Below are 121,896 nucleotides of genomic sequence, written 5' to 3' on the forward strand. Positions count from 1 at the left end.
TCGAGATATGTGCTTTAACAATATTTCTCTTACAGGTTTCAACAAGAACACGTCCGCATCCCTGAATTATTTACTATCATACAACTTGTTTGATATTTGTTGGATATTGAATCGATTTTATTTGTACCGTCAGAATATATATGTAGTTGAACAACAAAAATTGCTTAACAAAAATAGAATCCATAATTTTGAGTCTGAGCGTTTACATATTCAGTAGAAGTGGTTTAAAATATATAAAATAATATATGATTGTAACTGTGTGACTGCCACTGTAGCCATTATCGACGGAAAATCAAGATCGGACTCATTGCATGATAACTATTTTCCTTTATTTACTAAGCATACTATGAGTTTAGTTAATAAGATTGATAATTCATATTTTAAATTGCAGTATATTTCATATTTTAAATATTATAACACCATATTTACATATATTACAAAACAATCTTATTAGTCAGATAGGATCGCCGGTCCGACAGCTTATGTAAAAAACGCTAGCAAAACACAGGTATTCCAACGTTACGTATTAAGGACAATTTGTAGATCTTAATGATGTCAACAGTCCGCTTAATTGCTACCTTTGTGAATTGTATTCTTATATATCTAAGGATTTACTTGTGACATAATAATAATAATTATATGTACCACATAAAATGCCGAGATGGCTTAGTGGTTAGAACACGTGAATCTTAAACGATAATCGTGGGTTAAAACCCAAGCAAGCACCACTGAATTTTAATGTGCTTAATTTGTGATTATAATTCATCTCCTGCTTGACGGTGAAGAAAAACATCGTGAGGAAACCTGCATATATCTAATTTCATTAAAATTATGTCACATGTGTATTCTACCAACCGTGGTGTATATGTATTCTACCAACCATAACAAGCGTGGTGGAATAAGCTCTAAAACCTCCTCAAAAAGGGAGTGGAGGTCTTAGCACTGGGCTAAGAACTAGGCTAGTGGGACATTAATAGGCTGTTACAGTTATTACTATATACCATATATAAAAACATAACAGTTAATACAATTTTATTATACAATTTTATTATAGTTGTTTATCTTTATTAAAATTCAAGTTGCGATTCCATATTAATTTTCACCAATTTATGTATTTCTTTTTAACTGTACTTACTCGTAAGTTACTTGTCGAGGAGTTACGCTACTACAGACAGACATAAACACATATTAAATTTATGACACTCTACTTTTTACATATATGATTAAAAAATTATTACAATTATTTAAATACTATAAATTGAAGTCAGAACGTACGTTTTCTAATAAAGAAACTCACAAAATATGAAAGAAACTTGGTAGAATCAAATACTTAATATACATTGTTGAACTAAAAAGTAAAAACATTTACGATTTTTATTATTAACATAAAATATCAACAGTTATTTAAAAATATATTGTTGACAATTTGTAAAATCGAAGCTTCGGAGTGAACAAAAGCGTTTAATTTTTACAGCAGAATTCATTTCATGGTTTCCACGTGGTCATACAAGCCGCGTTTGATTAAACATTACTTTCTTATCGAAATAATTTAATCAATTTGTTGCATCTCTTTCATTCCTTAATTAAAATAATTTATCCCCTCCTGAAGGATTTGTACAGCAATCATTCTCAACGGTGAACACCCAGCTGGTGTATGCCCACTCATAGTCTATTGATATAAAATCTCAATCAAATTCAGGGAGATATGAGACGCAGGCTTAATTTGCTTTCCAAAGCATAAAAATCAGCACGGTCAATTTCTCAACTCGTCCGAAGTTATTACTGAGAATTTTTAGAAAAAAGTAATTTATAATTTCTAAATATTCATTTGTATTATCTAAAATGTTCGTTTACTAAAATTTTATTAATACCAGTTAAATACTCTTATTGTAAATATTCATTTTATATAATATTACAGTGTTTTTTATAGTTACTAATATTGGGATGTTATTTTCTTATCTTAGTTGTCGTTGATTTTCATACAGAATACATAAAGTTAACTATATATAATTATTTCATGTAAACTTTTGGATTGATGAAAAAACTATCGAGTTTGTTGCCGATTCAACAAATGTTTGTTATCTTTTATTCATATTGAAACTTAATTAATTTAAAAGTTATATATACACTTGTTATAGAAATGCATATAAAGAATAATCGTACGTTGTTATAATATTGGTTTGATTGTTGCTGATATTCGGATATTATTTTATTAATTTATCATTATAGTTCAGTCAGTAGGGACAAAAATTGTCCTCTGGCTCGCAAAAGGTGGTGGTGGTGGTTACCATTTTGAAATATGTCGTTTAGGTTTTTACCTTTTGCATGGTAAAAATTCCCACTTACTGGACTATTATGCCTTAATATGATTATTATAAGTACACTTTTTAATATAAAGAAATAAATACATTAATGCATAAACTTTTGTACTTTATTACATACATTAAAATGATTTATCAAGTTAATATTACAAAGAACTGGCTTGCTTGTTGATTTTTGTTCATAATATTATATTTTAACGTTAGTGAAAACTATGATAAAGTGACTCAAAGGCTCCGCCCAATGACATCCTTCATAAAGTATGCAGAGGTTGTCCTAGCCGAGGATATACGTATAAGTATAGTTGAGTATATTTACTGAATTGAATTTAAGCTACCTGCGGAGTGCTTCGCTCGAAAAGGTACTCAATTTTTTATGGGATTTATTAGTCAAGTCATCAAGTCACTGTACGCAATAATTAATTATAGCAAAAAATTCGTTGCAGTGACATTACGCCCGGTAAATATGAAATATTGAAATTAATGAAATGAAGGAATTAAAAAAAAAACAATAAAAAACATGGAGTAAAATCAATTAAAACACAAGTTACATTACGTTAATAGAATTTTTTTTTTTTTTATAGATTAGGAAGGTGGACGAGCATATGGGCCACCTGATGGTAAGTGGTCACCAAACCTTAGACATTGGCATTGTAAGAAATGTCAACCATCGCTCATAGCCAATGCGCCACCAACCTTGGGAACTAGACTTTATGTCCCTTGTGCCTGTAATTACACTGGCTCACTCACCCTTCAAACCGGAACACAACAATATCAAGTATGCTGTATAGCTCAATAAGCTGTTTTGCGGTAGAATATCTGATGATTGGGTGGTACCTAGCCAGACGAGCTTCCACAAAGCCCTACCACCAGTAAATATCTTAATTTTATTATAATAACTTATAGTAAGTATATGCATCATGCACACATAAGAGAATATAGAGCGTGTCTTTTGTCGTCACGTCATACGAGTCGGTCTTGTACCAAAGCGCGCCAAATGCGAATAGATGGACTTAGCCCTGGTTACGTATTCATAAGTTATTCTAATTTCATTAAGTATACTTTGTTTTCCCGTTTCTATGATAAGAGGTGTTATTATAGAAATAATGGATGTGAATATTAACATCTTAAGTCTGACGAAATTGTCGGTCCAATGACCGTTTAAGGATTGAATAATATTTTTACAGTGCCAATGTTTACGGGAAGATAATTCTTTAAGCCGACATGAAAGAGGGAAGTTTTAAGTTTGATATATATGTTTTTCACCAATCTGCAGTCGTGTTGAGAAATATTATAGGTATGTAATGTTTTTATTTGTTACAGCTACTAAATTTAGTAAACCGAAATGGCCTTAAAACGCGAGTAGGCTTAATTGCAAGAATACAAATGAATTCAAAATCTTTAAATTACAGGGTCAAACCTGGGCAGCACATCTTTCCCTATGAAACTTTGTTATACATAGGAATATTCAATGACCTGAATTGATTGGCGTTGTAGAATAAACTCTAAACCTTCAAGATGCAAAGAGACTTTTGCTCAGCAGTGGAGCATTTACAGGCTATTACTTACTGCTTAAATAAACTCTAGATACTCAACAGTCACTTTGCAAATTGTGAAACGATTTTCATTACATAATAAAATATGTTTTCGTTCGAATATGCATTGTTATAGTACATATGTGACACATACAAAAAGCATCAGTAGTATATATCCCATGTGGTTTTATTGCATTAATGTTATGGTCGCAATATGCAATTATGGAAATAGTGTTGGTTGTTTGCGGATTTCGCTTCTCGCAAACGCAATCAGTGTAATGTTTGACTGATGCAGCCTGTTTGGGTTCAGGCTAAACAAGCCATTTTCTCTTAATAGAAGCGAGTATATGAATTATAAGATTGATGATTAACAATAGATTTCATGTACCTAATAAGATAATAAAGAAAGAATTGATAGTACAATTTAAACCTGCAATGCCAATATATAAGATACAAAATTGAAAAGCAAACTTCAAAAGATAACGTATCACTATTTTTTTCGGACTATTTTTTTTTTCTTTTTTGGTACTTAGTTTACTATATGTTTATTAATTGTTTTTCTTAAAATATTATGTCTTTCAATAACCATCGAATTTAATGTTCACATCTGCCAGTGACTGTCAAATTTATTTTCGTCGCCCTTAGCTTCGGTAGCTTCGCCGATTTGGATTTCCATTTAGATATGATCTTTTTTCTTTGATAGACTTAGTCTTAAAAGTTTGTGACTTAATTTAAGCACCTAAATATCAAAATACGATATATGGTTAGTTTATTTAAAAAAATATATATTATTTATTGAAAAAACTAAAAACTTTTCGATGTAAAATTTTACATCGCAGAGAGCGTCTCCATCACGCAGAGGTAACGTAAAAAGCTTATTACGGATAATTTTATCGACAAGGCTTTCGGTCTTTAGGGGTTCATTTCCTTTGTTAATTTAACGGTTGCTCTGCTTAAAGACCCGGTGACGAGGCAATTGTTTTACATAAAACTGTATCCCTACTTTAAATATAATCATTGTGTCTGTGTGTTAGTGGATTTTTCCTTCTATTACGCAACAACGAAGACATGGGTCTTTGTGAATATTAATTGTGTACATTGAAAATGCACAAAAGCGAAGCTGCTAATATTTCTCTTCAAGCATGACATATTTTTCATAAAAAATACTATTGGTATTAAAAATTGCTACCTGCATATTCATTGCATTTTTAAATATCAACTTATAAAAATAAAACTCGAGCCATATATGATTGTTTGTTTAAATAAATACCATCAAAAATATAAATTTGAAATGAGAGCCAAGTTCAATATTATGATATATGCCTTGGTTGTTGACTTCAACGATTAGAATTATTATTAAGTACCTACTAAAGCAGTCGTGGAAGAGCCCTATGTTCGATGGCTAGTTTCTACCAGCAAGCCAAATTTTCGGAAGAATAAAATAAGAACTTGCGAAGGCTATAATATAATTCGTATATGAAAACTAGCTAAGTCAGACCTTAGGCTTCAATATATTGTCCTAAGTTATATGAAGATTTTAAATTAGAATTAGTTAGACCAATTAGATCTCACTTCTTTGGTCGTTGAAGTCAACAACCAAGGCATATATCATAATGTTGAACTTGGCTCTTATTTCACATTTATGTTTTTAATGGTATATCATTACTTTTTGTACAGAAATGGTCTAGTAAATTTTTATCATTTTATTATATTTTTTTCAATTAATTGATTATATTAGGAACACTTACTTATATAACTTGTAATGTAAGAATCGGCAATCAAAATTGATGACAGCCGGTATTTATGTGGATTTTAAGGTGGATTATATTAACTGGGATTTAGTATTAATTATTATTTACTAATAAATTATAAATAATTATAAACTGTGGGATGCTTTGCCAGAGTCCGTAATTCCTGATAGGTACAATGTTGGTGTCTTCAAATCCAGAGTAAACAGGTTTCTTATAGGCAAGCGTGCCACATCCTAGACTGTGTCGATGCTTAACATCAGGCAAGTCAACGGTCAAACGCTGGCCTATTATTGTAAAAAAATATATGTATTTCAATATTAAGAGCACATCAATAGTGTAAGATCATTACTTATAAATAATTATTAATAACGTAATAAATACGAAAGTCGACTGTATTCTTAGTTATAAGTACTAAAACTGATATGTTTGAATTAAAAAAAATTAAGGGTTTTATATTCACGTGAAGAAAATCTAGTTCTGTTAGCTTGAACTTGGCTTGACACGCTGACGCGTGTTTAGATTCAAACTATCAAAACAAATTAAAAAAACAATAGCAAACTTTATGAAATGTGATATCCTGTTTGAGTATGGCTTTCATGTTTTTTTTAAAAATAGGTATACTTGTACTGAAATACATAAATTACTGACATTTTTTTATTAAATTAAATCCAAATTAAACATAATTTTAAAATAAAATATTAAAGACTACTAAAACACAAAAATATCTTTATTACTTTTAAAAGAAAAGAAGTATAACTTTAATTTAAATTAGAAAACTTTTAAAAACTTAGACTCCCAAGGTAGGGCGAATGACTCATTCAATCTCGTCCTAGTTACGCAATGTAAATAAAATGACAAGAAAGGAAATAAAATTTGATATACTAGGTTGAATTTTCGTCAGGACCAAAAGTGTGTGAAAATTTTTATTACAATTGGTTGAAGAGAACTGATTTAAAATTCTATAATATATTATATAATATATTATTTAAATTAAATAATATATTTTATAGCAATAATGTTCTTGTTTATTTTTCTCATAAATAAATATTTTTCAGAGTTATTACAAATTGAAATTGAACAAAAAAATATCAGAGGCGTGATAAAATGTATAAGATCGCAGGTCAAAACTATTTATCGTAAGAAAATATAATATTTTTTTCTTTTACGAAACCCTTGCGATATCTATCCAATAAATTCACTTTTATTTTTATTGAAAATAATGTTAAATAACCTATTTAACGCGTTTATTTATTATATAATTTTTGTTTTATCTTATATGTAGATTAGGGAACAAATAACTAAATAGTATTTAATTCCTGTTCGAAATTTTGTATTACTATTGTATAATTTTCTGGTACATTTTTCACACACGGCCATCTGATCCAAAATTAGCAGAGCTTGTGCTATGGAAGCCAGACAACTGATATGACATATTCTACTTTTCTTTTGACAATACATACTTATATAGATAATTACACCCAGACTCAGGACAAACAGACATGTTCATGCTCACAAATGTGTGTCCTGGGTGGGAATCGAACCCACAACCTTCGGTGTAAAAGGCAAGTATCTACCACCGCCTACCCGCCTACCGGCCCATCAAATGTAATCTAATAGTGATACTAAAAAAAAATATCTTTCTGTTCCCACCGAATAAATCTAAATAACACTTATTTTTTACCCTAGTTATAATAAACTAGCCGAATGGAACTGCAAAGCAGTGGCTGTCATCTATTTACAGGAATTTCTGTTGCACATACAGGAAAATTGAACACGTAAGCAATAGTTCTAAGCTATTATCTTGGGATTTCATCAGACTCACACACACCAGTAGATTTCTTGCGTCAAGTTTCTAGGAAAGATTTCATTGACTTAGTTTTAATATTTCAGTTAACATTCTATGTTTATGTCTTCCACATTTTATTATTTTTATAATATTTTATTCGTCTGTACTATAATTATAGGTAAGTAATATAAATAACAAATAAATATCGTCATAATTCCTTCCAAAGATAAAAAATAATTCCAATATATAGTATCTAAAGAGTCAAAGTACACAATATTTATTACTACATTACAAATATTAGAGAATAATTATAACATTACAGGCTATTCGCTCGCCAAAAATAAGTAATAAAAAATTTAACTAATTTAAAAATAGCTGTGTCCGTCAGCTTTTGCAAATATTGATCCTTATGTTTTTTTGGATAAATGTCAGAGGTCCGCTCAATATGAGATCGATTTTTTCGAATATTCAATCAAGGAAGAAAAATATGAGAATACGTAGATTTTAACCGAAGGAACATCGGTTCAAATCCGGTTCTATGTTTTATGTTATAATTCATCTTATGCTCGTAGGTGAAGGAAAACATTATGAGAAAGCCTGCATTTGCCGAAAAAAAAAACACCTGTATTTTCAAACATCCAGTCTTTCTTTCGTCCTTTCAGTGTACTGAGGTCTAAACCTTCTCCCAAAAAAAGAACACTTCGGCTGGTCATGGGACATTCATGGGTTTTTACTGAATTTTAATAAGTTAACATTTAAGTTATTCTATTAAGTTATTCTATTCTATTATATTAATAATTGCATCATGTATTTTATTTTAAGATTACTTATATATTTTTCCGACAAATTATTTTGAAAACCTTCTCATCTGATATTTTTAACCAAAGGTACTACATTTTTAATTAAATGCCCCAATAAGTACAGAAGGCTCACGGAGTAATTAAACATTCTTTCTGAGATTAATTAATTCAGTCAGGGAACTAATTTAAACTAATATAACATTAGTTTAATCTTTTACAGATTCCACATAGTTTTGCTTAATAAATTATAAAGAATATATTTATGGCTAATTTTGTAATACCGTTGTAGTTGGCTCGAGATAATTGTAAATTATTTGGCGATAAAAATATTTTTCCGACATTTTTTTTTTGTTTCTCAACTTTTAATATAGTAATTGTTGTTATTTTATTTATTATATACACTGTGTGTATAAGTATTATTAATATTGACTTGATCAAAAAACCCGAAATCAATTTCGTCGAAACAACGTATTTAGAGATTTTTTTCTTTATCAAATAAATTGGAGATCGATCTTTCATCGATTTAACAAAATACAAAGTCTTATACTTGGTAATCACATGTATATTTTTCCTGTTATTATTTCACTCATCGTGGTTTAATTAGATAATCTATGTATTCATTTGACCATGCTTACTATGATCTACAGCAATTTTTGCGAAGTCGTCGTCAAAAGCTCCATGATATATATAACGTACGCGGAATATTAAAAATCACGAAATCTCTGAGATGATAAAAATTCGTTATTTTTTGCACGGCGGTAAAATATTAAGCGAATTGCCCGTGAAGGAATTTCACGATTTCAAATTGTAGGCATTACATCCTCGGGAACGTCGCTGTCTCTGTTATTGCATTCCATCAAAGCCTCATCCTTAATATACCACTCGTGGTATCATCGCAGCTTGCAGTCCTTATACAATATGTGAATATCTTATTTTAAGCCACATTATATAAAACAGCGTTTGTCTACTTACAACAATTTAAGATGTACTACGGACATTCATTTATATATCATATATAATACCGCGATCAGCACTAAGGAAACGTGCAAGCCGAATGCAATTTTGCCACATATAAAATATTTAATTTTTACACTATATAAAATATTCTTTCGAGAGAATTTGGTCCAGCACTGAAATTTGACAAGCTGTCACTTTAATAATTTTTGCGAATGTAATGAAATTTTAAGTATTCTTTTTTATCTGTGGTTTTATTTTATGAAATAGATAGGCAGATAGGCAAATGGGCTACCAAATGGTGAATACCATCGGCCATAAACATTGGGATCGTAAAAAATATTAACCGTTCCTTATATTGCAATCAACCTTGAGAGCTAAAACGGTATGTCCCTTGTTCCTTTAATTTAACTTAAATTTAATTTAACAGGTACACAACAATACTGAAATTATTATGCATGTTAATTCTAGCCGATGTCGTAGCACTCGAGTGTGATAGAATGACACAAATACGTTTACAGTTGAAATGTAAAACCAATGCACTAGTATGTATGTAAGTATGTATGTAATAAGCGGTATGGAATGTTTCGAATAATGTTGCAAGTAAAAGACACTTTCCGCAAAAAGTAGGAAAATTGTTTCATTTACTATTGGACTAAATGATAAATAAAAATTGAGGTTCATACAATATTGTGTAGTTAGTTAAAATGTTTTAACTTATAGATACTTTTTATAAACTATTAATGTATTCTATAAGAACGCCAGGGCCTCCGAGTTGTCCATGCATAATAATTTCAGAATAGTTTTAATATTATAGAATATTTATACTGGATGCCGAGATGGCCCAGTGGTTCGAACGCGTGAATCTTATCCGATGATCGTGGGTTCAAACCCGGGCAAGCACCACTGAATTTTCATGTGCTTAATTTGTGATTATAATTCATCTCGTGCTTTACGGTGAAGGAAAACATCGTGAGGAAACCTGCATGTGTCTAATTTCACTGAAATTCTGCCACATGTGAATTCTACCAACCCGCATTGGAGCAGCGTGGTGGAATAAGCTCCAAACCTTCTCCTCAAAAGGGAGAGGAGGCCTTAGCCCAGCAGTGGGACATTAACAGGCTGTTACTGTTACAACAATACTATGTATTGCTTCTTATTGGTTAGTATATTTGATGAGTACGTGGTACCTACTTAGACGAGCTTGCTCAAAGCCCAATCAAAAAGTGAACACCAAGCGATACTTATTTAGGCAATATTTTTTGTTAGCGTTTAACTAAACCTTATCTTTTACAAAACGGTAACATACTTATGACGAAATTGATTTTTAACTATGGGACTATAAAAATCGCGATTTGTTTGACCAATTGGTGTAATGAAAATCTCTAACTATTGTTATAAAACTATTTAACGAAAAAACTACAAGCTCAAATCACAGGATTAGAGTTTTGGTCCAAAATAAGCATCCACGCGATGTTAGTGCGACTCCAGCTTTTGAGAGCCCATTTGCTGAGTAGTTGCACCTGTGTTTGTTTAGATGAGCAGTCGACCGGCACGTTGAAACGTTGAACACGGAGAGGCCAATTAGCACATGTATAGATAGGAAGGACAACTTTCGAATTACATTTTAGCTAAAGTTTAATATTTGTTTGTTGTGTAAAGTCCAAAGACATCATAAAATATGTAGTTAGTTGATACTTTAAGGCATTTCCTGCCTCGAATCACCACTCTAAAACCCGCTTCCGCCAGCGACTTTTCCGAACCGGTACGACATAGAAACCTTTAAGAAATGAGCGTACTCATTTCCTAAAGGCCGACAATGCACCTGCAAGCCTTTGGGGGTGAAGGCGTCTATGAGCGGTGGTAGACACTTTCCTTCAGGTATTAAAAATATTTTTTCACTTGTATAATATTATTAATTAATAGTAATAATATTGTTAATTTCACGCGTTTTACTACTGAGCCATCTCTATGTATTTATTTTTAAGCTATTTGTCTTTATTCATACGCGAAAATTGCTAAGTTACACTTAATTTTATAAGAGCATTGTAAACATCTAAAATGATTAATACTTGACTATAAATTGGTAGTTACACTACTGGGTTATTTTTGAATGGGTGAAAACAAAATCATTTATTCCAATAAACATTTGCGTCATCGGGATAAAGTTGCCTACTGTTACTATAGTTATACTTTAAAATAGGTCTTTCCAACTTTAGACCATCAACCGTTAATCCATTTTGAATTTAATAAATTAATTATTTTCTATTTGACTCAACTTGCGCTTCAACCATGACATTAATCCATATTTAATGACGCTTAATTGTTATATTATAGCTATGTTATAGTTATAAGAACACACACAACAATTGTTGAAATTAGTGAGTGAAATAAAAAAATATATAAAGGCGATTTCAAAAATTTAAAGGCGGCGTATTTGTTTTTATAACCACGGAAGGAAAGGAAAAGAAAATATTTGTAATCCCTTACTTAGGCAATGCATAATAGGATTTAATGCTTTAGTTTGCGTTAATATTGTTTTCTCCAATTAGACTATGTTGTGCATACAACTTACGTTAATTTACATAATTGCGTTACGCTCGAGTGCTATTTACGACTTTGTAGTCTTAGTACATGTCCACACGTCTTCATTTTAGTTTTTGTTACAGAAAAGAAAAGGTTTACGATTTACGATTGTAATGCTATTGTTACGTTTTTCTCAGTAGTCATTTATATATAATAATTTTGAAAACTGACTACAGTTTTCAAAATTATTATAATTTAATATATATTTTTAAACGCTTTTGAAGTAAATTAATAATTTTTACTACTTTTACTTTTTATTCAATTGTGGTTATATACAGATTTAAAGAAACGTTTTAAATTTTCTTTTTTTTTTAGATTTGTTATTAATCTTTTTAAAATTGTATATAAAAAATCGTGCTGATAATAATATAAATATTAATAATAAAAACTATTTCATAGTTTTATGAAAATATTTTTTTACATAATTCTATTAATCTGCTAATTGAAACATTTAATCCAAAATATTATAAAAGAAAGTAATATCTCGCTATTGTCCTACAGATGGGAAATATCCTACTCTTCTTAAGGAGCAAGAGCCTTATCCACGATGCTGAGCCTGCTCCATGTGGCACAATTTCATTCGATTCTTGCATATTTTTTCACGTTGGTTTTCTTTAAAGATCCAACACGAGATTAATTACAAACAAATTAATCACAAAATCAGCGGTACTTGCTCGGATTTGAACCCGTAATCTTCGGTTAAAACCCACGTGGCCATCCATTCTCTCATCTCACCTCAACGATGACTTATAATAGCAACCAAATCCGTATGTTTTTGTGTATAATTATATACAAGACTTATATAAAATTTAAAATAAAGTGAAATTTGTAATAACTTTTAAAGTCCTTAATTCAAAATTTTAAAGATCGTAAAACAAGGTCTGAAATTGCTAAAGTTGTAGCGACACTTAAAACTAATTCTTGACGTAACGATTTGACTTTCAAAGAAACTAGTTTCAGAGCTCTCTCAAGAGTACTAAAGGTATAATAGCTTTGTTATTTTTTTTTGTCTTTTATAAAAATGATAAAAACGATCCGAAAATTAAATTGATATTGTTTAAAGCGAAAGCTATTCCTTATAACGAATTAAGAAATAAATGTATTAATCCTTTTACAAAAATGTTACATTGTAGTGTAACGTGTCTTGTTACTTATTGGTATTAGAACTCTGGACCAGTCTAAATGTGTGACATAGACCGTAGCATATCATATATCAACAGCCAATCATTGTCCACTGCTGAACATAGGCCTCTCCCAAGGTGCGCCAAAGCTCCCTGTCCTCCGCCTTCCGCATCCAGTTGGTGCCCACCACTTTCTTAAGGACCGTAACATAACATAACGAAATCTGAGAAATAAATTATTATTACCTTAAGTCGATTTATTTGTCAAATAGTTCTTATATATGTATATAAAAATTAAACGTCGTCCTTCTAGTATAAAAAAATAAACATTTATTTCTCTTATAAAATATTATTATGAACTGAATCTCCGAGGCAAACAAACAAATCCAATTTTTATAATAACACTGGCTCGTATTGCTGGCCTCGATAAAAGGGATATACATTAAAAAGGCTTTATACTTTTTTTAATATTACTCAACAAATATTAAAATCGGACGTCGGTTTATTTGTTCAAATCGATAGTGTCTATAAAAGTATTTAAAACTAATTATTTATTTATAGACTTAACTTTGACCCTTTAAAAAAATAACAATATAACAATTGACATATGAACTTTATAAAATATTTCCCAACCAAGGATATATTCTGAAAGAAAAAAAAAACATTATTCATTTTACAAAAATTACTCAGCTTTAAAATTTCGCAAAATGAAAGGCTGGAATTGAACAAAGCATTCATATTCACAACCGAATGAATTTCATAGTTTTCACATTGTCATACAAGCCGCAGCGTGGCTTTAGCAAACTCTTTTATCAAGTTGAAAACATTTATTCATGTTTTATTTAACCGTGTAATGGAAAGGAAATATACACATATCTGAAAATTGTAAGATATCATACTGTCAGAATAATTTACATACATTTTTATCTGTAATTATCTATATTTTTATAGGAACAATCTTTGTTTATAGGAAATTTTATTTTTTCTAACAAAGTTTACTTGTAATGCCTACGAGACTATAATATTTTTTATGTACCTTACGACCTTAAGACCCGTCTGGATTTACTTAACTCCCAGCAAATCTAATTATGCTACTGCTATACATTATTATTCTGTGACGGAATGCTCCGGTATGCTGTGAGAGTCAATGTAATAATAGGGGTATAAGAATATGTTAGTTCCCATTGTTAGCGATTCTTAGTAGTGTAAAGAATATAAATATATATATATGTATATATAATGGTGAATCTTTCTATAGATCATAAGTTTCTTTTTTGTGCTTTTTTTCATCTGTTTTTCTGATACTTAATAATTTTAGATTTATGTATTTTTTACAAATTATCTTACCAACTAATGCATTATATAATAATAAGATATTATACAACTATACTGGTGGTGGAGCTTTGTGTAAGCTCGTCTGGGTAGGTACCACCCACTCATCAGACATTCTACCGCAAAACAGCAATACTTGGTACTGTTGGGTACCTACCTATACTATTATATATATATATATATATATATATATATATATATATATATATATATATATATATATATATATATATATATATCTTTTCTATATACCCGCCTAGTAGTGGTGGTTATACTCACCATTCAACTACTTTAACTTATATAAAATTCACTTAACGTAGAATAAACATATGGTTAAAGCATCGCAATGATAAACATCCTTGGAAGATCTAAAAAACATAAAATATATATCATGTTACTTTAGGGTAAATGGCATATTTAAAAATGCAGAAATTATTTTAGTTTACTATCTATAAATCTGTGTGAAATTTTATGGAGGCGGTTCATTTATTTTACAACCTTACTTTCATAGTGCTCTTGCAGTTTTACGAGAAGACGAGGCTAAACAACCATCTTCTACCATATTATATAAGATACTAAAGTATAAAATAATGTATTATAATATATCGTGTTGATTAAAACAATAATTCATTTACTAAATCCATAATCAACGTTATGGTTGTGCAAATTTGTTCTCAATAGACAAATATTGACCAACGGTGTTTATTAAATATTTTTATGAATAGTTTGAAAAACGAAGTTAAATAATTTAAGTACGCTTATAATATTATATATTAATGATGTTTTTATACTTATTCTGTGTTATAGGTATAAATGTATAATAATAATAATATTGTGATAACAATAATGCGTAAAAGTTGATCTAAAATAAATAAAAAAATAGATGTCGCTATTTATATTAAAAATACATAGATTATTGTGATACACTATAATTATATCTATTTGCATTTAGATATATTTACAGATATATATACGTTTTTTTTTTTCTTTTTATTACATATCAATGAAACATAAATATTACAGCTAATTATTTAATACTAGTTTAAACCTGCGGCCTAAACTTGTTGGGGGGCGGCAGTTGGGTATAAAAAGTGGCCTTAGGACTCAAACTTGTTTCATACCAAATTTTATCAAACTCGGTTTAGTCGTTTAGCCGTGAAAGCGTAACAGACAGAGCTACTTTTATAATATTAGTAGAGATTGTTAGCAGAGATTAGTAGAGATTGGTTATATGACCAATACAAACTATTTGCATCGCCCAATCGTAGATATCAAGATACAAATTATACATACGTAACATTATAACGGTCTATTGTTTCGAGCTTATGCATTTCAACTTAACACCTAGACAATCGATCCGTAAAGTTCAGCTGTGCCATTCTGTAAGCATTTACTTCCTATCTTACATGTTCAGAACAGACTTACTGTGATACGTGTCCATTAAATGTTTTATTTTTTTTTTCTTTTCTGGCGTGTATCTTCGCTATTTGAATGACCCCTTAAATGTTATAATTAATTCAATCAGTTAAATGTCAATGTCGCATATAATAATAATAATAAAATAACTTTATTATTACATTCTGTCATTCCACGATTGTGTTCAGGGTGAGTTTCGAGTTTTTTCTTAGAAAAGCTTTACAGACGTGACATACTAGTATTATGTCGCTCGATCGTCGCTGGCCTTAATAATTGTAACGCATGTATAGTTACGAGTAGTAAGTTCACAATCGCTTCCTTTTGAATCTTCCGTTCTTTTATTAATTTAATCTATAGGACTATTTATGCTTGTAAAATCTTTATATGTTCCTTATATTTTTTTTATTTATTCTTTGTTTTATATAAAATATATACTTTATAAATTTTTTTTTTTATAGAATAGGAAGGTGGACGAGCATATGGGCCACCTGATGGTAAGTGGTCACCAAACGCCCTTAGACATTGGCATTGTAAGAAATGTCAACCATCGCTTATAGCCAACGCGCCACCAACCTTGGGAACTAAGATTTTATGTCCCTTGTGCCTGTAATTACACTGACTCACTCACCCTTCAAACCGGAACAGAACAATATCAAGTATTGCTGTTTTGCGGTAGAATATCTGATGAGTGGGTGGTACCTACCCAGACGAGCTTGCACAAAGCCCTACCACCAGTAATACTGAATAAGAGTTATTGTTAGTTGCTAATCTAACTAAAAAATAATAAATCAATATGAATTATGACTAAAAACTCTACATCTAAACATCTTTTCGAATCGATTTTATGTCCCTTGTGCCTGTAATTACACTGGCTCGCTCACCCTTCAAACCGGAACACAACAATATCAAGTATTGCTGTTTTGCGGTAGAATATCTGATGAGTGGGTGGTACCTACCCAGACGAGCTTGCACAAAGCCCTACCACCAGTAATACTGAATAAGAGTTATTGTTAGTTGCTAATCTAACTAAAAAATAATAAATCAATATGAATTATGACTAAAAACTCTACATCTAAACACCCATAAAGTCTATATTTATATCTAGAACATTTTATAAGTAAAATTTTGCAAGTAAGTTTAACTATAGTTCTATATTCTATATAAAAGTAATTCAAATGATACCTGCGAAATAAAAATAATATAATTTTCCCCATATTTTCGGATCGACATTACAGTAAAATTGTTAGAAAAAGTCACGTGACATGGACGGTCTAATCTAATTTATTATCGGGATATATTTTACGATATTCCTAAACAAAACGAACGTTAGCACGTACGGTGAAATCCGACTAGACATGATCCCATCCGTTCCTTACGTAAGTACATTTATAAGCCGACGATACAAACGTGTGTGTGTAATATTATGGAGGCAATATTTTATTCAGATAGCTTTTACAAAACGTTATAATAAATTTACCAGTTATGAAAGCTTCAACTGATTTCAAAGGACTATAATTTGCAAGATCTCTGAATCAGGAAGTAATGACAAATGTTCTTGACCATGAATAATGTATAATTTGTTGTAGGGCACAACAAATACTATTATAAGATATTTAATTTAAATGTTTATAATGATGATAAGGAGGTTGATGATGACATTGGTGGTAGTGATGAGAGTGGTGATGGTTTATACACATATAAAAAATACACATTTTTATCCAGCATTCGTTTAATGACAATATTGAAAAATTACGTTACATATTTTCCGAAACGCAAAACTTTAGTTCAATCGGTCCAGTGGAACCGGCTTAAAATTTAGTTGCAAGAATTGGTCGGTACATACTGGCTTATGAAGTTAAATAAAAGCTTATAAAAGTTGCCAAAGTGAAGGTCACTATTTTATTCAATTTTTAAAGTATTTCACTTGGTTATCGATTTATTCTACTTACTTTCTGGGAGGGATTTTATCTACACACATTCTATTAAATTTCCATCCTTAGACCAGAACTATTTGTTTAGTATTAAGTCTGTTTAATTGATTTAAAAATACTAAAATATGTTATAGTAAAAAATGGAACAGAAGAACATTCAAATAATTTATAATTGAAGAATACCAATAAATAAATAAATATGGAATAATACAAACAAAAACACACTTTCGTTATTAGAATAAATATATATTTCTTATTGTTATAATAATATATACCAAAGTACATAATATACGCGTACACACACACACACACACACATACACACACACACACATACACACACACACACGCACACATAAGAGAGCGGTGGCGTAGAGGTGTTATGACGGTGTTAAATCGTCATGCCATTTATTACCACGGCATACGATTGGTCCCAATAGTTTCACATCAAAATACATAAATCGAAATCAAAATTGATTTGGACCCAATATTAGAATAAAGCACATATACATTATTACTTGCAATATATTTACACAGAAACCAAGTCTTAAATAAATACAATTCCAATACATTGATTTATTGAAAAGTTTAGAAAGCTTTATTGGGATACGTGAAACTAGCGAAATTACTATTCCAAACAGCGAATTATTTATCAATTTTAGTTCGCTACGAACTCATAAATAATGGCTGTTATGCGCTATGCTCTTAGCTATGCCACGTTACATATTAAAATTATAAAATAGAATTATAGACATTCACGAGCATGTTTAATCTAATTAGGATAGAACTTTTTAAAATAACTGCGAAGACGTCTGGATATAATTTGATTCCTTGTATAAGTTGTTCTGCTTTCTTTCGAGATTTTTTTTTCTATTTTTATTTTACATCAAAGCAAAGACTTATTATATTGTGTTTTTGTATAAAAATCGGTAAAGGTATAAGTCATGAAAATATTATGGTGATAATAATTGAACTAGCCAACATGACCTCTGGGCCAGAAGACCGAGATAGATGGCATGGATAATAACTTACGATACTGGGAACAAATCCAGGAAAATACTTAATATAAGTATATTTTTAATTCTTCTCGTGATAGTTAAGAAAAATATGTAAGAAATCCTCCATGTGTCGCATAAAATTTTAGGATATCTGTTATAAAGCAAGTGATTAATAGAACCTTATAAAAAATGAATGAATGTATTTGTTTTTAATTACTGATTCTTTGTTTGAAAGGTGTATTATCAGATTATCCGCAAACCACGTCACAATATTCATCTAGGCAATGTGATAGATAAAGAAGTTCGAATTATATTCTTTACCCGGTGGTAGGGTTTTGCGCAGGCGCATCTGGGTGGTTACCCCCACTCATCAGATATTCTGCCGCTAAACAGCAACACTTAGTATTGTTGCGTTCCGTTTTAAAGGGTGAGTGAGCCAGTGTAACTAGAGGCACAAGAGACATAACATCTTAGTTCCCAAGGTTGGTGGCGCAATGGCGATGTAAGGAATGGTTATTATTTCTTACATCACCAATATCTATGGGCGGTTGTGACCACTTACCATCAAGTTACCCGTTTGCTCATCCGCCTTTAACAAAAAATATATAAATATATATAATTCACCCTAAGTAGCTTGTCATTTTTTATAATGCCCGAGCTGTATGACAACTGCCTAATTTATTAGTTGGTACATTACATATCCACCAGCAATAGAGTAACGTCGTTACGTTACAACGTTGGAATTACATCGTTATGTAATTCCAAACTTCTTCTCAACACTTACTTATAAAACTTACTTTTTGTTTTTTTCTTTGTTCATGTAGGTTTTAGTAGTGTCCACGTCACTATAACATGCGCTGCGTCACATTAACTTGGTTGAGAAACCGAACCATGAAAATTACTATTCGGTTCTGATGTCAACGGTCAACGGGTTTTGCTAGTAATATAGACTCCTACGTACATTCACTACTCTTTATAATAATAAATCCTTAGAAAAGAAAATATGGTAAGCTCATAAGGTCCAATGAAAGCCGTTATAAAGTATGCAGGGAGCGTTCTGTCCGAGTACAAATAAACTAACTGTATATGAGCATGTTATTCTTTTATTCAATTTAAGATACCTGCCGAGTCTTCGTCTGAAATATGTTTTTTATTAGATTTATGGAAATTTTGCTTGGAGATTTCTTATTAAATGTAATTTTTAATAAAAATATATTCTTATCAAATGATAAATTCGTAATTCACATTAAAAAATGAGTAATTTATTATACATTTGTAATATTTGGATGTTTACAATTAAATACAGCCATCGACCGTTTGGCTAACATAAAATAATTTTATGCTTTATTATGTATTATTTAACCTTTATACGAATAAATAAAATTAAAGTGTTTTTTTTTTTTTTTTTTTATATCGCCGGGAGGGCAAATGACTCCACTCCACCTGATGGTAAGCGGTAGTAGAGTCCAAACGCGACGACGGCCAGTACAGACGGGAAAAACGTTCTGCACTAGCCGCCTTCGCCTTGCCGGCCCGCAAGATGCCTCTTCACGCCTCGTTTGAAGGAACCCGGGTTGTAAGAGGAGGGGAATACGTGAGCTGGTAAGGAATTCCATTTTTTGGAAGTGCGACAAAGAAAGGAGTTGCCAAATTTCTTTGTTCGCGATGGAATTGATGTCACAGTTAGGCGGTGACATCGAGAACCAGCTCGCGTGGACTTAAGAAGGAAGGGGGAAGCAGGAATTAGAGAGAATAATTCCTCAGAGCACTCGCCGTGATACAGTCGATAGAAAGCGCTCAGTGCTGCTATCTCACGACGCAATTGTAAAGGTTCAAGGGTGTTTGTGACCTTTACGTCGCCAATAATGCGTACGGCACGTCGCTGCAACCGGTCCAAGGCCTCAAGTAGGTACTTAGCGGAGCCATCCCAAAGGTGCGAGCAATATTCCACGCAAGACCGTACCTGTGTTTTGTACAGCAGGCACAGTTGTTGTGGCGTGAAAAAGCGCCGCACCTTGTTCAGAACTCCGAGTTTCCGTGAAGCTGTTTTTATAACAGCCTCGATGTAATCCCTTGGACTAAGGTCGCAGCGAACATCAATCCCCAGCATGGCGATTTTGCTTTGCATCACCAGCGGAGTACCACAGAGGGAGGGAAGAGGGGAAAATGTTGACTTTTTCGCCGTGAGAGCGCATACCTGTGTTTTCTTGGCATTAAACTCAACAAGATTATCAGAGCCCCATTTGGCGATGAGATCTAACGTCCTATCGAGTTCAATGACAAGATTCTCCCGCCTCTCCTCAGTTTCCGCCCGCCCAGCCACTGCGCGTCCGTGGTATCCACCATGCACTGTACTATCATCTGCATAGCAATGTATGTTCCCAAGGAAGAGCATATCATTGATTTGCAAAAGAAAGAGTGTGGGAGATAGCACAGATCCCTGGGGGACCCCAGCATTCACTACATAGAATTGTGAAGCGCAACCATCTACTAAAACACGAAGGCTACGCTTGTGTAGGAAGCTGGCAATCCAGGTGCATAGCTGAGCAGGCAGACCATATGCCGGTAGCTTGGAGAGAAGACCTCTGTGCCAGACCCTGTCGAAAGCCTTGGAGATATCGAGGCTGACAGCCAACGATTCTCCATGCTTGTCGATAGCTTCACCCCAGAGGTGCGTTACGTACGCTAGAAGATCATCTGTGGACCGTTTTGGTCGAAACCCGTACTGACGATCATTAATTAGACAGTGATCTTCTAGGTAATGGATCAGTTGGTTGTTTAAAATCCGTTCCATCACCTTACAAAGTACTGAGGTGATAGCTATTGGCCGATAATTTGCCGGGTCAGACCGATCCCCTTTTTTGGGAACCGCTTGCACATTAGCTCCTCTCCGTCTTTTAGTTTTCATTAGTCTGTCTATGATTCCAAAATAACTGCCTCTTTTTTAATTAAAATGACTAATGAGTTTGCGAGTTAACAAAACCAAACCAATCATTTTTTATATTTTAGACTACTGCTACTACTTACCAATTTAAATATTTTGTCTTTTAAAACACTTTTATCACAATCTGAATAATATGTTATATTAACGTACAAACATTTAATATAGAAGTGAGAAAAACAATTTAATTTTGTTTTTATTGTTTATTTGTACAAACATTGAAGATTTTTTTATTATACATAAAGCGGTCTAAAACATTATCTAGCTACCTATCTTAGAAAGTGCGATAATTCAGAATAATTTAGAATAAAAAGAGTAATATGGATCTAAAAAGTTAATGGATAAAGACATATTGGTGATATTAAACGTTGCGTTATTATAATATATTTAGTAGAGAAAATAAAAGCCTTACTACGCAACATGATTAGCTAGGTTTATGTGCTGGAAGAGACATAAGCTTTAAAAGTTTTTGAAAACACAGGTTATTAATTGTCTGATCATCGCTACGCATTACAAAACAAAGTTACCCCGCCCCATCTGTCTTAGCTATTTGAACTCTAAAACTATCAAACGACTTTTAATACGGTTTTCACCAATGAACAGAATGATTCATGAGGAATATTTGGTGAATAATTCATTAAGTTTTTGTGTTAAAGGGACAAATATTTTTTGGATCGACAAATACGACGACATTTGTTGAAGATGTCGGAAAAATCATGACGACTGAGAGCTTTACTGGCGTGCGCCGGATATACCAATGGTTATATCATGTATTATTGTATAAGCATTTTATTCAGATCCTTATTTAGCCACTGCGAATGCCGAACGTGTAGCCAGTGCAAATATATGATTAGACAGTAGCTCACGCATACATACAATCAGAATAAAATATTTTTTGTCACAAATATTTCAAAAAGAAACAATTCATATTACACGTTCTAATTTAATCAAGAAATTTGGAGAATTGCACGACAATAATGAGATAGGTGGTACAGAGGCTGGTATAGCTTAGAGGGAGCGACATATCCAGATTGATTATTCCATAAAGAGCGTACGCGTATTGATTTTCACAAACCAACTGGAAAAATGCCTTTATCTTACGACGTTCGACTTTATCTATAAAGAAAAAAAAACTGTTAAATATTTACAAATAGGATCGATGAAAAATGTTCTAAATATTATTAATTTTCTTGATGAAAACATTGATAAGCATTGTATAAAAATGAGTAGTATATATAAACTAAAAAAAAATATCCTGCAGATTAGTTAAAATTTGCTAATAATTTTGGCCTTACTTATAAATACTTACTTACTACCTAGCGGCTATTAATTTTAGTTGAACACTGATTTCGATCTCTGTCAATATATATATATATAAATATTATTGATTTAACATTCAAAAGAAAGAGACACGGTATTGTTTAACTAATTACCCACTTAGCTTAATCATTTTATTTATTTGTTTTTTGTGTATAATCTATTTACGAATGTGAAATTTACTTTTAAGAATTAAGTAGATATTGATTTTTTTGATCTACTACCTATTGATAGCATTCCTTATTATTATTATTATTATTTTTAAAGTATAGGTAGACGGACGAGCATATGGGCCACCTGATAGTAAATGGTCACCAACGCCTATATACATTGGCATTGTAAGAAATGTTTACCATCGCTTACATCACCAATGCGCCACTAACCTTGGGAACTAAGAAGTTACATCCCTTATGCCTGTAATTACACTGGCTCACTCACTCTTCAATTCGGAACACAACAATACCAAGTAATACTGTTTTGCGGAAGAATATCTGATGAGTGGGTGGTACCTACCCAGACGAGCTTGCACAAAGCCCTACCACTAGTAAATTGGATATTTTTTGTCATGTAGAACAATATTCTGAATTGATATTAAATCACTACAAACAAACAGATAATTACCAAATTGAATTGAATTCAGAGTATCATGAATCATTGTACGTATAATGGCAACCTGAATTTTGGTTTTGTTTGTTACGTAACAAGGAAAAGCCAGCATTAATATGTACTTTATAGAACGTCCGATCGAAACAATTAGTAATGACTGCCTGCTTATTAACTGATGATTATCCTGAAAAAATAAAATAATTCGTGATTATCAATTTTTTTTTAAATATATGTTTCGACTTTTGAGAACGTTTGTAATAAATAACTCAGACCTCAATCGACTTGCACGTTGCTTTTAATTTTCGAACTTTAAATGTTAGTAAATTCTAGTTTGCATGATAGTAAAGAGCTAGCTTAGTTTATTTAGTAAGTGAGAGTGTTGAAAAAGGATAAAATGCGAAATTATCAGTTCTCAGAAACTCAAGTCACCTTGAAAGAATACATACGTTTTCATAAGTATATATTGATGCGGACTGAATTGTTTTTATAGTATTTTTTAAAATCACTATCGTAGATAATCCTGATGTTACTATCATCGTTATCATCTGAAAATAAAACGAGTTCATATTAAATTATCATACGAAAGTTACTCAAAAATAAATAAATACATTAATAGACAATAAACGGCGTATAACTTATAAAAATGTATTATTGAAAACAATATAAGAATTGAATTATTAAATATAAATATATTCAAAATTTCATCTATCCGTAATTTATATACTTGTGACCTTTTAATATGAAATTAGTATTTTATAATAATTTACGCAAAAATCATACGTTACCGAAAGACTCATGATAGAGTTGAGCTGTTTCGAACATTTATAAAGCAGGTCATAGAGTTTGTGCAGAGAACTGACGTCGAGATTAACTCTTCTTGACAGAACTTCTAATTTACGTGAATCTTCAAAATCAATACGTTCTTCTATGTTAATTGAAAATACTTTAGCCACGTGTGCTTTTAAAACTGAAAGTCTTTTTAATATTGTAATAAGCAAATAACAGAAGAAAACCATCTCCAAGTCATGCACTATAGTTGGTAAATAATTAACGTTGGCTAGCAACGAAACATCAACCGTGTGAAAGATATAAAATATGGAGTACAAATTTTCAAGGACACTATATAAAATTACAACAACTACACCGTATATGTACCATTGTTTTGGACACAATAGAGACACTTCGTTACTAATGTTAAGATTTTCATCAAACGTTTGAAGGCTCGAGAAAAATTTACTCAATTTATTTCTTTGTAGCAATAAAGCGCTAAAGAATAATAACAAATATTCGATAGTTATCGTTATTATGTAGAAATGCTTAGTAAATATGCCAATAATATTTATATTTATTATAAGTCCTACTGAGAGATGGAATATCACGCTGTAAATATAACTTAAATACAGGATCCACTTTCCGTATCCACATAAATACAAACGGTTTATCCCGAAAAACGTTTCAAGAAAGATCAAATATTTCATCTGTTGTGTTATATTTGAGGTTTGTAAATAATTATTACGCTTCACCGATGGTACCCGATCAGACATATTTGGATAGTTCAACTTTCAAACTAGGCTCTTCAAATGGATAATAATTATTGTAATGGACTGACAAAAGTCATCGATCGCTGTCATTTAATCCAATTAATGTAATTGATATAGATTTCAAAACTAATAACTCTTCAATGTCGGAACAATGTTCATATTAAAGTGTAATTAATTAAGTTAAAGTTTACATATCTCTTTAAAATATCGAATGTAATATAAAAATAAAATATTTACACTAATGTCGCCTATAAACTAATGTTCCTTGTATGTCATTTGTTAGCTAGTTATGTCCTTGTAAGTTATAAATATGGATTAATATTTTCTAATGTTTAGTATATCCAGTACGTAACGCATCTAGCAAGGGGTGAAGCAGAAACGTCACAAGCACTAGTCTTCATATGTATAATACACACGTACGTATATGCATATATGTGTGCAGATAATATCCACTGTTAGATTGAAAAACGGTCCTAATTCTTCGTATGGTAATATTGGTCGTAGATTTAATACATTTATATGGACCACGCTCAACGCCAGACGCCGAAGAAAGCACAGACAAAACATGTACGCCTGCCGGTGCTTGTCCGCGTCTGTCCGAATACGAGATTAGGGAAGACAACTTTTCTGCTGATGCGTCGGATACGGAGTGCCACATGGTTCGGTTTAGGGTTAGGCTATTACGGGAACCACTCACAGACACTATTTTAACAAAAGACTTATTTAGATATTACGAAACAGCAGTGTCGTAGACGATAGCAACATTGAAGAGCCGGTTGGCGTGGTTGGTAGATTCTACCGCAAAACAGCAGTACTTGGTATTGTTGTGTTCCGGTTTGAAGGGTGTGAGCCAGTGTAATTACAGGCACAAGGGACATAACATCTTAGTTCCCAAGGTTGGTGGCGCGTTGGCTATAAGCGATGGTTAACATTTCTTACAATGCCAATGTCTAAGGGCGTTTGGTGACCACTTACCATCAGGTGGCCCATATGCTCGTCCGCCTTCCTATTCTATAAAAAAAAATTGTGCCTTTCACGCCGAAGGATGTGGGGTTCGATTCCCACCCATTTGTATACATGAAAATGTCTGTTTGTCCTAAATCTGGGTGTAATTATCTACATAAGTATGTATTTACAAAAGAAAAATAGTATATGTAGTATACCAGTTGTCTGGTTTCCATAGTACAAGCTTTGTACAAGCTTAATTTGGCATCAGATGGCCGTGTGTGAAAAATGTCCCAGGATATTTCACTCCAGGCGAATGAGTGGTACCTACCCAGATAGGCCCCACAAAGCCCTACTACGAAGTAATTTAATTTACATTAAAACAGTTAAGCTACAGTGTACATACAATTGTGTTTTAAAACATTTACATAGTATTTTTAATTTGTATTGGAGATGCGGGTATTTTAATTGAATGAAAATTATTTCAGCGGTCCTTTGTTCCGGTACCTGCAAGAAGATAATTCTGTTAAACAATAGAATTCACTTCGTTTTATCAGTATTTATAAGTAGTCTACTTAATTTATGATGAGATATACCTGTCGACGTTGTACGCGATTTTCAATTTTCATTCAGATGCTTGCGTTGTATTTTACTTTTGCAGGACGCATGCTGACATAAACATGGGCTGTATTGAAACTTGTTGTTAGATAATAGCTAATGCCAACAATAACAGTTAAAATTGTATTTATTCTAATATACAAAATACTAGCTTCCGCACGTATGTTCTCCCGCGTGGGAAGGGCTGGTATTGGGTATGAAAAAGTGGCATATATCCTATACATTCCATATTTAAAATATTAGTAGATAATTAATATGTAAAGATAATCATAACCTTCAGTGTTAAGTAAAATCATACAAATAGAAAACATAAAACTAGCGATGATAAAAACTTCACTTTGAGATTTACAAACTAACAATTTATCGTCCACACGTAAGCGCCAGAAAAGTCATACTGAGTTACACAAGTAAACGCGAGTGAAGGCTCACCAATAATCAAATTAAAGTTAAAACATAGTCAGCAGCATTACTAAAGCACTGGCTGGAAATTTAAGTACTAATAAAATTATAGCTTAAATAACATATGAATATAATATTTCAAAAAGTGAGAGAGAAAAAAATGTGAAAATACGAGTATATAATATACTAAATATCACAGGATATATCATGAGAAATTAAATACTACAAAATTCTTTAAATTGTTGTTTCAAGCGTCCCATAAAAGAGCTCCTCTTATTCAATCTACTTAAAATACCAATATTATTATAACTAATACTGATGAATGAATAGAACAAGTTGAAGATTATGTACTTTTTGACAAATAAGATTTGATCTATTTACCAAACTAATTGAGTAAATATTGAAATTGATGATATATTTTAATCTATCGTAGAACATCAAATAATGTCGATGTAATTTTATATACATACATAATATACAACGAAGCATCTCACGAACAGTGTACATAATATTATAAAGGGAATAATGACATTATAAAACGCGAATTAGAATCGTAAGTGTTTATCTGAGAGTTGCAAATCCTCTGCGAACTCGGATGTGGTTTTCAAATATATGAACGATATCTTAAGTTCGTATTTATGTTAAATATTTGATATTATTATTATTTCGATTCATTTTATATTATAACAAAAAAACATTTATTTATCTAGAATATCTAGAAAGATAACTTTGAATTACTGAAGATTGTGAAACGAAGCACGTAAGACACTGTTTCAAGGCGCCCTCACCGTAGTTTGTTTGTTTGACAAATACTGGACTCCCGTTTATGACCACAATAAAGTGTTTGTAATAAAACTTAAGATATACCGTTTGCTTTACAGCTCTACAAACGTGGTAGTTTACTTTCCACCGTTGACTTGGATATTCTAAATCCCTGTATCTAATAATTCATTATTTAAATCGTCATCAAAACTGAACTTATTTTAGTATTAAATCATGAACTGTGCTTGAAGATAGGTTATTTATGTAACGATACAAGCAACAATTTCGATAAGTGAGTTGCAGCGTTATAAAATCATTTCTCAATAAATGGGTTATCTAATCAATTGCGGCCAATCTCAAAAACTTGCCAACCACAAAAATGTAGTGCACAAGTGTGTGCGCAAAAATAAAAATAGTTGCACTGTCTATACTGTCACTCTCGTCAATCCAATGGGACGATAATTCCGTCTGCCTTTATTTGCTGTCCGAGGCAGGTAACACTGCCATCTTCCTGTCTCCAGGCTACTTACTACAGGAATTTCGTGTATGAGTATATATTATTTATAATGTGTATGAGTATATGTATGTATATCGTGTATGAGAATATATTATTTTAATGTTCTTCTGTAAATTCTTCTTTCGAATCAAATCAGTCAACCACACCAACACCAAAACCAAATCAATGTTGATAGAAAGAGATAAATCATATTAACCAAATATTTAACTAAATTTAACTAAAAATCCGTTTAATAATGCTTATTACGGCCATTGTATTTTGTATTCTATTTTGTATTTTACTTACTACTAGTAAATATACTATCTTGGTAAAAGAGCAAGAAATAAATTGAATTATAAAGGATAGATAGAAACAAAGATGAGGAAAATTCCCTTATGTTGGATTTAGGGAACGCTTATATCGTCTTAGAGTTGCGATTGCGTGCGATACGCAAATCCCAAGCTTTCGAACCGATAAAAACATTCCTTCTATAAATATATTGGTTCGGAATCACCTCTGATCGGTTTGTTTCCAATCATAATATGATGATCTTTTATTATTATAAATGAATACAAGAAAAATGTATATAAACAAAAATATTCTATTAAAAAAAGTTAATAAGCTATTTATAATGGTTATAATGGTTATACAAAACATTAAAATTATGATAATAATATTTACCGATTCCTATAATAACTGGAGCGTATTCTTATCACAGGAGTAGTAATGATAACTTCAATATAGAATTGACGTGATATGAATGTTCGAGACCTTGAATAATCTATGGTATTCATTGGATTCGTGAAAAAATGGCGTTGTGAATGTCAGCGAAGTAGTTATAAAATTAAATTGGATATGAATAGTGCTGTAAAAATAAATAAATAAAAATATATTGATCAAGAACTGTTTGTAGTGCATTATATTATCAAATCACGTGGAATATTTAAATCATTATTTCTTATTATCTACTTATTTCTACTTATTCTTATTTCTATTCTACTTATGCTTATTTCTACTTCTTCGATTGGAATAGGCTATAAGTATCGTAATTCCTACATAAAATGGTTTAATAGACAACATTTTTTATTTTAAATTTTCATTAATAAAATTCTTTGTAAATAAAATAAACTTCACAAAAAATAACGTACAGTACGCATTTGCCTCTGAATACCGATACAGTTTTTGCGCTAAGCACCAGCTTACGTCACTATAAACGGACCGGTCTCCTTGTAAAATATAGTATAATAAAAATACGTAATTCTTATTTCATTAATGGAATTACAATGAGAAATGTATGCGCTATGTTAATTTAAAATGGAAGGAAATATGTAGGCTACTTTTATGAAATTGTATTTTATAATATAAAACAGAACTCATTTTAGGATTATAATGGAATTTTTATCCGCTACTATATTATTATCAGTAGATTGTTTTTCGAGATACTATTTTTTAATGCGTCCTTTTTTAATTATTTTTTAAGGATAATGTAATAAATTCATGTAATCAAGTCTAAATCTCAAATGTCAGCCTTAGTAAATATATTTAATATTTTTATCCTCAGTATATATAACAGCAGATGTGATATTAACAAATTATTTTCTGCAAGCTAAGCGTATATGCACAATAACATTAATGTTAAGCTTTTTAAGCCACCCGTCCTTCCCGGTATGTTCTGTTACGCAGACGACACCCTCATTACCGCGACGGGGCGGGACGGGGCTGAGGAGGCAGCCCGCCTGGCCGAAGTTGGAACAACTTTGACCGTGGACCGAACGGAAATGCTGGGCCTGAGAGTCTCCATATCCAAAACGGAGGCTCTCCTTTTCCACGGTACACGGAGAGGCCCCCCTCGGGGGGCGAGTATCATGAAGTATCTGAGCTTGATCCTGGACGGGCGATGGAGCTTCAGACAGCACTTCGTGCAACTCGGCTTGAAGCTCATCAACACAGCTGCCGCCTTGGGTCGCCTCCTACCCAACGTGGGAGGACCGGGATCGCTATGTCGGCGTCTCTATGCTGGCGTAGTGAGGTCGATGGCACTGTACGGTGCCCCGATATGGGTCAATGCGCTCACTGCTCACAACCGGGCCCTCCTGCGGAGGCCGCAGAGAGTCATAGCGGTAAGAGCGATAAGAGGGTATCGTACGGTGTCTTGGACAGTGGCGATGCTCCGCGCGGGCGATCCGCCCTGGGAACTCCAGGCGGAGGTGCTCGCAGAGGTGTACCGCTTCCGGGCCGAGACGAGAGACCGCGGCGACCGTCCAGGGTCGGCGGATGTCGGGCGGATTAGGGCTCTAGCCCAGCAAGCCCTGATAGCCCGATAGGAGGAAGATCTGAGGTCCCCCATAACGGGCCTGGTGACTGTGGAGGCGGTACGTCCCCACTTAAGTCACTGGGTCAAAAGAAAACGAGGCACGCTCTCGTTTAGGTTGACGCAGGTACTTACCGGACACGGCTGCTTCGGTAAGTATCTGCACAAGATAGCACGGCGGGAAATGTCACCTTCCTGCCACGAGTGTGGTGCGCCAACCGACACGGCGCAACACACCCTAACGGAGTGTGCCGCGTGGGGGCCCCAGAGGCTTTCTCTGACGGCAGTTGTCGGCGGAGACCTCTCCTTGCCGCGATCAGTCATTCTGATCATAATCAACGCGATGCTCGGAAGCGAGGAGTGTAGGTAGGAAATGGTCTCCTTCTGTGAAAATGTAATGTCGCAGAAGGAGGCCGCGGAGCGGGAGCGGGAAGAGGACGCCGCTGCAAACCTGCTCCGCCGAAGAAGACTGGGGAGAAGAATGAGGCGCTATGCGCACCTTCTCCCTCCACCACAATAGGCGTGGCTGGGACTAGGAGGTTCTCAGTACCCTGGTAATCCCTAGTATGGAGGCCTGCATACGCAAGCCGCCCGTCAGAGCGTCGCGGTAGCATGCGCAAGCGATCCCGTGGCGCTCCTCGTTATGACGGAAAGGCTACCGCTGGTTTTTTAGTGGGTATGCCGTTGTTCGGGGCGCACTCGGCGCCTCGGACATCGGCGAGCCCCACATACCCCCTCACTGTTCCCGTGGGGGAAACGCGTAATGCGTTTTTCCAGCGTAAAAAAAAAGCTTTTTAAGCCGATGTACGGCTTTGTTCGGGTAAACATTAGATTCCATAGTGTAATAGTTTTTTCATTATAATAACCCGGTAAAAATAGTTTTAGCAATATTATTACTATATAATTATTTTGAGTTTCTTTTACAGTTTCTGTAATGAGCTTCTGAACACATTTTTATCTTTGCCTTTTTCTTTTTCTTTAAGATACCTGTGAACATACATATAGATGATATAAAACCAAGGGCTCATATTCATTGACTTTCATACAAGACATATTTTTTTAACTGTATAATACTCAAATTTATAATTAATTTGAAAAAAAGAGTAACTATAGAGTTTCTTGTTAATAATCCCAGTAAAAATTTACATTCCAAACCTGTGGTAGCTTTTTATTCAATTTAACATAAATAGTCAAGTGCTTACAAGTGTCTATGTGAAAGAATATTTTCATTTTATATGTTACCCACATATGCTTAGGTTTTAAAATATTTTTTGTATGCTTTGTCTAAAACAACAAATAAACGAAATGTCTTTAAAGTTGCGCAATTATCTAAATTTGTTTGTTCTTCTTCGGTTAAACCTCCAGCGTCGCTTAACTTTTTAAATTAAAAACACTTTCTCGACCCGTGATTAAAAACAAACAACACGGAAAAAATAATGATAAGTGCACAGGAAAAAACACAGCCTCTATTTAATCCGTGTCGTAAATATTGCAATATAACCTTTTTACATGAAACATTTATGCCATTTTATTACTTTAATATTTGATTTATTTTATTGTTAGTATAAAAGCCTTTCAATCCAAATAATCTTATTTAAAAATTCATAACCTAGCTTAATAAAAAATTGGTGTTCGAACAATTATTTAGTCTAGTTGAAATATTTTACATTATTTTTTACGTTTTAAAAGTATTCCATTAACACGACCTGAACCTTACCTAAGGAATAATTGTACTTACTTACCTTGATAAATAACTCATTCATTGCTTCAGTGAATATTAAACTCTAGCAAATCATTTTATTTGTGCTTTAATAGAATACTGTCATTTTAATTATTGTTATACTTTCAAACTAAAAATATATTGTATACAGAATCCAATTTTATTTAAAAAATCTTTGCATTATTTACAGAGAACTCAAAAGTGGTAAAGTTCAGTTTCTCGAAAAAAATGGCTTAGATTTCGTGTTTCAATAATAAATTATAGCAATAGTTGCAAAGGTCGTGATGAGAACGGGTAAAGCTTAACAAAAGGATTATAATATGCTTTGTAAATTATTGTTTCGGACACATTTATCCTTGACACGTATCCAAGAGCTGAAAAATTTTAACAGATATAAAATATTCATCATTTTCAGTCTTAATTATTCATAATAGTGAGACATTTTATAATAACCCTATATTTCTATATTTCGTCTTAATTTTGCTGTCAAATTCAAAAGTTTAAACGTGTGAAATTGTAACTGGTATTTGGGACCCGCAGGACAGGCTTGCCTCGTGTGGGACCCCCATAGAACGCCAACCATCATGATCTTGGGCAGTCCGCATCCATCCCGAACCTGCCACCTTTTTTAAATCATCGGCCGATCTTGTCACAGGGCGTCCTACACTACGTTTGCCTAAGCGTGGTCTCCACTCTATCACGTGTCGGCTCCATCATGAGACATGACCAGCCCACTTCCACTTCAGCGAGATAATTCTACGCGTGATGTCGGTGACTTTTGTTCTCTGGCGAATGTCGCCATTGCTCGCTGAGCGTCCTAAAATTTGTGGACCAGTCCTACGGTGAGTGTCCACGTTTCAGCACCGTAGGTCATTACAAGTAGGACGCACTGATTAAAGATCCTGGTCTTAAGCGATTGTGGGATCGATTATTCAAAAATATGACGCAATTTCCCGAATGCCGCCCAGCCCAAACGTATTCTTCTTTTAGCCTCATTCTTAAAGTTGTGCCGGCCAAGTTGTATAGTTTGGCCCAGGCAAATTATTATTCCTGCACAACTTCAAGTGGAGAGCCATTTACAACCACTGGTCCCGGGGATACATGTTGATTTGCCATAATTTTGGTCTTTTGCCTATTTGCGCGAGACCTACTCATCTAGAAGAATCGCTCAAGCTGTTTAGCATCTCTTCCAAATCCTGCAGAGTCTCCACCATGATGACAATGTCGTCAGCAAATCGCAGATGTGTAATGTAATGGCCATTTATATATATTGTTTTTGACTATTCACGTATTTATATAATATAAATACAAAAAATAAAAAATATATTTTTTGTTATTACCGATCGTTGTTGTTATTACCGGTCGACCGAACTAAAAAAATGGCAGTCGATAAACAGGCGAACTTTTTTTTTGACTGCCTTTTTTTAGTTCGGTAATAACGATCTTTAGATCGAAGCATGAAAATTCAAATATATAAAAATCAAATATATATAAGGAAAACCTTAAATGCAAAAATGATTAATTGATTAAGGTTCGACCAATATGCAAACATTGGTAATATAAATCAGCTTTCGAACATCGATTGTCAAATTTGTTTCTTTAAAAAACAGCCTTGAAATATATAATATTGATTTAATTTAAAAGCATCTTTTTCGTGTTGAAACAAAGATAGTGTACGTAGAACAGTGCAAGTTTTCGAGAAATATACACTAAGTTGCATTGTTTCTTGTATTTGACTTTGTAGTTGGCGTATTTAAGTTTGGTGTCACGGAAACTGGGACAAATTCTGATTGTGCTCCCTCATATTAAACGTGCGATCACGCGACTACTTTTCGAGTTTTCTGAATCGTGGACTTGTAGTTTAACAAGAGCTTAAAAACTTTTATATTAGACATTTTGTATCGCGTCAAATATATTTATCGTTATTTAAGAAGTCATTAATAAATATATTTAACTTAATAACAACTTTTCTGTTACCGATATAGGTTCAAATTCCGATGTTAAGGATAAGTGAAAATGTGTTTGAATTACGACTATATTGCCTCCCTTCAATTCATAAAAGTATTTCAATAGAATGCTATGTATAAAGAACATGGAACTTAATTTTACAAAATATTGGGCTAGATGGGATGTCCATCTGTTGAAATTAACATACAATAAACTTCTAAGTTTATAACTTCTTAGTTAATTTCAACAGATATTACATGAATAACCAGTTGTGTCTTTACTTTATCTTGTAATATGACTGATTCGAAATGCTTGTTACTTTCATTTTTTGAACAAATTTTATTTTACAACTCACTCAATCGTAACAAGCTGTGATTGATGAGTATACATAACTAGCAATGTAAAAAAATGTAAGACCAATATTCAATATTCTTTAAAAAAACTTACCTCATAGAACCACAGTAAGTTACAAGCGAGTTACGCGATTCCAGTTGGCGCGGTGAGTTGAAAACACCATCCGCTCTGAAACTCTCTAGGTAACACATCTGCAAACATTTTTAAACTTAAATTGGGTAGACATTTATTTAAACTTTTTAATGAGGTGTTATTACATTCTTCTGAACAGCCCTGGTAAATTACGATCACTTATATTCATTTAAGAAATAGTAGAGATGTTAGGAACGCTGGACCGGTACACTATTCTAAAAAATAGATATGTTAAAAATTAATAAGTACATTTGTAGTACACGTGACATAGAAAAAAAACAACACGGTGATATGATTTCATTTTGAACAACAATAACAGCAGAAGTTTCAATAAATATACTGTATATGTAGAATATTTATTGACCTCGACAGTAATACAATATGAGCTTGTTTAACTATCCACTGTAATATTAACATTACAAGCCTCAAAGTAAATAAATCGACTATATATTGAAACTCAATAAAACTGTTCAATATCTATTTATTTATTTTTACTTGTAATCAACAGCGTTACAGAAATGGTTGTACAGTTATTACTCATTACTAAAGTAAAGCCACATAGGATTACAATTTTGTAATACGAAGCTTGAGAAAAAAATATATTTTATTCTATGAAGTGCTCAACATAGACCTGGTCGACGTAAAATATTTAGTTTTTAATAACAGACGATAGAGAATAGATTATCATATTTTATTGGTAATCCGCAAAAAGAATTATTATAAAAATGTCATCTTAACATTGCGTAAAACCGAAACGACTTAATTTTATTACTTTTTCAAAGCTGTTAAGGAGTCGTATAGCAAATACTTTATGCTTATACACATAGAATACGTCTCAGAAAGTACAAGAGAAGTCCATTATTGGTAGCTTCAGCTTTAACAATTTGGTTTCTGTAGTATAAATTCTTGTCTTGAATTTTACTGCGAGTTCTAAAGGCGAATGTTCTAAGTAATATGTACCATTTCTACTCTAAGAATTCTATCGTATAATAAAACTGTTTCCGTTTCAGTGTGAACGTTAAATATATTATTTTATATGTACCTAACTAGAATTACCTGTACTCTGAATGGGAAAGCCTTTTTATATAAGCAAAGTAAATCATAAATATGTATGTATATATAGGTGGTTTATTTTGTTTTAAAGAGATTAAGGTGCTTGAATGAGTTAAATCGCTAAGCAAGTACTAAACGATTTAATTTATAACATTCCTTTATGAATAAATGACTTAATCTGTCAAGAATAGGTAATCAAGGTTTTTTTTAATATAGGTAAGTGGACGAGCAAATGGGCTACCTTATCACCTCCATCCATAGACATTAGCACTGTAAAAAATTAAATTAAGCATTACATACAACGCTAATGCACTACTTACCTTGGGAACTTAGATGTTATGTCCCTTGAACGTGTGGTTTTTTATTTTTATGGACAGGAGGCTCACCTGAGGGAAAGTGACTACCAACGCCCATGGACATTTGCATAAGTTACTTCCACAGAGTGGTTGTGCGAGGTAGGCAATACTTTAAAATCGCGCTGTTTTAATTTAAATTCACAATTCATCCGTGAAATACTGCCTCGTCTTGCTGAGCACACCAAGCTTTTAAGAATCATATTTGGATTTACCTTCCCGTTGGCTGACGATCTCGAAATGACGATGCCAAGTATTCCGATACTAGCTGTGTCAGGGGACTGTTATCAAATTAATATTAATATAATGATATGATGGGGATATGAATAGTGGTGAATTTTTAGTAGTGAACGCGCGAATTTTTTGTCTTATTAGATTGAGGGTTAAATTAGACCTAGTGTAGTTGGTTCATTTTCAAGACTTTGGTTAACAAAGACTCGATTTCAGACAAAAGTTTTCCCGATTTTAGCCGGATTAGTTTTATTACACCGACGTATTCACCCTACATACCGGACCACAATAAAACTTAGTATTGCCGTTTGGCGATAGAATATATGACAAGTGGATCTACCACGACAGACTTGCACAAAATCCTACCAACAAGTATCCAAGTAAGTATAAAATTTGTTTTATTTTAGTAGGCTTCTAAATGATGGTAGGTCATAAAATAATTAAATGATCTCCAAGGAAGGCACAACAACAAAATATGGCAAGCAAAAAAAATAACCACACATGTAGACAGAAAGAATGTTATTAAAACTGTGGTCCTGAAATATCAATTGTCACTCCCTGCAAATAATACATACGTATATAAAAATAAAATCAATCAAATTATTAGAAAGGTACACCAAAGGCACGTTTACTTTGTTTGAAAATAAGTACAGTACGGTACAGTAACAGCCTGTTCATGTCCCACTGCTGGGCTGAGGGCTTCTCTCCCTTTTGAGAAGAAGGCGTGGTGGAGGTTACTCCACCACGCTACTCCAATGCGGGTTGGTAGAATACACATGTGGTATTATTTTAATAAAATTAGACACGTGCAGGCTTTCTCACGATATTTTCCTTCACCGTCAAGCACAAGATGAATTATAAACACAAATTAAGTCATGAAAATTCAGTGGCGCTTGCCCGGGTTTGTACCCACGATCATCTCGACTTTATGAAAATAAATACAAACCATAGAATATCATGATTTTCTGTGTGCTAATAATTTCTTAAATAACAATATAAATTAATTTAACACATATAACTTTCATTACGAAATTGAATACCTACGATTTCAATATTGAGCAAAACGAATTAACTTTACGCAAACAATGTCCGAATCTTCTACAAACATCTGCTTATATAACATGGTATCTGTATTAAAGCACTCTCAAGGCTCTAACAAACGTATTATTTTCATAGGCTGGGCTCGTTTGTCCCATGAAACTGCGCATAACATAAAGGAAAATGTTCGACGTTCCCGATACATCACACAGCATCCGGCGTTTGAGAGGACACGTTAACGACCTTCGGGGCGTTGGACAAGGGTTATAACAAACTTCTAAATAGCTTGTCGTTACAATGAACCCGTCAAAGGCTAAAATTTCTAGTATACCTTAATTTTGTTTCAATATTGAATGAGTCGAATTGTATAAACACTTTCCGTTAAACCGAATGATAAATATAGTTAAAATTAAATTAGTCTCTTACAAGCGCTTAAATTGTTTGTTATCGAATCGGAATGTGAATTCCATATCAAAGCCTTTTATTGGTCAGGAGACACATTTACTTTACAATATATATATAAAAAGAACAATGGAAGCGATACGGTATTGAAATCTGATATGCTTGATATTGTTTTTCTTAAATAATTGGTTATAAAATAAATAATAAAACATTTTGTAAATAAATAAGAGCCGAGATGGCCCAGTAGTTTAAATGGGTGAATCTTCATCAGGCAAACACTATTGAATTTTCATGTGCCTTATTTGTGTTTACAATTAATCTGGTGTTGGCAGTATAGGAAAAAATTGTGAGGAAACCTGCATGTGTTTAATTTCACAGAAATTACGCCACACGTACTATATCCTCCAACCCACGTTAGAAAAGCATAGTGGATTAAACACCTAAACATTCTCCTTAAAGGGATCGGAGGCCTTAGCCCAACAGTAGGACATTCACAGGTTGTTACAATAAAAACCACTACCAGTCATAAAGGCTTTTTTACACATTATTAAAATTAACAGGTTTGTTATTGATAACTCCAGAACTGAGTGTAGAAAACGTCCTGTATGTTTGAATTAAAATATTTTGATGAATATTTATGGTTTTTACCCAACTTCAAAAAAGAACGAAGTCGTTAGTGCCTCTCTTTATTATCTGTGTGTAAGTGATATATTCGCTGTTTGATTAATAATTTATAGACTTCTAAATGTTAAAATACATAAGAAGAGAACGGAAAACTAGTGCAACTATTTCTCAATTATTCCTTTTAGCGGCGCTATTTCTGTTCAATCAACAGCCAATCGTTGTCCACTGCTGAACATAGGCCTCTCCCAAGGTGCGCCAAAGCTCCCTGTCCTCCGCCTTCCGCATCCAGTTGGTGCCCGCCACCTTCTTAAGGTCGTCGGTCCACCTGGCTGGAGGGCGCCCTACGCTGCGCTTGCCGATTCGCGGTCTCCACTCTAGGACTCGTCTGCTCCAACGGCCATCGGTCCTACGACATACGTGACCAGCCCACTGCCACTTCAGCCTGCTAATTTTGCAAGCTATGTCGGTGACTCCGGTTCTTTTCCGGATAATCTCATTTCTGATCTTATCCTTCAAAGATACTCCGAGCATAGCTCGCTCCATAGCACGCTGAGCGACTTTGAATTTGTGGACTAGTCCCGCAGTTAGTGTCCACGTTTCGGCACCGTATGTCATGGCAGGTAAGACGCATTGGTTGAAGACTTTCGTCTTCAAACATTGCGGTATAGACGACTTGAGGACTTGACGAAGGTTGCCAAATGCTGCCCATCCCAAGCGAATTCTTCGATCGGCTTCCTTCTCGAAGTTGTTCCTACCGATTTGTATAATCTGTCCTAGGTAGGTATATTCACTAACAACTTCGAGAGGTTTGCCCTCGACGTATATCGGTATATTTCTGTTAAGCGCTTAGAAGTCTTATGCATTCAACCAGAGCAAAAAAAAGATTTTTTACAAAAACAAAATGAAAGATTAAAATTGAGATAAAACATCATCATCGTCTTAATCATACAAAAAATAATTTAAACATAGAGGCGAGTCTTATAGTTTTATGTTATTCATAAGAGGAATATAAATTGTATACAATAGATTCGAAAGGTTTTAAATTTCCCCAGAGATTCAACATACGTCTGTAGACTGGTTATCACGGCCGCATATAACTATTTCCATTTATGGGTCGTACTTGCTTTATCTGTGTTGCCTACACTTTTTTCATTTATTGATGTGAAATATCTAAGGGCGCGCCTTGAAGTTAAGACCGACTCATATGCGTGACGGTAAAAGGCATGACGCTCTGTTATGCCGCCAACCAAGAGCTACTCCCTTGTGTGTTCGTGGCGTGTTATTATTATAAAAAGTATATTAATATTATTAAATAAACTGTATATTTATTTATTGGTTATCACTATTTTTTTTATTCAATTTATATATACAGACATTTTTATAAAATACAAAATTAAAATAAAAAGAACAAAATACACATTACAAATTTAAAGCAGAAACGCCGCCTAAAAGATTGTCCTGTGGCATTGTACCCAAGACGCTGGCACTGTTGTCTCTCTGCACCGCTTGACTCAGCCTTTGGGCTAAATAAGCGCCAGCTCTTGGGTCACCAGAAGTGTGGACCAGTTTCTTAGAAATATCTTTTATGATTTATTTATTTAGTTTTTTATCTCATTTTTAATCTTTAAAGTTGTTATTTTTGTTTTTGCCGCAAATATTCACTTTTATCCAACGAATATGAATTTGCGGGAAAATTTGAACCCAGCCCGGGTATTAAAACAGTGAGTTCATGGTCGTCCGATACAAAAAGAATCATAAAAGATATGTCATTATTTATAAAATATTTTAATATCATTGTTTGTTTCTGCCAGATTTCTTTTAGATATGTGACGGATGTTAATTGATTTACGAGAAGAGTCATAAGTCTAGCTCTTAAACTAAAGTAAGCTTTTAAAAGTAAACTAAAGTAAGTTTTTAAAGTAAGCTTTTAAAAAAGCCATTAAAAGCCAATATTGAATCGTCATTATATAAGTTAATTAAGCGGTAAGTGTCGCATAGCGTCGAATAGTAGATTATACCAAAAATATCTGGAATAAAATTTTAAGTTACACATTTTTAATTATTAATATTCATAGTATTTTTAGCTTTTACCTGTACATTTTTGAATACATATAATCATAATTGTAACTTGTCTTATTGCTAGATATGTGTTTTATAATGTTTTGTTAATAAAAAAAATATGAATTATTAATAAACAAATGTTTTTAAATTTGTGATTAGGTAGGATTTTCAAATGTGTGATTGGGCATTTTGAAAACGGTATCACCGTTTTGAAAACAGTATTTATTATTATAAACAAGTAGAAAATTTGTCGAAATTTACTTCAAAAATGCAGTAGTTTCGTCCTATAAATAGTGGTACACTTAGTATTGAAAATTTCATAATAATAGCCGAATTACATAATTCAACAGATTTATAGCTAAAGAATTATATAATACATTCATTTAAACGTTATTAATTTACAAAAAAAAACGTTCAACCCGCTCAGCGCTAAAAATATTACTTTCAAAAACTTTTACATTCAATATTTATAAACAGTTAAATATTTTATGCATTGATTACTTTTGAACGAGTAAACATTTCTTCCCGAGTCTCAATTAGCTAAAGTTGCAACGGGTATTGGTTTTAATTAATCTCCAAAGTTAGATCTAAAGTCCATTAAAACAGGAATATTTTAATACAAAGCTTAGCTTGTTTGTATTTTATGTAGATTTTTGTATAATTTTAATGGCGTATTAAGGCGAGGATCAATACTGGGATGGAGGTCAGTTACCTACTATTGGTAAAGCCTAGCTATGGTCGGAAATGTAAACGCTATAAAGACTGCCTATGGGTAACTAGTAATAGCCTACTAATGGCGTCAGTAGTGTCATACATGTCAGTGTCATTCTCTGATTAGCAGAGTGGACCATGGGAGCGACCCTAAGTTACAATCTCTTTTTCAGAAAATGAGAAGTACCTGGGCTCTTTTCACTTGTGATACTGTCATACGCGTGAATCTTAACCGATGATCGTGGGCAAGCACCACTGAATTTTCATGTGCTTAATTTGTGATTATAATTCATCTCGTGCTTTACGGTGAAGGAAAACATCGTGAGGAAACCTGCATGTGTCTAATTTCACTGAAATTCTGCCACATGTGTATTCCACCAACCCGCATTGGAGCAGCGTGGTGGAATAAGCTCCAAACCTTCTCCTCAAAAAGAGGAGAGGAGGCCTTTAGCCCAGCAGTGGGACATTCACAGGCTGTTACGGATCGTGGGTTCAAACCCGGGCAAGCACCACTCAATTTTTATGTGCTTAATTTGTGTTTATAATTCATCTTGTGCTTGTCGGTAAAGGAAAACATCGCAAGGAAACCTTCATGTGTCTTATTTCATTGAAATTCTGCTACATGTATATTTTACCAACCCGCATTAGAGCAGCGTGATGGAATTAGCTCCAAACCTTCTCCTCAAAAGGAAAAGGAGGCCTTAGCTCAGCAGTGGGACATTAACAGGCTGTTACTGTTACTGTACTGTATTGTACTGTCATGATCTGGGATGAGACGATAGAGCATAAAACCGCTTGAACATTTCTTAGTCTAGTCTTTAAAAACTTATCCTCAGGCTGTAGGCATCAGGCGTTCTTTCGACGGCATTCGAAATTATAGCCTCGCATTATAGCCATAATACGGACTAACTTATAATGACAAAACTTCAAAGTATTTATATTTTAAAACGCTTAATATGAAAATTGCACCCAATAGTTATTTTTATATTAAAAATGTTTTACTTTAGCTAAAAATATTTTACACCACAGAAGGTATAAAAGAGGCCGTATTTTCTCGACCGACACTTGAGGCGGAGCTCTCGGTAAATGAACGCTTATCCTATACAATACGCTGCGTAACACGAAAGAAGCATTTCGAACCATAGTAACACCACCAGGTTAGTCTGGCCCGCATTGCTGATTAAAAAACTACACAAACAACAGCACTGAATAGATGAACAAAGCTCTTTTTAAAATGGTTTTTCTGTAAAATTCGAGCCGTTTCGCTGTTGTGAAGAGCTCAGTGTGATAATAGTTAAAGTTTTCTTTTTAACCTAGATCCGCAGCTTTAATGACTTCCTATTCAATTATTTCCTCTATCTTGATTTTTACTTTCATACAAAATTAGAAATTAAATAGACGATATAATATTTATTGTGACTTTTGATACACATGTAACATGACTTAAGCTGAGCAGTATTCTTCAGATCGAAATGAAATGCTATTTATATTTAAGTCAAACATAGGAAATTTAATTGATGACAAGATATAAATAAATACACTCCCAGGGAGTGATCTTGAACGAAGCATTGATTTCGAATACCTTTAGACCTAGTGTATCGGCATTCAAAAAGTCCTTATATCAAATTAAATAATAAAAATATATATATTCTTAATTCAAGAAATATCCTTAATTCTTAACAGAAAATTGTATTGTCATTTTACAATATTGAATTAAATATAATGATAACTACTGTTCGAAACAAAGATCTCACCGAGAAGAACCGGAAAGAAACTCAGTAATTACTCTTTTCCACCCATTTACATATATAGGTATGTTAATTAAATACAATTTAATTATTTTTATCTTGCATTTTTTTTTTTATTATTATCCTTTTTTATCTATCTTATTCTTCTATCGAGTAATAAGCCTTATTTATCTATCTCTTTTTTTTTATTAGACCAAGTTATCGTCGAAAACACCTTGACTTAACTCTCTAGATTGCTGACAAGAGCAAGTCCAACATTTATAAAAAACTATGGGCAGGATTTTTAAACATTCATTTTATCATATTCCGCGTGCATTATTATAGGAACAAATTTATAATTTTAGAATATTGATAGTAAACTACTAGCTGACCCTTCCAACTTCGAGCTTCGAATTTTTTATCCAATGAGGGATTAATAAGGTATGAATTATATATAATAATAATATCCTGGGACATTATTCACACACGGCCAACTGATCCTAAGCTAAGCAGAGCTTGTACTAAGGAAACCAGACAACTAATATACTATAAATAACTAGTATAGGTAACACTAGATATTTAAGAAATATTTGTAGTCTGAAATATGTTTTTTAACCGGTTTATTTAAAATTGTAGTTATTTTACATATTTTTATATAAAATAATAAATGTTTATGAGTCAATTATATATAATTAATAATATCCTGGGACTTTATTCACACATGGCTATCATATCCCAAACTAAGCAGAGCTTGTACTATGGAAACCAAACAACTGATATAATACATATACTACTTTTCTTTTGTAAAATCATACTTATATAGATAATTACACTCAGACTCATGACAAACAGACATTTTCATACATACAAATGTCTGTCCTGGGTGGGAATCGAAACCACAACCTTCGGTGTGACAGGAAAGTATCTACCAACCACGCCAAACCGGCCCGTCAAATATGTTTTTATTGTACATAAAAGTAACAATATGGTCGAAATATTTTATATATAAAAAAAATTATATCAAAATTAATTGATATCATTTAAAAAAATATTTTACCAAATCGGCAAAGCCCTTTTGAAGGAAGATTACAAACACATGCATTCCGGAATTTTATATCAACAAATTGTTTGAACTAAGACACGAAACTCAAGAAGCTAACAAGCATTTTAACAACAATCTTTTGTATCGACTACATGATCTTGATTTCACTACAATCTCAAAACATTTAATAATAATGCTTAGGAATCCTTACAAAGGTATTCGATAGAATTCTTTTAGAAAGAAAATAAATATCAAATGGAGAAATCCTGTCCGTTATACGGAGGCTCGGTTACATCGAATTGTGGCAACATTGCTTTTATTGTAAGCGGAAACTCCTTCTTTGTCTTCGACTTCGCTCGCGTGGAGTTTTAGAGAGATGAGAGTTTTTTAATTATCCCCTAGTAACCCTTCATCCCTTCATTTGCGGAGATAAAAAGACAGAGCACTCTCTTTGTTCCAGGGTATAAACATACAGTAAATTCAACTCGGATTTCTTTGTAGCACAGCCTTAACCCTCATCGTTTTACATGAATAAAATTACCAGTTTAAAAACATAAAAATACATTTATATATTGTAATATTATAAATGCAAAAATAAGTTTGTTTGTTTGTCTATCAGGCTTTTATGTCTTAAGTACTTAACCGATGGTCATGGAATTTTGCATACATGTTGTCAGGTGTATCCATCCGTAATCCGTAACAGCCTGTGAATGTCCCACTGCTGGGCTAAAGGCCTCCTGTCCACTTTTTGAGGAGAAGGTTTGGAGCTTATTCCACCACGCTGCTCCAATGCGGGTTGGTGGAATACACATGTGGCAGAATTTCAGTGAAATTAGACACATGCAGGTTTTCTCACGATGTTTTCCTTCACCATAAAGCACAAGATGAATTATAATCACAAATAAAGCACACGAAAATTCAGTAGTGCTTGCCCGGGTTTGAACCCACGATCATCGGTTAAGATTCACGCGTTCTTACCACTGGGCCATCTCGGCAGGTGTATAGAAAAGGTATATAGGGTATATAGCTCCTACCAACTCTCCTCACACATGAACGAAGCCGCTGGTAAAAAGTTATTTTTAAATAAAACAATTGGAATAGTCGGTTTAGACGTGCATCGCCATAATATTTATTGATAAAAACAATACGCTCGTAACATAGATATCAATAGCTGTAAGCAACTCTATTCACTATTCTTATTACGCATAATGCGAACATCAATCATCTCATCAATCAATCATCAATCATCATTTACTGGTGGTAGGGCTTTGTGCAAGCCCGTCTGGGTAGGTACCACCCACTCATCAGATATTCTACCGCAAAACAGCAATACTTGATATTGTTGTGTTCCGGTTTGAAGGGTGAGTGAGCCAGTGTAATTACAGGCACAAGGGACATAAAATCTTAGTTCCCAAGGTTGGTGGCGCATTGGCTATAAGCGATGGTTGACATTTCTTACAATGCCAATGTCTAAGGGCGTTTGGTGACCACTTACCATCAGGTGGCCCACATGCTCGTCCACCTTCCTATTCTATAAAAAAAAAAAAAATCAAACAAATATATATTCATCATTTTTATATAAAGCTTAGTTTCTTCTTCCATAATAGTTGATATTCCCTTTGCGCCGAATCTTGTAAAAAAGTTTGCGGCATCGTAAGATATAAAATTAATGAATAATTCAATAAAATATTTGTAATTTATTTGTACGGATATATTATGTGTATAATATGATATATTTACAAACCAAATTAAACCGGTTTGGAATGTAGATTTTACCGAGAATAACCGGCAAGCAACTCAGTAAACACGAGTAGGTAATACATATATAATTGAAATACGTCATAAAAAACACTACAAAAATGATGTTCATAATTTTTTTATACAGCTCTATTTTGATATCATAATAATATAGTTCAAATTTAAATATTCTTTTGATTAAATGTAGCAGCAAAAAGAAATTTAATCGCCTCTCAGTATTGTCAAGACTCTAAAAAGTTTAATTAAAGTAAGTAACCCTTGTAATTTACATTTATTTGTCACTGCCTACATTTTACGACCTTAGAGAATGAAATTTTTTTTGCTGCAGATGTTGTTATATATCTGCCATTTCTTGTCATAAAATTTAATACAGAAAACGAGAAAATCAAGAATTTTTCCCGAGTTTTTTTTTTTGTATTTAATACCATCGCCCTGACTGGCCCGTTGCTGCCTTGGCAGAGCCCTGCCTTCCATTAAAAAGTTGTGGGTTCGAATTCCGCCCCGAACCTGGTTATATTACATATTTGTTATGTTCTTATATATAATATTTTGTATTATTATTATACTTTTATTTATAATAAATAATTATATTTTTTATATTAATAATTACATATTGTAATATCAGTTGGCTTACCTTAGCAACAGACGACCGTTTGTGTAAAAAAATATGTTAAATGTGTATTTATAAACGTGTCTTTTAAATCTAAACTAATGTGATCAGAATAATAATTAATTTAGTTATATATTTTGCGATTTCCCGTTATAATTATTTTAGTATAAAGTAACGTTAGCATTTTGTTATCATTCATACAATTCTTAATACATTTACAATGAAAATTATAACATTTTGTTTTCTTCGAATGAAAATTCTATTATTTCTCGACTATCTGTCATGAATTCCGCCCTTTTCTTTTTTCCAATTCTCAGTTAGTCCCAGAATCGAAAAATAAAAGAATCGCCATATTTTGACTAAAGAAATAAATTCGTTATATTAATTTGCCTAATAAATTAAACATCAAATCTTATCAATTTGTTAACATAGTTAACTTGATGCATCTATCATTTGTTATTATTCAAGATTCATTTCAATCCGTTCAAGGCACTTCAATCCGTAGATTTTTCCATTAAAATCTCTCATGCGTTTCTTAATTGATTAACAAACTGTTTCCATTAAATACATTAAGCAAAACATTTAAAAATACTAATAATTTTATTATCGCATCGGTCGACGATTAGCCAAATTACAAATTAGCCATCGTTTTGATATTCTTTTCAAATATCTACATAACAGTTTTACTTATAAAAGGAATAATTAATACTGTTTGTGAGAAAAGGAAATTAATTCATTTTCCTTTTTTAAATTGCATGCTAAAAGTTGTCAAAGTATTCTAAAAAAACAGTTTATACAACACAAATAAGATTACTTTGCTGAGAGCGGAGAAAAAAATTAGTTCCATAACATTCACTTTTATTACCGCCGTCCATCCACGATGAAATTCAGGGGTGACGCAAATGGCTGAAATGACGTCGTTCCGTCTTCCACAAGGAAAATGTTGTAAAGTAAGACGCTGAATGATTATTTAAAAAATAAAAACCCAAGACTTAAAAATCTTGCTAATTATAACTTTAAAAATAACTTTTATATTGTAGTAAAATACATATATAATTATGTTTAACGATGTAAAAACTCGAAACGTGTTCTTTTAAAAATAATCTAGGCGGTTATTTACAAATCAATTAAGTTAACTATTTCTATAAAATATCATCATAATATAATATTGTTTTATTTATTGTAATGATATAGAAAAGAAATTTTTCAAGAATTGGCATCTCGCTAGGCAATCGTGCTCCACCTTAGACTGTATCATCACTTTCCATCAGGTGTGATAAAAGTCAAGCGCTAGATTATATATTTAAAAAAATTTGATCATGAAATAACCATATACTGAAAGAAATTGTATGAATTTAAAATTTACTTTTTTCAATAATAGTATTTGTATTCTGTCTGTTAGTCGTTAGATATCTCTGTTGTATAGATCATTCACAATACAACACCTTATAATTTTAGGAAAGCCATACACGATACCTACATATATGTATACACAACTATAACTTATAAAATGTAGTATTTTGAGGCAAACGTTAAAAAAACATAATCAATATATTCTTTAATCAAGTAGACTCATAAAAATAAATTTTCTTGTTGTTGTGTTGTAAAAAAAGTATATATTAACTATACGTATAGTACGGTATAGTATTAAATGCATATTGATAATAATCCTCATTGAAATAAATGATAGACAATATTTTATAATAGTATATATACAATAACATCCTGGAACTTTATTCACATACGGCCATCTGATCCAAAACTAAGCAGAGCTTGTACTATGAAAACCATACAACTAATATACTACATATACTACTTTTCTTTTGTAAATACATACTTATATAAATAATTACACCCAAACTCAAGACAAACATACATGTTCATTCACAAAAATGTCTGTCCTGGGTGGGAATCGAACCCACAGCCTTCGGCTTGAAAGGCAAGTATCTACCAACCACGCCAACTGGCCCGTCAAATATATAAATATATATATTGCTACAATTTAAAAAGCTGAGTAAGCGCAGTGGTTAGAACGCTTGAATCTTAACCGATGATCGTGGGTTAAAACCCGGGCAAGCACCACTGAATATTCATGTGCTTAATTTGTGATTATAATTCATCTCGTGCTTGACGTTGAAGGAAAACATCGTGAGGAAACCTGCATGTATCTAATTTCATTGAAATTATGCCACATGTGTAATCTGCCAGCCCGCATTGGAACAGCGTGGTGGAATAATCTCCAAACCTTCTCCTCTAAAGGAAGAGGAGGCCTTAGCCCAGCAGTGGGACATTAACAGGCTGTTACTATACTGTAAAATGTCTAAAATAACGGATAAAAAACTTAGGGCGCGTGTTCAGATGTGTTATTATAAGTGAATATAGAATCTATCACCTCTATAGAAATTGTCTTAGAATATATGTCTATATCACTTTATTTACAAAATACATCAAAGAAAGACTTTGTGATACGAATTGTTTACCACACCGTGTATGTTTATTATCACAGCTTAAATATAAAGGATGGTTAACGACTCTCAAATTAACTATGAAAATAAAGCCCTTCATGCTAACAAAGCTTTGTTGACGAATTTATCTCAAATACCCTCGTTATTTGGAAATGTAAACTTGTATTATTACTAGGTTCCCATGGCTTCGCCCACGTGTGGGTGGGGCCAGGTGTAAAATACACTATGTACTTTCTGTGGTTAGTAATTAAGTCGTTTTAAAGCGTAAGAAACAAAGAAACTCACTTTCGCTTTTCATAATTTTAGTTAGTATGTAATTCAATATTTATTTATAATAATAACTGTAGTGTTTGTATCTATTCAATAGATACAATACATTGTATCTTGTACACGAGTGGAGAGGGTAGCTGTCAATCAAGCAGCCTGGTGTTAGGCACCGTGCGGGTTGGACGTGCGCCTGCGCTATTGACGGCAACTGGTTTAATGCTTCTTGAACTATTTTAATTCTTACTCCCTCAAAAGGGAGAGGAGGCCTTAGCCCAGCAGTGGGAAATTAACAGGCTGTTACTAATTCTTACTCTTTACATCATATATAATATTAAAACAACCATAAACTATTTAAATCGTAATATATGGATCAACTGACGGTAAGTGGTCACCTCTATTTTTAGACTTTGACGATACTATTATTTCTGATACTCCGGGTCTCGTATTCGCAAGCACCGATTCTACTGGATCTGTATCCTCCACTTCTATGCACTGAGTATAAGGCATAACAGACCACGACCGCACACGTCAGGCGGACGTATACACGGTAGATCCTCAGTTTGGCCTCAATGAAAGGTGCCATGTGAAGCAAATGTGTAACTTTGATTGGGCCAGTTGCCCAGTTTGCTGCAACTGCAGCATTATTCACATTAAGGTGCTATGTGCAGCTTCCAGCTGATGTGATCCTCAAGTAACAACTTGTAAGGATTATATAGTCGATGTTAAGTTATCTATGTAACCTCCATGATTTTTAGAAAAGTGTTTTTCGCAAATCTAATATTATATAATTCAAAATTTAAAAAATATCAGTCATACTTTATAGAGCTTCTAACATACAAAACTTATACTAGGGAAATGTGTGTTGAATTCTAGTTCCAAAACAGAACAAACATTAAATCAGTCTCGGATCTGTAGCATTAAATCGTATCCTTTTTGGAAGCAATTTTGCCCAATTTCTAAACGAATAGTACGTTATTGATGTATCGCTCAGAAACTAACAAGAATGGATAAAGCATCTTAAAACGTATTTCGTGCTTTGGAATTTCTTGTCTACATGAAAATAACGTATTGTATAAAAAAGACGAGATGGCCCAGTGGTAAGAGTGCGTGAATCTTAACTGATGATCGTGGGTTCAAACCCGGGCAAGCACCACTGAATTTTAATGTCCTTAATTTGTGATTATAATTCATCCCGTGCTTGACTGCGAAGGAAAACGTCGTGAGGAAACCGGCATGTATCTAATTTTATTAAAATTCAGCCACATATATTCAACCAACCCGCATTGACGCAGCGTGGTGGAATAAGCTCCAAAACTTTCTCCTCAAAAAGGGAGAGGAGGCCTTAGCCCAGCTGTGAGACATTCACAGGCTGTTACTGGATATCTATATTTCGCAAATTTCTTGCACTCAAGACATATTTAGACTATTAGCTTAAGTTTTGTGTAATTATATATTTTTATGACTTGCGAGTGACAATATGTGTAATTATTATGTATATAAATACAAATAGACATTTAATTTAAAAAAAAAACGTAAACGCCCATATTCATCTGTCTTGATGTGACGAAAAGCATATTAGTTTCAACTTATACCGAACCGATTACAATATAGTATTATATGATTTGTGTTATTTTTTAGATTTTTAATATTTTTACCTTAATTCATAATATTTTCAATTTATCTTAGATTTAAATTAAAAAAAAAGTACAGATTTATATTTATTCATAATTTTTTATTTTATATATTAAATTTGTAATAAAAATATATTCTGATGATCAAGAGATGGATTAAAACAGATGGATATTTTCTTCCCCTTCGGGCTACAGTCAGCGTTGCGTAAGAGTAAATTTAAGCTTTTGGGACGCACTTTTCTTACTAAAGTAGAATGTTGACCTCAAACAGGGCAGAAGAAACGCATTTACTGACTTTCACGCCGGAACTTAGATTATATTATTTATAAACAGGCAAAATTTTTACAAAAAAAAATATTTCTAGAGGTTGTCTTGAAATATGCGACGTAAAAACAATGTTCAGTTAATATATTCAGAAATCCAAATAACTTTCATAATTAACGTAATTTTTCTCATTATAAAAACACTCTTTCATATAATATCTTTAATTAATTATTTTTTTATTCTAATATTTATTTATTTATTTTTTCATTTTTAGCAACCCGTCGGCATTATAAGGGTCCAAACAAATTGTTTATATTGAAAGCGCATAGAAAATTAGCCGAATGGCTTAGGAACGAATAAAGGACAAATAAATTAATAAATATTTATTTTTATTCATTACGATATATTGACTACAAAGTATATGTTATTATTATTTATAGAAAATTATTTTAATTTTTTTTCACGCGTTCTTACCACTGGGCCATCTCGGCTCAATCTTAACCGATGATCGTGGGTTCAAACCCGGGCAAGCACCACTGAATTTTCATGTGCTTAATTTGTGATTATAATTCATCTCGTGCTTTACGGTGAAGGAAAACATCGTGAGGAAACCTGCATGTGTCTAATTTCACTGAAATTCTGCCACATGTGTATTCCACCAACCCGCATTGGAGCAGCGTGGTGGAATAAGCTCCAAACCTTCTCCTCAAAAAGAGGAGAGGAGGCCTTTAGCCCAGCAGTGGGACGTTCACAGGCTGTTACGGTATTTTAATTTGAAAATTGCTGTCGTGCGCAGACGCGTAATTATTATATGTACGCATTGTGAAATAAACGTTTTATTTTCGAACGTTACGTATAAAACGTTACTCTCAAATTGAATACTAGATTAAAAAAAAATTATATTAAAAAAATGGACTCAGCACCTAAGCTGAAACAATGTATTTTTGTATGTCTGATACACGCTTATTAAGCAAGAAGAAATGAATATTCATTTAATTTTGCATATATTGCACCAGATAAATGTCAAACGCAGGATAATTCTATTTAGCTGGTGTTCAGCGAAGCGGTATTATTGAAGTTCTCGTGCTGTTTTATTACCTCGTGTTTCATTACGCTAAAATATAATATCTTAAACCTCATATTACCCTCGATACAATTTGATGATGCTTTTTCGTTTTAAAATAAAAATTCAAGATTATGGATTAATAACTTTTAAAATAACTGCTTATAATTTATCTATTTATATTAAATAGCTGCATAGTATTTTTTAAATGATTCGATTTCACAAAGGACCTAACATCTTAGTTCCCAAGGTTTGTGGCGCATTAGCGATGTAAACAGTGGTTAATATTTCTTACATTACCAATGTCTATGGACACATTCTTTAAATATTAACCATACCGGGGATATAAGGGGAGCCGACAACAACCTAGGCTCTCTACCGTCAACCTCACCTGCTCGTGGTACATCCTGCTAATTAACGAACGAGGCTCTGGCGACTGAAATCGTGGCGTTATAACCACACAAATGCTGGAATCTGAAAATGCAAATCCTGATAGCGGGCAGCAGCGCTATTAGTGAAAGATTTCCAGCCACTGCCGTCACCAACCCGTCTGCCAAGCGTGGTGACTAAGGCAAATACTCCCCTATGAGCGACGACAAAAATTCACGGCCCCCAATTCCCGGTAATCGCACTATTCCTGTAAAGGTGCGATGGGGAGTGCTAAGAATCCCCGGGCTAAGGCAGGGTACCACAAACGGCGACTGTTTCTGGCCACGTATAATGGAAGCTCTCTGCGGCTGGACGAACATCTGACAGAATTGGAAGTAGAGTTAAGTCGTATTAACTGGGATATAGTAGGTCTATCAGAAATCCGAAGACAGGGCTCCTCGCCCTGTCTTCGGATTTCTGATAGACCTAGACGATGACACTAGATGCCGGTCACTTACTCTACTTCCGAGAAGGACACCAACCATCCCAAGGTGGCGTTGGCTTTTTGATCCACTAGTCACTCAGATGCAATGTCGTGGAGGTTGGCAGTGTGTCGGCGAGGGTGGCATACCTTGTCTTAAAGAAAACCGAGAGGTATGCCTTGAAGGTTATACAAGTGTATGCCCCAACGTCTACATACACTGACGAAGAGGTCGAAGCCATGTACGAAGACATAGTGAAAGCTATGTCTCGTACCTTCTACACAATTGTTATGGGTGACTTCAATGCCAAAGTGGGAGTACAAGAAGATGGTGAATCGAGGGTAGGAAAATTCGGCTATGGGCGCAGAAATCATCGGGGACAAATGCTGGTAAACTTCCTCGAGGCTCAGCGATTATTTCTGATGAATTCATTTTTCCAGAAAAAGCCCCAAAGGAAGAGGACCTGGCGAAGCCCCGATAACATAGCGATGAATGAGATCGACTTCATTTTATCCAATAAGCGCCAAATATTTAGGGATGTCTCCGTGATCAACAGGGTAAACACTGGAAGTGATCACCGCCTGGTAAGAGGCACCCTGAATATTAACACTAAAATAGAACGATTGCGGTTAATGAAGTCGACTCTTAGACCAACTCTGCTTCAGGTCGAAGCTGGTTGCGAAAGCTTCCAGCTGGAACTACAGAACCGATTTGCCATGTTGGAAACCAGGCAGGGCATTGACGACACCACCAATGGTCTAGTGCATGTCATCCGCGAAGTAGGCCAAAATTACTTTTGACAAAAGAGCAATGGTCGTAAGTCGAAGCTCTCAGGCGAAACTCTGAACGAGATAACGAGGAGACGAGAACAGCAGAACATGACGCCATCTGAGTGTCAGGCACTTAACAGGAAGATTAAAAAACTAATAAGGCGTGACACAAGACGAGCGAATACCCGGAATATTGTAGATGCTATAGCACTCAATAGGGGCTCAAAGGTTCTTGCAAAGTCACATACCTCCTGTTGTCACCTGACAAAACTCAGAACCATACAAGGCACAACCGTCACCTCAAAACTAGAGATTCTAGCTGAAGTCGAAAAGTACTATGGCGATTTATACTCATCACGAGTACCTTCACCTGAGTCCCACAGTGCGGATGACCCACGAACCAGACTAAGACGCCACCTATCAGACGATCTTCCCGACATCGATTTGGGCGAGATTAGGATTGCTCTCGGGCAACTTGGAAACAACAAGGCTCCAGGAGATGACAGAATTACCTCAGAGCTTCTCAAAGCAGGAGGCACACCAGTTCTGAGAGAGCTGGCTAACATCTTTAATTCCGTCCTCCATAATGGTATAACACCGAAGACATGGAGCAGAAGTATGGTGCTGTTTTTCAAGAAGGGCGATAAAGCTCTTCTGAAAAACTACCGCCCCATTTCACTTTTAAGCCATGTTTACAAATTATTTTCGAGAATAATCACGAATCGTCTTGCCCGAAAATTCGATGACTTCCAACCCGTGGAACAGGCTGGGTTTCGAAAAGGCTTCAGTACCGTAGACCACATACACACACTAAGGCAAATAATACAGAAGACCGAGGAATGTAATCAGCCTCTATGCCTAGCGTTTGTGGACTACGAAAAAGCCTTCGATACCATCGAAACCTGGGCTGTTCTGGAATTCATGCAGAGATACCTAATTGACTGTCGGTATGTCCAGGTGGTGAAGTGTTTGTACGAAGCCGCAACCATGACCGTCCAAGTACAAGATCAGAGCACAAGACCAATCCAATTGCATCGCGGGGTAAGACAGGGAGATGTAATATCACCGAAACTCTTTACATTAATATAAATGGCCAACACATTACACATCTGCGATTTGCCGACGACATTGTCATCATGGCGGAGACTCTGCAGGATTTGGAAGAGATGCTAAACAGCCTGAGCGATTCTTCAAGACAAGTAGGTCTCGGGGTGAACACTGAAAAGACCAAAATTATGGCAAACCGTCATGAATCCCCAAGACCAGTGGTCGTAAATGGCTCTCCACTTGAAGTTGTGCAGGAATATATCTACCTGGGCCAAACTATACAACTTGGCCGGCACAACTTTGAGAAGGAGGCTAAAAGAAGAATACGTTTGGGCTGGGCGGCATTTGGGAGGTTACATCATATTTTTGAATCGTCAATCCCACAGTCACTTAAGACCAGGGTCTTCAATCAGTGCGTTCTACCTGTAATGACTTACGGTGCCGAAACGTGGACACTTACCGTAGGACTGGTCCACAAATTTAGGGTCGCTCAGCGAGCAATGGAACGTGCGATTCTTGGGGTTTCTCTGGCAGATAGAATCCGAAATGAGGACATTCGCCAGAGAACTAAAGCCACCGACATCGCACATAGAATTAGCTCGCTGAAGTGGAAGTGGGCTGGTCATGTCTCCAGGCGCATTGATGGCCGATGGAGCCGACATGTGTTAGAGTGGAGACCACACTTAGGCAAACGTAGTGTAGGACGCCCTGTGACAAGATGGGCCGACGATTTAAAAAAGGTGGCAGGTTCGGGATGGATGCGGACTGCCCAAGATCGGGATGGTTGGCGTTCTATGGGGGAGGCTTTCGTCCAGCAGTAGACGGCAAAAGGCTGATACATACCTACATAACCAGTTAGGCACTTTTGGAGTAAGTGTATTCATATTATCTACCACCGACTCCAGAAATAACTAATTGCGTTTTACAAATATTATTTTAAAGTTTTATTTAGTTATATATATTATATTTATATTTTAGTTAGTGTAAATTTTTGTAAATCTCACACTCATAGGCAAATTCATGACTGACTATTTCGTCTGTGTCAATTCTCTGTTATTTATATATTTTTTTACTTATATTGGTTGATAGGTGTTGTTTTTATTTTTAGATCGGAATTCCTGAAAGCTCTAAATTTAAGTTCGATTTGATAACTTTCATCTTAATGTCTTCGATAATTATGAAATTGACTAAAAATACAAACACTTTGTATACATTGTATATCTTATTCTTAAATTATATATAGAATGCAGCACACTTCGTTAGGGTGTGGTGCACCGTGTAAACCCCTTTTTTTTCTCGCAGTAAAAACCTTCAGAAAGGTACCCGCTTCCTTCTCCTTCCGGCTTTGGGAGGGAACCGGCTATATGGAATTTTTACCCATTAAAACTACTGCGATGGCCGTCCTTGGCACGAATCTGAGGGCCTGCGGGATTGTGATAATATAACGCATCCGCGGCCCCTCCCATGTGCTGTGGTCGTGGCTCGGTAGAACTCTCCTCAGGGGGCGAAGGTAATTTCGCCCACCTGTACTCCTCGCTAATGCGTACGGCAGCGCGAGGCTATCCCGGCTGGCGTCCTCCTCAGGGCCGTCTAAAATACGCTTCACGCATCCACGCCCCAGGATTACGTCTTATCTTTTAAGCCCCGGGCGTCGGGGCTGTAGGAGGGCCGAGACGAAGCCGGCGTCGTCTCTACCGAGCAGAGTCGGCCCATTCCGTTCCTGTCTCCTTCTGGACCATAACGGTCTCACAAAAGGAGGCTACGGCCCTCCACGCCGATTCCCTGCGGAGCATTGCTACCATGATTGCTTACAGGGAGAGGTCCAGACCTCGCGAACCAAGGCACTCTCCACGCAAGGCACGTCTGCAGCGTATGCTTGGTGGTGTCCCGGTCCGCACCACTGGCACCTCGAAGTTTAAGGCAGCCCAAGGCAACCTGGTCAGTATCGGCCCGTAAATATACTATAAATGTGTGAAAACATATTCTACTAAAAAAAATGCCTTAAAAAAATAACTTAGTGCTTACCCACCAAGCTGCCACTGTGTGTTTACGTACATGCACGACGATTTGATGAATCATACACGAAAAGTTAACAGAATGACATATTCTTTCAGTTTTAGTCCACTATTAAGTATAAACGTGAAAAGCGCTTTTATTTACATAATATATTGTTTATTGTTTTGATAAATTATAGATATAGTTACGAAGATGTTACAACAAAATAAGAGGATTACAGTCGAGCTCGCCTCAATCGGCTTAGCAATGCTCTCAAAGCTTGTTTCTTGAGAAAATATCGAATAACCTTTCAATCAAATATTATATTTTTATAAAATACGTCTTAAAACTTTTCACCTTTTGATTAAAAGCAAGTTTCTAGGATTGAACGTCCTTTTTGACATATCTAATTATGTATATTATTACAACGTGAACTAAACGACATTTTTCGTAACAATGTTAAATGTATGTTACCAATAATCGAAACGATGTAATAAAACTGAAACAGTAATATTAATGAGTTCTAAATGATATATTATATATTTATAATTTAAGATAATATCGTGAGTAGCAGTACGCATCGTACGAATCCCTGAGTAAGGTAAGACAATTCATTTATAAGTATTATAATTTTACTTTTTTTTACTTCTACATATGATAACACACTTTATATTTATTATTTATATATTATAGATAATGACAATACACTGAAAATGTAGAATACCTTGCCAGGCATGTGTTTTTTTTTTGGTTGGCGAAACTATCATTGAATAGCCCATTTTTGGCACAAAATTCGAGGAATTATTTTTTTCATACTCTTGCATCACAGTAGCTTTCAAAATATATCATTTTTTTCTGGAATTTAAAAATGATTATAAAAAAAATATGAAAATTTACTTATAAATGGGGTACATTTGTTATCAAATGAATAATGCATTATGAAGTAGAAAAAAATACTAACAGAACATAATATTACATATAATTTATGATTTTAGTATTTAAACAATTAAAGTAAGAAGTTGAAATTTATTCCACTGTTGGACTAAGGCCTGCTCTCCTTTTTGAAGAAGGCTTGGAGCTTATATATACTTTCACCAGTTACTCCAATGTGGGTTGACGGATATATATGTGGGAGATAATATTTTTAATCAAGTACCGGTCTTTTGACAAGGTTGTTCAATTGATTCAAATGACAAGTCTTTATATAAGGCTCGACAGTTATCAACAGATCAGCAGCGGTTCAGTGTCGAACACGGCACTATCGGTGCTCTGAACTGCTTATTTGGTAATTACCCAGGTGAGCGTATTTTTGTATTTATTCTGTTAATTATGTAATTTAAATTAATTATTTTATGTATCAAATTCATTGTAATCAGTATTCAGAAATAAATATAATTACTTGCTATTACATATATTAAATATACTTTGTTTTCTGTGTTTTACCATTAATTTTGTCTCCCGTTCTCTCACATATACATATATCGTCGGTTAAGATTTCCGGATTCTACACCTGGGTCATCTCGGTTCTGACATTAGTATAACACAATAGAAGTGTGATGAATATTGAACAAGTAAGAACACTATCAAGCAACTTCCATAGATGTATTTATCTAAAATGCTCTCCAACTCGTCAGGGACACGTTTCAGATGTGGAAGTTTGAGAGCTTAATTGGGTAATATTAATATTAAGTTCGTGTGATAAAGTTTGGATAAACTTCGAGATCTCTAATCACTTCACTCTAACGTCCTTCAGCGATTATGTCACGTATGAGATATATGATATCAAATACTATCAAATTCTTTTTAATGTTTTTTAAATGTAAAGTATAAGTATAATTACCTCTTACAATATGAATAGAGGTGACCAGTAACCATTATGTCTTATTGGGACTTTTTGCTTACAGTAAAAGAAATGGTTGTTCTTTTAAAATAGGGAAACATTTAAATCCAGCTCAAGGAGAAAGAAACGTAATTATAAATAATAGAGGTATAGATGCTCGATTGTATATTATATAAGTTATAAAGATAATTATGGATGTAATTGTTAGTATAATTTGAAAAATTAACGGGTGAAAATTTTAAATAACTACTGTAGAAATTATGACCGCATAAAACAATTTTCTTGGTAGTAGGGCTTTGTGCAAACCCGTCTGGGTAGGTATTTAGTGTTTCAAGTAGTTATACTAACTACAGGTACAACGGACATCATATCTTTGTTTCCAAGGTTGTTTGAGCATTGCCGTACGGGACGGTTTATATTTCTTACATCGCCAATATCTACGGCCGGTAGTGACCTATCATCATGTGGTTCATTTGCTAATTCGCCTACGTATTTCTTAAAAAAGTAAAAAGTAATGGATTACCTCTTTGAATCGCTACCCTCTAGGTAAGAATAAACCAACCCTTCCGTCATCAAAATAAGTATGTAATGAAATAACTTTTAATTTCACATTTCACAATAGTTTTACTTTGCGCTTTAAATTTTGATATTTGTGGTGTAAATAATATGGTAGAATTATATGATTCAATAAAATTAAAATATTTTTATTCACACAGCCTGTTAGGTTATGACTTGCGGGATTTGCTAGTTACATACATATTTATGTTTCTTTTCATTTACAAGTTATATTTTTTAATGTCACTGATATATTTTGACAGAAAAAATAAAGATATTGATATTTGAATAAGATTTGTAGGTAAAGTCAATTTCACATAAATTACATAATAATGACAATTTCATATAAAGACTTTTAATTAGGATTGGAAATATAGTAAAATTATGATCTAGAAATATTTAGATTACCAAAAACAATATGTTAATTGAATTGAATAAATAATTAGATACATTGAAAGGAAATTTTCAAAATTAATTGTCAACACAAAAAAAAAAAGCTTAAGTAAAATGTTACAAAAAAATGTTTAAAGTTACATAATATATTTAAGAAAAATTTATATATATTAATTATATGTGTCGTCATTAAAACGGTTATATTTACTCGAGTAGACATATAAGCCCACAGAACATACGAAACACATCCAATTATGTAAATACGAATGAAATGAACGCGACAGACAGTAATTGACGAACGAATTCACGTACTAATAAAATTAATCTGTTGTCTCGAAAATTGCATGAAATTGCAAAACCCGATAATGAAGATTGAAACGTACGTAATGTTATATGTAGGTATAATTAATGGCGAATCTTAAATACATTGTATGATCACTATGTATTATATCATCTAGTTCTTTATAGATAAGACAAGTTAAAAATATATTAATGTCTGATTTTTGACCCCCGACGTAAAACGAGGGATGTTTTTAGAATAGTGTGTATCTATGTACCTATCTATGGAATCGTAGCTCCGTGAATGAAAATGAAAATGAAAGCTCTCGAATGGACCGATTTTGATGCGGTTTTGTCTGTTTGAAACCTGATTTGACCAAGATGGTTCTTAGCTAAACCTAATTTTAGTTATATAATACAATCATAATAATATAAACATATGCAATATTCATGTTTTTTTTTAATTTATTTGAGCCAGTTTAACTTTTTTTTTTCTTAAATCCGTTATAATAACGGCAACACTGATAAAGTTCACACTCGGCCTAGCCACTCGCTTTCAACTCGCGTCCAAAAACACTTGGCCAAACTCACGAATGATGAGTTAAGTGACGAGGCAAATGGCGAGCCTATCGTTCCCGCATTCGTATCTTCGCGTACAAAAATATTTTATTACATGGAAGATCCAATGAATATTCTGTTAATGGACAAATAACTCATGTTTCGTACAAGGGTATTTTAATATGGCGCCGTAAATGTAGCATTACAAATAAAACACATTAATCTTTACACACATTGAATCGTGATGCCACCTCATTAGTGACAAGCTTTGCCTTGCCTTATATATAAGGCAAAGCTTGTACTCGTATAAATACAAAGAAACGAAAGCGGCACAGCCGCGTCGTTTTTTATCAGTTCAGATCATTAACATCACTTTGACTTTTTATTACGTTGACTCCAGATTAGCACAATAGAAAAACTGTGTGAACGCGAATGTGAATGGCTTAATAATGATTACGCAGCAGTGGCATCTGACTACCTCGCTGGTCTAGTGGCTATATATATAAGGCTACAGATTCCAAGGTTCAAACCCCAAGTTCGTCCAATAAAAAGCTATTGGGTTTTTCTGGCGAAGAATCTCATTAGCAGCCCAGAGTCCGGCAGTTGAAAATGTGTAAGTGAGTAAGAAAGGGAATAAAAAGTGCGTTTGTGTTTGCGTACATACTTGTGGACTTCCTCGTTGGTCTAGTGGCTGGATGTAAGGCCGCAGACCCGGATATTCTGGGTTCAATTCCCAGATAGGGTCAGTAAAAAGTTATTGGGTTTTTCTGTCAGAAAATTATCAGTAGCAGCCCGGAGTCTGGAAGTTAGAAGTGTGTTCACTCCCGTGCCTCGGAAAGCACGTAAAGCCGTTGGTCCTGCTCCTGAACTCTTTCCGGTCGTGTCGGATTGCCGTCCATGCCATCCATGTGCCATCGGATTATGAGAGTTAGAGAATAGAGAGTGCACCTGTTTTGTTTGTGCACTATAATATCTCCTGCGTAGATGGCTAATTTCTCTTGAGATTGGCCACCGTGTCCGAAATCGGTCTGGAGGACATTATTATTATTACATATTTGTACACTGTAATGAATCCTGCGCAGTTAGTTTATCTCTCTTAAGATTGGCCACCGTGTCCAAAATCAGTCAGGAGAATATTATCAATGTTTACGTATTTCACGTTAATTCGCATATTTTCTTGCGTTCCGAATCAATCTTTGTAACCGCTTCAAAGAGTTCGGGGGACGCAAAACTAACGGGAACGCAAAAACGGAGGCAATAACGTAGCGCAGTATTTTATTTTACTTTTTATATAAAAGTAATCGTGGTTACTAAAGCGCTCAGCGTAACGGCTTTAGCAGAAGCTAATATTTCAGAGTTCCTGAAAGTTGAGTGTATAAACTAAACTAAACTAAAACTGTGAACGATCGTGAATGTGGAGTGATGTGTATTTCGTTATAACTTTGCGGAAAAAAACGAAACGTGAAACTACACTGTTATTAAAGCAAAAGGCATTTCATTTTTTTTATATAATAATAATCTTATATCAGTGTCACAAAATAGGTGCAGTTTTTCATCGCTGACTATTTGTCAGATTTTTTTTATAGAATAGGAAGGCGGACGAGCAGTTGGGCCACCTGATGGTAAGTGGTCACCAACGCCCATAGATATTGGCATTGTAACAAATGTTAACCATCGCTTAACGTCCCAACGTTAGTGGCGCATTGGTGGTGGCAACGTTGGAACTAAGATTTTATGTCCCTTGTGCCTGTAATTACACTGGCTCTCTCACCCTTCAAACCGAAACACAAAAATACCCAGTACTGCTGTTTTGCGGTAGAATATCTGATGAGTGGGTGGTACCTACCCAGACGAGCTTGCACAAAGCTCTACCACCAGTAAAAATGTGTATATTTGGTCTAGTAAAGTTAATGAAACTATGTACATCTCATAAATTTGGTCACCTGCTTTATATTTAAGTTTGCATATTATTTATTACAATGTATCTACAATTAGGTACAAAGAAGATAATAGCCGAATTTTATGAAATTAATCAATATTATCTTAAAAATTTATTATTATTGAAACGATATTGGATTTGGTGAATCGATATCTAAATAAAATTTAAGTGCACAATATATAATAAACTTTCATAAGCAGGAAACAAATTTGCTGATTCTGAAAACTCAACAATATGTTGTTGTCTAAGAACTGGAGATAGAATGTAATAACATAGATGGCAAAATTTCGCGGATATAATTTCTTCAATATGAGAACGTGGAATTTCTTTACGGTCCGTTCATTTCACATTTTTATAAGAGTTCAAAATGTAACGAGATTAACTGTATCTGAACTTTGGGTGGTTTTAATGTACTTAAGTAAATTTCTTTTAAAATAACTATAATAAAAAGGATAAGATAATCTTTTATGTTTTAAAATATGTACACTATTGAAATATTAGGTTGGAATTAAAGATCTTTTCTAGGAATATACAGTAAAAAAACATATTTATGTTTATAATTTATTTGGTTCGAGGCGGCGAAGAAAATCTAAGTGTCATAACTCAAAACGCATGAAATATTTTTAGGTTACTACTATACTGTTGTTTTGAGAAGTACTATTCACACTGGAATAAATAAACACCCCAATATAATATGCACCACTGAGAACCGGGAAAGCATGTTCTAGATGGATTACGATAGTCTGATGTTGATAAAAATTATATCTCAGACTATATAACGTAATTTATACCTCGAGATGTAACGATTTGTTTTAAAAAGGTTAAATAACTATTCGATCTCATCGTCAATATCACTATTAATATTAATCAATATTCAAATCCTTTAACATATCCATATCTTGACTTATTATTTTTTTAGATTGTCCTCATAGTAACCACTAATGGACAAAAAATAATAATGCAAAGAGAAGGTAAAAAACGGTGTTCTAACTTAGTTTTTCTATTAAATAAATCCGAATGCATTATGTTCATATTCATAACACCGTTTCACTATAATGCACGAATAGGTTTTATAAGTTATAATTTTAATCTATTCGAGGACTGTTTCCATGCAAAATAAGAGACGAAATATGTTCAAATGCTGCTTTGCTAACTGTGGATGCAATTTGTGTTTATGTGGTGTAAATTCAACTGAACTAGCAGAGAATTCCCATTTTCTCCAACTCCGCGCAATGTGCCGCCACGCGTGAGATTACACAAAAATTGTCTCATAAAAATTCCTTAACATTCAACTCGGATTTACGTAAAAAAGACATTTTGAATAATTTTCATACTTGTGTCTCTTAAACTAGTTTTATACTTTTTAGCAGTCAAAGTCAAATAAAACACAGAGTTTTATTTGTAAAATTTGCGAGACGTACTCGTACATAGCGAACTATTTTTATAAGAGCTACTATTGAAAAAAAGCTAAGATATTGTACTAATAGTTATAAAATAATTATTCTTCACCTTTACCTATTTCATCGACAACTATTATCTATTTTATTGTATTATTTATATAGGTAATTTAAATATTGGCTGCAACGTAAAGTAGTTGTTGCCAAACACTTTAAGCATCGAAAGAAAAAAACACAACCTTACTTACAGTCTGAGACTTGATTTTTATCTATGATATTTAGGGGGCTATTTTCATAGATTTTTAAGTTTCCAGACCAATCCTAGGGACCAAGCATCACCTAAGCGTATTTAAAATGCCGTAGTAAGAGCGAAAGACCATTATACGTACGCTTGAGTTTGAGCGAGATAACTATACGTATAAATCTATACGTATACGTGCGTATTATTCACTTCAATTTAGTGTTTGGTTGAGTCTGATCAGCACTATTGTTATTTTGATTTCATCATTTGTGAATAAATTTACGGGCTAAACACCCCCTAAGCATATTTAAAGTGCCACTATCCATCAGCCTGGAATCTTACTCTATTGCCACCATTCCACGCGGTCACGATTTGTACAGTAACTATTTTTAATTGTATTTATTTATGGCTTTAATGTAAATAATTATGTATGATATATTTATATTTTCGTAAAATGCAAATAATTATTATTATATTTTTATTTATTATCCTTATATTTTTATTCATGCATTTATATATTTTGTATTGAAAATGTAGTTACGTTTAAAATACGATCAAACTATAGCTTCGATTGTTTACGAATCGAAACATTCGATGTTTATTGAAACGATTGTACTAAACCAAACCTATCACGTTTCGATAAATAGGTTCTATTTGTATATGCAGAATATTTGCATACGGGTACAATCAAACTTCAATTGAAAATAAGGTTTCATTTGTTTCTACGCATACACGCTGTATATATTTATAATGTTACTGCCCACCTGATCTGTTATTAATTTTATTATATAGGTCAATGAATACAACCACAATAACAAAGATTTAGAGGATAAATGTATGCAGAAACAGATACTGCTCGATGAGATTGGACAAGAGTTCTTCTTAGTTGCAATCATATCATTCAGTTGGTTTCGATGACCGCAATCTCCTTCCACCAACCCACATTGAAGCAGCGTGGTGTAATAAGCTCCAAACCTTCCCCAACAGAGTGCAACCATTTCATAACTAAAAGCATCATCTGATACGTTATCTTTATCTAAATTTCAAGGTTTTTACTGACTGAAAATTAAATCTGATACTCCAGTCAAATAATAGGATATTGGATAAAAAATCAATTTCGTTTAAATGCTTAAAATTTTCTGATGGCCTATCCTCTAATCCGCACTGCAGGTGATGCTAAATTGCAATTCCATGTCACTATTCTGAAATCCACGTGCTACGATTGCACTTTGAATGACCCACATAACGCGTTTTCATATTGCTAGTTGCCACGTGTGGTTTCACTTAAATTTCATTAGTTAGTTTTGACTGAAATCTCATCGAAGTTTTGTTAAATCTCTAGGAATATGTGCATACCTGAATAAATTGTATTTTCAGTCAAAGAAAAAAACCAAAAGTATTCGATATAAAATTACGTCACAAAAGAAACACAAAAATTAATTATTATTATTAAAGTTTATTTTGTAATTATTTATTAAACGTAAACTACGTTATATCTATTTTAGCAACTTAAAATTCATAACAATTTAGAAGTTTTATGCTTAATAAATTATATTATACAAAATTCGTGCTGTATTTTAATCTGTTCAAGCAACCTCGTGGACCCGACTTGTAAGTTGTGACTAGATAAATCAAACCTAGCCCGAGCTGAACTGTTATCAATTACCAGTTCAACGTACAGAATATTTAACAATATATAATAATAAACAAACAGTAAAGTACAACACTTGACACTGTTATTAAAATAAAACACAAATTACAAGCGTCATTTTCGAAAAGACCACATCCAATAATTTATTAGTATTCTATTTACAGATTATATTTTATAACAATACTTGAAAATTGAATTAGAATGTGATATTACCGATAAATTTTATCATCATGTGGTGGCAAACTTATGAAATAAGGTGCTGGCGGTGGTGGTGCTAAATATCGTACTGAACCTGGACCACCTTGAACTTTGTGAGGCAATGTCGCGTTTGATAATGATGGCGGAGGCAACGTAGCTGCATAGCCTGGCCAAGCTGTACCCCACATTTGAGCTGCTCCCGGACTGTTAGCTAATGGACCACCTCTATATGAAGTCGTCGTCATCCGCAAACGAACGATACATATGGCAACAATTAGTATAGCTATAAACGCGACCACTCCACCGACTATTCCTATTATTAAATTATCATCATTTGTTGAAGTCGCCACGCCAATGACAGGTGCTCCTTTTGGTTCACCTGCAACTTTTGGACGTTCGTGCGATGGAGCGACTGACCAGATAATATCAGGTTCAGCAGACGTGCGATGTACAAGTCGTGGCGGTAAAGTCGTTGAAGCGCTTGAAGATGTAGCTGTAGTTCTTCTTTTATTATCACAAGATAACTCATCATCTCCTATCTCAACAAGCAAAAATCCGGATAAGTGATCTGGAGAATTGCATCGGACGTCTTCGATGCCTACAGTTGGAATCCAGCGTCTCAAAGCTCTTGAGTTGCAATCACAGCGGATAGGATTTGTGTCTAAGCCAAACATTGATAGATCTGCTCGACGATCATCTAGCGCAACCAACAATTGTGGTTGCAAAGTAGAAAGTTGACTTCCACCTACGTCAATTGTTATGCGCGATGAACGTGGCAAAGGAAATAATAATGCCGGCGGAAGATTTGAAACAGAAGTATTTCGAAATCGGACTATAATAGCAGGTGCTTTAAGACCCGCCAGGACACCAGATGATACTGTCTTTAATCGGTTTCCTCTTAATCCTAATTCTTCCAGACGTGGATGTAATGTTGAATGTAATTGGTCAGCACCAATGTTAGTATCTTTTACTTCAACGTCTAATTTTTCAAGAGCTAAGACATATTGTAAAGCTCCCTGAACATCAAAGTAGCCCAGTCTTGGATATCCATAAGCACGAAGTTCCACTAAATTAGCCAATGTTCTAAAGGCATTCTTTTCAATTTTTGTACATTTTCCTAAGTTTCTCATATCCAGTATGCGAAGTGACGAAAGACCTTCAAAATTGCCTTCTAAGACCATGATAACTGGATTATCAGAAACATTTAGTCTCTGAAGATTTTTCAGTTTTGGCCAAGAAATCGCAAGTGAATTTGAAATATCTCCAATTTGGTTATGCGAGAGGTCTAAAGATTCCAATAAAGTAGTTCTGGTAAATGTTTTCTCAGATAATTTTGTAATATTGTTGTATGATAAGTTTAGCTTATATAAAAATGGTGTTTCTAGCTGTCCGACTGATTTCATACCAGTTCCCGCTAAGTTTAAATCTCTAACAGTTTTTGGTTCGGTCAAGACATTATTAATCGTTTTTTCAGACAAAGGATTAAACGAGAGGTCTAATTTTTTTATATTTACCATCACGCTATCTTCCGGCGGTATATCGGTAATATCATTATGTGATAAATCAACTGATGAGACAAAGAAGTATTGTTTTTGTAAGGCTTTAAGTGGAGCTTCTTCAAATAAATTATGACTGAGCATGATCGATTCCAGCATATGTAGTCTGGATCTATCAAAAACATTATCTGGCAACTCAGTAAGAAGATTTCCAGCCAAATTTAAAAGTTCTAATCTTATAAGACCTTCAAAAAGCCTGTCACCTATACGATCAATTTTGTTGTATGAAAGGTCCAAATGTTGAATTTGGCTCGAATTGTGGAATGCCATTTCACTGACAGATTCAAGTTCATTTCTAGCCAACAAAATTGATCTTAATTTTGGTAGACGAGCAAAATCAAGTTCGTCAACGTTTTTCAATGCATTTCCAGATAAATCAACTAGTTCCAAATACTGTAAAGTACTTATTAATTCAGAAGGGAAGAAATTAAACTTATTGTTCGTAAGTATAATTTCCCTAAGTCGGGGATGAATTTTAAATGAGGAAGGAAATAGGTAGCTTAACTGGTTATCCGAAACGTCAATAACTTCTAAGCTTGTTCCCGTGTTGAAGAATTCTCCTTTAAATGCGTTTAATTGGTTTCCTTTTAACGATAAATATTGAATAGACATAACATTGACAAATGCCGGAGTTCTTATTGTCACAATATAATTATATGAAAGATCAAGATGCGTTAAATTTTTAAGGTTCTTAAAAGAATTTTCAGATATTTCTTGTAAATTGTTGTGAGAAAGATAAATCTGTTCCAAGTTGTGATTTTTTGAAAATAAATTCACCGGGAGTGCTTTTAATCCAACGTGGCTAATGTCAACTGATAACAATGCATCATTTTGGTTAAATACGCTTTGTGGCAATACATTAATATGTAAATTATGGCTAATGTTGAGATGGGTTAAACTCGGGATTGATTGAAAAGCATCTATTGGGATTTCTGAAATTTGATTTCCGGAAATATCTAAAAACCAAAGATTTATAAACTTGAGCTGCTGTCCAGTAAAACCCAGTATTCTGTTTTGATTTAATGATAAAAATTCTAGAGTAGTCTCCAATCCACTAAAAACTTCTGCAGATATTGAGTTCAAGAGATTTCCTGATAGATCCAAATGTCTTAAATTTTTAAAATGCTCGAATGCACCTTGAGGTAGCTCTCTTATCACGTTTCGTGATAGCACTAGTGAATTAATTCTGTCTGAAACTGCTCGCAGTATATCGCTTGAAAGAGCTGTTACTCTATTAAAGCCCAAATGAATAGATGTAAGACTTGGCAGTCGAGATAATGCAGTTGTAGGAATAAGGAGAATATTATTATCTCTCAGTAAAAGAGTTCGAAGACTTGTCAAACCGTCAAATGCGTCATCCTCCACCTGCGATAAAATTTTCATTATTACAACTTATTCCAAAATATTTAAAAAATATTAATTTATTAATAAAAAATATACATACTGTTCGCAGAGAATTGACTCCAACATCTAAATAACGTAAATCAGTGAGGCCAACAAAAGTTCCAGGAGACAGCTTCACCAGGTTGTTTCTACTTAAATCCAATACTTGTAATGAGGTCAAGGAGTTGAGATGACTTGGGTCCATATTCTGAAATAATTTAGAAACAATTTATGGTTTATTTTAATTCATCTTTCATGAAGCAGTTTGTCTTATATTTCAATATTATCACTTTATTCACATCTATTTGATTTTACAAATTACAATGCACTCTTGTCGTGTCGTAATTAGTACACATGAAAATAATATTATTAGCATATTACATATAAAAAGTAGTTTTTCAACAATTCGATCAAATTATGAATATTATCTAAAAATTTATTAAAGTTTATATGAATAAATTGTACATTTGACATTTTAAACATCAACCAGTTCTCGTTTCAATTATAGCTGTACATTCAATTTATTATGCAGAATGCAAAATTTAATTACCGAAATCATGTTGCTGGATAAATTTAAATTTTTGAGGCTTGCGAATGACTTGAGAGCAACAGTCGGGAAATCTGCTATGAAATTCTCGGAGAGATCTAATTTTTCCAAGTTCTCAATTCCTTGAAATACATCACTGTTGAACTTTGAGAGTCGGTTACGGCCAAGATCGAGACTTTGTAGTTCGCTCAGGCTAATAAACGCACCGCCTTCAATCGTTGAAACCATATTACTATGCAAATCAACTTCCTCGAGTGTCTTCTGTGAAACGAATGATGCTTGCCTTATTGTACCTGAAATTATATAAGAATGGTAAGAGGTATATCATCAAATTATTTCTATTTTTAATTTTATTTTATATTACTTACATAATTATAATAACTTAAAAAAAATCAAACTTTAAACTGTTTTGTTTGAAATTAACTTGATATTATCGATAAAGTCTTAGGTTAGCTATTATCTTTCTAGAAAATGAAAACCGTAGTTAATCTCATGATCTAATAATACATGAGTATTTTAATATAGAACTAAAATGTGAATTAAATGTGTAAAAGTTTCTAACAACTTGTCAAAAGAGTTACGGCTGTAATAGAACTGGGGAAAAACCAACTTACCTATTCTGTTTTCCCTGAGTGAGAGAACTTTTAATGACTGTGGGCCGTTGAGTGAGGAAGATGGAACGAAATTCATATTGTTACGGTCCAAGCGTAATACCTGAAAGAATTTTTTACTTTAAGCGATGGCTGGAAATATTTTAAGTTGGAATGTTCAGTGTAAAAAGGTTTTATATTTAGCGGTGAATTTTATTGAAGAAAGAAATTCCGGTTTTCGACTTTACTCGTGATATTATATATTTTTTAATATCAACTATGAAGTAAAATTTAAAAATTAGAGTTGTAATTCTAAGATAAATACGGTTATTTAATTTAAATAATCTCGTTGCTATAATGCTACTTAAGACTTACTTTTAAAACATCACACCCAATCAAAAGACCTTCTTCCAGACCTCGTATATTATTTCCACTTAAATCCAACTCTTCCAGGGCTGGTAAGTTATGAAACTCTGCGGTAGAGAATATTGGATTCAGATTATCTCCAAGCAGATTGTCTGCTAGGACTACTTTGGTGATGTTGCCACGAACGCCTGATAGAAGACGATCAGGTAAACGTCGAAGACTATTATGAGAGAAGTCTAATTCTTTAAGTGGTAGACCGTATGATGAAAATATCTGAAAAATTCATAAAAATACAATTTCTAAAAAATAATGAAATGATAAAGTTTATTGTTGGTATTTTATCAACCAGAAGTGAAAGTTTAAAAGTGAAAGGTAATAATTCAGATAAAAATTCTTCACCTGTTTTAAGTCAAATACAATATGTATTAAATAAAATGACACAAAATTACCTTAAATAAAAAATTAAAAAATAGTATATTTATTATAAGAATTTAGCAAACCAAACCCTGACTGACTGCATGACTAATTATTAGAAATTCTACAATGTAACCAGGCATTTCAATGTTGGTTGGTACAAGATCTTATGGTGGGATAGGAACACTATATCTATGACCTTATGCCCTATGCTTATGATTTTATACTTGCAAGGACTTTAATATTCATATAATTTCTGTTTATTTGTTTATAAAGTAGTGATAACGATATCTTCGTAAAAACATAATTAAAACTCGACAAGGGATCAAACGTATAATACTCTTGATTGATGTTGAAATCTTTTTAGTTTTAGAAACATTAAACTTAGATGTTACATATAAACATTGCACATACATAAGACTTTTCGATATTGACTCTCATTACATCCAAGTAAGTCAAAGTTCAGAAAAAAATGTGTAATTTAATTTTGTGTAGAATATAAAAATATCACATACAATTCCATATTATATAATAAAATAACTATTTACTTTGTATTCAAATAAGTTCTTGCTTTATACCTTAATTCCTTATTCTCTTTTTTATAGTTAAATTTTTAAAAATAAATTAGTATCGACTTACAATCATTTTTAAGTTTGTGTATTTTCTATGTTTTTTTTTTCATTATTTACATCATATTATTATATTATTTGTTCACCTTAGGGTTTACTGGAACTGAACATCTAAATAAATAATTAAAACCAAAGATGCCAATTTACTTTGTGGCGGAGCGTTTTGCTATCCTATCTGGATATGTAGCATTCACGCATCAACTATTCTACCGCCAAACAGCAATACTAAGGTTTTTTTGTTTCTATTTGAATGGTGAGTGAGACAGTAACTTCAGGGCTCTGGCACAAGGGACATAACATCTTAGTTCCAAAGATATGAGGTATGACATTAATATTTCTTACAGTGACAATTTCTATGAGCTGTTATGACCCCATATCATCAGGTAGACCATTTAACAGTCTGTCGAACCATTTTAAACTAAAAAAGTATATGTAAATGTTATGCAACGGGAAATCCAACGGAAAACTAAAGTTTGATCTTATAAATATGTCCCTTATGTTATACCTGAACGAGCACTCCTCGCCATATCGCCCCTCGTAATTCTTTCCCAAAAATAACCTATCCCACGCTGTTTGAACTAAAATCCAATATACGATATCGATACACAATCTCATAAAGTTGATGGAATCACAAATTTCTTTAGAAGTTTTCTCAATAACCTAAATTATTTTATAAGCTACTTAGCACATTCATTTAACAATTTTAAAGTAAGTACCGAACATATGGAAGTAATATTTTGATATTTCATACATAATATATATTTAAATGATAAATTATATTAATTTTAATAAAGAAGAAGAATTTGTCAATTACTTTTCCTCAAGAGAAAAAATAAATAAATAAACATTTTTTTGTATTTCTCTACAGTTATAACTACATATTATATTATATTCGTCGACTTAATTTTTCTTTTTCCCTCATTTATTTTATTATGAACTAATTAGTAAGAAAATAATAATATACAAAATGACACTTATAACGCTACTTATGATAATTCGTGGAACATGCTAGCTAGCGCAAACTAGTTTATTCCGGTTTTAGTCACTGTACTGATTACACTACTACAAATGAAAAAACGTATCCAAGCTGATTTATCTGTAATTCGGTTCTACGAGTGACGTTATACGTAATAATGTCACATGGATTTTATTACTAGGTAATACTATCTATCACATAATATTTTATGAAACTAAATACTATCATTACATTATTATAATTATATAAAGCAGCGTTATCGTAACAGGTAAATGAACCGATGAAAATTTGCGTTAAATCGCGAAACATGCCTGCGAGCTGCGGAATTAATTGATTAACGTGATTAACAAGAATCGGTTTTTGGATGACTGGACTAACGATTTATAAAAATTTTCGCCTTAAATTATATTGTAAAAATACTTCCTAATATTTTTATAAAAATGACATACGATACTTTGTCCCAATTGCGATAATCTAAGACTAAATGAAATTTATCTGCTTTGATTTATCTATTTAGAACCTTAATGCAAAACACATATATTGTACAAAATGCGGACTTAATACTATAAGCAGACAACCTTAAGAAGGGCGGAATATTCCGTTTGTGAGTGTGAAAAAGAAAAATAAATAAATATAAAACAAAAAAAAACTATTTACTCATATATACATGAATACAATATAATATATACAAAAAATGTATATTATGCTATAGTAAAAATCGTCTATACACTAATATAGGCACTTATAAATTTGTTAATAAAAAAGTATTCATTAAAACTAGAGTTCGCCTAGTTGTCGGATATTCAAAGCAATTGGACATTTATTTTTTCTACTTTTCCATTTTTTTAGTCTCTATAACTGTTTTTTTTTTTTGGCGGCACTAAAGCTCGTCAATATCTACCAAACAAAAAAAACAGTTGGAAAATAGAGAAGAAAAAGATACGGAACTGTTTTGTCTTTGTCTATTTATATATATGTGGACACTACAAATAGCATATTATATGAAAATAGTATTTTTTTTTTTTATAGAATAGGAAGGTGGACGAGCATATGGGCCACCTGATGGTAAGTGGTCACCAAACGCCCTTAGACATTGGCATTCTAAGAAATGTCAACCATCGCTTATAGACAATGCGCTACCAACCTTGGGAACTAAGATTTTATGTCCCTTGTGCCTGTAATTACACTGGCTCACTCACCCTTCAAACCGGAACACAACAAGTATGTGAAAGTGCGAGTCGTTGGTGCAATTTTCATAAAAATAGCTGATAGATTTGTTCTACATTCTTGTGATCACACTGAGATGTATGGAGAGCGTTGCGGGCTACGGTTATCAGATCATGAATGATCGCGTGACAACAGATAGAAATCAGATCAGTGTTTCAATGTATAATTTTAAATTTCCGGCAGCATTCTTGGACATTTTTCGTTATATCTGCCTTTAAGGATACAATTTTACATTTCATTATTTATTGCCTACTTCTATTTAATTTATTGACTTATTGATTAAATATAACTGTTTCTATCAACATAAAGTGAATTCATCGAATTCACGCTGCTTTTAGTAGTAACATTACTTCTATTTCATAATGAACATCTCATAATTCATTTCTCTCATTCGGGTAATATTCCGTTTTTTTAGTACACACAGTGTTATTAATTTCTTAATCAAATATTAATATCTTTTTTTAAGATCCGGACGTATAAGCCTTTTGTAAGAAATGTCAATGCTAAAAACATACTAACCTGTGTTGGTAAGGACTGCTGACCAGCCCATTTCTGACTGAAAGAGACAATTGGTGCTCCATACGGTAATGGTGGAAAATCTCCAGCAAAAACTACCCTGTCACAGTTCATCAAGATACGCAACTGTAGGGCTCTGTCCACTTGTACTCTACACCTGCAAGGATAGCGAAGGTCATCGTTCAGCTCCGAACACGGCACCCACGGCTGCTGGCCGACCACAAGCGGTGTGAAGAGTAACAGAAGTATCCACATTGTCATCTGAAAATTAAAACGGAGTTTGTTAAATTTACGTAAATAAAAAAGACGCTTTCACACAAAACATATTATTAAAATAAAAAGTTCAACGATTAAAAATTAGTATAAGGTAGATATAACGAGTAAATCTTCGTAAATTGTAGTTATCATTTAAGCATAGAACAATCCGTTGGTTTATGCTAATTTAGTTTCAGAAGTTATTTGACTCCTGTCACTTTATAAGTTAATATTACAACAACGCAGAAGATCATTCAACACGAAAATTGTTTGCGTAAACACAGATTAGTTCTTGCACTATTTTCTTATATTCCTATGAAAGGGCAATATGAAACAAACGAACAGAGATCGGACATAAAAACAATAAATAAACGACGGGACATGCAATTTTCACGATATACTGACCGAGACTGCAAATTCTGACAACTTTATAACAAATGTTTTTTTATAGAAAACTTTTATTAGACCCGGGCTTAAACTTGGACCTCCAATTTGCAATTTTTTAAGCTAGCCATTAGCCAAGGATTCAGTTATTTATGTATAACTACGTGATTAAAAACATACCACCTATTTTCGTTAAAATTGAAGCCTAAACTGTATTAACTATAAAACATTATTTACACGATAGGTACTTCATTTATTATTATGCTTGAAAATTTTCTTTTCCAGGCCGCATACGCCTTTGATATCATATCAAAGCAATTTGGTGAATGTTAAAAGACACGCTATTCACACGTTCACCTGAAAGATAAGTTATTTGAAATCATGAATATTTAATCACGTCATCAAAATTTGTGTAAATATTTTTTTTTATGATTTGATGTTATATCGCTTTGCCATTTAAATTTTATAGATGGAATAAAAATAATAAAATACATTTTCGTAATTTCATATTAAGATTTTGTAAGATGATAAGAAGCTTTTGCGTATCATTGGACTTACGTAAGGTCGTAACGGATTACCAAAGACACTCTCGTGTCCAAAAAACTGGTGGTCCGACTGGAACGACTCTCAGAGTCCGACTCGTCGGCCACCAGCATGGTGATGGTCTCTTCGAGAGACCCCGCCTGTCGTCGGCGGAAGGGCGAGAAGCGGCCCCGTCCTGGGCCGGAGAGCTACTCCGGCTCCGAGAGCGACGCGGGTATGAGCGAAGGCGGCTTCTCGGGGTCAGGCATCAGCAAATGGCTGAAGCCCTCCCCCAAAAGGGGGCGTGGTCGACCGCCCACGACGGGCGAATACGTCGGCCTCGGGCGCTCCCGCGAGGAGCTAAAAGCCGCTAAGGCAAAGGAGCGGCGGTACGAGGCGGAGGACGCACTGGCCGCGTACAGTGCGGCGGCCAAGGTGGCCACTGAAGAAAGGGCGGCCCGAGCAGAGAAACGCCAACCCGGCGCGACCGTGGACGTGCCGCAGACGTCTGCCGCGCTGGACGCGGCGGTGAAGGAGGCGCTCGACGTCGTTCTGCAGGTTGCCGACAGGTCGGGCAACCTGAAGGGCACGTTCGTTCGGGCCCTGAAGTCCGCCGCCGTCACCATTAAAGGTGCGGTGGCGGATCTAAGGGCCCTCACTGTGACGGAGGAGGTGGCGCGGCTGGAGGCGGCTAACACGCGACTCTCCGGCCAACTGGCTGAGCTGCGCCGGGAAGTCGCCGAAATGCGCCAGCGGCCGGTGGCGGCGACGGAGGCGAACCTCCAAAACGTCATGGAGGAGGCGCTGCGCGCGAACCGCGAGCAGTTCAGCACGATGCTGAACGCTCGCCTCGAGGGCCTCGAGGGCCGCCTCCTTCCGGAGCCTCGGCTGCGGCCTCCACTCGCCGCTGACCGCCGTAGGGTAGCGCAGGCAGCGGCCGTAGCCGCGGCGGGAAAGGAGGCTCCAGCCGCCTCCCACGCAACTGAGGGCGTCGAGGCCAGCGCCGCCAAGCCTGCTGCTGTCAGGCCGAAGCGGCCTAAGAGAAGTATGGCTGCCCAAGAGGCGGCAGCCAGGAGGGTGGCTCCTCAGTCGTCAGCGGAGCCGGCCGCCACTCCGGCCACGTGGAGCGCCGTGGTCGCTAGGAACAGGCCAAAGAAGGCAGAGAAGACGGGCGCCAAGCCAGCGGCGGCGAAGCCGACTTCTTCCGGGGCCACCAAGAAGGTCCCGGTTAGGAGGAAACTCCGCCCCCCTCGCACCGCAGCGATAACGCTGACGCTGAAGCCCGGTGCTGAGGAAAAGGGGTGGAGCTACGAGAAGGCTCTGGCCCTGGCCAAAAGCCGGATCAGCCTCCGGGAGGTCGGCTTGACGGCGGTACGGTTCCGGACCGCGGCGACGGGAGCGCGGATGCTCGAGGTGCCGCCGGGCACCAACGAGGCCGAGAAGGCGGCGGATGCCCTGGCGGAAAAGCTCCGCGAGGCCCTCAGCCCGGAGATCGTCCAGATCCATCGACCCACAAAGTGTGTCGAACTAAGGGTACTAGACCTGGACGACTCCGTGACGGTGGCGGAAGCCGTGGCGGCGGTCGCTGAACAAGGCGGCTGCCCTACCGGGGCCATTAAAGCGGGCATCATCGCTCGCGGCTCGAGCGGCTCGGGCTCTCTGTGGCTGAGCTGCCCCGTTTCGGCCGCGAAGAAGGTCGTGGAGGTAGGTCGCATAAGGGTCGGGTGGGTGTCGGCGCGAGTCATGCTGCTCGACCCCAGACCGCTGCACTGTTTCCGGTGCCTCGAGCGGGGGCACATGGGGGCAAAGTGTGACCGGGACGTCGACCGAAGCCGTCTGTGCTTCCGCTGCGGTCAGCCCGGTCACAAGGCTCGGGAGTGCTCCGCCGCCGTAGCCAGCTGCGTGGTCTGCACTGCGGCCGGTAAGCCAGCTGCCCATGCCGCCTGCAGCAAGTCGTGCCAGGGCGGAAAGGGCGCCGCGCAGAAGGAAAAGACAAGGAAGGTGGCGACGAAAGGCCCGGTAGCCACGTCTCCACGCACAGAGGCGGAGCCGATGGAGACCACGCAGTGATGGCCCTGCGCTGCCTCCAGGCCAATATCAACCACTCTGCCAGGGCTCAGGACCTCCTAGTCCAAAGCATGGCAGAGTGGCAGATCAACGTGGCGGTGGTATCGGAGCCCTATTTCGTTCCCTCGCGGGACGACTGGGTCTCCGACCACGAACGGGTCGTGGCCATCGTCGCCCCTGCGGTCGCTGGCGCTCCGGCCATCGAGGGTGTGGCCAGGGGCAGGGGGTGCGTGCTGGCCGTCGTCGGCGGTGTGACGGTCGTCGCCGTCTACGCCTCGCCCAGTCGGAGTCTCGCCGAGTTTGAGCAGATGCTGGCAGAGGTCGGGACTCTGATCGGGCAAGCGGCGCCCGCACCGGTGTTGGTCGCGGGGGACTTCAACGCCAAATCAACGGCTTGGGGTTCTCCTGTGGCCGATGCCCGGGGAGAGGTGCTCGAGGAGTGGGCGGTCTCGTTGGGGCTGGCGGTCCTCAACAGTGGGTCGGAGAGCACGTGCGTGCGGCGGCAGGGCGAATCGATCGTGGACATTACGTTCGCGTCCAACGCCCTGGCCCGCCGTGCTCAAAACTGGAGGGTCGAGACTGGCGTGGAGACACTGTCGGATCACCGATATATTCGGTTCGATGTCTCTGCGTCGGCTCGTTGGGATGTTCGGCCCACTGTTGTCGGAGGAACGGAAGGTCGTCCGCGTTGGTGCCTGGGCCGCCTCGACGGACAGTTGGCGAAGGAGGCGGCCATCGTCGAAGCTTGGGGGGCCGGTTCCGACCCGGTCCTCCGGATCGACCAGGAGGCCGACCGGATCGACGGCGCCCTGTCCCGAGTGTGCGACGCGGCGATGCCGAGGGCTAAGCCGCACCCGCAACGTCGGCGGGTGTACTGGTGGCGTCCGGAGCTCCGTCGGCTGCGCAAGGCGTGCGTGGCGGCACGGCGCCGTTACGTTCGGTGTAGGAGACGAAGGGTTCGTGATGACGACGCGGAGGGGGTTTTCTACACCGGATATAGGACCGCCTGCCAGGCCCTACAGAAGGCCATAGCACAGGCCAAAGAGGCGGCGTGGGAGGAATGGCTGGAGACGCTCAACGGCGATCCGTGGGGGCGTCCGTATCGGGTCGTGAGACAAAAGCTCCGACCCTGGGCTCCTCCGCTGACCAGCAGTCTCCAGCCGCAGCTCTTGGCGAGGGTTGTGGACACGCTCTTCCCCGAGCGGGGAGAGTTCGTGCCACCGGCCATGGTGCCGCCCGCGAGCAGGCCCCAAGAGGAGGACGACGGGTCACCGGTGACTCCGATCACCGAGGCGGAACTGCAGGCGGCTGTCATCAGACTAGGGTCGAAAAAGACAGCCCCTGGGCCCGACGGAATCCCCGGTCGAGCCCTGAAGATCGCGTCGGAGGAACTCGGCGAGAGCATGCGGCGCCTCTTCACCGCATGCCTGTCTCAGGGTAGGTTCCCGCGACGGTGGAAAACGGGCACGCTCGTTCTGATCCGCAAGGACGGGCGTCCGTCCGATCAGCCGTCAGCCTACCGCCCGATCGTGTTGCTCGACGAGGTGAGCAAGCTCTTCGAGCGGGTGCTCGCTGCCCGTCTCGTCGGCAGTATGGAGCCGGGACTCGACGAGCGGCAATACGGGTTCCGTCCCGGCCGCTCGACGCTCGACGCGATCGCCAGGGTGAGGGGCCTGGCCGAGGAGGAGGTGTCTCGGGGCGGGGTGGTGTTGGCAGTGTCGCTGGATATTTCCAATGCCTTCAACACCCTGCCCTGGGAAACGGTGATGGAGGCCCTGCGGTTCCACGGTGTGCCGGGCTACCTGCGGCGTACCGTGGCCGATTACTTCTCGGGCAGGGCGGTGGCCTTCCCGACTGCGGACGGATGGGCCGTCAGGTCGTTGTCGTGCGGTGTTCCGCAGGGGTCGGTACTAGGACCGCTCCTGTGGTGCATCGGCTACGACTGGGTGCTGCGCGGGGCCACGTTGCGGGGGGTCAGCGTCACGTGCTACGCTGACGACACCCTCGTGTCGGCCCGCGGCAGTTCATACCGGGAGGCGGCCTATCGCGCCACGGCTGGGGTGGCGCACGTGGTCCACCGAATCCGCGCGTTGGGCCTCGAGGTAGCCCTACACAAATCCGAGGCCCTCGTCTTTCACGGGCCTCGGAACGCGCCACCTCCGGGGGCGGCGATAACGGTGGGCGGAACTTCCATCGCCGTCGGGTCGACGATGAAGTACCTGGGACTCGTGCTCGACGGCAGGTGGAAGTTCGAAGAGCACTTCCGGCGCTTGGCCCCAAAGTTGGTGGCTGCAGCCGGGGCGCTAGGGAGGATCCTCCCGAACGTGGGTGGGCCAGGAGGTGCCTGCAGGCGCCTGTACACCGGCGTCGTGCGCTCGATGGCGCTCTACGGGGCGCCGATATGGGCGGACGCTCTGAGCGCCCGCAACGTCGCCTCGCTGCGACGTCCGCAGCGAGCGATGGCGCTCAGAGCGGCTCGGGCGTACCGCACGGTGTCGTACACCGCGGCGTGCCTGCTCGCCGGAAGCCCGCCATGGGACCTCGAGGCCGAGGCTAACTCGAGGGTCTATTGGCGGATCAAGGCGGCAGTGAGAGCGGAGGAGAACCGGCCCCACCCACGTGAGGTTCGGACGTGGCGAGAGGAGGCCCGCGAGAGGATATTCGCCGAGTGGTCGGAGAGACTGGGTGTCCCGGGTGCTAGCCGGGACCTCGTTGCGGCCATTCGGCCGGTGCTGAGGAAGTGGGTCGAGCGCAAGCACGGCCCACCCACGTATCACCTCACACAGCTTTTGACCGGCCACGGTTGTTTCGGCCGGTACCTGTGTGAGGTGGTCGGTAGGGAGCCGACGGTGGAGTGCCACCATTGTGGCGGAGGAGCCGTGGATACGGCGGAACACACGCGCGTAGAGTGCCCGGCTTGGGCGGAGCCTCGCGCGGTCCTATCCACGGCTGTAGGTGGGGACCTGTCGCTTCCGGCCGTCGTCGAGAAGATGGCCGGAAGCGAAGAGATCTGGGCGGCAGTGTCACGGTTCAGCGCATGTGTCATGTCGCAAAAGGAGGAGGCAGAGCGGGAGCGGGAGGACGACGTGGACTCGCTCCCGCAACGAAGAAGGAGACCTCTTCGACGGCGACGTGCCTTCGCAGGCCGGACGCTGCCGCAGAGTTAAGGTGTGGTTGGCGGCGGAGCCAGTTTGTTGATCCGCCGCGGGGCTTCAAGCTCTGACGCCCAGCCTCCAGTGGCGGACTCGGGGGAGTCCGTCACGTAACAGGACGGAGGCACAGAGAGGAGGGAGGCGCGCCCCTAACATCCTGGCGCGCTCTCGAGATGGGTCGCCTTATGGCGACGACCGCTGGCGGGGTTGCGGTTGTAAGTCACAACGTTCCCGTGACCCCGCCTCCTTGCGGAGAGGCGGAAATCCGGGGAGGTTTTAGTGGGTAGGACGGTGGCCCTCTGCCCCGTGAGTCCCACATACCCGTCCCGGTCCCCGGACCGGGCGGCAGGCGTAAATGCCTTTCCTCCCCGAAAAAAAAAAAAAAAAAAAAAAAAAAAAAAAAAAAAAAAAAAAAAAAAAAAAGGTCGTAACGGATTACGTTAATATTTTCTAAGGTGAGTTATATTTTTCTTCCACTTAGTTTTTACAGTATTATAGTACCGAAAAATGATCATTAGTCGCACAGTTATCGGAAAATTATGGTGTTTATTTTTTTGACAGTGACAGTTGTTGCACTTTGCAACTTTTGGGGGTTTTTTATATTAAAATTTGAACAATGCAAGCTATAGTAGTAATATTTATTATATACAACTTCCGTCCGTCCGTAATCCATAACAGCCTGTAAATGTCCCACTTCTGGGCTGAAGGCCTCCTCTCCCTTTTTGTGGAGAAGGTTTGGAGCTGATTTCACCAAGCTGCTCCAGTGCGGGTTGGTGGAATACACATGTGGCAGAATTTCAGTGAAATTAGACGTGCAGATTTTCTCACGATGTTTTTCTTCAGCGTAAAGCACGAGATGAATTATAATCACAAATTAAGCATATGAAAATTCAGTGGTGCTTGCCTGGGTTTGAACCCACGATCATTGGTTAAGATTCACGCGTTCTTACCATTGGGACACCTCGACTTACTACACATCTTATATACAACTTCAATTTAATTATTTATATATAAACTGATATTACTTTAAGATGAATGCGCTCTTCGATTAACACTGGACCATTTCGGCTTAACAATCCACATAATATTTACTACAAAAAAAATTAGCTTTCAACAACAATTGAACTAAATTTATTCTGCATAATTCACACCCAGTGTCAGATATTTTGAAATGTATTAAATTTTTAGTAATTTTATAACTATAACATTTCTGCATTAATTATTCCATTAAAATTTTGTCCAGCAGCATTCCAAACTAAATTAGTTTGAAACAAGTCGCAGTGTAATCATGATTAAATTAACTGCTTTACTTATACATTTTATGTAGGGGTGATTTGTTAAGCAATTCTGTTTCTTCGTCATTCGACTGTCAAATCAATAATAGCAGAAAGAAAGAAATCGGTGTCTAACGTACCCGTTACTTAAAGTTTATACTATAAGTAAGGGCCGCAAATCTTTAAATATAACCTTAATCGAACTTATTTTAATATAATGACTTCTTTTTTATTTATTTATAATAAGTAATCAGAAGACCACATGGAAAAGATACTGTAACTGTAAGAAATCAATATTAACCATCTGTAATGCTACTAACACTGATAGGTTATTGACCCTTGTGCGTGTATTAATTACATGGTTTACTCCTCTTTCAAACCAATCAATATTTTTATATTGAAAATTTTTATATATTTTTGTTCTATAATGTGCGCATTACGAGCCAGTCTTGATAAATATGTATATATAAATATATACTTTAAAATATATTCAACGCCAAGTAAACAATTTAATTACTAACATTTTGATAAATAAGTTTTTGTCTACATTTAATCGTTATGGTTGATTCAATTTTATAAATCTCCATAGTAATTTTGAATTCCTCTTGTAGATATTGAATTTATTATATTTCAAAATGTCATTGAATATATTTGTTTACATTTAAATTTTATGATTAATTCAATCCCTTCTCATTAGCTATCGAGCAATGTTAACGACATTCTAATATAACTCGTTTTACCTTCAATTACCTTGCAAATATTTCGATCTAGTTTCGGTTTTAATATACAATAAAAAAATAAAATATTTTGTATATTTATTTATTTATTTAAGGAAAACAACAGCATGAGACAAAATATGTTGACATTAAAAATACAATATAAAGACAATAGAGCCAATTACTGTTTTCCATTAAATTATGTAAACCTGGTAATAGTAAACAGAAGATATAACATTATATATTATTTTAAATTTACTCCATCCGACACATGCAGGATTCATCACGTTTTCTTCGACTACGATTGCGTTCGAAACTAATTATATCACAAAATAAGCACATGAAATAAATGTCAATAGTGCTGGATTCGAAACTCGCGACCTTCATTTAAGATCAATGAATTTTTGTAAGGTGAACGTCGTGTAAAGAAAATATGCTTCTTCTTAATTTCATTATCTTTAATTTAATTTTACAACTTTAATCCTTAAATATTTGTTTGTTATTCGAGCAAAACTTTTGTTTTTAAATTTAATAATACGTGTTTGTTTGAGTTATAAGTGCAAGCTGAATAAATTTACACCATCGTCCAACTCCACAAGAATTTTATGGTGTTTATGTTTTTTATTTTATATTTTAGTAACTTAGGCTTACGTATATTTAATAATATTGGAAACTATTAACGGTTAATTTCTGATGATGAGTATATATCATATAATATATATCTTTGTTATTGTTACTTGAGGAGTTATCACGTTGAATTTGCTACTTCTACGTTGTATATTTTCTGTCATAAAAATATAAGGTTTAGTCAGCGATGAACGAGATCGAATGCAATGAAAATAAATCTATACTCGACGAAATACTTATAAAAAAGATGGTTTCTGAAAAAAAGAGCAGGAAGTTGCGTAATATAATTATTGCAATTTATGACACATATAAAAAACTGATCAAATGAAAATATATGAAACGGATCATAAATAATACGTGGTTTATACGTAATTTAATATTTTGTTTGTTGTTTGAATGTTTTTCATGTTCAAATGAATGTGATTGATTTATACGGCTGAATTATATAATACGATAAGCCTTAAACCTGAATAATATTATACATTTTTATTTTTTGAAATTAAATTAAATTAATTTATTTAAGAAACAAATATATTTGATATATAGATTTGATGGGTCAGGAGACTAGTAGATCTTTGCGAAAAGAAAATATAGTAAGCGCCAAGAGCTTTTTATCGTTATAAAAAAAAAACGAAAGGGTTTCACTAATGGCAGTCCTAGTTTATTTGTAGATATCATTATTTATATAGTTTTTTTTTCAACCTTTTCCCCTTAGCATTACGAGTAGAAATAAAAAAATTATATATTAAAGGACATTTAGTGATACTTTTCTATCGATAAAATTTTATTCTTTTATATGTTTAACTTTAAACTGGAGTTACCCATTCAAAATTAAATAATAGATTAATAACTTTAAAGATTAACAACTTTGTCACATATCTATGTCATAAATTTATACAAAACTATACATTTAAATGTGTGCATTTGCATATACAAAAATATACCATAAATTCTGTGTCGATCAGCGTAAATAAAAACTGAAATAGAATCCATTGTTGTTTATGAGATAAAATCGAATAGATAGACATAAAGGCGGATATGATATGACTATTAATAATACTCAATATTTATTTATAAACACAATGGTTTTATATATAAATAAATAAATAAATAAATATATCTATTGTATAAAATATCCAATACTTTACAAAATCCCATTGAATTTTTCTCCCTCTACTTATTTATAACTTTGATACAACATCATGTTACAAAATATCTCATTTTATCAAGCAAAAGCGAGCTTTATGTTTCAATAAAAATCGTAATAACAGGAATATTTTTCCGTCACTCCACACTCGTTTTTGCAAGTAACATGTGGTCTATAAAATCTGACGAATTATTGCGTTTCATTCGAATCACGTCCTTCATCGATTAATTTCGAACAAAAATAGTTACTTCTATCGTGAAAGTCAATCAATGTTTTATATAAAATCGATTACAAAAGCTTATTAAGTATTATTCGTATAAGTCTAAATCGTAATAATTTATAAGTTAAATTTCCGTTAGCGATAACTAAATTTTCATAGATACCCAATCAGTTTCAGATATCTACGTACTACCGCCACTGAACCTTTATAAACTTATAATTTTACCGCGCTGTTCAAGATCAAGTTAGTGAATAGACATTCATCAGACTAAAAGGTTTCCTCACGATATTTTCCATCATCACCGGGCACGTAATGCACTGATTATGCACACGAAAACATAGTTGTACTTGTACGGAAATGAACACGCGATCTTCGATTAAGATCTACATGTTATAACCACTGAGCTGTCTCAGTTAATTAATGTTCTGTTTAACATAATGTATAAAGAAAGTTTGTTCATAAAATAATTATTACTTTCAAAATTATTTAATTCACAAAATAATGTGGTCAATTTTATATAACATTCATTTTCTGAGCCACTGTTAGACCGTTACGCTCTATTACAACAGACCTCTGAGGGCAGTCCAGTTAAAACTTTCTCTTTAACACCAATTAAATAGCCTCCGAGCTGAAGTTTAAATTATTTAACATATACGGACGATTTACCGTTTAATAAACTGCCTTCTCACGTGTGTAACTAACTTTAAAAAAACTGTGATAACAAAGAAATTAAAACCAAGTCAGCGTAAGTTTCGCCTCTGTAATAGAACATCGTGATTGGTTAAGCTCTATATACTTTTCGTCTTATGGTAAAGAATATAAAGGTATTTAGCTACATCTATATATATATATATATATATGTATATGCATAGCTTATTTATTTTTATAAAATAATTATAATGACAATCGTACTGTATTTTTTTTAATAAAACCTTGATAAAAACCTATTTTTCTATTGAGTGTATTCAATTTTTATAATTTCGTAAACGTGTTAAATCACTCAAACGTAAGATTACGTCACAAAGGTAAATAAAACTTAAAGTAATAATAGTTCTCTCTAAGTAGACATAAGGTATAACGTTAAAAAACAAAATCAAAACAAGTATAACAATTTATTTATCGAGACAAAAAGCGAAAACTTCTCTAATGTGTGCTTTACTTTTCTACTTCGAGGAGTTTTCTCAATGTAAGCAAGTATTTTGCTTAAGAAACAAACGTAAGAAAATTTAATTTTGCTAACTCACACCAAGCTACTGAGAAAAATTTTGTTTATACTGTAAATATTTACAAATACATCGAAAGTAAAAACAAAAAGACAGTAACATGATTTAAAAGAGAGGCTAACCGGCGATTCTAGAAGAATATACTCGAAACTCACCGCAGAAATCGATCGTGAAATCTCAGAGAGTGATATGTGACATTATACATTTCAAGAAAACACGCATCAAAAGTATACCACCATAAGTCGGGGGTCAGTATTTCACGGGGGTGTAATAAAGTACACAGATATGTCTATAAATATATAAAATCTATTTATAGACATATCTGTGGAATATTATTCGCTTAAGCGATATGTTTTTTATTCTTAAATCCTTAGTCTAATTTAAGTTAAAATACCAGAAAGAATTTTCTGTAATTTCAGCAAAATAACCATTGTTTAACTATGTTTTTAATGACATTTCTGAGGATATGTTCAAAAGTACACAAGGATATCATTTAGCTAAGCAAATAATAAATACGAAAAAATTCAATTTCATTTTATGCATTAAAAATAAATATAAAATATAAGCAATTTAAATAAGAATTAAAATGAAACTGAATTCGGCTAGTTCGCATTTCATATTTTCATCCACATTTTATTTTAATAGAAAAATTCAGATAGAATGGTCGATGAATTTTTGGATATATTTAATTTCAAATATATATATTAACTTATTATATTTATATATACAATTTCATTTTTAAAATACGCCTAGAGCTCTTTAAAATAATCATTTATTTTATTCTAATATCAAATCATTACTATTTATTCTTTCGAAATTTAAAAGAAAATGATGTTAAATAAGGTTGAAAAAAGAGAAATACAATTTCAATATTCTCTTAATAGACATCATTTTAAAAAGGGTTATTAAAAATAATGTTATTTTGTAAGCTTTTGAAGTGAGGTTACAATGTATTTTGCTATTTTTTTATAATATATAATAAAATGCTTTTAGATGCATTATTCAATGCAGGAAATATTCGTAGAGTTTCCGATAACTTATAATAATAAACGCATATAAAGCTTCATGAAAATGAACTTTTAAAATAACACAAAAAGTTATCATAATCAAAGCTATTATACTAACTCTAGATAACTAATAGTGAATATGAACGATGATACAAATACATTTCATTTATTCAAATTGAAAGGTTGCTTAGACAAAAACTAAGCAGTGTTATTTTATGTATATATTTGATTTGTGTATTTTTTATATTAAACGCCGAACGAGCCAAATAGCACAGTGCTTAGAATACCTGCAACTTAAATTTGCCAGCTGATGGTAAGTATCCACCATCAATTATCATCAATAAACATTGACTTCAAAACCCTAAGCTGATCGCCAAAAATCGTTCATTATCACTATAATTACACTTGCTCACTCACCCTTCGTATTCTTGAAATTGTAATTCCGTGTTCATGACATGGAATTACAATTGCAATACAATAGACGGGATTAAATGATGGTGATGGTAGTCCCCATTTAATCTTCAAAATAACGATTCAAATGTACGTGTAAGAGCCTTGAATAAAGAATATTTTGATTTTGATGTGTGGGTACCACCGACCCAAACGAACTGAACACCTATTGGAAGAAAATATCATATAAGGATTAGCTTCCTTATATTCTTATCACTGGAAGGGAAGTGGCTTTGGTAAATATATCTCGGTTCAAAATTGTATTACACAATAATTTTACCATAAAAAAACATTTAAAGAAAGAGGCTTACCGCGGTCAGTAGTGTATTGCTTTCGACATCTTCTTAGTAATAAAGCAAGTGGTTCATACGAGTGAGTTATCATTCCCAAAAACGTAAGAAAAACAGCAATATTTTTATAAAATGATTCTTTGAGAAGTCAACTCTATTAAGAAATGTATCTCTTCTGATCAAACATGAATAAAAATCATATAACCTAAATAGGATTTATATAATCTTTGATGAGAGCATATTGCAATACTCACAAATAGATTTCATTTAAAAATTCAGTTCAGCGACATAAATCTCTCTACTGAACATTTTTAAAACGTATTTTAGTTCGCAGTCAGTGACGTATGCGGCTTAATATCCGGAAGGCGTATGACACTTCCGACGCTTCGATGAAATGGTGCGAGCGACGACGAGATTGCACCGTTTTAAAAAGAAATATACGTTTTATGTAACATATTATTGGAATATTCACTTTAAAAAACAGCATAATAATCGTTAAATTATAATAATATCAAACTTGCTTCATTATTAATTATTAAAAAGTAATTTCTTTTCTCTAATAGTAAACTTTTTTGCTATCATCAAGAGCAATTTTTAATGTGTGTACAGAAGAGTTTTGTGTAGCCCCGGTAGTGAACGCTTTGAGTTTTATTAAAATATTGTCACTATACAATTTCATTACCTATCATATACTATTAGCCCAGAATATTACCAAAATATTGTAATCAAATGTACAACAACTGTGTTAACGAGTGCTTAAATTTTGCTTAAAATTCATCACCTGCTCGGACACATTTGTCTCCACCAACCTGCGTTGGAGAAGCGAAATGGTCGAATAAACTCCAAATATGTTCTCTTCGTAAGGAGACCTTAATGATTGCTCTTTTTTCCATAATATCGTATTTATGCCAGTTGCTACATTTAAGTAATCCTTAAACCGTTCTTGTCTCGCTTATATACGTAACAACAACAATCATAAAACTGTTTGAAAAAACCGAAAATGTATATAACAATTCCTTTTAGAGCCGAGATGGCCCAGTGGTAAGAACGCGTGAATCTTAACCTGTGTGATCGTGGGTTCAAACTCGGGCAAGCACAACTGAATTTTCATGTGCTTGATTTATGATTATAATTCATCTCGTGCTTTGCGGTGAAGGAAAATATCGTGAGGAAACCTGCATGTGTCTAATTTCACTAAAAATTCTGCCACATGTGTATTCCACCAACCCGCATTGGAGCAGCGTGGTGGAATAAGCTCCAAACCTTCTCCCCAAAAAGAGGGGAGGAGGCCTTTAGCCCAGCAGTGGGACATTCACAGACTGTTACTACTAATTCCTTTTAAGAAAATATATTAAAGAAGATAATTCAGTAGCTATATATCATAGTCTAAATGAAAATAGCTTGAGTTACAAACGTTTTGTGAAACTAACATATGATTAATATCATATCGTGAAGCAAATGTAGAAATATTTAGTAACGCTTTGTAATGATATTTTACACATCATTATAATTGCAATAAAACCCATAAATCACTATAAACTAGAATAGAACTATTAACGCAGACTTTACACGATATATTCAATACGGTTGTTCAACTTTCCGGAAATTACTATATTATATGATACAAAGAGAACTATTTTTCAGATATAACTTATATTGACCAAAGCTGTGAACTTTTTCGACAACATTTGTTGCATTCATTTTATACATTAGGTATCTTAGGCTACGATGTTTTTAATTAAAAGTGTTTTTGTCCGAAAAGAGTTATAGCTGTAACAATTACTATATCTATACAATAACAATGACTATATTACCATCAAAGACAAACTGTTGAATATATTCCCAAATGTTTCCACAAGACCTGTCAACCGTGCCTGCTTAATTATCTCTATTGAAGTGCAGCGAACTAATTTTAACCAGGATTTGTATTAAGGTGCGTTTTAAATAAATAGCGTTTCAAACAAAACATATTTCGTTTTCATAATACTTATATATAATTTTATGAAAACAACTCCTTTTTTTGATTATATTTTCTATGATTGTGTATTAAAATAGAGACAGTTGTTATGGCATTATTTCTAACATTTATATATATTAGACCCACCCGCATTGGAGCAGCGTGGTAGAATAAGCTCCAAACCTTCTCCTCAAAAGAGAGAAGAGGCCTTAGCCCTGCAGTGGGACATTAACAGGCTGTTACTGTTATATATATTAGATCCTTACATATGAAATCAGCGTTTTGTCGTACTGACCACTTTGATCTGAAATATCTCCTCTTTGGTTAAGAATTCCAAATTCAAATTTATAAATTCATTTAGTTGGTACATTTGAGTTTTGAAAACAGTCATTCATTTGTATTTTCCTCATTATATTTTTCTTTGGCGTCGCTTATTACAGCACAATGGAAAACATGAAATATCGGTATATTTACGAGTACGAGTTCTACCTAATATTAAGAGTCCTAATATAAAAAATATATATTATAACATGAAATGACATATACATTTTATGGCTGTACGTTTATTGTTAGTCAGAACAAACAATTTTAATCTATACTAGTATTATAAATGCAAAAGTAACTCTGTCTGTCTTTTACGCTTTCACAGCTTAAAAACTGAACCTGATTTTGATAAAATTCGGTACATCGCTTCAACCCTAAGGGCGGACAATAACTACTTTTACCTAACACCTGACCACTCATCATTAATAACAGATATATATATCATCCGCTCTTATGTATAATGAAACCGCAGTTTAAGGGACAACAGTACCATACAGCCATAATAGTGTCAAACCATTACTAAATATTAATTAATAAACATGAATCTGTTTCAATTGCATCTGTTGTCAGTTATTTACTCGAAGAAAGCAAATATTACTTAACCAGTTATAATTTTATATGATGAAGCCGAGATGGCCTAGTGGTTAGTCGGTCGGTTCAAATCCGGGTATGCACCACTGAATTTTCATGTGCTTAATTTGTGTTTATAATTCATCTCGTGCTTGATGGTGAAGGAAAACATCGTAAGTAGACCTTCATGTGTAATTTCATTGAAATTCTGTCACATGTGTATTTCACCCCATTGAAGCATCGCGGTGAAATAATCTCCAATCATTCTCCTCAAAAAAAGGAGAGAAGGCTTTAGCCCAGTAGTGGGACATTCACGTGCTGTTACTTTACTTTTATATTATATTTATATTATTTTATTAATATTAAGATAAAACTGGTGTGTCTATTAAAAGTGAAATTTGTTTCTTAGCTTACAAAAGAATTTAAATATTAATGTGTATTAGTTATTTACTATTACGAAATGAAAAATGATGTTTTCGTAAAATAAAATTTAATAAAAAACTTTTATACAAAAAAACAATTTGCATAAAAAGCCCGCATGTATAATCATAACTTTATAGTATGTATTATGTAACCATAAATTTCTAAATCTGTCTCAATGCAAAGATGATTATTATTAGTTAAAAAAAAGAAAAAATGCTTTTGATTTCATTAAAAGCTGGAGATTCTTATTTGAATTAAAAAAAAACACCCCCAATTAAACGTCTTCTTACATCATCAGTGCACCTCCACCAAATATGGGATCTATAGTACTATAACTATGGAATAACTGGAGATAAATGATTTACCCAGGGCCTTACCACAGGTAAATTTTATATGGAAATACAATTTCTCCTCCTATCAATACAAAAAATGTACAATTTTTTTTTTCATACATGATAAATATTTGATAACAAATGTAACACAGTTTTCGATATATAGAGCGTTTTATAAAAAATTGTAGTCTCTATTATACCCATGTCGTTCATAAAGGATCGTAAGGCGCTTTCTTGGTTCGTTAGCCCCAGTGAAAACGGATTGCTACTCAAATCTACCGTAAAAAGATTTATCTGCGATCGTCTTTGTATTCTTAAATCGTGAGTTGTTATTTTGATAAATAAAAAAAGGTGACAGAAACATACATTTTGAATATCAATAAGTTTATTTTGAATACGAAAACTAATTTATACCAAAACATCTTCATTTAGTGATTGATGATTCATTATATTATCATTATTTAGTGTAAAACTTAATAAACGCAATAAATAAATGCAGGCATGCATAGGTTAGCCTAAAATAGAATTTTCAAGTATGAAAAAAATATATGCTACAACGATAATATCCCAAGAGAGGTAAATTCATAAATCTCATAGAAAATTTAAATTTTCCTCTCGATAAATTTAAACGACTTGGTCGATTTTACGGTAAATTGGATTATGGCTTACACCGAATTGTTTTCGATCAAACAAGCTTCGTCGAGTATAAATTTTCAAAGCTATAATCGACTCTACTATGAAACTATTTAAGCCGAAAATTGATGCACTTAGACGATACTAATATTATTGTTATCAATTATTTTCATATTAAGATTTAAAGGGACGACGAAAATTTGTCGTTTTTCGTTTAAAAAAATCTGTTTATATTACCTAAAATAATTTTACTAGAAAATAAATATTTTTTAAAGAAAGCTAGTTACATAAATAAAAAATGAATTTTAACATCGCTGCGACTTTTACATTGCTAGGCGGCCCGTTGACATATATAAAGATTACTTAAAAATATAATAAAAGACTAAACATATTGTTTTATAAAAAACATTCATAATATAATAAAAAGTGTTAAAGTATCGCTTTTTACTTTTTAAGCGTTACTGACGTAACACAAAAATGAATAAATCAATGTTATAAAACTTTCACGATAGAATAGCATGTCAATTTCGTTCACGATTATAAAAAACAAGGTTAAACAGGTTATTTACACTCTCCATCAAAAAACTAAATCGAATATTTTCGACAAAAAATTCAATATTTATTATTATGCCAAGAAACTTATCACTATAACAAACATTGTGTTATTGCACGCATATTATTCTGAGCTTCCATTCTGTATTCTATTTTATATTAAGTCATTACATTTCTAAATTGTTAACGAAGGAAAAATAGATAAATTCCGAGTAATTAGAAGGAATATTTAAACGAGATATCGAATGAAATAACTTAGTTTGTTTACAATCTTGTTTCGTTTCGAACCTTGTCAAATTCGTAGAGATCAAAGCCGATGTAATCAAATACTAATCATTGGGAGTCACATTACAGGATTGAATTAGTTGACATTAACTGTTATGTAGTTGATCTAAATATATAATTACATAGCTAATACCTCAACGATGCTTATCAATTGAATTTATAACTCGATATAAATATTTTATATATGTCCAAAATTATATACTAATAAACTATATACATTATATTGTTGGAGGACTTTTGATGTAGTTTTTATGAATTTTGATTAAGTAATTTAATTTTTTTAATTGCGATAAAACTTTTTTTCGTCTTAAGCTGAGTATTTTCTAAGAGACAGTACACATTTTCAAAGAATAAGGTGGACTTTTCATTGATTACATAATGTTTTGGTCATTATTATATTGCTTACAAAGACTTGTAGTTTTCGTTAATGGTATAACATGGAGATTTCATAACAAGTCATACGAAATTAATACATTATTTATTTTAACTAGCAATTTAAATTAAATAAAATTTATAGAAAAATCAACCTTATATATAATAAATAAGCTTCTACTTCATCTATACGCTAAAACGAATAAAGCCTGATTTACATTTTTTTTTATCATCAGCACCGAATTTCATCTCAAGTCACCGATTGAACAACTTTAAACTTTCAAAGATTTGACTCACCCATAAATAGTGAAGTTAATAAAAACTTATAATATATTGCGTCTAATTTCAAAACGTACAGCTTAGTCTTGAAAGTATACAATTAAAAAATATCACTTTCAAGACGAAGAAAAAATTTCCTCACGATTTTTTTTTAAATTAAATTAAAACAAATCATTAAAATGAATAAATATTTATTCATTAAAATCATACAATGCTCTTCGTGTCCAGTACAATAATGCCTTTATATTGCTGATGGGTTTGCCTCGCTTCTGTAGTGCTTCAAGGATGTTCGCTAAATTGAATATAGACTGTTTTTACGCATTAATGCGAAAAAATGTGCATCCTTGGTTCACAGGGTCCGGGCCAGCTCAAACAAAATTCTAATCATGGTAGCTAACATACTAGACTGTATATTTATAAACCGCTGTTGTTAAGTTTCGGCTGGACTAGTAAATTATATATGTAGTAGATAGTAGTGTTTATTTTATTTTTTGTAATTTTGTATATGAGTCTTGTTACTTAAATAAATTATTATTATTATTATTATTATTTCTATTTAACTTTTAAAGTTTCTATTATTATTATTAAAAATGAATGAAGAATTGTTCTAATGTGTATGTTGCGGCTGAGAGCGGTTGTCACAGCTGCTCTCTTTCCTTGATATGGCTTTGGGTGCGTTTTTTATTTCACTTCTCGTGTTGGTGTTTCTTGAGCGAAAACATAGAACAAATGAATCTATTGTTAAATGTTTTTGTACGATTTCAAAATGATGAAACGCAGATAACACTATATCAATATCTTCTTTATAAATACTATATGTTTCGATTATTGTCATCAGATTAGCGTAACTATATAGAAGTTGGTGTATTTCTATAGAAATTGTCATAAAACATTGTCAGTGTGATGAAAATAAAAATATATACAGTAACAGTAACAGTAACAGCCTGTTAATGTCCCACTGCTGGGCTAAGGCCTCCTCTCCCTTTTGAGAAGAAGGTTGTGGAGCTTATTCCACCACGTTGCTCCAATGCGAGTTGGTAGAATACACATGCGGCAGAATTTCAATGAAATTAGACACATGCAGGTTTCCTCACGATGTTTTCCTTCACCGTTAAGCACGAGATGAATAATAATCACAAATTAAGCACATGAAAATACAGTGGTGCTTGCCCGGGTTTGAACCCACGATCATCGGATAAGATTCACGCGTTCTAACCACTGGGCCATCTCGGCTGCTTGAGACAAAAATATATATACTAAATGTAAATGTTGAGTATCGAACAGGTTTATCCTTACTAATATTATAAATGTATAAATGAGTTTTTTTTTGTTACTTTTGACGTCTTAACTAGTATCAGCTAATAAATATATTATATAAAATTTTCTCAGTAACTTATTTGTATAACAAAATATACAATTTTTTTTAATTAACAAAATACAGAGTAATCAATTGAGTTGTAACTTTAAAGATAATATAATATAGCCATTTTAACTCTTATCGCTTTAATTCTTTTTCGTTTTATAGGATATTTTTATTTTATTTCTTAATATCCTGTAGTTAATCAATATCCATTTCATTACATAAACTTTTCGAGCCTTATAAATCTTTATAGTATAATGAACGTCGGGGTTCAAAGGGTAGTTGCTGTAGTTGAAAAACTTTTAATTGAACTGTTAATATATGTATACAGCTTGAGATATATTTAAAATATACATTTATTTATTTTTCTTATTTATTGTCGACGGTTATTGATTAAAGTAATTTCAAAGTGAAAATTGGTATACTTATTTATTAAGGAAAGATCACTCGATCGAGCGATCATCAGATTTTTGACCACAAAACAGCAATATTTAGTATTAGTATTCCGATTTGAAGGGTGAGAATATTTTAGTTTCCGGGGTTGATGGCGCATTGGCAATGTAAGGAAAGGATAGTCTATGAGCAGTAGTGACCACTTAACCCTGTTTATTCGAACTATTAAATGTACAAACCAGTAACCAGTAACAGCCTGTGAATGTCCCACTGCTGGGCTAAGGCCTCCTCTCCCTTTTTGAGGAGAAGGTTTTTGGAGCTTATTCCACCACGCTGCTCCAATGCGGGTTGATGGAATAAACATGTGGCAGAATTTCAGTAAAATTAGACACATGCAGGTTTCCTCACGATGTTTTCCTTCACCGTCAAGCACGAGATGAATTATAATCACAAAAATTAAGTATAATTAACAGAATTCATTTAATATTGAAAAATGTTTGTTATAAAAATTAGTACAAATAGAGATGATATACAATGGTATCGGCTCCAACCTAATTCGATATTACATTCATTTCCCTCTTCCGTATCCTAAATCATAATTAACATCGACAGTAACTTTAACCAATTTTAATTTGGCTATCACACAAAGACCTGCCAACCATTTCTGAATTAACCTTGGATACAAAATAATCAAATACAATACAATACAATAAAACAAATTTGATTCCATAACCCCTACATAATCTGATGAGTACGATATGTACGATAAATATTCATTTAGCTTTAAGCCTTGGAGCGGAATAGAAAGCCTAAACAGGATTATGAGTTTTGGAATTTCAGACCGTAAATTTGTTGTTTCCTAATATATATTCTTTATGATTTCGCAGATATTTATATCGGTGCTTATAGGCGAATATATATTGTTTTTTGTTTTAAGACTGCCAATTCAACCGATCAATTTATTTGTATGCATCAATATTAATGTAAATTTATATCAGTAGGGCTATTCTGTAAAAACAAACTCGAGACTCACCGCAGAAATCGGTCGTGAAGTGTCAGAACGTGATATGCGACATTGACCGTAATAATTATAACATTTCGAGAATAAGCGCATCAAGTCGGTTGTCAACTTGGAGTTTATTCAAAAACAATATTTTCTCATTTATGATAACAAAATGAATTATTTTAACAACCGTCATTTTTTTTACAAGACTTAATTGTGCTAAGTATTAGATACTGTTAGATTCTAAAACAGTTAGTTCTGACATCTCTTAACACTCATACCTAGACTGAACTACGTGTAATTAAAAAAGGTACACAGCCGTTGGTTCTTGGAAACGTCCTGTCTTTACATCCAAGATTACTTGAGCTCAAAAAGTCGACACTCTGGTACCGTTAAATGGCCTTCAGTACTGTTATTACAACATTCTTAAGAATCAATGCGGAGATAAGTTACAAATTGACACGCACTGTGAAAGCTTAACTAAAAATTTTAGCTCGTGTATAACATGGAGTATAACATGTTTTCCGTTTTATTTTTTTGCAAAAACGTTTTTTTGCTTTTTTTATGTTTAATATAAACGTTGATAAATCTGTTAGCGACCGTCTAAAGGAGTTGATCTATTAAGGTCAATTACCTACACAATACATTGGTTTTGTAGAGACGATGACTAACGGTTAAATTTCCTACGTAACGATGTTGTCAAGTAACAAATTATATATTTAAAAATATAATTAACACACATTGACATTGACATTAGGTATGAAAATCACTTAATCTGAACCAGATATGTGGCGCAGTGCCACTAGATGTTATATTAAAATAACCCTATTTTTAACATAATAGTTATCAGATTGTAAAATAAGAATATTACCGCATTAGCATTAGAGCTGAATTACTTTAGTTGTCCAGCAACAAAATTCTTCAGTTTGAACTTTCCTCAAGTTATTATAATAACGGTATTTTTATTTAAGAAACTTAACCCAGATAACTAGATAATGGTTTTATATTTTTCTTTAATAACACAAACATTATTTATCCTTAATATTAAATACACGCTCATAATACACATTTTACTTTTTTACAGCAACATTATTTTAATTTCGAACGAAAAAAAAATATCGTTCTTAAAAAAAAATAACATCCTATGAAAGAGTTTTTATATCATTTGTCAAAACTGACCCAGAAACTAAACATATTAAACCCAGTCTTAACATATTAAATATATTACTATGAAAGTAAAAAGTATGATGGTGGCTTGATTTGAATTTAGGCTAAAATAACGGTTTCTCTGGTTTTATTGTTACAGTTACACTTTGTGATATTAGTCTCTTATTTCTGTTTCGATAGATAAGTGTGTATTTATTTTTAAATTAATTATGATATATTTTTTTATTATTGAGCCAGTATTGATTTATTTCATTTTAGTTTTTTCTTTTTTTAAAATAATGTAATAAAAGTAAACTAACAGCCCGTAATCGTAACATTGCTGAATTAGTGCTTCCTCTTTCTTTGATAAGATTTGGAGCTTATTCCGCTGCTCCAAAGTGGTTTAATGAATTCACATGTAACAGAATTTCAATTTCAGAAATTAGACAAATGCAGCTTTCCTCACAATGTTTTCTTTCATCGCCTAGCACGAGATGAATTATATACTAAAATTAAGCACATGAACATTCAAGGGTGTAAACCCACAATAATAGACTTTTTTCTTTAGAATAGGAAGGCGGACGAGCTTATGGGCCACCTGATGGTAAGTGTCACCAACGCCCTTAGATATTGGCAATGTAATCGCGTACATAGCCAATGCGCTACCAACCTTGAGACCTAATATTTTATGTCCCTTGTGCCTGTAATAACACTGGCTCACACCCTTCAAGCCGGAACACAACAATTCCAAGTACTGCTGTTTTGCGGTAGAATATCTGATGAGTTGGTGGTACCTACCCAAACGAGCTTGCACAAAGCCCTACCAACAGTAAAATAAAATATTCACCTCGACTAAATAATGTAAATAAAGTAAACGACGACGAGTCTTCTGGCCGATTGAGTCACGATGACCATTTCCAAGGGATACTGCGCAGGAAATATAGTGAATAACTGTGTATACACAGGTGCGCTCGATATTACCTCTCATAATCCGAAGTGACTTGAGGGAGAATTGATACAGTACGAACGGCTTTGCATGCTTTTTAGGGATTACATTACCAACTTCCTGTATGCAATTTAATTTTACCTACATATGCGAAGTCGTATGCGAAGTATATTATATTTTAAATAACATTCAGAATAAAGTTACTAAACGTAATAATAACTTGAAAATTTATTTTGTTCTATTTCATACTTCGATCATCTATCTTCATAATGACCCTCAATCAATGAAGATTGGCGTTCAGATTGGCAAATTTATCTTGATCTGTCAAAACATATCATCCGTATGAAATATATATATCTACTTTCTTAGTAACAAGTAATAGCAACACATTTTTAGCACATTAACTTTTCTTTCCGGTTGAATTCTGCAATACTTAAAGTATGCCCGAAGATTTGTGCCAGATAATAAAGTCCAATTTACCAAATCTAATCATATATTATACTCAAATCACGACTAACACGACCAATAAAGTAATATTACAAAAGTAACCTCGCCTCAATGAGTAAGGCAATACAATTCGACAAACGATTTCAGTTTACCGTACCGGTTAGCACGGTAACTACAATTTACTTATATCACGTGACCTGGTTAAGCAACCGTTGACCATTTATTTTGTACTCGCTGTGCCTCATGGTTTGATCCGTCTAAAATTTTGATTAGCTATACGTATGCGTGTTTCATTGAGATTGTCATATTTCTTTACGTTTAAAATAGTTAATCCGATCCTTAAGATAGTGTTATTATTTTTTTTTATAGAATACGAAGGCGGACGAGCATATGGGCCACCTGATGGTAAGTGGTCACCAAAGCCCTTAGACATTGGCATTGTAAGAAATGTTAACCATCGCTTACATCACCAATGCGCCACCAACCTTGAGAACTAAGATTTTATGTCCCTTGTGCCTGTAATTACACTGGCTCACACACCCTTCAAACCGGAACACAACAATACTAAGTACTGCTGTTTTGCGGTAGAATATCTGATGAGTGGGTGGTACCTACCCAGACGGGCTTGCACAAAGCTCTACCACCAGTAATATATTGTATCTCTATCTAACACTATATCTATCTGACGCAAAACGAATTAAACTTATAGTTTTGTCATTAGCACCTCCAACCCATACAAATGCTAAGTCCTTATAATGTATAAACAGCTAGAGCACAATCAACAACTTAAACATTGAATTGATATCATTGGTGGAAATCTTGAATAATCTATGGTATTAATTTGTAAAAAAAATTCGTTTTGAATATCAGCAAAGTGGTTATCAGAGCTTGAAAAGTAAAATTAAAGTATACGCAGTTATATGGAATATTTTTCTCTTATAAATAAAGATTTATTAATCAAGAAATGTTTCTAGTATAAATTATAGTGGTGCTCGCATGAAACCTTTTTACGCAGATTTATACAAAACAATTTTTTTTTGTTTAAAAGTGGCCACACATAAAAATCAGATGTTCAGGAGAGTTTGTTTCGTCGGTTCGTATCAGGTCTCTTGTCTTTCCGTATCACTCGATAAATAAGTGATACGTCTTTATTGAATATTTTTTTTTACTTTGACGTAGTAACCCAGCCGGTTACCTTGTGTGTATTTTATATGTATTATTTGATATATTAAAAAAAGTAATGAAAGACGAAAATTTAAATGTATATTTTTACACTTAAGATATTGTTGTTATTCTCTTTGCGGCTAAATACATCTTAAGCTTAATACCTCATTCCGAACCGGTTTGCCTAAATCTAAGTATACACAATTTTCGACCTTATTTTATCTGATTAAAGATTAATATCCAATGAAAATAGCAGCATTTTTCCTGAAGAAATTAACTTAAATATTACAAGTATATGATTATAAATATTATTTCCAGTCTTCACGGCAAGTTAAAACGACGTGTACTATATTAATGATCATCATATACTTTACACTTGTATAAAAAGGTCATATATTCAAGCGCGATTATACACAGCTATGGTAAAAGATGAAATTGTATTAGGTTATTAAATATACGTATATATATATATATATATATATATATATATATATATATATATAATGTACATAGTATGTAATTCATTAATTCAGAGCCGAGATGGCTCAGTGGTCGAAAACGTCAACACCTCTAAATTTCCATGTGTTTAATTTGTATTTATAATTTATCGTGTACGGCAGTGAATAACTCGTGAGGAAACTCGAATGCAGTGTGGTGGAATAAGTACAAAACCATCGCCTTGCAAGGAGAGGGAACTTATTTACAGACTTTTACTCTGCCCAACCAACCTTACGAACTAAGATGTTATGCCCCTTTGCCTGTAGTTAAATTAGCTCACTCACCCTTCCAACCAGAACATAACAATATTAAGTATTGATGTTTGGTGGTACAATATATTATGAGGGGGTGGTACCTACCAAGAGGACTTGCAACCCTACCACTAATTAAGTAATCAAATACAAATAATCAAAGAAATAATGAGTAATCCCAAGCAAAAATAATACAAAACATAGCTTTCGATTAAGATATAAATGAATTATCTGCTACTCTAAACTACAAATCAATTTAAGTTTAAGGTAATACATGTATATGCAAATCAACATCAAGACATATTATTTTAAGAATCCAATCAAAATTAATCATACATTTGAATTCATAATTTAAAAACGTACTTTACGTCACACTATAGTAAATGTTATATATATGTCTGTTATAAATGTTATTATATAGCTAAGTAATATATTCATATTAAGCAGCTTCCGATATTCCTTCTTAGATTTATTGAGCAAGTCGTCGGATTTACAGCTTTGACCGAAATGTTTACCCACAGCATTTTGTTGGCTTTTTATTGGCAATTTGTTACCTTGCGTATCTTTGGGGCTGCGTTATGTCTCACCGAATTGTACTCTTGATATTTCCTTTGAATTTTAGGTGTGAAATCACAGTTGAGCATTCAAATCTGGTGTAATATTTTTTTATGTTAATCGATATACAACAAAACTGATACGCTAAAAGTAAAAGTAAATTATTTGTAATTATAAAATTATTTTCTAAGCAATCTGTATTTGTAACTATTGCACACTCGTCTAAATTAATTTTTAGTTATAACTAGAACGAACTTTCTCGACGTTTCACTTACCTTTAAATCAATTTGTAATTTGTTTGTAGTTTATAAAAAAAAATGTCATACAAAATCTTAACGTCGGCAAAGTACAATAGGTAAAATGAACGGAATATATTAAATGTTATCTAATTATCTTGGTCTATTAAACCTTTAAACGTTTAATGTAGTAAAATCTTATAATATTTATTACATAGATTATATCTAATTTATAATAAAAAAATAACCTTTGCAAATTACATTAGCATTACAATAAGCTCATTGTTCTCTAAACCTTGATATGTTATAATATTCTCAATGTCACATAAGTAAATATAAAAGTTTGGTATGTTTATTACTGAATAAATACAATAAAAGAACCCTACGCTAGCGATACTATTCTATGTAGACTCATCCTATTATTTGGCAATCGTTAAAAACAGACTTCTATTGTTTAGTATAAGCACGTTAAGTAACTAAAGCGACCGAGCGAAACGAGAGGCTACCGCATCGTAGGATCTTCTGTAACACTATACCTGTGCAATCAAGCCAAGCGACTACAAATGTTTTTTTTAGGTTATTTTTATTCACACAGCTGCCGATGGCTTTATAAGAGAGCCACTCAAAATAAATCGTATATGTTGTAGCTCGAAACCCAGGAAAATTTCTCTTTTAGAAAAATATCTAGTCGTTACTTTAAAACAAACTATAGGTTTGATATATTAGTATACCTATTGCTGTTTGGTGGTAGACTGTCTAATAAGTAGGTAGGTGCCACCAGAAACAGAGGTACACCCAGACGGGTTTGCACAAAGCTGTACCACATATTTAAATTACACACACAAACTACAGTAACGCACAATAAGTTAAAACAGTTCACAAAAGTTCCAAATCACAATCCAATAATTCTACAAATCAATTCAACGTACTAATGGATTCAATAAATATCTATCACTGCGTATTTTATAGGATTTGAAATCTTACGATATCTGCAAGGGATGTGGAGTTACGCTGACATTGATAAAATAAGGCTCGCTGAGACCAGTGAGATATCTGCACTCTCGCCGTGAAATAAAATACGTGTAGAATACGTAATACTGAAGAATAGGTGCAATTCTTCAGCGTAGTGTTATTTTTTTATATCATTTTAGCATAAAATATGTTATTAAAACTACCACTACACACATGCACATACGCTCACATACGCACGCACACGCTTACATATACAAACGCTCAATAATTAGTTAAACCTTATGAAATCAAATTGTAACACGTAATGTATACATTTAATGTCCTTAACTTATGGATACGATACAATTACGTACTTATTTAATAGTTACAAGCGCCTGACCTAGGCCGAGTCTGTGTCTCAGCCAGTAAAATAAAAAAAGTATGAACGCGTTTAAATTTCGAATATCTAAAATGTATATTCTTACAACAACGCTTTAATAATACACATTGTACTCGGTATGTTTAACGATGAATTAAGCAATGGGAACCTATTTCGTCAAAACGTGAGATTAATATGATGAGAAGTTGCATTTAAAATAGTATCACAGAAATAAATTAAAATATTACTGGTAGATTACTCCAAGTCATCAAACTGTTATACTTTATAATATTGTATTAGATTTTGAATGGTGAGCTAGGGAATAAAGAACATAACAATAATAAGTATTTTTTTCTCATGGCCAGTGACAGTGGTGACCATTTACAATTTGGTGGTCATATGATATCTCGTCGTCTACCGTCCTGCTAGAAATAAATAAAAAAAATACCCATTTAGTGCACGATTTACACAATCTATTATATTATAGAACGGTACCACTTAAGGGATGCTAATAAATTAGTAAGCATTTGCAGCGCATCGTGACACACATGACATAGCGTGATACGGATATTTACTTAATAACTATCTGTTGCCTTTGTTTCATGTGATGATGATGATGATGATGATGATGATGAAATATTTTTTATTATGAGTATAAAAATCAACATTTTATAAGAGATATACGTGTTTTACTTTTTTTCTCACTGCAAGTTTTAAATATTTTATAATGTTAATTATTTAAGTTTTATGATTTTAAATTTCATTTGAATTTGAGCAAGAATCCGTCGGGCAATAACTACAAAAATAAAACGAAATATTCTCCATTCACATATAAGTTAGATTTTTCACAAGGTATCGTTCTATTTGCTGAACAGGCTTCGTCTGTAAGCCTGTTTACTCCGCCAACATTGCGCTTAGTCGCCTTTCTTATTTCTTTTCTGTTTATTCTACGATAAATCTCTTTCGAAATATAAAGCAAGTTAATTATGTGTACTTAACAGGTTCTTAAATTACTAAAAGCTATTGTTATCGGTAAATATTTTTTGGTATATAAAACCGTCATGCAATGTCAAAAAGTGATATGCGAAATGACCATAATAACAATAATACGCGCATCAAAATAGTATATCACAGTGAGTATGTATTAACGGGTGAGTAAATCAATTTCTTAAGTCAAAACAACGTATCTCTAGACTCTCTTGAAAACTCTTGAGACTGATAGTCTCGATCATGTTTTTCGATAACTACCTCTTAAATTCAATCAAATGGAATAATTTCAAACTAAAGGTTTTAAATAAGTAAAAAATCACGGTATTGTTTAAATCAGCTTAATTATGGAAAATTAGAGAAATTATTAACCGTCAACTAATAAATTAAATTAACGCTGGCTTAGACGCACACATATCGCACTCACCCATCGTAATTAACACACACACACACCCAAACATTATATGTAACACTCATTTTTTGTTATTTAAATTGTGTTACTTAGGAAGGGCTTACTTCTGACGTACGGTTCATCCTGTTTTGGAATTCAGATATGCATTATGTAAAAAAATTGGTTTAAAATAATGTTTTTATAAATATTATTATAATTTGTACGACAATTACTTGAGACTCTCTTTATTTATAAATGATAATAAGTTATTCTTATCAAATATATAAGCAGACGTTTACAAATTGGGAACGTTCAGAAACTTTGCCAATATTACTCCGAAAACTCCAACAAAATTTCTTGATAAGCGATTTATAATCATTTCGTAAACTCGAATCTTCGTGGGTATTAACTATAATCTTAAAATAAAATGAGCAAGCCAATTCTGAAGGGTTTCCTGAAGAAATTTTCGAGGAAAATAATAGACCAATTCAATGAATAATTTCTCTTTACGATATTCGGATGAAAAATAAGCAAATGAAAATCTCGATAGGCCTCACGGATAAATGGTGTAATTTGGAATCAAAATGTCCCATACATTAGTTATACGAAGCGGATTTGAAAGTTATTAAGGCGCTCCCTTCTAAAGGTCTATTCAGTAATAATTTGCATTCATGATACAATACCAATATATTTCCGCCTAGTAATATAATAAATATATATAGAAAATATATACTAGTTTATGATTTGTTGCAGGTGTTAGGAATCCTATGCCCTTTTCTGTAACTTTGATATCGTGTAAGTAAAATTATATGATGATTAGTTCAGTAGTTAAGATGCGAAAGCGTAACTAAAAAAGAAATAAACAAACTAACTGTCGCTTGTATAACATAAGAAGCGATTCGTATGAGGCCAAAGAAATCTTAAAGATGCGCAAAGGTATCCTCTCTTGTTGAGGAGACGGCTATACTCCAGCGTGTTTGGGGAAACACATATTATATAGGTATATGACTATACATATTATATTATATCTTCATTGTTAATTAAATGGAAAGTTTTAATGATTTAATAATTCGTGAATACGTAATTGGCTCATATTTTGCATTCTGAAGATTCTTTATTAACAGACTTAATTATTACTTTTGTAATTAAAACAAATAAAAAGGAGGTTATATAATATTTAAAAACACCCTGCAATTTATCTTGTTGTTCTTAAATTCTTATACAACATACCTCGATATTTCAAATAACAGTCACACCTTCCTTTTAAACTTAGAATGCACAAGGTCAGTCATGTTTTATTCAGAAGTTCAAGTGTAAAAATAAATAGTACCTTCACCTATAGATTTCTTAGAAAAATATATTACTTAAATGTTACCCGGCTACATTATACAGTTATTTTCATAATGAATACATGCGTACAATTTCCGATGATGGTTACGTTTGGGTTTACTGCTCCGTTACTTAGCTGGGTTATAGCGTGAAGTTATCCATCCTCACTAAACGTATTATTCCCATCCCAGCATTAAAGGAAAACATCTTGAAGAAATTCTACTGCATGTATATATATCCGTCAGTGGTCCCGCCTAAAAGTTGCATATTTTACTGATAACTTGGTATTCTTTTTTTAGTATATTGTCTGTAAATCGTGGATTATGTTTCTTTTGTATTTTTCAATCATTAAAATTCATCGTTGTTTTTGTTTTCAATTTAATTTCCGGTTGCCAGGTGTAAAATCAAGTGACATTTCAAAACAGAATATAAAAATCTCGAATAAAAATATTTTAAAATTAAGAAAAGGCTTATATTATTATTATTACCGCTTTTATAAGACACCAGATAAACATTCGTTTTTACCGCTAATACGTTGCAACAAAATCTCAGTCAAGCTCAAGTATGGAGGTCGACGCCTACGTAACTCACTGCAAAAGCCTGCTCGAATAAACTTGTCCTTAATTGGCGGACTTGTTCGTATTTGTCACACCGATAATATTATTTTTTATAGCATCAATTTTCTAAGTAATTTCATCATCCGTCATCCTAAAATGTTCAAAACCGACATAGAATTTGATGCCGTTAAATGTTATAATATGATCATTGTCGCATATTACTTTCTGGCATCACAATCGTTCTGTGATGTCTTTCAAGCTTATTCTTACAGAATATCTCTACTGATTTATACATTTTATCTAGCCATAAAAGTTAATGTATCTCATTGAGATACCCACATTGAATAGACTTTGACGGCGTTCGACCAATCATCAAAGAAGTTGGCACAAACATGTAATTTTATTAATTGAGAACAGAGAAAGAAAGAACAAAGGGTATACATAGTATATCAATTTTGTTCTAGTATTCAATAAACGTTTTAAGATTATAATTAATATTACTTATATTCTGTCACAAATTTCTAAACGTATATTTTTATAAGCTTTTATTTTGCAAAAAGTAGCAACTAAATAAACCAATCCCACCTAGCCGATTGAACTGAAATTCACACTATTGCTTCTACCTATTAATATTAAACATTTATGATTTTAAATATGTACCAACGTATCAGTATCTACTTAATTATTAAAAAACCAAAATGGAAGATCTTACACAAAAAATATAATAAAATAAAATATAGATTTTATTTGGCCAAACATTGCGAATACCTACAGCTTAAATCAAACGACTTATCCTCGAATGTATGCATAGAAATTGTATTTTAAATATATATTCTTTATAGTTTCTTACGAAACGGGTTTCGTAAAACGTATACAAATTTTATAATGGTTCTTTTCATCAATTAAATATATATCTTTATTCTTACGTAAAGATAAATTTCGTTTGACATCGATTATGCCGGTAAGAACTTGCCGGAAGATCTTAACTAAAGAAAGTGGAAACAAAGCAGAGCAAGGAGCACTAAGCTATCGTGTGCTTAAATTGCGTCTATAATTCATCTTGTGTATAATATAATCATCACCAAGGATGAATGAAAACATAGCAAGTAAACTTAAAATAAAGGTGAAGTATAATAACAGCCGTCAATGTTCCACTGCTGGGCTTTCTCTCATTTTGAGAAAACCTTTGTGTTCAAAATTCTCCCACATATATATACACCAGAGGTTGCACAGCTCCATGTCGTTGAATAAGCTCCAAGCATACTTTCGAGAAGAGAACACTTTTCACCATTTGGTCATTTAAATATGGAATAACTATTATATTCCTATTTTTTTTTTAATATTCAGGATGTACATGTCAACGTATATTACGTTGGAACACGCAAACTTAAGTAGCCGCATTGCTCATTAGTAAGTTTCCTCAAGCGTGAACAACGGTCAGTAGTCAGTGCTTGATTGATAAATTAATATTTCTAATATTACTTCTATTATTTTGTAAATTTGTTTTTTAATTTCATAAGTAACTGTTACAATACCCTTCTCAATTGATTTGCACACACTTAAACAATGACGTTTGTGCATTCATATATTTATAATAAAAAGGTTTTAAGCTAAGTAATAATAATTAGTCTGATAACGCAAAAAATTTATTAGTAAATAATATCAGCGCTAAGGGTATTTATTAGCTAAAATTTACTCCTATAAACAAAATTAATAGTAAGAAATATAATAAATATTTTTTTTAAATGCTTAGAAAGTATTATATACTTTCACGTATATTTGCAAGTTAATAATTACTTATTTCCTGAATGTATAACTTCTTATTGTGCGATAGATATATCAGTACATGCGGGCTAAAATAAATGAGTACGGGAACATTATAAAATATTTTGATTTTTAATTTCTGAGGGAATATACTTAAAAGGTAAATATGTTAATTTTCAAAATTGTTACGGTTGTAAGTAGGAATTTTAACGAAAATTTTATTTATTTTTTGTAATAGTTACTAATAAAATTAAACATTTATAAAACAAAACTAGGGCCCTGGCTTTGTCGTTACGAGATAGCATATGGACAGACATAGGTACTTTCGCATTAACACTATAAAGAAGGAAGTATATACTAGGTAATACATGCTACTATATTGCTGCCACCTCCTGCTTTGCATCTTATTATACTACCCACGCGTCATAATTGTAATTCGATGGTTGATGCCAGAAACCTTCACGCAACTGACAACAGTAACTGTTATAATGTTACAACTCAATTCACGCATATAACACAGACAAAAACAAGCATTTAATATATAAAATTAAATGTAAATCTTATATAAGTAAAAGTAAATAAGTAACAGCGTTTAAATGTCCCATTGCCGGGCTAAAGTCACTTCTCGTTTTCGAATAGAAGATTATAAGGATAATTTATTAAATTCTTTAAAAATATAGTAGCTTACCTTCGCTTAACTCTAAAAAAACTAATAACTACTCGTTTGTAATAAATTAGTAAGTCGTTCAGACCCAAGTTGTAACAAGTATATATAATACAGCTCAAATACATCACTCTTCTTGGCAGCGCTATAATCTTCAATCCATCTAATTGACTCTCACCGAACAATCATGTCGCTATATTTTTTGCGAGCCTAACAAAGACGGTTCAGATTTATTGTTCTAAAACGCTATTTAATAGAAAAATAATTCTAAGTAAATAAATGTGAAAAAAAAATCAAAACAATGACATTAAAATTGCTACAAATACATATTTTAAACAGTTTCTAATCTAGCTGCCTGTCATTATACCTTCTAATTTGGAGGTCATTGCAGTCGGTCAACATTATGCATGTGTGTGTTTATGGATATGTATCAATCTAATCAACCGCATGCTTGTGACCGTATTTTGTTTCGTTTGCACTCCAATTACCTTAACCTTTGATTATGATATGATATACATATCCTTATGACTTATGCGACCCGCATACACGAGAGAGAACGCAGAGGTGAAGAGCAAAAGTAGAGATTAGACAGAGAAAGATGAGAACGGTATAAAAGCACAAAGTTCGCCAGCAGATGTTTTTCATCAATAAATTAAATAAAAAAAGTTCAATAACATAAAGTATAATCAGTGCACTTGGAAATCGAAATTCCGTTCTCTCTTTCTCTCATTAACAATTCTATCATGAAAATAAGATACGAAACGTTATGTCATGTTCATTCATTTCCGGCAAACATGTTTCAACAATAAACCGAGAGAAAAAAACGAACAGACATAAGCGTGGACGTAACCTAGTGACAAATAACACGAGATTTTCCTCTCAACTTCACAAAAAGCTTCGGTACTTAGCGAGATTGTTTTGTTTATCTTCAGAGCTCTTAGTTTAAAGAAAGGAATATGAAAATGACGTTACAATGTGATCCTTAGAAAAATATTACATGTATATATACGTAATGATAATAATATGACATATCAAAATGTACACATATTTTACTTCTTTATTTTATATTTAAGTCTTTCTCGCGTTAGCAAACTTTAATGTTCTAAGCAATTATGTTTTCATGTGGACGTTACACATAATATAAAAGATTATGATTTTAACCGTTTGTATGTTTGTTTAGTATAATTTGAGTGATTAATAAATACGTTTTATGTAAATAACCATCTATCAGTTATAATATGACGTTATTTTTAAGGCATATCATTGGTAATAAGCTATTTATGGCAGATTGTTTTGATATTTTAAATAAATATTACGTGTTATTTACTGTTAATAAAACTTATTCATTCATCAATTCATTTAACAAGGAAAAAAATGGTATTAGAGTTAACTCTATAGTCCGACATCACGACTTACTGACTTTTACTGGTGGTAGGGCTTTGTGCAAGCTCGTCTGGGTAGGTACCACCCACTCGTCAGATATTCTACCGCAAAACAGCAGTACTTGGTATTGTTGTGTTCCGGTTTGAAGGGTGAGTAAGCCAGTGTAATTACAGGCACAAGGGACATAACATCTTAGTACCCAAGGTTGGTGGCGCATTGGTAATGTGAGCGATGGTTGGCATTTCTTACAATGCCAATGTCTAAGGGCGTTTGGTGACCACTTACCATCAGGTGGCCCATATGCTCGTCCGCCTTCCTATTCTATAAAAAAAAAAGAACGGACTCGCACGAAATTGGTAGTGCAAAAGCTACTAAGGTATATTTTACATGTACGGAATATTGGGTGCAATATCAACTTCAAAACAAAATAAAAAAGTAGTCACATGAAATATTAATCCGAAAAATCCCATCCCAAAAAAGATTACATAAAAACCATGTTGATAACATATACAGAAAGACAGATACGAAAGTCTCTCCTAACACACCTTAACGAATGAACTTAATAATAATTAACCAGAAGAAAACTAAACTCATTTGATTTCAGAACTAGTAACTTACAACTCAGAGCTCAACTTAGAAGTCTTAAGCCAGTCTAAGCTTGCAGGTGCTCCAGGCTTGTTTATAATATTAACGTCTTACCAACGTCACATAAACAGACTTCATATGTAATGTATAGTCATATTAATATAATTTTATAGAATACAAAATTAAAATAAAACGAACAAAATACACATTACAAATTTAAAGCAAAAACACGCCGTCTAAAAGATTGTCTTGTGGAATTGCACCCAAGACGAATTATATTTAAATAGTTTTTCTACTAATATTAGACGTAAGTATTTTAATATGATCTTTGTAATTGTATTTGATAAAAGAATGTGTGAGTGTTGCCAAATACAGAGGCATTTATGTAGTTGCTAGCAAATTAGTAACTGGATACAATTGTTATACATTGTACAACTTTAATTTATTGCCATTTGACACTGATTACAATTATTATAAATTTATAATATTGAGGCTAAGGCAGCAGTGGGACACTTACGGGCTGTTACTTTAGCTTTTTATAATACTAAGCTGTATACGATAACCCCAATAAGATCTAAATTGTGTGTATCACACAGAATCACTTATCGAACAAGGATATAGGCACATTTGCATAGGCAGATTTTAAAATTGTACTCGATTTTTTTTTATTTTAGACGAATAAAATTGCTTTTTATTTATTTATTAAGTCATAAAAAACCAATCATGTATAACAATGAAACATGGAATAGTTATATTGACAAATAATAATGTGTTCGGTTTTACTGCTTTAACTGTAAAGGAAGTGCTGTATTTTTAATAATACGAGGTATGAGAAATGTCTTTTCGAAACTGATGTGCTGAAATGAATAAATTCAATTCTACTCGTCAGGAACTACACTTTTATTTAATATAATAAAATTTTAAATAATTTTTAGTATCAATATACACACATACACAAAATAAACAAGCTACCTATTACTTTTTCAGTTTATTATTTTAATTTTATATTTTTTTGTTATATTCAAGGATACTTTACACGGAATTCCGTTGGCAATCATTTATTATGTAAGTGATAAAAAGGTTAATGACCGGATTGTAACGGTTCTCATTTAGTATTGTACCCTAACAGATTAAAATCCCGATGAGTTGATTTTTAGACGTACCGGTATAACCAGATATTTAAAAACCTGTCAGTTATTATTAACAAAAACTGTTAACGTTAATACAATCAATCTTCTAAAGAAATGAAGAAATATTACGTAAGCAGTACAAATTTGTTCATTTTAGTTTCGAAGTTACGTAATTTATTTTTATTTATTTAATTATTGGCATGTACAATATGAACTCTAAACTATTGCTTACCAGTATAAAAATGATACAAAAACACGAACGCTATTACTTTATGCACACAATAATATATATAGGTTCTAATCTGATAGCTTGCATCTTGTACTTGTATCTGTGGTTCATGCATCCTTCAAGCCGAGGTAATACTGAGGTAAAGTGTGGATAGCACTAGACCAGACGAATTTGAACAGGGTCCAAAGCACCGGTGAACCAATTATATAATTTAAATACCCCTACAAAAATATAAATGATGAGTAAACAGCTAATCTCATGATTCCATTACGTTATCTCAAATCCGAAATTCCGTGCAACGGATAAGACATCTGCCAATCCGTAGGCCGCTAACTGCCACTTAGTGACGTCATTCGTAAGCGAACGGCTTAACGCGCACTAAGTACTAATGTCAGTTAGATGATTCAGTAATATTCACCATAGATTGATTCGAAATGACGGATTTGTATTTTTTATAAGAGACGAGGCTTTAGATACAATTTCTGAACGAATTACCATTAATATGTGTCTTATCGGAAGAAAGCGAGGATGACCACGAAATGTCTGGAGTTGAAGTATTTAATGATTAAAAATTACGTTAATTATGTATAATATTAAGTACCTAAAAAAAAATAAAAATAAAACTTTGTTCTTTATGTTTCTGCTGATAGTTCACTACAACAAAGACAAAAACGTCTCCAAGCTGATTTTACTTTTTAAAATTCTTAATTTGAAATCCGTCTGCAGCTGAATCAAGGTCACAATATTCAAATAAGTATTAAGTGTATACAAGAATGTCATAATATTACAACAGTGTTTTGTTCAAATGATCTTCAATACTCCCAGCGTGATATTTATTATTCACGTGGTATCCCCTGTGGTTGGGTAATCGTACACTTGAACTCTGCGGTATATGACTGACATTTCCGAGCATTTTTTACAGTAAATATATAATTGTAATGCTGAATAAATAGTGGCTAGCTGGTATATGCTTGTTTCTACTCGTTAAATATGACATATTCTTATTGTATGCTAATTTAATATATATTAACTACTGTATTGAGCTATTTTCAAGTAAAACCAGGAAATATAAGTAACATTTAATGGCTATACTTGAAAATAACTCAGAAAGATCATTTCACATCAAAAATTTAAAAATATAGCATACATATATATAAAAAACAAATATAAAAAACATTGTGTTGTTGGAATAAGACAAACACAGATTGTTGTGAATAACCTATATCTCGTATCTTTAAAATAAGTTTTTTATTTATTTGAAAATATATTTTGCATTGAATTCTGATAGCCATCATACCCTTAGACTACATTTTCCAATTATATCCGACATTTCAACGCCAGAGCGTTATTATACACATTAAAACACACATACAAACAAACTAATATTGAACCGTAATACATTCAGTAGAGAACATTTAGTAGAGAACATTCATTTTAGAACAAACTCAAAATTCACCGCAGTTTACGCACGATCGTAAATCAATTATAACATTTAAAGAATACACCATTAGTCAGTTTACAACATATTTTCGTAAGTGAGATACGAAGCGAGACCTACTGAATAGCACGTCATACAGATTAGAGATATGAATTAAATATGAAAATCATGTTTAACAATTACAATGTGAAAGTGGTAGTTTAAGGGTCAACTAGAAGCTAAATAGTTGAACTAACTATAATGGTATATATGTAAGTAATCAAGCAAGCGAGGATGACCACGAAATGTCTGGAGTTGAAGTATTTAATGATTAAAAATTACGTTAATTATGTATAAAATTAAGTACCTGCTTAAAAAATCAAAAAATACTTTGTTCTTTTTGTTTCTTCTGACCGTTCACTACAACAAAGACAAAAACGTCTCCAAGCTGATTTTACTTTTTAAAATTCTCATTTGAAATCCGTCTGCAGCTGAATCAAGGTCACATAATGGTATATATGTAAGTAATCAATCTTTCATCTTAACTAGGTTGTTTATTACTTTTTCATGTTGAAACGACAATATAATTACGTGAACTCATTCTGATGTATATCTTATATTGTCACACTCAAAGTGCTTAAGCGTCGATAAGATCGGTTCGTGTGAAAAAAACATCACTAACAACGTACTTTCATCTAAAGAAATATGGATGTCACTTTGAAATAGACAGCTGAATGTACTGGGTATTATTTGGTATTCGTTGCATTGCCAGAGACAAATTATTTATTCAATTTAACGGTATTATAATTCAGAAACCAGATAGGAAATAAAAAGCCCCGTTCTAAGAAGAAAATGATGCAACATATTGATTATATTAATTTGCTAAAAAATATAAGATTATATTTTTTTTGTTTTAACATCAATATTAAAATGTCATCCTAATCATACTTGCTCAATCTTTTGAGTAATTCGAACTTACTTTAATCATTTAATAAAAAATATAAAGTACTATAAAGTTTTAATGTTGTTGTCCCATTGTGCTTTTTATTACCAAAATTAAAAAAAATGGCGAAAGAAAGTCAGTGGGATCATTGTTTTTTTTGCTTACAATTATATTATTACGGGCGAACGGTAGGTGAAAAAATGGAATAAATGAGGATATTCCTAGATAGAAATAAATTGAATGGAATACAAGGCTTCGATCCATATTAGCCATTTATTTATAAAAGCAAGTGAATATTGATTAACAAAAATTGTCCCTATCAAAGTATTTTGTAAGTTCAAATAAAACAGCGATTTATGAAAATGTCGCTCAACCATTATAGTTCTCGAATGAGGCTGACATTGAAGAATCGGAGGAACTACGCTTGGATATAACTTTGCAGGCACAAAAGATTCTATGTTGGAATATATACATTCTCTTATATACATATATTCAATTCTCTTATTAACTATACCTATAATATAAAGCTGAAAAGTTTCTGTAATTTGAACGCGCTAATCTCAATGCCTACCTGTCCGACTTAAAAAAAAATCCGCATTAGATAACCCATTTATTAAAACAGTGTATAGATTATAAAACATCACGCAAAGAACCACGTGGAAGGCCTAATAGTGTTAAACCGTTAGCTAGTTACTTCAATGTTATATTAACTATAACTATTGAAAATTAAAAATATTTTTAGATTTGAAAGTTGTTTCATTGTGATGTTAAATATAATACCTACGATTTTAATAGTACACTCGCTGTAATCAGAAACTTAAATTTTAATTAATATCAAAATCATACGAGCTTATTTATTCACCTTTCTTTATTATTTTATATTATTTTTAAATTAAAATTGTTTCCTTCTATATGAAGATTGACAACATAATATATAATATACTGTAAGCACTTTCTCTACTACTAAAATATAAAACAAAAAGCAAAATTCTAGAAAGAGTTACGTGTTAAAAAATCCCACTTTTCTTATGCAAATATAATACTTTATATTAATATTATTAAAATTTTATTATTTTTTTTTTTAAATGTGCGTTATGTTGTATGTTATTTACGACCACTCAGTTACATATTAGTTTCATATTAATTGAAATGTTACACATAACGAGCCGTAAGCATTTTTTTTTATCTAAAAATGTTGAAATTTTTTTATGATTTATAAAATAAAGCATAATCAAGAAAATACGGAGATATTAAATTATTTGAAAACTTAGTTAATTTTTTTTTTTTTTTAAATAAATAAAAAGTAATGAAATTATTATTTATAATGGTTTACTATCGTATTGCTATTGAGGGATACTTGTCATGTTTTGGGGATATTACTATTTTCATAAGTCGTACCTTAAGCACAAATCAAATATTTTAATTAGTAAAACTTTTTTGATCGCGATAAGAGTGAAATTCTCAAAATCGCGTTCGAGTGCATTTCTATATGAAACGTTTGAGTGAATCGAATTGACGCAAAAAGGTTTTAATTCTATCTGGGGTTCTGAATTATTCGCACAAAAATATTTTTTGTTGTAGTAACAATTATAGAAAGATTATAAATAGAGGCAGCTTTTCTGAACACATTGAGTCTGGAACGTAACTTCGTATAAGGCTTAACTAACTGTGACATGCAAATTTAGCCTGAATTTACATATGTACCTATTGTATAGAACGCTCTATTTACCATATATAAATTAAATGTAAACTAAATATATCGTATATAAGTGTAGAGGTAAATATTCCAACTGGTAAAGGGGTATAGGAACCATAATATAAAGTTTTCTTGAAAACAGAAACATTTGTGACCAACCTGTAAGACAAATGTTACCAATATCCCTTTTGTGGAGTTACAACATACGTCATTTACAAATGGAATAAAAATGGGAACATTTTAAAGGTAAATATAGTAATTCCATATTAATATGATTTTCTAGAAAAACAAAATGTAAAAACTTAAACAAACATAATAAATACGGAAAGTATTCAAAACACCGATAACCAATAAATGGAACTGGCATTATTATTATTTTAATAATTAATAATGTAATTACCTTTATTAAACTTTCATTATATTTGTGTAAATTCGACACGTTATTGAAAATATATTCCATATTCATTATAAAAATTATGATCGAATGAATAAATAAAAAATAAATATAGTTTGCATACGAACATAAAACGAATTAATCAAGAAATCTGTTATACAAATGGTGGCGAATAGTTTGGCGTACGCGTTGGAGTCATGCTCTCATAAGTTGGAAAATGGACTAATTATATTTGTATCCCAGTTTAACCACGAGGAATTTGGCGCAAACATGTACAATTACCTTTATATATGTATATATTATATATTGTTTCAATTTACATGTAATTTATGTAATTTTTATTTCCATGCTTCCGTACTGATTCCGTATGATGCTTAATGAAAACGAGGCAAAAGTTATAAAAAAAGTCATTTTTATTAAATACAAGATTTTGTTTAATTTACTAACAATAATATAAATTAAATATAGTACTTACACCAATTAGACTGTGATGACATTATCAGCAACAAATAAACTACGTGAATATTAAAAATTTAACCCACCCTGCAAAAATGTTCTTTAATATTTAAAAATATTCAAATACTGTGCAGACAAATAGAGAAATTTCACTGAAATATATTTACACAAATCATTAAAAATAAAACCAATAAGAAGAGACGACATATCGATTTAGAAATCAGCAAACATTAGATGTGCATGTTTTAAGGAAAGTCGGTTTGTAATGACAATATTAAATTACACTTACTTAAGGTGTCAACAGCATAATATTACTAACTTTCGTCTCACTAAGGGAACTTATAACATTACACTCTTACTTACTTTCAAGTGAAAATACGTGTAACAATGTATACGTTAACTAACTTTAGTTACGCTGTTAAAAAAAAATGAGACGACTGACGTTTGAATAGACATTCATTATCTCCATAGCTTTATGGTATGCGTTTCGCCAATCTATTTACCTTTGTAACGTTTAATTTATATACATAAAGAGTATTACAGTTTACTTTATGTACTTAAATCATAATGGATAGTTGTTTCAACTGACAAAACGATTTAAGTATATTTTTATTCAATTGATGTCTCCACCACCTCATTATTAAAACTTTCTTTAGGAGACGAATTAATATTAACGAAGTTATAATAAATAATGCTGCCTATTTTTCTTGAATATGAAGCTTCTTAATATATTTCTTTCTGTTATATCGAAATTGGCGGATCTCAAGAGAAATTAGCCAACTGCACAGGATATATTATAGTGCACAAGTGTGTACGTAAACACAGGTGCACTCTCTATTCCCTATCTCTCATAATCCGATGAAACAAAAATCTAACACGAACGGAAAGAGTTCAGGCGCAGGATCATCGACTTTACCTGCTTTGGCACGGGAATGTACACACTAGAAATTTCCAGACTCCGGACTGCTATTAAGAATTTTCGACGAAAAAAACCGAATAACTTTTTTCTGGCCAGACCTGGTACTAGACAAACGAGGCGGTCGTTGGTCTAGTAGGTCTAAAACATAAAATTAAAATTCGTATTATTATTTTATCACGTATTTTTATTAATAATAGATAGCTCACTTTGATAATTAAACCATTGCCAAAATAGTATACAATTATAAAGTTTGGCAAAAAAAAACGCAGTTTCTTTCCTCGGTTCTTTTCGAGTCTGGGAAATTTCTACTATCAATAAGTAAGTATAATGTTCTATGTGAAATAAAGAAATTTAAATTTAATTTAAATTTAACAAGTCACATATGAATTTGTGATGTGTACAAACAATACTTAACCTAGTAATAAAATATAGACATTCAATTTTATGCGATATTTATCGTCTGCACATCGTGTTTAAAAGAAAGTGGTTACTTCTTGTAAACATTGACGTAACAATGTCGTAAGTTATCTAAGAAAATGATTTAGTCGTGTTAAAAAAACTTTCGTAATAAAAATATAAATTCTTCACAGTTCTTGTTAATAATAATAATAATGTCCTCCAGGCCGATTTCGGCCACGGCGGCCAAGAGAATTAGCCAACTACGCAGGAGATATTATAGGGCACAAGTGTGTGCGCAAACAGAGGTGCACTCTTTATTCCCTAACTCTCATAATCCGATGGGATGGCAATCCGGCACGACCGGAATGAGCTCAGCGCCAACAGCTTTACGTGCTTTCCGAGGCACGGGAGTGTATACACTTCCAACTTGTAGACTCCAGGCTGCCACTGAGAATTTTCTGACAGAAAAACCCAACTTTTTATTGGCCCGACCTGGGAATTGAATCCAGAGCCTCCGAGTCTGCGGCCTTATATATAGCCCCTAGACCAATGAAGCAGATACAGTACTTGTTACTTTATTATTGAAGATATTAAGTAAACTCGAAGATACTTTTTTCGTATTAGGATTAAAATAAAAGTTTTTGAGTTATAAATTTTAATGATTCTACGCCGCACATATTAATTAGTATATGAGAGCTAATCCTTCCAATAGCTCAATGTTAATTGGTTAATTTTCTTGACCTAATATGACTACTGTTATAAATAATAATTATTAGATACAACTTACGAAAAGATAAATTCAAATAAGTATTAAGTAGCCTAGTAACTAGTAACAAACTAGGGTATATAACCCAAACCTGTTATTTGTTTTAAAAAAATGAAATAATAATAACAGATGAAAAACAGTACAAGAAATTTAAATTCAAAGATTAAAATTAAAGGAAGATAAACAGCCTTAACGAATCAACATCATTCTGACAAGAAATAGACACGCTTACGGTCATTCTTGTTACTATAAATCATCTATTTAATGACAGTAAATACCAATAAATATTTAATCAATATTTACGACTTAATATTATAATTTATATCTTAATAAAACTGGCTTTTTAAAATCTAAAATACTAATAGTTACGTCTTATTGTTGATTTTCGTAAAAATAATAATATAAAAAATATTGTTACGTACCTAGCTCATAAAAAAATTAAGCCTCTGGGATATTTATTTTTTATTTTTTTCTTCATATATTTAAAAAGTAACAAATAACATAATCAATCGGCTTGTATCTTTTTTTGGTCAATGAATTCAGATTCTTAATAAGTATATAATTTAAAAGGAAACATTTTACAATGCAATCCAATCAATATATGAAGATTTCAAATGCATTTGAATGCTAAATCTTTTTATTCCCCTTTCTATTTGGTGAGTAGTAAAGTAACTGGTACTTATTTTCTGTTGTTTCCTTAATACTCAGTAGGCCACAAGATAGGTTCAAATAGCTGTGATGCAATTTGTAAATGGCTTGGTATAGTTTCGTGTCGGTTTAACTTTGATATTTTAAAGCATTTTCACGAGTTCTTTTTATTGTGAACGCAGCTAACTTACAATACTATTAAAATTTGTTTGATTTTACTATTTTCTGTGTTTCGTATAATATAACCTCATCTTATAATAGGTATATTATAATAGGAATATCTAGGTGGCGTAGTTGTCCGAAAATAGAAAAGTTATACACATAAAAAGCTTGTTCAGATATATTTTTTGCGATGTTATGTCTTTGTCCCCGACTACCTCGGCTAGTGAAGAATGGGTATACGCTTATATCTCGAGGCAATAAAATTGTTGAAGTAAAAATTTAAGCTTGATGTCGCTTCCATACATTTTCAAACACGAGCAGCTCTGCCAAGAGCATATCGACTAAGAAGAAGAAGATTACAAGTGTTGATAAAATGGGATATTTTATTATGATGTCCTCCCGACCGATTTCGGCAACTGCGCAGTCTGGCCCAATCTAGGGCTTGAACCCAGGAGTTCGGGAGCCAATAGAATAACGAAGTAGTAAATTGGAGCTATTTTAAAGTACTTCGTACGATTAACTCTGAAGTAAAACGGTTAGGGCCCAACGTTTGTTGTAATTTGGTCAATCATCTCTTTTCTAGTAATTTATGTTCATTTTATGATATAAAAACCAAATAATTTATGAATGCTTTATATAATTATACAACTGATGTTGACATACGTGTGTGCATGTCTAAATCCTTCCAGTCAATTTTTTTTAATAAAAATGTAAAAAGTGGCCTAGGTACAACTGGTTCCCCTACATGCCATCTAAATTCCAATGGTCGGCGGCACATCGGTGTAAGAAATTATTACAAAGTCTATGTATAAACATGATACGATTTATATATGCGAACGAAAAACGCAAAAATATTCATAAACAATATTTAATATTATAAATTCCACGTACATATGTGTATAATTAAAAAATGACTTTCAAATACAAATTTATTCTAATAAGTTACAAAGAAATAAACTTGAACAACAGGAAATCGAACCCGGTAAATTGCAACAGCGATGATTAGTATAATAATTAATCATCTTCATATTTAATATAAAATATTTAAAAACTCGTTCAGTCATTTTATGCATTTAATCTGATCATATTAATTTCATTATTTATTTTCAAGGCTTATATGTGTTGAACAACAACCAGCTAACTAATAACATTATTATTATCAAGCGCTGAAAACTTATAGACAATACAAGGAACCAGAGCAGTTCCATTTTTAGTTAAACAAGACGCTACCGCAGGTCTAATACGCAATGTACCGAGAAGAAACGAAGAGTATTACAGTTACTTTTTGTTTAATAATTACGATACATTACGAGTAAATATACCTATGTATATTTATTTTAGTTACGAAACAAATTTTATTTCGTTTAACCAGTTGGCTGAGTTTTACAACTCTACCAACTGGTTAAAAATTAAAAGAGTTTCAGTTCGCAATACAACTTTGCCCGTCTTCAACATTTATTCATATTGATAAAAGCACGCTTAAAATGTAAAATGTTTTAACTTGCCTTTGACGTTCCGAACATCCGACTGGCAAAGCTTTTGGTATCCACAAACACTTCGCCGAAGCACTTAAGCCACTCCGTCATACAAACTTGAAAGAAAAATCCGCAACATTTCACATATCACAAAAAAAAACACAAATAGAAGGAATCCATACAAATCTCGTGTTTGTTTTAAAAGCACTATTTACAGTCGTTTATGTCACTAGAGTGGAAACTTTCATTTAAAAATAAGTTATTGGAATGTAGATGCGCGAACGCAGCCAAGCGTATGAGGGCAGAGACCCAAGTTTGTAAGCAGTCCGCCGCTTGCGCCTGCCGCGACTTGAGTACCGTTGTTCTGAGAGTGGGAGCGAGGTCGAGATACATCTAGGCTTTGGTATTTTTAACTTACTTCATTACATTTCGATGTCATCAGTATTTTGATTGTACATATCACTCGGTACATTTTAGACGTTAATGGAATTTCAATACCGTAACGAAACATTCCTTAAATTCGTATTGATACTAACATTTTAGTACAAACTAAGTTTAATAGTGGCAGTTTTACTCTAAATGTCTAAGTATTTATAATTAAAGTATTTAAAACACGCTTAGGTGTAAGATTTTTAAATTTCTATTACGAATATAATATAAAAATATAAATATTTAAATATTTTAATATTTATTTAAGTATTTTTAGTATTTATTTTATAATAATGTACCTATTGAACTGCTTATAATCTAATAATGACTAAGCTTACCAAATACTTACTAACAAGAACTAAATGAGTCACAATACCTTACTATTTTCTTGATAAATGTCTTTATGTATATTGTATAGTAGGAATAGCTTATCAACTTTGGACATTATTTATTTTGATCACGTACGAGAATTATACCGAAGTATTATTTTAATGTATATATGTGAGCCGAGATGACCCAGTGGTTAGAACGCGTGAATCTTAACCGATGATCGTGGGTTCGAGCCCATGCAAGAACTGCTGAATTTTCCTGTGCTTATTTTATCTTTAAATTTGTGTATGTATGCTCCAAACCTTATTCTTAAAAGGGAGAGTTAGCCCAGCAGTAGAACAACTACAGACTGTTAATTTGAATTTTCTAAAGTACGTGAAAATATCAAAATTACGTACTGAATTACATATTTACGCATTTAGTTGCGCATACGCAACGCATGTAAAAGACTTCAACGCGAACATAGTCACGTAATAAAGTATTTTGGTACAGAGAAAAAATAGACTCGATAGTGTACATTTTTATATGGTGTACAAATGCAATAAATCAAATTCAATTATAGAGCATTATTAGAACATTATTAAAAAATACATTGTGATACGTAATATGCAAATTATTA

General features: G+C 33.7%; 2 protein-coding genes across 2 annotated transcripts; both read right to left on the reverse strand.

Moving 5' to 3' along the window:
* Positions 1-23,559: 23,559 nt before the first annotated feature.
* LOC126772975 (uncharacterized) lies at positions 23,560-24,869 on the reverse strand. The gene is made up of 4 exons (XM_050493578.1): positions 24,722-24,869; positions 24,177-24,448; positions 23,821-23,936; positions 23,560-23,575 (listed from the first exon to the last, which is right to left on the reverse strand). Exons 1-4 carry the CDS (start codon positions 24,867-24,869, stop codon positions 23,560-23,562), a joined length of 552 nt encoding a protein of 183 aa, XP_050349535.1.
* A 40,348-nt stretch (positions 24,870-65,217) lies between these two features.
* On the reverse strand, positions 65,218-120,830 carry LOC126772663 (chaoptin). The gene is made up of 7 exons (XM_050493093.1): positions 120,549-120,830; positions 73,838-74,095; positions 70,082-70,345; positions 69,731-69,830; positions 69,120-69,409; positions 68,631-68,777; positions 65,218-68,551 (listed from the first exon to the last, which is right to left on the reverse strand). The coding sequence occupies exons 1-7, from the start codon at positions 120,627-120,629 to the stop codon at positions 65,642-65,644; spliced, it is 4,050 nt and encodes a 1,349-aa protein (XP_050349050.1). The 5' UTR covers positions 120,630-120,830; the 3' UTR covers positions 65,218-65,641.
* Positions 120,831-121,896: the final 1,066 nt, after the last annotated feature.

Source organism: Nymphalis io, chromosome 13 (assembly GCF_905147045.1).
Source record: "Nymphalis io chromosome 13, ilAglIoxx1.1, whole genome shotgun sequence".
In the NCBI taxonomy this organism is placed as follows: domain Eukaryota; kingdom Metazoa; phylum Arthropoda; class Insecta; order Lepidoptera; family Nymphalidae; genus Nymphalis; species Nymphalis io.

Bases quoted from the DNA above. Each gene is read 5' to 3' on its own strand.
- LOC126772975 (XM_050493578.1), bottom strand. From the start codon at position 24,869: ATGAAATATTTGATCTTTCTTGAAACGTTTTTCGGGATAAACCGTTTG. The intron at 24,449-24,721 runs GCATATTTACTA...TTTCGTTGCTAG, and splicing joins AATAAATATAAATATTATTG to CCAACGTTAATTATTTACCA. The intron at 23,937-24,176 runs GTAACGTATGAT...TTTTATTTTCAG, and splicing joins ACTCTATCATGAGTCTTTCG to ATGATAACGATGATAGTAAC.
- LOC126772663 (XM_050493093.1), bottom strand. From the start codon at position 120,629: ATGACGGAGTGGCTTAAGTGCTTCGGCGAAGTGTTTGTGGATACCAAA. The intron at 70,346-73,837 runs GTTAGTATGTTT...TGAATTTTTCAG, and splicing joins AGCAGTCCTTACCAACACAG to ATATTTTCATCATACGGTCT. The intron at 68,552-68,630 runs GTATGTATATTT...ATTTTATCGCAG, and splicing joins GAGTCAATTCTCTGCGAACA to GTGGAGGATGACGCATTTGA.